The 121,896-nt window shown below is 42.9% G+C and overlaps 2 protein-coding genes across 8 annotated transcripts; one reads left to right on the forward strand and one right to left on the reverse strand.

Moving 5' to 3' along the window:
* Positions 1 to 8,692: 8,692 nt before the first annotated feature.
* On the forward strand, positions 8,693 to 42,210 carry SLC22A3 (solute carrier family 22 member 3). 2 transcript variants are annotated; one of them, XM_049801645.1, is made up of 11 exons: positions 8,693 to 9,387; positions 21,171 to 21,274; positions 23,240 to 23,394; positions 26,327 to 26,492; positions 27,490 to 27,607; positions 35,546 to 35,643; positions 35,780 to 35,994; positions 39,247 to 39,355; positions 39,598 to 39,710; positions 41,109 to 41,208; positions 41,967 to 42,210. In XM_049801645.1, exons 1-11 carry the CDS (start codon positions 8,974 to 8,976, stop codon positions 42,022 to 42,024), a joined length of 1,650 nt encoding a protein of 549 aa, XP_049657602.1. In that variant the 5' UTR covers positions 8,693 to 8,973; the 3' UTR covers positions 42,025 to 42,210. The 2 variants fall into 2 exon arrangements, with proteins under 2 accessions (XP_049657602.1, XP_049657603.1); XM_049801646.1 differs by having other exon boundaries at positions 39,598 to 39,669.
* Positions 42,211 to 46,084: 3,874 nt separating this feature from the next.
* PLG (plasminogen) lies at positions 46,085 to 109,193 on the reverse strand. 6 transcript variants are annotated; one of them, XR_007506172.1, is made up of 22 exons: positions 109,067 to 109,193; positions 105,498 to 105,633; positions 104,746 to 104,852; positions 99,510 to 99,624; positions 98,292 to 98,455; positions 97,636 to 97,771; positions 97,394 to 97,512; positions 95,750 to 95,912; positions 94,725 to 94,855; positions 93,709 to 93,868; positions 92,008 to 92,198; positions 90,866 to 91,014; positions 90,061 to 90,154; positions 88,028 to 88,145; positions 86,890 to 86,964; positions 86,197 to 86,337; positions 83,943 to 84,049; positions 81,944 to 82,089; positions 80,724 to 80,941; positions 79,857 to 79,993; positions 77,509 to 77,633; positions 76,798 to 77,390 (listed from the first exon to the last, which is right to left on the reverse strand). XR_007506172.1 is itself a non-coding variant. In XM_049801641.1 (19 exons), exons 1-19 carry the CDS (start codon positions 109,113 to 109,115, stop codon positions 46,534 to 46,536), a joined length of 2,409 nt encoding a protein of 802 aa, XP_049657598.1. In that variant the 5' UTR covers positions 109,116 to 109,180; the 3' UTR covers positions 46,085 to 46,533. The 6 variants fall into 6 exon arrangements, 3 of the variants coding, with proteins under 3 accessions (XP_049657598.1, XP_049657597.1, XP_049657596.1); XR_007506173.1 differs by lacking the exon at positions 79,857 to 79,993 and having other exon boundaries at positions 76,799 to 77,390; XR_007506174.1 differs by lacking the exons at positions 90,061 to 90,154; positions 90,866 to 91,014.
* Positions 109,194 to 121,896: the final 12,703 nt, after the last annotated feature.

Raw genomic sequence — 121,896 nt, forward strand, 5'->3', positions numbered from 1 at the left:
ACTGTGGTTGCCAGGTCCTAGGCCTCCTTCTGTAGGTCACAAGGCCAGTGTTTCCCTCTGGTCTGATGGCTTTATGGAACAGGGGTGTAACAGGAGGAAGGATTTCTTATATTGTACACAGTGTTTTTCAAGTTTGATTTGTCAAGGAGACTGGAATTGCCTGAAAGGTTCATCCCCAGAGGAGGCAAAATTGAGGTAGAGCAGAATAAAATGAGAATAAAGCATGATGTAATGGGAAAACCAAGCGAGAAACTTCCCTGATTATAGAAAAATCAGTGAAGGATTAGCTGGGAAGACCATGGACTTCCAGAAGATAAATAAGCAGCTTCCTTGCTGAAAGCTGGCATATTGCTTAGCTAGTGCCACCCTCTGAGCAAAAGCTGTTACCAGGAAAAAAGTGAAAGAGGTATTCCTGGTGTTTTAGAATAAATTGCCATTTTAATCATATTGCTGAAAGAAAGGATGAGAGAGATAGAGAGTTTTTCCCATATTAGTTGTGCCAAGTTGTACCCTATGTGTTACAAAATTGTCAGCCTTCCCTTTGGAAAATGATTGTGAAGAGGTGGGAGGGTGATGAAGATGCCATTAACTCCCTACCAAGCTGGGATGAGAGCTGGGAGGGTGAAAGCCAGGACCTACAAAGCATGAAGTGTGCGACAGATAGCCTTCCTCGGGTGCACGAACCGCCCTGATACGTGCATCACCTTGCACCCCTGCTCTGCCAGCCTATGCCAGATGGGCAGCGGGGCTGGGATGGGATCTGCTCCCCCTCACCCCCATAGGAAGGTGGTGAAGCCTGCAGCCCTGCTGGAGATGAGGAGAGAGAGAAGTCCATCCTCATGCCTGCTCGCTGTGCAGGAACATAAACATCTCCTTGGCTCCGCTGGCCCAGGCGTGGTTTGTTGTTGTACACAGCGCTGGAGGGGGGTAGTTATGTGAGGGGTCAGGACAGTGCCAGCAGCTGTGCTGATGCATATATGGAAATGATATGGTAACGCTGCTGTTTTCATTTATTAATGAAACCCAAAGTAAATCCCTTTTGCTTTTCTTCAGCTATCATTTTGCTAAAAATACCATATGAACGAATCCTCTAAATAACCTTTCCATAAAGCTCATCTTTGGATTAGTCTCCTAAATCTAAGTTTCAAGGAGCTGGCAGTTAGTCCAGTAACTGCTTGTTCACTGGAACTGGTCCATTCCCCATGTCCTCATCTCAGTGTGGAGGAGCAGGTAGGTGGGACTGGAAGTACTGGCTGCCCCAGAGGACTGATGGTGGGCTTGCCCTCAGGGAAGGCCATCCACCATGGCAGTAGATGGCACTGCCCCAGACTTTCCAAGACCTCCCCAATTCCCTGTTCCACTGCGGCTGGCCAGCATGGAGCTGGGGAGGGAGCTGTGGTCCCATCCCTTGTCTGTGGTTGATGATGTCCCTTCATCATTCAGTAGCCCCAGCTCTTGGCTACTGCATGGCTACAAGGGCTGAGTCAAGGGTTGCATATCTTCTGCTGAGACTGGCTGCGAAGGGGAGCAACCTCACGGTAGGAAGAACAGTCTTTTGCAGATGATGCCTTCCAGTTCCTGGTGCCCAGGGCTTTCCACCTGCTGCCATATTTTGCATCATGGTGACACTGCCAGGGTTTCCCTTTCAGAGTTTCCTGATCACTGCATTCCCCTTACATAAGGTCCTCTGTTAAGGTATGGGTTTGGTATGTAGACCCTGACGACTGAAAGTTCAGCCTAGAAATACAGCAACCACCTCAGGAACTCCATCTGCCATCTGCATTATTTTGTCTGGTCCACCTTCCCAAGATGCAGGTGTTAGACTTTCCATGCAGTCTCTGCAGGACTGTTTCATGGGGAAATGGATACAAATGATGCAACCTTTTCAGAAACACTCAGCTTGAACTGGCCTTTGTTTCAGCTCATCTTATTGCTCAGGATTTCAGGATCTCAGACCAATGTAAACAATTCCTTGATTTTTGAATGTTTGTTGAATCATTCTTGCTTTGCATCTCGACATCAGATATTTACATCTTTGTATTTTTTTTCTTAAATACACTCAGGAACATTTACTAGGGAAGGGAAAATACAACAAATCCTGTGTAATAAACACGCTGACATTTAAAAGCAAATAAAGGTTAAAACAACTGAAAGTACTGAGCGATTGAAGTACCTTGTGGTAGGTCAACATATCCAAAAATGCCCATTTTAAGTACTGTGCTAGGCACTGGATCGTGAGCAGCAAGTGTGTACGCCCAGCTAAGCGGCCTGATGAAAGTGTCCTGGTCCCTCTTCCTATTAATAAATCATGTTAATCAAGCAAGAGGTGAGAACCCAACTGTAAAGAATTCCTTTGAGCTGGTATTGTGCAGTTAGGACAAAGGACACAATGTTATAGCAGAGATAAACTACAAAAACAGAGTCAACTATAAATAGATTGTCACCACTAAGGGCTTCCAAAAACAACTACAGGAGATTAGAGAAAGGCACTGAGGAATTACTCGTTCCCATCGATCCTTCCAGGATGACTCAAACTTTTGCTGGTGGATTTTGGTCTCTGCTGCTGTTCTGAATTTACCCTGTTCCTGCAGCCTTTTGTGTTTTCTGCAGAGCTGTATCTCGTTTCTTTTTCAGTGGTGGTAAAAAAATAAATAAATTGTTATTATCTTGGAAAGCCAGAAACAGGAATTTGCTGAGACTAAATAATTTTTCACATAAATACGAAATGTATATTAATTCCCCCACGTGGAGTTTGATCAGCTAGGTATTCAGTTTCGTGGGGTAATTTGAACCTGAATTATCTTCTATACCAAGTCATACTGCTTCTACCCAAAGCTGGCCATAAGATGGACAGTAATGGCCTGGGAGAATTGCTCTATTACCTTCTTCTCATATGTATGAATGCTAGCATTTTTGTTACACTGACCAGCTTAGTGGTCTTCAAAGTTCCTGAGAGTTCTCAGCAATAAAAATTATGCAATAGGAAGGCCACAAAAAAGGCTTGTTGGGAATATTTGATATAACAGTAAACTGAGAAATGGTATGAAAGCAGATAAAAAAGATTCACGTAAGAAAGTCTGCAAGGGGTTTTGTGGTCTTTTTTTTAAACTTTTTTTTTAATGAAAGTCCCACTTCAGAAACATCTAGGGAAGCAGACAACTAGTGAGTAGCACCCCCAGAAGTCTTCACTGCACTGACACCCTTCTTGATATGGTTTAAAAGTTTCACCTTTATTCTCACAAAACAGGGCTGGAGACTTTCATGCAAAGCCCTTTTCTTAGTATTTAGAGATGTTTGCTTCCAAACTTGATGGAAACTAAGTCACAGGGGAGGGATGTGCAATCCTGAGAAATCACAAACAAAACTGATGTGATTTCTCCCCTGTCTTTCCAGGCCAGACTTGAGGCAGGTGTGGCTGAGAGAGAAAGCAAGCTTGTGATTTACAGCTGTCTGGTAACATGGGGGTGGGCACAAACATTTTTGTTTTATCAGGAGTTTACACCCATCTCTGGAAGTATTCATTGTTCATTCCATTGTATGAAATAGCCTTTGGTGAACTTGTCTTGTCTTATCTCATGGCCGAAATTCTTGGTTATTCGAAGTCATTAGCAAGGGTCCTGACGAACACACTGTGGGATTATGGTATATTTATCTGATCAGGAAGGCAAAGCCTGGTGCAGCCCCTCCACTGGCCTCCAGAGTGACCGGGTGAAGAGGAAGAGGATGAGGGAAGCCACATACGGACTATAAAAATGTGTGTAGGAACCCCTTTTCCTCTGGCTGCCCTTCCTTCAGCTGGCCTTGGAAAAGCTGGTGAGCCCTTCTGATTCCTCCATCTCTCTCAGATACTGAGCTGAAATCCTGACAAGCACGTGTTCCCAGACGTGCTTGGAGAGCCACAGGTTTCTGCTGCGTTCCCTGAGTAGGGTTCAAGTCAGTGGGGAGCAGACACAGGCTATCCACAGGCACCCAAATGTGTGGCACCTGAACTTCTCCAACAGGCAAAGAGGAATAGTGTGCAAGCTCCATGGTGGTGAAACAGCACTGTGTTTGGGTAAGAAAACACAGACACCCCCCCAGGATCCTATTTGCCTTGCGGAAGAGGATGCTTTGCCCCCAGAAAGAGGGAGCAAAGAGAGGTTTGGGGCAGCGGGGAAGGAGCCCTCGCTGCTGTCTGTGGTGGGGTTGAGCCTGTGGGAGCCCCAGGGGCTGTGAGAACCTAAACCCCATGTGCCTCCCACTGCCTGCACCGGGACAGCAGGAGGAAAAGCCGAGGGTGTGAGAATAAGCATGGGCTGTGGGTGGAGGATGGCTTCCTCCTCTACCGTAAGTTTTTTCACCTACATGTGCTCAAAATGACATAGATATGGGCTGTCTCTGGTGCGGTCATTACTGGTCTGGTTTGGGTCTTTTTTCCCTCTCCTGTGAGGAGAGAAACAGGAGCCTTTTTGCTCCTGTTTTGCTTTTCCTTTCACTCTCCACTTTTTAACTCGCTTGGATTTCCCCTTCTCTCCCTGTGTCCCCATTTTCCTCTGCTGTTTCAGCTGTTGTCCTAGTGATAAGTACAGATCCCCCTGGTTGTTGTACTCTACAGTTCCTAGAACTACATTTATTTATATTTGTTCTTGGAACCAAGATGGTAAAAATAGCCTAAAGGCCATGGAAATAGTGAGGGAGGGGAGTATAATGCATTGTGCATTGCTTTCATGGATTGCCAAAAGGTGGAAACCCTGTTGATTGGAATTGACTTTTCCCACGTCTCAAAGTCAGCCTGCAGCTCACCAAGTTGATCTGGAGGCCTGGGAAAGGACATACTCCATTGAGTAGAGTTGCCACCTTTTGGGAAGAAAAAGAGGAAATCTGGAAGAAGAAGAAGGGCAAGATAAAAGAAGATGAAAGTGGGTGGTGGGAGGAAGATGAAAGATTAATAAAGTGAAGGGAAAAAACCCAACAGCAACAAAAACCAAAACACAAGAACTGTCAGGAAAAAAAGCTGTTTGTAATTTAGTGTGCTGACTTGGAATGTGATTGTATCATGTATGGGAGAGGGAAGTGTAAATATCTCTAATTGCCCCATCAAGAGGTCTTGCTCTGATCTCAAAAAATCCACTATTTATTTAATCGCCAAAACTGAGCTCCTATATCTTTTTCAGCATGGCTTCTTTACGAGATATGTTGTAACAATATGAGCCCTATGAACATGCAGTATTTCTGGGGCTGGCATCAGGCTTCTGCCCTCCAGCATGGAAGAGCAATGGTTTTTGCACAGGAGAGCCAAACCCACAGGATGCAGCTGGAAGATGCATGAAAGGTGAAGTGAGCAGTGAAGAATGATGAAGGGCCTTGCCATCTTCTGCTGAGAACCAAGCTTTGCCATTAAGATCTGTGCAACATACTTTGAGTTACTACTGCCCGGTTCCTCACGGCAGTCTCTGCAGTGGGGTCACCAGTTAGCAGAGGAACAGATAATCCCCAAATGCAGGGCTGTAGAGATCTCTGCCCCTTCTCCTGGCACGGTGGGCGGGAGAAAAGCCTGGTGTAGGCAGTCTCCTGGCTCTAGGATGATGTGATGCTGACTGGTTTGCACCCCTGCTGCTTAGGGCTATCAAGTCTGTAGCAGATTTGTCTGGGGGAGGAATATTTGGTGCAATATGAAGCTGCATCAAGCAGTGAGATAACAGGCAGGGTGGGTGATTGCTGCACAAGCTCGTTCCTAAGCCCTCTTTTATTTAGCAAGAGGCACGTGTCTGTAGGAGATCAAAACCTAGGTCATGCTTTTCTGCATAAATTCATCATGAAAAAAGTGCTGTTATGTCAGATGGTGCCCTCAGGTGTCTGCAAACTGGCTGATGTCACTGCCCCACTGCTTATAGTGTTCTAAAGAAGGACTTCGAGGTTTTTAAGGGGTTGTCTGAAGCACTGGCAAAGGTTATCCGAGGTGTTGCAGTAAAGTTGTAACTTTCCAGGGTTCAGAGTAGCTATTGATCCAAATGTCTCATGCTGTTACCCAGGCAGGTATAAACGGTAGTCCAGTGCCATGAGTGTACAGGGAGTGTATGTGCTTTCCCCTCTAGACTAAATAGTTTTCATTCTGTTTCCGAAATAGCTGTGACATTTGGGCTTCTAAACAGAGCTCCGACTGAAGATGCTCATGATTGTAATGTAGTTGTACTTCTATATCTCTTTCTCCTCTGCTCCCCTTTCATCAGCACTTCTGCCTCTGCTCTTTCCCTGGCTTGCTGCCTTCCCACTCTTCCCCCTCCCTCTTTCTGTTTTCTTCTCTGCATCTATTTTTACTGCTTCTGCCTTCTTCATCAGTCAACATCTCCCCTGGCTCTTTCTTCCCTTCCTTCTTTCCCAGTATCAAAGAGCATCAGATTTTACTGTGTGTATAGGATAAAGTGTTTAAAATGCTGGTTTGACCCTGAGATCTTCCTCAAAGATTTAAAGGCATTCTTTCAAGATGTTACAGTTGCAGGCTTTGTATACAAACCCATTATCTTCCCATCCTTAGCTGTGTTCAGCTCTCGCAGCATGCAGAACTGAAGTTCCAGGAAAACCTCAGGGAAGCTGGGAACTGCTAACTGCTTGCTGTAGAATACATACACTAATGCACACTCTCATGCATCTGTCACTGGGATGTTTTAGATTTCTTTGACAAACTGGAGTCTTGCAGCACACCGATAGGGTGGCAAATATTGACAAGCCATGTTTGGACAAAGAAATGAAAACATGGTTGAACGCTGAGGAACGAAGGTCACTTTGACATCACCTATGCCAGACAGTTGAACTGATTTTACTGAAGGAATCTTCATGTGTATGACCAGCAGTGTAACCAAGGGGAATGTTAGGAAGACTCCCAGATGTCTGCTGCTGTGACATTAGCACTCATCTCTCCCAGCTGCTAAGTTTTCTGGCTTCAGGTCTGGCAGACTGCTATGCACATGCTGTGCATGACAAGAGCATAATGGATGAAATATGTGAAATTTTGACAACCAGCTACTAGACCATGCTTTCTTTTGGGAAAGAAAGTAGCTCCAGAAGCAGTGTTGCAATAGTGGACTGATGTCTCGCTCAACCGAATCTGGTCTAGCTCCACTGATTAGCTAAAAGGTGGCAGTGGTAGTTGCACCAATGGGTTTCTGAAGCAGGTAAAATGCTGAGCACAGCTACATTGGTGCATGGCTTACAGGGGACTAACCCTTATGATTCACAATTGAACTAATACCCAACAGGGATAAAAGCAACATTTTTTATTGGGCTAAGGCTTGAGGAGCAATGGAGGTTTAAAATACCCTCGAGCAGAGCTGTGAGAGCAGTGCATAGGCTGATTATCAGGCTCTGTCCCCATTTATTTGTCTTTGTGGTGGTCCTTACAGAGACAATCTCCTCCCCAGTTGCTGGAAGCTGTCAGGATAACCCATCTCACCTTTGACACCTCAGCATGATTGACCCCCCAGTTAGCCCTGTTGGGATAAAAGAGCTTCTCTTGTTTGAAACCAGCCATCAGACAGTGCTCCATCTCCTCAGACACAGAGCTGGACCCAAAGGTGATGTGTTCATGGCCTCTAAGCTTGATTATTGCAAAACAGGGTAACCAGGAGTCAAAAAAAATTCCCTCAAAAGCATCTCCTGGTGCAAGCACAGCAGCGTGTATACCTAGCAACGCGCATCTTTGCCAAGCTCACACCACAGCATCAGTCTTCACGTCTGCTACAAAGTCCATGTCAGATAGTCTGTATAGTAATCACAGCTTTCCTTCGTCTGGATCTGTTTTAGAAATTGTACTTCACTTCAAAACCATAGGCTTCCATGGTCAAAGCTGTAGGTAACCAGAGACAAGGGATTGCAGGAGACATCTTTGATAGGTGCTGTCCCTGTGCTCCTTCTCACAAGAGAACAGAGTGCCCATGGACCTCACGATCCTGAACAGACTGCAAAACACCTGCCATTGCATGTCTGATTTGATTCAGGGAATTCTGCACATGATGTGCTTATGTGCACACAAAATGCACCCCAGTCCTGGCTCCCCCTTCCCTTCTCCCCCCACTCAGAGAAACAGCTTTATTCACAGAAAAGTGAAATAACTTGTTTTCTATTCATTTTTGAGGAACAAAACCTGGTAATTTCTCTTTTAAATATTGGGAAGACTTTGTGAAATTAGAATTAACAAGGTTATATGAAAGCCTTCTTGAACAGGTAGATCCAACTTTTAAAAAAAATCCGGGGTCTTGGACTGGTGCAGTTTGTGAGCCTCACTTTATTTACGCTACAGAAAGGAAAGACTCTTGCAAATTAAATCTGTACAGATGGAGAAGTAGCGCTTTGGGGAAGTAATTAAATGTTGCCGCAGTATTCGTTTCTATTTGCTGAAGGAAAGACTTTATAGCTCTCTTTGCAACAACTTTCCTCCTGCTCCTGCCATCCAGCAGAGAGGCTGCATCACTCACTGTTGCTTTTTGCAACAGCTTCTGCACTCTCTCCCATTTAACTCTCTGCTTTATCCTTGCACCTATTAATTCGTCACAGCCGCGGCGGGAGCTGGCATTTGCAGCTCGCCTGCCCTGAAGGAGTTAACTGGGTTTATTACATAATCTGTTTAACATTCGGGATGAATAGGAAATCACGCCCCTCCTCTCCTACAATATGTTTGTGCACTTTAAATCGCACTCCTCCCCGGCTGTGTGTAAGCCCCACGCCACTTGACATGCCCTGAGCCTCCGCGCGTGTGCTCGGGTGCACATTTGGGTGCCTGCCTGCAGCTTTGCCCGGTTCTGGCTCCGCTCATGCTGCTGGCGGTGCTGCACACCCGCGTGTCTCCGTGCGTGCGCGCGTGTGCGCGCACATGAGAGGAGCAGAGCGAGGGGAGGCGAGGCGGTCTCATTTCTAGGAAGCGCCAGCGGTTGTTGCAAAGTGTGAAAGCAAACCCTGCCATCTCTTGGACTGCCGCAAGTGGACAGACCGCCTCACATAATGCCATCTTTCGATGAGGTTTTGAAGGAAGCCGGGGAGTTTGGAAGATTTCAAAAGAGGGTCTTCTTCCTCCTTTGCCAGACGGGCGTAACTTTTTCTTTCCTGTTCGCCAGCGTGGTTTTCCTTGGGCAGGCACCTGGCAACTACTGGTGCAGGATCCCCGGGGCAGCTGAATTAAGCGAACGATGCGGCTGGACGCTGGAAGAGGAACGAAACTTCACGGTACTGCCCCTGCGCCTGGGGAACGGGTCCTCCGGCGGGGAGTGCGAGAGGCTGGACATCGTGTGGGACGCCTCCGTCAGCTGTGCCAGCCTGCTCGTCCCCTACGGCAATCACAGCGCGGGCAACCTGCCGCTCGCCCCGTGCCATGATAACTGGGTGTATGAACAGCCCCACTCCTCCATCGTCAGTGAGGTAAGGAAAACCCCCGTCCTCTAATCAGCAGCTTCCATCCCGGTGTGGGATTGCAGCAGCAAAATGGGACTGCTGCTGCAAGGGTCGTTGCTTTGGTGGCTGGGTTTCCTTTCTGCATTTGTTTGGTTCCGAGTCACAAGCAAATTGGGATAATGAGTACGATCAAGTGTCAGCGTCAAGCTTTTAGGGAAAGGTGAGCTGATCTGAGGGGTGGCTTTCCAAAGCCAAGCACCCCACACAAAGACTGCTCTGTCACTAGAGGAATGTCAGATTAAAATAAAGAGTTAAGTCCTTGCAGCTGAGGCTTCTGGTGCTCAATTTGGGGCCAGCGACTTTGGTGGTGTAAACTCCAAGTGTAGCTGACTGATACCACTTGCTGATCTGGATCACTGTGTGTTATCTGTTCTCTGTAGTTCCAGTAGTGAGCATTTAAGTCTGCAGGTAATAAAAAAATTGGTGGCAGACTGCCCTTCTGAGATCTGACAGGAGTCAGCAGAAATTATTGTGCTTACTAAAGAAAAAACAAACAAGCATTTTTTCCCAAAGCTATCATTCAGCTTTTCCTGAAATGTCAGCATCAGAGAACCGCAAACTATTACTACTAGTGGTAAGCGCTGGCAAATGTAGTGGCTTTTTAATGAGGCTGCGAAAGGCCATTTAAGATGCTTTCCTGGGAGATTCTCTGTGTAATCTGTAATTGTGCCATGGATGTGCTGTGGTCTGGCTCCAGCATACACTCTGCACGCTAGAAGTGTGTACATTTTAAGGTCAGCCTGACAGTAACTTTCACAGATGCAGTGATGAACAATATGTAGTGTGCTTAGACGGGTTGTCTAGGAAATCATCAAGGTGCACTGCAAAATGCGCTAGCACAGCCATGGGCTCTGGCTTCTGCCTGTCTCATGAGCCTCCCGCTGTGGTTTTTAACTGGGTGCTTGCACTGGAGCAGTGCCCTCCGAAACACAGAGCAGGGCACAGCAGGCAAAGCCCTGAGCAAACACTGAACTGAAAAGCGGTGCCTATCCCAACCTTTCAATTCACCATCCTTCCCCCATCTGGCTGGGACCACTGGATCTGCTTGTAGGCTTCAGGCTCTTCAGAGCAGCAGCTTTGTGCCCTGAGCAGCACTTCTGACCTCATCAGATTTACCCAGGATCTATGCTCAGGAGAAGATAAATGAGAGCGCCTGCCTGGCCCTAGAGCAAAGGTTCAGAACTGGCTTTTGTGTGCAGCCGCCGATATCAAGGCTGCTTGGAGGGCTGCAAGTGACATGCAGGGAGCTGGTGGCAAACTTTGGTCCCTGGGAATGACGTATCTCTGACTGTGCTGGCAGTGGCAGCCAGGGCTGGGTGGGCAGGAGGACGATTGCTGCCTGGGAGCTGCAGCCTGGCTCCAGAGTGAACAGCAGTAGGTGGCCATAGAGGGAAGGTTAAGCCGCTGCCTCCGAGGTATATCTGCTGGGGGATGGCGAGGGGTTGGGTCATGGTGTCTTCTACCTGAGCAGTCTGTGCTAGCCGTTCTCCTCAGAGCTTAAAAATAAAAATATAGAGATTCCTTTTCTTCTCTTTTTCCTTTTTTTTTTTTTTCCATCAGCCTTGCTGTTGGTGAAAGCATGTAAGTTGTGTCCATAAGATTGTGCTCAGAGTCTGTTTATGGCAGCAGTTTGTGTATCTAGCAAAGCCACTGTGATTTTCCAGCAGTGTTGAGCCACTGCGTACTAGGAGAAAAGGAAACCAGTGTTTGTGTTGCAGCAATAAATGGGAGTGAAAGGTTCAATGTTCTCTGGCAGACACCTCGTCCATATGCACCTTCTTCCTCTCTTCTCCTGGGGAGACCCTCCAGGGCCAAGGGAGGGAGGAGGGATGAAGGGATGCTTGGGGAAGCGCTCCCCGCCTGTGCTCCCAAAGGTGCGTGTTAGGAAAACCAGGCAGTAACAGTCTGCAAGGAGCGACAGGCTGAGTCTCTCCGTCCCCTGTGCCAGGGCAGCAGGTCCCATCGTCACCGTCATTGCAGCTCCCAGAGGGACTCTTGCTGTCTGGGTGCACCTCGGCTGTAGGGTGCTGGGCTGTGACCTGGGGCATTTGCATCCTGTTCCAAGTTTTGCAACATTTGCTGGATAAATCACATCCCATGAGGCTCGGTTTCTTCATCTAAAAAGGAAGCTTGTGGCATCACATCCTGGCTCAGTTGTGTTGAGTTCAGCTATTAAAAGGAGCTTGGTATCTTATTAATGTGTTATACATCCAGCAAAGACAATTTAAATCCCTGATTTAATTTAGTCTCCTTTCGCTCAGCTGAGGCTCTAATGAATCATGACTCAATTTAAGCAGATTTGTGCTCTGTTTAATCACCAGAGATGTCTTTTCTCATATGTCTACTTGTAAATGTTTCATTTTATCCATGTGTGCAGAAACGTTTCTGTTTCTTTGAACTAAAGATTTCTGGCACTTTATGTCTGGCTGGATCAACAGTGGAAGTGACCAGGGAGACAAAGTTAAAAGGATTAGTTATATGACAATCTGAAGGATATACGTTCAGGGAGAAAGAGAGAGAAGGGGGGGGGGGGGGGGGGGGGGAAGTCAGGATACTGAAGGACTTCTTCCAGGCCTATGGCAAGCACAGATCTGGTGTGGATTTGCAGCATGGCAGAGGAGGCAGAGGGCAAACGCAGGCATGTAAAGCCTTCACTGGAAAAAGGTGTCGTATCACAGAGCAGGTCTGCCAGCCAATCACACAGGCTATTGCAATCATTTCTGAGCACCCTAAAGAAGCTAAATCATATGGCTGGAGGAACTGATTTATGAGGAGTTGTGAAATGAAAGCTATTGCAGTACCTGACTTTGTTGCTCTGATTTGTGCATGACTGGAGCACATTGCTCACTGGCCACTCTCATCCTAGCTATCTTCTGTAAAGGTGTTCACAGTAGCATCAGCAGAAGGAAGCAGAGGAAAAAGGGAGAATGTGGACCGATAAAAAGCACCCACTGCTTTGTAAGCAGTAGCTGGGATGCCTGCTGCATCACCTGCTGCTGCAGGACTCCTGAGTCTCAGTGCTGGGATACAGTGGGGTGCTGGGAGAATGTACCAGGGCTTTCCTCTTTCAGCATTTGAGAACAGTAAAATTTGTTAAGAAATCATCACAGGAGCAACAGGTGGCAAAGCCAGTTAGCTTGGTCTAGTGACAGGCAACAAAGCGCTGCTAAAGATTGCCTTTTAAAATCTTCTTTTGATGTCTAACAGGCTCTGAAAGGAGGTCCCTACTTCTACAGTGACATGCCTAAGGGTCTCTGTGCTCCATTGCTTCAGGTCAGGCTTTTCTGTGAGGGCAATCCAGATCAGAGGAGGAGTTGTCCACTGGTGCTGCACACACAGCCCAGCACTGTGGTGCCTGAGTTAGAGTTGAGCAAACTGGAGCTGGGATGACGTAAAGGTTTTGAGATATCAGCAAAGTCCTCCGCTATGTGTAAAACTTGGCAGCGACCCCGCCGACGCAATGGTGTCGCAGGTGGTGGATCTGCGTGGAGGACCTTGGCCCAGTGCAGTCTGCTCCCGTTTAATTGAGCAGGTCTCGCACAGCACCCTGTGACACTGGAAGACGCAGCTGCGTGCGTCAGCAGCGGGACGGGAACCCAGTGGCTTCTCAGATATTGCTTGGACAGGGAGGCTGCGGGGGTAATTATCGAGCTAAATTCATTCCTGGCTCATGCCAGCTGGTGCCATCTGAAATGATGCTGGTCGTAGCAGGTGGCTGGCGCTGCTCGGGAGGGAAGGCTGGTGACAGCAGCACCTTTCACAGGGGAGGAGGGTGGGAAAGGACAGCCCTTCTGCGCAGCAGATGGAGAAGAAGGAAAAGCAGGGGTGCCGGGGGACTGTGGTGGACTGGTGGGGCTGCAGCCTCATGCTCTGGCCTGGGGGTCTGGAAGAGAGCCCAGGTCACCCCCTGCCCTCCATAACACTTGAAGTAGGATGCGTGCTGCCTGCCAACCACTGCCGGGTGAGCCTTATAAGGGACGGACATACCCAGGACATACGGAAGTCAATAAACCTAATTTCCCCAGGAAACTGTCCTGAAGGCTGAGTCACTTGACCTTTAATACTGCTGGGGCTTGGCACTTTGTACTTTCATCTCAGCGGAGAAAGTCTAGCACTCTGCAAAAGGGTGGCTGGTGATATCTTGCAAAGCGATAGCCATTTTATTCCAACATTTTTGGCGGTGATGACTCCTAGAGGCATGTGCGTGAATTACAATTGCGTCTGCAGGTTGAATGGCCTGTGGTGGTGGGCGAAAGCAAGAGGGAAGTCTACATGGTCATCAGAAGCTACAGCACAGCTGGCATATTTCAGGCTTATTTGTTGGCAGGAGTTCAGCAGAAGGGACCGATTCCAATATGCCCTGTCTGCAGCAAGTCTTCACGCCGTAGATGATGTCACTTTGAGACCCAGCAACAATTTGTTGCCAAAGTGTGAGGTCTGAGGTGGACAAATGATCATTTGAACATATCCTATTGCACCTGCTGGGAATAAATCTTCTTACTCCTCTGCTTGCCAGCTGTCTCAGAAAATAACAGTCAGCCAGCATTTGCAGAGAAACCTGTAAGCAAAGCAATAATGTTTGTCTCAGTTTTTACAGCCCCTCAGAGCAGGAGATAACATGGCAGTCAAGCTCAGGATGGAGAAAGCACAGCTGGTCCTTGTGCTGTCCTCCTGCAAGGTGATAAACAACACAATTCACCCTCAAAGTGTTGATCTAGTGTGATTATTGTCATTGGCATGGCAGTATCCTGTCTTATTTCCACCATCATGGTGGGATTAATAATAAGTAGTGGAGGGAAAGGCAAAAAGGGCAGACAGAAGAGCAGAGGGAGCAGCAATTGCTGAATTTTTTATGAAGCTCTAACTAAGCTTTCCCCATATGAGAGGGGCTGGGGCAGTTCCTTGCATGGGTTACGCCAGTGGGGCTACATTTCTGTCACTGCCATCGAGCCAGCTGATACTGGCTGAGGGTTCTTGCCTTGGTTTTCTTATTGTTTTTAGGACAGCTTCTGTTTTCCCCCCTTTAGGAGATGGTAAGCTTCTCTGCCTCCCTCTTACTTTGGCCATGGATAGACATAAGAAAAAAAGGACAGGACAGGTCTTCTGTCCTAGGAGGCTCAATGAGCCCAGGTGATTCTGAGTGGCAGGGACGCAAAGGTACCAGCTGGGCCTTGGGCCATGCACAGGAGAGAAACCTCCAAAGCTTTCAAACCTAAGCTGTTCCACTGGCCTTGAGCCACAGTGTGCTGGGAGCGGGCTAAAGGCTGACTCCATTTGTCCTGTTAAGTGGTCAGCTTGAAACAAGACATGAAGAACAGTGTCCTTGCTTAGTCCCTTTGCACTCTGACAGGAGAAAAAAAGGTGATTTCTCCCTGTCCACTGCATGCGCTTGCAGGGTGTTTTGTTGCAGCAAGGATGCGTGAAAGACAGCGGTTTAACAGCCCAGAGGATAAGAGAGATGGAGAAGAGCTGCCCAGCAACAAATGAGGAACATGCAGCAACAGTCTGCATCTCCCCAGTTTTCCCTAAACAATGAATATTGCCCTAAACCCTTTGTCACTTGGAGTGAAAGGGTAAACCAGCCTCTGTTTGACCACTTTTATGAATGTCGCTTAAAACACGTGTGTGGGCTCTCAATATGCTGTTGTAATTGGGCTGAGGAATAACTGTAGATCTCTTTATTGACCAAAAAGTCTCATCCACCATTTTGAAATTTAATTGTAATAGGCAGTAAAATGCTTCCAAACTCCTACTCAAAGCTGCTGCATTTTGAGGAGCTTTTAATGACATGTTGTCATTTAAAGAAATGCCTTTCTGCAGGGGTAGGTGTACTGAAGTGTTTTGGGACTTCCTTGGTGCCCAAAGGCTCCTCAAGTACCGGGAATTACAAGTTTGTGATTAGTCTGCTTGTTAAACTAAAATGGAAAATGTTTGCCTTTTGCCAAGGCTATGAAGAAATGAGCAGTTGCCACAGCCCCCGTGTTTCCCAGTTATTAGTCATGTACAAGCATCTCTTCTGTTCCCATCTCAGCCAGCTCCCACTTCTTTCTATAGAGATTAATCCACTAATGAACTAGAGTGGAGGCCCAGTGCAAAACCTCTTCCTTCTCCCAGGGAGATCTCGCTCAGGCAGTTTGCTGCTGCTTTAGAGGTTAGCAAAATGCACCGGCATAGTTCCTTCCAGCCACACCACTGCTACTGTAAATCCGCACTGGGATTTCACGTTGATGTTCAAGCCTCTAGTGGGTGGGAAAACAGTCATCACAGGGATATATTTCCAAGTAGGAATGTATGCCTGCCCATACTGCAAGACCCTCAGGGTGGAAGGGACTGATTTTCCCCACTCTGTTAAGAACACTATAGAAGGGGATGTCCTGAAGGAGCTGGCTCCTGCTGCCTCTCCCTGTTGGCAACACCTCACTTCTGCTCAGGATGGCAGCTCATGGGCAAGGCTAAGAGGAAGGGAGCGCAGATGTGGATTGTTTCTCACTTTGGGCAGTACAACTTTTTTTAGCCAACTCTCTAAATGGAAGGAGGCTGTGTCCAGGCACACATTGCTTTTTGTCATACAGTGGACAGAAATTGTGCAGGCGAGTGCAGCACTGGATGCAGAGACGAGGTGCGGGGTTGCGCTGGGTGCATGCACTTGTGCAGTGAGGGGCTTAGCAGGGAGCATGGCAAGGCTGAGGAAGAGGGCATGCCCTTAGCTGGATCTGGCCAGCTGAGCTAGCTCACCCGCTTGATCGAAATGAGGAGCTGGCTAGCTAGGCTTTAACAGGGTTGAGGTGTAGCCAGAGCTATACAGGTCAACAAATAGGCTTAAGATCAGGGGTAAAAAAACCTAAGGCTTTCCTTTCCTTTTCCACATCCTTCCTGCCCCGCCCCCCACTGCAGTAAATGTTTTAGCAATTAAATTTCAAGTCTGTGGAGGAAAAGGCACTGAAAACAGGACGTGGTGACATTCCCTTTCTGCTCTGTTATCCTGGGTGAGCTTACTCAAGTGAAAGCAGAGATGTTTGCTTCACGGCATAAACACGCACAATGAGGATGCTGTGGACAGAGACACCTACAAATGCATAGGGAGGACTGGGCAGCAAGCCCTGCTCACCCCAGCATTTGTTTGTCCAGAATGTGTCCCAAATTTTGCAAAAGGAGCAGGGGTGTGCTGTTGCAGCTGTAGAGGTGATGCTTCTGGTGGGAAACCTCAGCTGGGTGCCAGCTTGCTGAGGGCTGTGTGATGCTCAGCAATGAGCCACTGGTCTCACATCTCTTCTGCAGCTTATTTGCAATTGGTGTGAGCTATAGCTCTTCTTCCCTGGAGGTGCCAAATTGGAACATTCAGGAAGAAAACAAAGAAAACCAAAGTCAGGCAGCTGTGGTCTAGACAGATAGAGAGCCCTAGAGGTTTTGATTCTCAATGTTGCCAATTTTGGAAACCAGGTTTGATCACAGGAGGGTAGTCTGTGACATTTAAAGACCATATGCTGGGGGTTTTTTGGTATGTCATGAGAAGAATGTGCACTTTCAGGGAATGGGCTCTCCTGTTACTCATAGTGGGAGATGGTTACTAACAGGACAACTCTTCTGCTCCTTGATGCCACTGGATATTAGCATGGAAGTGCTCCTGGTCAGTGAGCCTCTTGCAACATGGGCTGCATCTTCCTGGGCATAGGAGCGGCCTGTGTGGTAGGAGTGTATACATCAGCCCATGCATGGACAGGCATATGACCATTCAGAAAGAGAGAGGAGGCACCACTCTGCTCCCTTTTTTGAAAGCTGCTAGTAAGGGACACGGGAGATATTTTGGAGGAGTGTCATATAGCAGGACTACTGGCTAACTGCAGACAGGCTGAAATCCAGATGCAGATGCTCTTCCTCCAAGTGATGCAAATGGGGATAACTATTAGGCACAATCAGACCAGGTCACAGCTGAAGTGGTGATGTGGGTCTGACAGGCAGCTTGGATCAAAAAAAGATCTCTGCAGGGTGTGGAATTCTCTTTTAAAGGTTACATTCCCCTGTAAAGGTTATGTTTGCAAATGAAAAGCAAGACATTAGCAGGGTGATGGATTAAATGCTAGGTGCTACTCAAGCAAACAGAAAAGGTCTAAGAATGCTTATCTGTACCAGAAGTTATTTATATACTTAGAAAATAATAAAGTGCAAGACTAATTTAGGAGAGTACAGTTAGTGTATTGTCACTAATCTCTTCAGAAAGAGCTCATAGTTTCTTAGAATTTTTCTGTGTTTTCCTATTTCCCAGAATATTTCTCCCCTCAGGGAGAGCTGTAATCCCGATGCAATTTATAGGTGTTAGAAATCTGGGCCTTGGTCTCTGAAATTGACAACTGAAATCAGGGGCGAGTGGATTTTAAGTGATCTACAATGTTTTTACTTATGGATTTTATGTCCGTGTAAGCATCGTCTCATTTTGACATTGCTTTAAAGGTTTTGTTATTACATGCACTTTTTAGTTTTGCTCTCACACTAATTTATTGATGATTCTGGAGAGGCGATAATGTGCTTACTCCCCCATTCTCTCCTCGGCTGTTTTGGCTTATGAGGGGGAGTCCTCTCTCATGGCCATCTTCTTCAGGAGCAATTGCAAGTGTCGGAGGACATTTTGCTCTCTGACGGGCAATTCTGTGCAGGGCTCTTAAACCCGGTCCTGTATGAAGGCCTCCCTGCTGATCTATCAATCAGCCTGATATTTCTCTCCAAGGTTTTGATCTGTCAAGGGGCAAGCTGCTTGTGAGGTCCTGAGTGACCTTAACCTTCAACAGGGAGCTGACTCACTCTGTAGACCGTGGGGTCAGACCTCTCTGTTATTCCTAGGGACCGCTAGGAGGGAGGTGTGAGGGTTCCTCTTGGGGAATGTGCTCCCAGGGTCACTCCACAAGCGTCCGCTGGAGGCAGAAAATAATGGTGCGAAGGTTCGTGTTAAACAGCGTTCAGAGCTGGAGCACAGACGCAGGTTGAGGCTGGCCTCTGTCACACTCCATCGCTGTAAATGGCTGGGAAAAGCCAGCGCACCACAGCCAGCACCACCGGTAGGAAACGGCATGAAATAACGGACCATTTTGTAAAACAGCCTGCGGCATGGGGCTCTGAGTTCTTACTAGGGCTGTCACCCCCCCAGCAGAGCGTGGGGTCTCTCCTGCTGCCACTGCTCTGACCAAAAACCCACAGGGAAGAGTGCAGCTGTGTGGTGAGACGGGCAAGGAGAGGCCAAGACCTGTGCTGTGCCCTGAGGTCGCGGGAGAGCTACGACATTCGCCTCCTGGATGTAACACCTGGGCCTGAAATGCAGGCCAAGCCGGCCAGAGGAGCCGTGCCGGTGACCCGCCGACCAGGCAACGTATATACCTCTTCGCAAATATAACAAGTCCATCAGCTGCCCAGACGGTCCCCTTGGTGCATACGTGGCAGTGCCAGGGTGCCCAGCACAGGCCCTGGCGGGGGGACCCGCACCAGACGAGTGTCCTGTGAGGCGTCCAGCTGAGCACGGCTCTGGCTGAGTCCGAGCGGATTCCCTGAGCCCCTGTGAAGCTGCTTTTCCTGCTTGCCCTCTCTGCCTGCCTCTTCATGTGATTATGTCTTTTTGTTATGCTTCAGCAGTATGCTTTTGAAGACAGTATTTTCTCATAGCTAGTCTTTAGCTCTCTGGTAAGCTGTACTGCCCTGTACAGGTGGCTTCAGATGCTCCTCTGAGAGCCCCAGCCGGTGCCATCAGTGCAGTCAATTGCATTGCCTTCTAAAATCTTCTTTTAATAGTCATTCTCATGGAAAAACTCTGCTTTCTAAAGCTGCATCTTTTTACACTATTTGTCAGGGTTGTCATAGTTTCAAGAAGCGAGAGATTAAGCAGTGTTTGAAGTTTGAAAGCGCTGCTCTATGTTCAGGCTAGTTTAGGAAAGCATTGCGATAGCCCTTGAATATGACGGCAGAGAGCAGGTTTTATTCCTCTCAGAGGAAGCTGAGGTTTCTGCAGCTCCTGCTCAAGTTTTACAGAAGTGGAAGCCAGGTGCTGATGGCCTGGCTTGGCTCCGCAGAGACAGTGTTGACATCAAAACCATGAGTTTGTTTAAAGTCAGTGGGGATAGGATATCTATCTGGTTGGGGACCTACGAAGTTGCTAGCCAAGTTTTTCTTCACAGCTGTGAGGGCTGGAAACTGCAGTTCTCAGTCACAAAATTTCCAGCCCTGTTGCTTCAAGAAAAAAAAAAAGCCACAAACAAACCCAAACCCTGGACTTCCGGTAAAATCATCATAACTAACAGCGATGATTCTGCTGTAGTTACTGTCAGTGACAGTGCTAATAGTACATTTGGAACCAAAACTGAGGAGTTTAATTTTAAAAAGTGAAGAATAGCCTGTAGAAATGAGTGTGAATGGCACCCGTGTGGAGTTCAGAACATTAAAAGAAACTGTTTCTTATGTAGGTACATAAATAAAAATTTAAGGGTCCAGATTCAAGCTCAGTGACATCTTAAGTCTGGGTGCCTGCTGTGTCTCCGGTGTAAGCACACCTGAGATCCCAGCCTCGGGTAATACTTGCTGGGAGTTACAGCAGGCAAATGGGTTAAGACGGAGCTCGGGCTCACAGCACTAAATTTCAGAGTCTGGAGAATTGTGAGTGGCAGAAGAGGCTTTTAATCTTCTCTCTACCCCTGTGGCCACTTTGTCCAAGCACAGTGTTTGAACACTGGTATTGTGGTACATATGCTGGTGAGCACAAATGAGACAAGCTGTGTGTGCTTCAACGGCTAGCACCTTGTTAGCAATGAAAACGTTTCTTACAGCTCATGCCTGAAAGCAAAAGGGTCTCTCTCAGGTAAATGGTGGCAGCTGCTGTTGTCTGTGGCTTCCCCTCGTCCTGCAGTCGCGTTGTTCCTAAGGTTACCCCAGCTATGGATCGAAACCTCCTGACTTCCATAAGGTCTTGCAGAACTTGGCAGGCAGCAGTTGGTATTTCTTTATGCTCAAAGAACCTCTAAAGTAATTTCCAATGACATGCTGTCTGGATAACTATTTTTAGTTTCATTTTAGTTTTAATTCCTAGTCTCTTTGTCTTCCTTTCTCTCCCCCACTTCCCTCTTCCCTTCACCCCTGCCCATTCCCATCCCCATCCCTGTTAATGAATTCTTCAGATATGCACCAATGTAACATTGTGTTAGGGAGTTATGGCTACTGCAGTATAAGGAGTAGAAAAGTCTGGGAAAGCTACACCAAAAAAATACATATTCAGTGTGTCAGAAATTGATCTGAGATCTGTTTTCAGTTTCCTCAGAGACTACTGGTTTTGCTTTTATCTAGAAGGCACTAAGAAAAATAATGAAATCATTTCTATAAATTGATGTTTTCATTGGCTGTAGCTGTGCACCCTTACTCTACACTAAACAAAGTCATGGCTTTGCCTTGGCAACATATTTAACAGCATTGCATTTGGTTTGCAAAAGACCGATTTGCTTTCCATATCCGGACAAGTGATGTATGAAACACAGCATCCTTTTGGTGAGGAGGAGCTCTCCCCCTATCTTCACGATAGCTTGAAGAGTGCTTGCTATGGTTGCACTTCCCTGGCCCACTGGTGCTTGGTGTTGAAGAAGCACATTTGAATTTCCCCTTTCCTTCCTCTTCTCTTTTCCCTTCCCCTTCCCACCCAGCTCTATGCACTTTCTATAACGTTTTGCCCTGAGGATGATGAGTGATCCACCTGGGGTGTTTATTGCTCTCCCTTATTCCCGCAGTATAACCTTGTGTGCGGCAATGCCTGGATGCTGGATCTCTCACAGGCTATCCTCAATCTGGGGTTTCTGGCTGGCGCGTTCACCCTGGGCTACGCTGCAGACAGGTACTGTATCAATGCTGCTGTCCTTTGTTTTGTTCAGAGGTGAAATATGCATGCAGTATGCATGCATGAACACTTGGAGGTTTAATTCACTTCGGATAAACATCCCCTGCCCGGGTTGACAAAACCCAGCCAATGTAATCTTCATTTCCTTTTGGGCTGGAAACTTCACACGATCATACTTACTGATACTATTTTGGACTTTACAATGTCATGAAAAGAGCTTTTGTTGTGGTTTCCTATGTTTTCTGTACACATCTGGACCCAGGAAGGGCAGAAGTACACAGAAATGAAAAGGAAGCATTCAGAGGAGTTTTCTGGACTGGTGTTTACTGGGGGATGTTTAATAGGCACCACTGATGATGAAAGCAGCTACTTGAGGAAAGAAGGAAGGGACTCAGTATGGTAACTCTCTCCATTCACAGGCTGGACTCATACACTTACCACCGAGGTCAGAGCTCCCTCCAGCTGGTCCTCAACTCTGTTAGAGCTGGATGAATACCAAGGAAAAGATGCGGGTGATACTCAGGCTTGAGCAGCCCCAGAGCCGGGAGCTCCTGTAAGGTCTACCTCGCTCTTAAAGGAGGGAGCCTGGTTTGTGCTTTGTGCTGATAATTAACAGTAGTCAACCTATGCATTGGCTGAGAACACCCCTGATGATTTCAATGACAGAGCATATTTCTTCAGTTCATAAAATTCTTTCTTTCCGCCTGTTTCATTTTTCTTTGATATCTGTAATAATAGTAATAATAACTTGAAGTACGATTTCTTTGTAGGCAGAAATACAGAATTATCTGGAATGTCATCTCAGATAACAAATTTTGAACTAGCAAACAAAAGTACTTTCAAGGAAAAACTCATCTTTCCAAGGGATATAGTAATAAGGGAAAAAATAAGGCAGAAAAGATTCCATGGCACTGGCTAACTTAAGATATCTCTGCTCAGTGTTTGGCTGGGCAGCCTACTAGCACCTGAAGACTGTGTAAGAGTAGAGATATTACAGCTAATTATTAAAATAAAATAATATGTCTAGGACTACTTATGTTTTAAGCATAATGTAACTACTGTACAACTATGAATATTGTACATTGGTTGCACTGGGGGGGATGAGCTGCAGCCAGACCATTAGACTTTTGTCTCCTTGACAGCACTCAAAAGAATGGACCAGGTTGAAAATATCCTGATTTTTGTGCTGTATAAATTCTTCTCATGAAACCTTTTGAACAAAATGAAAGAAACAAATATTCTTTCAAATACTTTTTTGGTAAGATAAACAGCTACATCACTACTCACAGTTTCTTCTTCTTAAAACAGCAACAATAACAATGGAGAAGAGATCAAAATGGAAATTCTAGTTGTGTTCCAAGGACACAGTTGCCATGAAACCACAGGGAAGTTTTGTTGGCAGTTTTTTTGGAATTATGGCTTACCTCAGGGACACCTATTAATAATGATGTTTTTTGGTGGAAAATGAGACTCATGAATACGTTAGGCAGACTTTGAAAACAAACAGTCTAAACCTAAACAAAACACTGGAAAAGCACATAAAGTAATTGAAGAAGAAATTACTTACTTTCACAGAGCTGGCTGTAATTACTATTAGGAAACTAATTTGTGAAAACAGAAATCCAGAACCAAAGTTGCCCTTATTTCAACTGGATCAAAAATCTGAACTTTAACATATGGGCCACAGTTTAGATACAAATTGTTTTCTAAAATAAAAGGGGGCCTGGTGCAGAAATCACCAGTTTTAAAATTAGTGACATAAAGGCAGTGATAACTGCCACAGGGAAAAGAGTCCCATCTCCCAAGGGCCAACACTAAAAAGTTTCAGGCAGCCTCTCTTCAGAACAAGGCCAGTCTCAAAAAGACACTTTCAGATCTAGCATTAAAATGAGATGCCAGAAAAAAAAATAATATATCTTTGTGTCTTTTCATGATTTTCACTTTCTTTTCCTTTTTCAACAGATATGGCAGAATCCTCATCTACTTGCTCTCCTGTCTCGGGGTTGGGATATGTGGTATCATAGTGGCATTCGCACCAAACTTTACTGTATTTTTGATCTTCCGTTTTCTCCAAGGCGTGTTTGGCAAGGGAACCTGGATGACTTGCTACGTGATTGGTGAGAGCTGTTATCTTCTCTTTTTTCTGGTTAGGAAAAGTGAGGGATTTTTGGAGGACAAGGAGTCTGGCTACATCTGCTCTTGATAATATTTTTTCTTGGGAATAAAGCACCGGCCCTGAGGTCAGCAGACAATGAATAACCCAAGTCCATCCTAGTTAATGCATTTGTCCTCGAAGACAAGGTGCCTGCATGCAAATTTCAACTTGGCATCCATGGTCTGGGCTCATGCCTGAACTGAATGTTTGGGGAAGCAGTCACTGGCCTTTGTCCAGACCATGCGATGGACCTTTCTAGCAGCTAAACAGTACAGTGTTTCCTTACCTGGCAATGTCTGTTAATTTACTGGTACAGAGGTGGCCTCTGAGAATGGCAGCAAGTGCAAACTCTTTCTGTTATTCAGTACTGATACAGGATGGAAATGAGCAGCAGTGTACGTGCCTGCCTGACCTCATAGGATCCCACGGAGAAGAGTGAGGAAGACGTAATGCACGAGGGCAGACTAACAGTTCCTTCAGAACTGTCCAAGCTCTCCTTCTGTACCCAGCACTGTGGTACTTGAATATGCCTGTGAGCAGCTGGCCATATGCAATATCAGTAGCAAGCCAACACTTTCTGTTGATGTTATTTGAGAACTTTTATAGCTGTCTAATGTATGGACTCTGATGGGGAGGGATTAACATAAATAATTAAGAAGTGGATGATTAGAATGTGTATATATAAAGGTTTTCTTATTACATGGAAGATCACCAAGGTTATCAAAATCTACAGAGCAAGCCCTGAATAAACCGGATACACAAAGAGGGACATGGTTAATTTTGGCAGAGTCTGAACATCTTCCACAGATGTTCAGAGGAGTTAACTGCTTTTCCTCACTGGGAGAACAGACACTTGGATGGCTGCTCTTCATTCTTTAGCTGTGAGACGTTGCTTAGTGCCAGGCTGGACACCAGGGTCCATATTAGGATTATTATTTCCTGAAAAGGGAAAACGAAGGGAAGCTTTTTTATAAATAGCATCAAAACAGCAGGGATCCAGACTCTTTGACATGCTATAGTCATGGCCCAACGATGAAGCTTCTCGCATAGCAAGCTGACTTTTCATGAGAAAAGGGTATTGTTGTGGCATCTTGAATGACTGCCAGGTTCAGAAAGGGAAACTCCTCTCTAGAGCATGAAATAGCAAGACATTGAGGAAAGCATCCTATTAGAGATGAGACATCAGATTTGCTTAAAAAGAAAATCAACTATTCAGTAATCTACTGTGATAATCCAAAACACAGTGATAGCATCAATATATAGTGCAAAAACTCATGCCATCACTGGAGTCTGTGAGGCCTGTGACAATTTTTTAAAATTCCTAGTGGAATTTAGATGAGTGAGAGCAGAATTGCAAACAGATGTAAACAGTTACAGTGAGACCTGGGAACGCTGTGGTGATGTATGCACAAACATACCTGTCTAGCCCTCTCAGCATCTAAAGCCCAGAAGCACCTCAGTTTTCTGGGCAAAGTTACACTGCTGAGCAGCTCAGGTCCAAGATCCAGTGAAAGGGTCAGAAGCTGCTTTTCCCCTCACTTCCAAGCACATGGCCTAATTTGAAACCGAGATCTTATCCTAAAAGTTTGGCAAGTACTCTAACCAGCAAAATGTTTTATGACAGACCCATGGCTTCCTTAAAATGGCCAAGTTTTAACAGAAGGGAATGCTTTGCAATGCTCAGATCAGACTGCCTGACTTTAGGGAAAGGTTCAGAGATACAGCATCCTGAGGGACCATGTATTACCACAGCCCTAAGCAAGGTGCTTAATTCTTGGAGAGAGTGATTCCATCTAGATTCCTTCAGGGATCTACTCTTATGTCCCAGGATCACCCAGAGTATTTACCAACCCAGCATTTTTTAAGAGGCCTGTACAGATCATTGGTTTGGTTGCACCAGGATGATGATTGCCCGTCTCCCAAGCTACTGATCTGTGCTTCAGAACCACAACAGGCTGCCCCAAAAACCTCTCTTTGCTCTTACGTACAACACAGCTCCTCCCAGGCGGGTGCTGAACAGCTAACTTTAGGCAGTAGAGTTGCCCCTGAGCCATGCAGATGTGATGAATAGTCAATAAATATAGCAATGGTGTCATATTTTTCTGCATTGCCAGCTGAAACGAATCACTGTTACTTGTAAAATTTTTTCTCCTTTAGTAAAAGAATAATTAAAAAAACGTGTTTTCCATGTATTATAAACCAAGGTAAAACCCTCTGCTTTTACTCTGAAGGCTAGGTAGTGGTGACAGTTTTGAAGCAAACAAGAGGCACTTCTTCATTCACTGCTCATATCAACCATGGAGCTCATGGCCATGGGATATTGTCTGAGATTTGGGGTTACATGGGTTTCAGAAGTGATTAGACACATTCACAAAATTAAAAAATCCACCAAAGGATTAAAAAATAAACTATCAAAGGCTATGTTTGTTCTAGTAAATAAAACAAACTGTGGACCATACCTCAGCCGTGAGAGCAACTAGCATGGTACGGCTCAACTCTTTAGCCCACAGATGCCTTCTCCATATTACCTGCCTGGAGCATCTTCCAGTCTGGGGCATGGGCCAAAACTGTGCCAGGGAGAGTGCTAACAATTTGCTACTAAGCATGATCATGATGCAGTCTCAAACCCCTGTTCTGGTCCTATTTAATTCATTAGCAAACATACTGTCAGAAACCCCTCTAGCTGAAGAACAGTGGGTGAATTGATGCAGAGATGTCACCCGTGCTTGCCCTGGGCAGTCTCGATGACATGCTTACACTGCTGAAGGCAAGACGCTGGGCTAGACAGACTTGTGACCTGATATAGTGCTCTCCTTCCTTATGTTCCACCACTAATATTTTTGTTTGGAGTTACGTTTGTTTCTCTGTTGTTTATTTTGGCTTTCTCTGCTCAGTGACGGAGATTGTTGGTTCTGACCAGCGGATTGTTGGGATCGTGATTCAGATATTCTTCACCCTGGGAATTATGATTCTCCCTGGAATTGCATACTTGGTTCCCACCTGGCAGGGCATCCAGCTGGCCATTTCACTGCCAAACTTCCTCTTCCTGCTCTACTACTGGTAACGTTGCAGTCGTTGCTCTTGTCATTATTGCTATTGCTATTCGAGTACCTTGAGACTCCTGCTGTGGTCCCAGGTCTCCAATGTGCAAGATGTTGTAGGTGAAGAAGAAGATATTTGCATGTTGTTGATTTTGGCATTTAAAATTCTTTTTTGTGAATTGCAGACATGCATTACTTTCTTTCTTCTGCCCAAGGTTTGCCTCCTTCCTCAGCCATAGCTGGCCCTCCACAGAACCCTGCTCTGCAGCTGCTTAGCCCAGGGCTGCTTATCTGGTTAGCTTGACCAAAGTCTGCTTTTCCCATTAGCCATGGCACCCCACCTTTACCTCTAATTATGTACTCAGTTCAAGCCTGAACTTGCCTTACAGGTCCCATGAGTTGGGCAGTACAGCTAATGAGAAAGCAGAGCACTATGCCATGGTGAACATCTGTCCCAATGGAGTGCAGCCATCCTGTGGGCTGGATCCAAAGAAACTCATCCACATACCCTCTTCCTGCACGTTTCCTTAAACATTGCCTTAACCCTAGGCTAGCAGAAACTGAAACACCGATCGGTAGTATTGCTTTGTGTTCAGTTTATAAAATATGTATACATTTGAGTGTGTGTGTGTCTATCTTACAATGATACAGGTAGAAGTTTCCTGATCTGCCTGTACTTCGTACTATGTGTGGTTAGTATTGACTTTCATTGTTCCTTGCTGTTCTACGGGCACCTTGTTTGCTTGTTGCTTATCATACTTCGGACATCAATTGTACAAATATAATAGATTTCTTTCAGCTTTATAGAGTATTGATACAGTCTATTTTCTTCTTTCTTGCTCACGAGGATCAGATATTTTACAGGAGACTGCCTGGAAAAGCAGTCCACAAAAGAGTTTCTGTATCCCAAAGACTGAAAAACTGGCGTATTAACACAGGCAAAAGGCGAAGCACTTTGCTTTACTTATGATGTTGAAGGGCAACCTCCCCATTTATCATTTCTGTGTTCTTAACAGGGTGGTTCCTGAATCTCCACGTTGGCTCCTGACACGAAAAAAGGGAGAGAAGGCCTTAAAAATCATGCACAGCATTGCAAAACACAATGGGAAATATCTCTCACCACATTACTCAGAGGTACTGTCATCTCTTTGAACTAAATCTTTTTTTCTAAACTTTCTTAATCTTCTGCAGGTTCAGTTGTGTTAAAATGCATTCTCTTTATGTGGTGGGCAACACTCTCGAAGTGTCACACCCAAACAAAATTGTTAGTCCCATACCTACTTCGTTAATTGCAAGAGGGTAAAAGTGAACTGGCTGGAAAGACATGGCCTGAAAAAAGTTTGCAAAACAATGAGTCTGGACTTTCATTTGCAACACTCCTACTTTAACAACTTGTGGGAAACATCAGAAACTAGCCTGAGGGCCAATGGTATATCACAGCAGCTGCCGCTTTAGCTGACAGAGTGAGTGAAGACAGCAGGATCCACTTTCCTGGCTTCTTTGCTAGAACTTCCTTTTATAACTCAAAGAGAAGATGATGTAGAAAATCAGAATTTAAGTAAAACTTTGCTTCCATCCCAATAGGGGCAAAATATCCCCCAAAATTCAAAATAGGAGAAGCACTGTCTAAGATCACTATTTACAAAATAGGACAACGTATGTTAGAATTACAGTCCTTTGACAAGTGGTCTTGACAGAACTGAAAGGACTGACGCATTTCAAATTACACTGTCGTGTCATTGCAGTGTTTACCTTGTTCAGCGTTGGGTAGCAATGCCTGGCTCTCAGACCATATTTACTGTTGCATTGGCCTTATGGTTCAGTGACGACAACAGATGTGAACAAGGTTCCTGTCCTGTAACAAGCTAGGTCTGGAACTTAAATGCATGTTAGAAATCATGATTTGAACTAAGGAAAACAGCTGCAAATTGTTAGTATACAGCAGCCCGGAGGTGACACACTGAATACACTACAAGTATTTAATAAAGAAATTGTGATTTTTCTTATTGAAATGACCTGCATAAAATGTCCATCTATCAGTACACAGTAGTATCCTTTATGCCTGCATACATGCATATGCATATATATCCATTTTTATACATATACAAAATTATGACGTGTGACTTTTAACTAAATTTTCACTGAGACTAAAGGCAAAGACTTTGGGATGGCAGTGTTTGGAGGAGACTGATGTGTCCCATTCTGTCAGAAATGAACATCATGATGTGTGTGCTTTGTAACAGGTAGTTGGCAACCTGGGTTCTCACAGCTTGATATCTTGCCTAGGTCTTTCTCATTGCTCTTCTTGAGCAAGGGAGAACCTCAGAATTTAGCCCAGCTTAGCCAAAAAAAGTGGGGTTGCTTCACCAGAATCCTAGAGTATAATTCTGGATGAAACCTAAGCAGTAATTATTGGCACTCTTCTGAAACATCAGATAGCTGTTCCCAAATCCATAGGATTTTATTTACCTGGTGAGAAACAGGCTCCATAAATCACCTAGCCAGCCTAAGAAGCTCTGCTTATTCAGGAGCATTCCTGCTATAAATACAGACCTTGCATGAAGTGCACACAAGGAAGAGGTATGTGGCAACAGAAGAAGTATAGAAATGGCCAGTTCATTTATACCAGTATTCCATTATCTTTCCACTTCATTACGTATATGTTAATGCCAGTTCTGGCCAGGTAAAGTTCACACAACAGGTTCCACAGAGAAGCTGGGTCCTAACTTATGCTATGCCTCTTAAGATATATGACTCTGGACTAATGATTTTGTAAAGTCAAAACTAGACCTATCAGCAGAGATGAGTTTGCTGAAACATACATTTCCACAGCCAGCTGCTTTATTCATAAGCAACTTGTTCAAGTGCCATAACGTTGCTATAATGGCATTTCTATGAATGTTATGTTGCTCAGGGGAGCACACAAAGGTTAACGATGGGGAGGGAGGGTTGTCAGGGGAAAAGAGTTGTATATAACTTCCTTGGCCAAGAAATGGGATGTACCGGATGAGACTGTTGTACATTAGTGAAGCAACATGACAGAAGGAGTTTTGATGAGCAATAACAAGCTAGGCCAGCAATTAGTGAACCATTTTTCTGATGGAAGCCAAGGCATCTCTGTGATACCAGCCAAGGTCAGGAAATTGCCCTCAGCTGTCCCACAACACAGAATGAGCTTTGCTAGTCATGTTGGAGTAGCATCTTATGCAGCTGGAGGACTGCAGACTGAAACTGGTGGGAGGAAAACAAACTGAAAAGACTAAGAAGAGAGAAAAGGGTAAATCCATTGATGTCAGTGACCAGCTGGAGTACATGGAGCTCCGCCTGGGGATGGATGAGGAGATGACTGAGAGCTTATGGGTAAGGATTAAAGGGAGGGCAGGGACAGGTGACATTATAGTGGGGGTCACCCAGCCAGGAAGACCAAGCAGATGAGACCCTCTATAGACAGATAGAAACAGCCTCACATTCACAAGCCCTGGTCCTCATGGGGGACTTCAACCATCCCGATGTCTGTTGGGGGGGACAACACAGCAGGGCATAAGCAATCTAGGAGGTTCCTGGAATGCGTTGATGATAACTTCCTTCTCCAAGTGATAGAGGACCCAATGAGGAGAGGTGCTATGCTGGACCTTGTTCTCACCACCAAGGAGGGGCTGGTGGGGAATGTGAAGCTCAAGGGCAGCCTTGGCTGCAGTGACCATGAAATGGTGGAGTTCAAGATCCTTGCGGCAGTGAGGAGGGTACACAGCAAGCTCACTACCCTGGACTTCAGGAGAGCAGACTTTGGCCTCTTCAGGGATCTCCTTGGTATAGTACCATAGGATAAAGCCCCAGAGGGAAGAGGGGCTCAAGAAAGCTGGTTAATATTCAAGGATCACCTCCTGCAAGCTCAGGAGTGATGTATGCCAACAAAGAGGAAGTCAGGCAAAAATGCCAGGAAGCCTGCATGGATGAACAAGCTGCTCCTGGACAAACTCAAACACAAAAAGGAAGCCTACAGAGGGTGGAAACAAGGACAGGTAGCCTGGGAAGAATGCAGAGAAATTGTCCAAGCAGCCAAGGATCAGGTTAGGAAATCTATAGCCCAGATAGAATTAAATCTGACCAGGGACATCAAAGGCAACAAGAAAATCTTCTATAGGTACGTTGGTGATGAAAAGGAAGACTAGGGAAAATGTGGACCCTTTCTGGAAGGAAACAGGAGACCTGGTTACCCGAGACATGGAGAGGACTGACTTACTCAACAACTTTTTTGCCTCAGTCTTCACCAGCAAGTGCTCCAGCCACACTGCCCAAGTCACAGGAGGCAAAGGAAGGCACTGGGAGAATGAAAAACCACCCACTGCAGGAGAAGATCAGGTTCAAGACCATCTAAGGAACCTGAGGGTGCACAAGTCCATGGGATCTGATGAGATGCATCCACGGGTCTTGAGGGAACTGGCAAATGAAGTGGCGAAGCCACTATCCATCATATTTGAGAAGTCTTGGCAGCCCAGGGAAGTTCCCACTGACTGGAAAAGGGGAAACATAACCCCATTTTTAAAAAGGGAAAAAAGGAAGACCCAGGGAACTACAGACCAGTCAGTCTCACCTCTGTGCCCAGCAAGACCATGGAGCAGATCGTCCTGGAAACTACGCTAAGGCACATGGAAAATAAGGTGGTGACTGGTGACAGCCAGCATGGCTTCACTAAGGGCAAATCATGCCTGACAAATTTGGTGGCCTTCTATGACAGGGTTACACCATTGGTAGGTAAGGGAAGAGCAACGGATGTCATCTACCTGGATTTGTGCAAAGCATTTGACACTGTCCCGCACAACATCCTTGACTCTAAATTGAAGAGACGTGGGTTTGAGGGATGGACCACTTGGTGGATAAGGAATTGGCTGGATGGCCGCACTCAAAGAGTTGAAGTCAACAGCATGAAGTCCGAGTGGATACCAGTGACGAGTGGTGCTCCTCAGGGGTCAGTATCAGGACTGGTGCTGTTTAATGTCTTTGTCAGTGGTATGGACAGTGGGATTGAGGGCACCCTCAGCAAGCTTGCTGATGACACCAAGCTGTGTGGTGTGGTCAACATGCTGGAGGGAAGGGATGCCATCCAGAGGGACCTTGACAGGCTAGAGGGATGGGTCCGTGCGAACTTCATGAAGTTCAACAAGGCCAAGTGCAAGGTCCTGCGCATGGGTCAGGGAAATCCTAAGCACAAATACAGGCTGGGCGATGAGTGGATTGAAGGCAGCCCTGAGGAGAAGGACTTGGGGATGTTGGTTGATGAGAAGCTCAGCATGACCCAGCAATGTGTGTTTATAGCCCAGAAAGTCAACGGTATCCTGGGCTACATCAAAAGAAGCATGACCAGCATATTGAGAGAGGTGATTCTTCCCCTCTGCTCTTGTGAGACCCCACCTGGAGTACTGCGTTCAGCTGTGGGGCCCCCAGCATAAGAAAGACATGGATCTGCTCGAGCGGATCCAGAGGAGAGCCATGAAGATGATCAGAGGGCTGGAGCACCTCTCCTATGGAGACAGGCTGAGAGAGTTGGTGTTGTTCAGCCTGGAGAAGAGAGGAGAAGACCTTATAGCAGCCTTCCGGTACCTAAAGGGGCCTACAAGAAAGCTGGTGAGGGACATTTTACGAGGGCATGTAGTGATAGGACAAGGGGTAATGGCTTTAAACTGAAAGAGGGTAGATTTAGATGAGATGTAAGGAAGGTCTTCACTGTGAAGGTTGTGATGCACTGGAACAGGTTGCCCAGAGAGGTTGTGGATGCCCCATCGCTGGCAGTGTTCAAGGCCAGGTTGGATGGGGCTTTGAGCAACCTGGTCTACTGGAAGGTGTCCCTGTCAATGGCAGGGGAGTTGGAACTAGATGATTTTTAAGGTCCCTTCTAACCCAAACCATTCCATGATTTATTGTCCTTGGCTGGGGCACATACACCCGTGAGATTCCCTCGTCCTGCTCAGCATTACCCAGCGCCAAGTTCTGCCTGAGCAGGAAGGTTGTGCTGCTGCAGCTCCCCCTCCACATTCAGCCCTGTGTTCCTACACCCACTTCCCCTCTCTAAACATCAGCATTTTCAAAGCATCACGTCAGAATAGAGATGCATTTCTTTCTCTGCTTTTTGTTTTAAGTTACATTTAATTTTTTTCAGAAGTGTCCCTGCTCATGACCCTAAGCCACCCACAGCTGCAGCAGATTGACCTCCACATATCCAGATTCATGCTGGATCTGTTCTTGTGACCTTTTTAATATATAATGTCTGTCATCCTTGGTGCTGTGCCCAGAGGAAAGACAGCATCTCCAGGAAGCACGTTAGTCACGGATCAAGTGTATTTCTCACGTCAGACTTGTCTTTCACGAAGCAACTTCAGAATTTCAGTTAAAGTGCTGCAGGTGTGGAGGGACAGGGAGAAGTGAGAGGCATTATCCATCAGTGCATTTTGGCTAAGATTTTCCAATATATCTGTAACAATTTCATTGGTCAAGTCCCTTACGTGGCTCTGGATGTAGCAACCTTGCATTTTTACTGGCATGCAGAAGCCACAAATGACCTTTGAGTGAAAACAGATAAACATTTGCTTCTTTTGTTTTTCTCTGGGAGTTACGACACTGATACAGTTCAGGTCCATCTAGAACTCATGAAATTAATTGTAAGTTATAAACTATTTTTTTTCCCAGTTGCTCATAATTATCCTAGAATGTTTTTTTTCAAGATATTTTTTTCATTCTTGGTCTCTGTCCAAAAGCAGAATGGACTGCAACCAGCTGAGTAAGAGCTGTTTCTTGAGACACTTGTGGGTCAAAACCCCCTCTCCCTTTATATATAGATTTTTTTTCCTACTATATAGACATACCTAGACATATATATTTCTAGTATATATTAACTTACATACATATATATTATAAACATGCATGGATGTAGTGTCCTGTGCAGAATTAAGCACGTGCAGAACTATATGTCTGTGCTATGAGGAATCTTTAAAAAATATTGCAGAAAAAATGATAACGTAATTTTGCTGGGACATAAGAATATCAGGGAAGTTGGTTACAAAACTTCCTCCAGAGTTTTCAGATAGTGTATCTCTGGAAACACAGGCCCTGTCATTGAATTCCTGACTGCACTGATGTGAATAGCAAAGTTCTCCTTGACTTGGAAGAACAAAAAGAGGATTTTTTTCCCTACAAAGACTTGGCTTCCTACAGTGATTTTTTTCTTCATTCATGAAAAAATGCTCAGTCATGCTTGGGGTTATTATTACTTTATTAAGACATAAAAATATATGGTAGCAGCCATGCTGAATTCATCTTTAGTCCTTTGGAAAACTAAAACCATATTTGCACAAAGTCACAACTGATGGCCGGCAGCCTGCTTTTATAAACACAGTCGTGGCAAATTTATACCATAATATGAGAGAGACCAGAGCTGTGCAGAAACCCAGCAACCTCCGCCTGCCCCACAAAGGGCTCTGGCATGCGGCAGAAGTGGCAGTGCTTTGAAGAAATCTTCTGGCTCTGGTTACAGAAGAAAAGCAAGAGGGAGTATGAAGGGGCTTCACCGAAATGTGGGGTTTCTCTGTCCACTTACAAAGTTTTGTGTCACTCAGGTATGAAAAAGCCAAGTGTAAATACATCCAGCCAAACCTCACTGAAAAACATCAGTGCTGCCTTCTGATACGAAAAACCAAACACAGGCTAAGAGCTTTGGGCATAGCCCTGGCTGAGCCAACAAGACCCTCAGACAATGCCTTTGGCTTTACCCGTGTTCTCATCACGGATCTGCATGTTCCCAAGTGCTTCTCCATCCTTTCACCCATGACTTCCCATCAGCCGGGATCATTTCCTTGGGCTCCTGCACGGGCAGCGGGTGCTGTGGTGGTAGAGAGGGATTGACTCCTCTCTTTGCTCTCTCAGGCCTCCTCTCAGGAGGGGGGCAATAGCTGAGAGTTAAAGCAGCCAGGCTGCCTGAAATCATCCTAAAAAGGTTGCCGCAGGTTTAACCCCATGTTTCCCACCGCTGCTTGGAGAGCTGACAGCAATCCTAGAGGTGGCTGCCAGTTCTTGGGCGGTCTCACGTTTTGCCCCTGCCTAAAACCACCTCTGCCTTCTCTTACCTTGTCTTCCTCACCTGCCAAATGAACACACAAAAAAAAGGGCTGCTACCTGGCTTGGACATCACTGTTAAAAACTGCTGGCCACAGTTAAAAGAAGCCTCCATCAGTGGGACTAAACCCTTTTTGGCCCTGCTAATATTCTGGCTCCACAATATCCTATGGCAATGAACTTGAATGTGCAAACACAGACTCTGTGAAATCCTGCCCTTTTCTGTTATTGCTAAACCTTTTAACTAATGATTTCATCAAGTGTCTCGCTGTGACTGTATTGGAGGAAGCTGTGAACAGATTTACTATACTTTGCAGGCAGTCGCAGGATTTTTTTGTTCCAGGGTAAAAGCCATGTTCAGCACAGTGCTTGCGTATTTTAAGACCCTCTGAATTTCACCGATTGAGTGTTTTGTAGCACCCAAGTGCCTTCACAGATCTGCTCTTTCTCTTGCTCCTCTTTTCTTCCTGCTGCATAGCTGTGCCACCAGCCGTGTTCCCAAGCCCATTGCTTGCTGCTCACCCCCTCTCTCCCTGCTTCCCTCAGCCCATCGCTTTGCCCTTCCTGCCACGGTCTCCTCCTCTCTGTCACATCTGGCAGAAGGCAGCTCTGCTCCCAGTGACCCTGATGTGACAACGACCTCTTACTGCCTTCCAAGAAATTCCAAGTCAACATCTCTCAGTTTACAAGAAGGAAATCATTTTTCCACTCTCAAGTCAAGATTGGGGATTTTTTTTTTCCAATTTTCGCATGATCATCATTAAGGAGAGCCCACAGCTGTGTTCAGTGATAAGCTGTTTCCCATATCTGCGCACTGCTCCAGAGTGCTAAAAGCAGCAAGCTGGCTCGTCAGCACCTTTGCTCACTGGACTGGAATATTGCTGAGCACCGTGTTTACATAGAAACTCTGCCCCAGCACCTGCCTGACCTTCGACAGCTGACTCTACTGCTCGCTTTTCTCCTCAGATCACTATTAGCAATGAGGAGGTCAGCAACCCCTCCTTTCTCGACCTGGTGAGGACTCCCCGGATGAGGAGGAACACGCTCATCCTGATGTATGCCTGGTGAGTGCCCACATCAGTCCAGCTTGTTACCAGGATGGTGGGTTTTGAAGAAAAAGTCCCTTGTGACTTCAAGGGTCTTTCCAGCTGCTTGCAGTCATTTGTTTGTCTCTCAACATTTTTCCCCTTTGCTGTTTAGGTTCACAAGTGCCCTTATCTACCAAGGGCTTGTGATGCGCCTAGGAATTGTCGGAGGAAACCTCTACCTAGACTTCTTCATCTCAGGAGCTGTGGAGCTGCCTGCTGCTCTCCTAATTTTAGTGACAATTGATCGCATTGGCCGGCGCCTTCCCTTTGCAATAAGCAACATCGTGGCAGGAATTGCATGCCTCATTACTGCCTTCTTGCCAGAAGGTAATTCCCTTCCCAGAGTCAGGCTCTTTAGGTCAATGACTTCTCTCTGACACCCCTTAAGCAAGGACAGCAGGCCACACAAAACTCTAGATAAAAGTAAAAAGTGTCTGGTGATGCAAGGAGCACCGCAGTCATGGAACAACATACCTTATTTGCTTATAGATTGCCCTGGGACATGTAATGGCCATACCTTTGATGGGTGGTGAGGAGTGTCTGGGTGTAGTCTTAGAAAAAATGTGTATAAAGGCCCTGTACTCTTTTTGAAGGCAAATGCAAGGCAAGAGTACACAAACATAAAGGGAAAATACATTCCCTGACTTGGAAGACACTTAATGATGTCAGAAATCGGTGATTTAGCTGAGGCAGCTTGATGGTCTTCTCATTGACAAATAAAACAGTGCAAACCACAACATGCTATAGGGGCTGTGGCAGACAACATGGAGGTTGTTGCCCTGCCCTCACTCTCCCAGGGGTTTGGACAATGTTAAAGGGTTGGAAAAGAGATATGGCTTTTGATTAAGTCATTTTTATCTGGTTTCAAGGACAACTGAAAGGTCTGATATCGCACACAGGCTTCCTGGCACTTCTATCTTTTCTTTAAACTGTTTTCCCTCCTGTGTATTTTTTTTTTTAATCCTTGGGGAAGAATTTGGAGATGCTCTGAAGTGAATATTACTGTATCAGCATGCTTTGCCTTAGCGTAGCTGGGGACTGGCAGCTGAATGGACATTAGAGAGGCTTATTCCTCCTCAGGGATGTTCCTGTCAAAGTAAGGTACAGTCCTGGCCAGACTTACAGGTTTTAGATCCCAAAGTTATATCGTGGGGCAATCGCTTTCCTAGAGAAGAGCCATTAGAAGCCACTTCAAGAGCATGATGTGCCCAAGAAAGCAAGCAGGTCTGTGGTGAGTGCAAAAAAAATCTTTCAAAGAGGTGTGTTGGTTCACCTGTGTCTCAGTTAAGCTCCCTTTAAAGGGATTCCTCCAAAAGTACTTAAAATTAATACTGTATGCTTGAGGAGCTTCATTGCTTTAGTAGAAGCAGAAATGATGGGGAAGGGAGAGGCAAGATCAGCAGTCTGTTCCTGATGCCAGCACTGGTGGCTGTGCAATCGTGCCTTGGGATATCACGTTGTCATCACTTGTTTGCATTCATCAGTTTGACCACTGAAGCCCATCAAGACTGACTATGCTGTCCCGGCAGATTTTCCCAAGGTCCCCATTTCCGTGTGCCCCTCAGAAGAGCCACCACACGGCGACTAGATGCCAGCTGCCCTGTGCCCCTGTGGCAGCTCCCCCAATACAGGGCCTGGTAATTCAGGCACAGAGGGCCTGGTCACCATCTCATCCGCCGGCTTTGCCAGCATCATTTTCCACCTGTTAAAAAAGTACAAAGGTCCCACTGGGACAGCGGGGACTGGGGACTGTTGATCACCTGGACCTAGGGCTGTTGCAGGAGGGGAAAACAAAGAGCAGCACTGGGGAATTATTCCTGCAGGACACCTGCCTCCAGCACCCTCATGTATTTTGGGCCACCTCATATGCTGAGCACGGTGCAGTGAGTCTGGGGTTAGAGCAGGAGTATCGTGTGAGGCTGGTATGGCCTGAGCGAGGGGAGAAAGCGGTGACCTGGGGTTAGAGCAGGATGCTGCCACCAGCCTGCTCTCAGTGGCGGTGAAGTGCTGAGGGGACCCTACCCAGGTGAGGAGAGGACAGCCTGGGGATTAAGATACTCCCAGATGGAACACCTGAGGTCCAAGTCCTGCTTTCAAGAAAAGTCTGTTTATACAGATGGGAAAAGCTGCACCGGCAGCTTGTGAGAGCTCCGTCACAGTGGGCTGCTCACACAGTTCATGTCCCTTGGCAGAGGGAGGAGGCACATGGACGTCACTCTCACCTCGGGGGTCTGATGGACCGAAGGGGTGCCAGGGAGACAAAATGGGTTTGTTTTGTTCTTTCCAGCCTTTGCTTTTCTTACAAGTGTTTGAAAACAGAACTTTTCGGGGCAAAGGCAGTGTGTCACAACATGGATGAAATTTGATGGGGGTTTGTTTGGTTGTTTTGGAAGGGAAATAACCCCAAGTGTCTTATTTTTTTTGGTTCAGAGCAAATAGAAATGTTTTCTTGTTCTTCCTATTGAAGTTTTGAGAAAACACAACCACTGCCAAAGCCTCCTCCAGTGGCAGAGCTCCCCTTCGTGCTAGGCTCAAGCTTGTTCTTTCACTGGCCTCCCTATCTGCCTGGTCATGGTATCGTGGTTAGACCATACAGGAGACTGTCCTCTCCCAAGGGCATTGCAGAAGTGCTTATTGCATTCCTTGTGATGCTCCTCCAGAGGCCACCGGCTCTCCAGAGAGGGCACTCGGACTGCTGAGAGGTTGCACACAGCGAGACGGGATGGCTCTGCTCTGCGGTGTGGATGTGACCCCCGCATCCCCTGCTGATGTATAAAGGCTTCCCGATGATGGTACAGGGCAGTGGCTGTGCACCAGGGCTTGAGCAGTGCCAGGAGAGCTGGGCAGAGCCACCGGGGCAGCGCAAGGCCCCTGGACCTGTTGTGTCAGGTACAAAAAAAAGCACCAGGGAAGGGAAGGGGGACCATGGCCAGGAATAGCCTTATTCAAAGTGTGTCTAATGTGCAACGGCTAGACAAATTATGAAGCGTAGTTGGCTTGCTCTAGAGAGAATTATTTTACTGTAGCATCCCTGGAGGTATTTAAAAGACGTGTAGATGTGGTGCTTAGGGACATGGTTTAGTGGTGGACTTGGCAGTGCTGGGTTTGCTGCCGGACTCGGTGATCTTAAAGGTCTTTTCCAACCTCAATGACTCTATGATTTTATGATTCTATGCACCTTTAGAGGTAGCTTGTTTGTGGTCAGAGGGCTTTGGCAGGTGACTCAACAATGTTTCCTACAGCATAACATCCCTATATAAATAAATGCTCCTCTGGACAATTTGGACATGGTCACAGAAGCTTATAATGTCATTCTCCCACCCATGCTGTTATGCCCCACCAACATCTTGAATCAATCGACTAGAAGTGATTTCTGATTCTCCAAAGCAGCCTTGCATGATGCTGGAAAGCAATAAATGCCAGTATAGATTGATATCTACAGCAGTGGCCTTTCAGTCTGATTTGCACTGATCTGGGGTTTCTGTGATGTAGCTTCTCCTGACAGTGCTTGGTGCTCTCAGAAATGCTCTGCTGGTGCAGCAAAGCACACTTCACCCAAGTTTCTTTTTGAATGAACAGATATCCCATGGCTCAAAACGACAGTTGCCACACTGGGAAGACTGGGCATCACAATGGCTTTTGAAATCGTCTATCTTGTGAACACTGAATTGTACCCTACGACACTGAGGTACGTCGGAAGCTCCCAGGTATCTTTCAACTTTTCCTTCTGCTTTTCCCCATTCCCTATTTCACTGCTGTTCAGTTAAATTTGTTTTTTTCCAGTTTCCTACCTGAATAGCCACTGCTCAATGCGGATGGCATATACTGATAAGATAATTTTGAAGCTAAGTCTACATTCTGCTCCTTAAACTGCTGGTTCATCTGTTTGGTAGCACCTCGCAAATATCTGGCACTATTTTTCTTTTGCAGAAACTTTGGTGTTTCCCTGTGCTCGAGTTTGTGTGACCTAGGTGGAATCATAGCCCCATTCCTGCTTTTCCGGTTAGCAGCCATTTGGTTGGAGCTACCTCTAATTATTTTCAGTAAGATTTGATTTTAAATGTACTTTTGGTTTAAATATCCTCCTCCTAACAGAGCTTTTCGTTCGGGGCAAAGTGGAGTGTGTGGCCTCATCTCCCTGTCAGACCAGCCCCTCTCAACCTTCATGCCTAGAGCAAGAGGCTGAACAGCAAATGGGTGAAATTTCACAGCACTCCATGGAAGAGGCCGGGTCTGCTTGGGTAACTTGGCTGAAGGACCATAAAAGAAAATATGTGAGGTGCATTAAGACTGAGAAACCTTATAGCTGAGTTCTGTAATAGCAGAGAAGTAAGCTTAGTCTCCCAAAAAGTAGAGGTTAATGTCCTTTAAAAAATACTTTGTTTGGTTTTTTTGGTAGATACGGTTATGACTATGGATGTTGTATTAACCATAACTTTGTATTCCTGCCAAACTCTTTTCCTTGGCTGTATTTTGGAAAAAATGAGCTCTGTGGAGTAATTCTGTGGAAAAAAAAATTAGTTTTTTCCAACAAGGAAATGGGAGTCTGTGACTAAACCAGGCTTCTAGGAGATACACATGACTGGGAAAAAAGCAAAAGGGATAGGATAGAATAAGAAGGAAAATTTATGCTAATGACAACTTTAGCTGAAAACAAAAATGAAAAGACAAAAGGCATTTTAAAAGATTAGCATTATTCCAAGAATAGACATATAGAAGTGCGGTGTTCACATTATCTAATTCTGAAATTCTGCTACTGTTGAAGGATGGATGAATTCCCTCTGTCTTGAGTAAACAGCTACAAATTCAGAGAGGATCGGAGAGGACTGTGCAACAGTCAGGGAACATTTTACTTTTTGCTCCAGCCCTTCTATTTTTGACTTATTACGTTATTTAAATTATATCTATGCAAGAAATTATTCCAAAAGAACCATTCCTGATGAACTATTTCAGATTGGCTCTGTATCTGAATGCTCTTTCCCAAGGATGAATTTTTATTCTGAATCACATAATCTACTTTGGCCATTGATACATGAACAGAGTATTTCAGGAAAATCTCAATGATCTTAAGAAACACAGATGCATCTGCGTGATAGAGCCCCTTGAACAAAGGCAGATTCGTCTTATGTGAGAAATACCATCCTGGTTCCAGTGCAATTTCTATGGACTTATCTCAGGTTTTTGACTTCTAAGATTTCCCTTTAGGGGCAGTTCAGGCAGCAAATGCAGCCCTAGCCCTCAGGTGTTTTTTTGTAATAGGTTAAATTAATGTAGCATAAAGGTGTTTTTGATAAGAGTAGGGTGATCAGAAATAGCAATTGCACTTTAAAAATCTCACTTCGCCCTTAATTTGAATAACCTTCTCTCAGTGTATAAACCCTGAAAATAAGAAAAGTAACAATTTTCTTATTGCTTTTGCATTTCTTCAATGTCCATTGTAGGTATTCTCGCAGTTATCTGTGGGCTCCTAGTATTGCTTTTACCAGAGACAAAGGGAATCTCCTTACCAGAGACAGTGGAGGATGTGGAGCAGCTTTCAAGGTATGATCTGTATTTTCTTACTTTTACTTGGGTGAGGTTTCCTGAGGGTATTCTCCTCCAACTTTATCAGCTTTCATAAATTATTGATGTTTTCCAAGTACCAGAGTAAATTCCCTAGTCAGGTTGATGTTGTGAGCAGGTGGTATTTTACTCAATAGAAACACGAGTTTTCAGTACCACTAAGGCAGGTGGTTAAAAAAGTATGGGGATAGAATCTGTGTTTTTCTCATAGAGACAAAAAGTTGTCCTATGCACCTCTAGAAGCAGAAAGTAATAGCATGCAAGAGAGAGACTGCAAAGTATAACCTGCAGCTCTCTGCTCAAGAAAGCCAGCCATTTACCTCAATCAAAGCACCCTGTGAAGAAGGGCCCTTGATCATGGGAGCATTTCCACAATGTGTGAAGTCATTGAAAAGTCACGTGCAAGATGAATTTATTATAGCTGAAGAGTTGTAGGCACAGCTTTCCCACTCCTGGCACACAGCAAGCCAGACTCTTCACTGCACTGCAGGTGTGCAGGGAACATTTACACCTTGACTAAATTTCTTGAGGAGCTAGCACTATACATTAATGTTTCAAGCAGTAACTTTGAATATTACATCAACAACTTTTGCCTGCTTCAATGTACAAACTAAAGAAAGAGGAAATTTTCTATGCAGAAAGTAAAAGTTTCAGTACTGCAGTTTGGACTACAACTTGGACTACATATTTTCCTGTTTCTTTCATGCTTATACCCCTCTCCTCTTCTGTTTCTTCAGTCATTTTGGTAAATGTGGCAAGAAACGGAAACACCAAGCCACCAACTCTTATATTTGACCTTTGAAGGACAGCACCGAGCAAAGAGCCGTGTTCCCATACTGGGAATTTGTTCTCCACCTGCCACCACTTCAAAATTTGCTGCAGGATATGGATTAAACTCCATGTTCTTTTTCTAAGCATAAGGACGTTTAAAACAAGCAGTGTATTTTTCTATAAATATGGAATAAATTCTTTTTTTTCTGAGTATGCTGTTTGCAGGAAGGGAGCACTCTATGGTTCTTGGTAGAGGACAGAACAGCTTTTAAAAGATGCACTATCCAGCTCAGTGAGCTCTTATTTATTTCTTTATATATTTGAGCCATTTGTTTACTTCTATTGTTAGCATATACCTTTGGGTGGGGAGGATTTCCTTCTCCAAGGGAAGAGTTTCTGCCTGCTCTCCCCTGTCAGGTGCTTTTCCAACCCTCTCTTTCAAGAGCATGCCGATTTTTTCCTTCTAAAACACGCTCTCTGCCCATCCTTACAAACAAAATTCCCTTGCCCTGACCACTGCCAACGGGACTTGCAATTTCTGTCTTCTCTCCATTATTATTATTGTCATCTTCCTGTCTTGGGGATAAATTATTTGGTTTGTTGACAGGGATGTTAAGCTGTCTTGGGAAGATGGGCAGGGATGGGGCAAGACCTGTGGTTATGAAGTGTTAGCTGGTCCTGGTTGTTTGAAGCCGACGTGTAGCACACTAGCTTGAATCTGTGGCTCTGCAAGCAGATGGCAGGGACAGCCTGCCTTCCCTTTCACCTGTATGACCTTCTTCTTCAAGCAGTGGGCCCTGGCCACTGACAGGTAAAGACTACACTCATTACAGTGAAGGACTTGAAAAGATGTGGTGTTGAAAAGGTATCCTGTCACCAATAGAGAATTAAATAAACATTAGAAAGCCTTGTAAAAGGCCTTATAACCTCAGAAAATAATGTATTTGGCATAAGCAAATATAGGACTGGGGTTTGAAGGTTCATAGCACAAATGAGTAGTGCTAATGTCACAGTCAGTAAAGCTGAATGACTACTGCTCCAGTCTCACCATCTTGAGAGCATATATAGGCAGGTGCCTGCACAGGGGGGTTCCTGTGGTGGGGAGTACACTGTGCATTTCAACAGTCCCCAGCTCTCCCTGCCTTTTCCCAGCAATTGCCCATACCACCCACCCTGCCTGCCGGAGGAAAACAGGACCTTTGCTGGTAATCTCAGTCTAATGTTTGCATACTTTGAGCAGCGAGCGATAAAGGGCTGTCTTTCAAGGCTGTTTCTAACTTCCTCTGAGGCATAGTTAAAGGTCAATGGGATGCTTAGTAAAAGTCAGTAGCGACTGAAAGAGATGAAACTAAACGAGCCTCTCATAATATATCTGGCTAATTGGCAATATCTAGAAGGCAACCCAAAACTGGAGCTACTGCTGCAGGGAGAAAACCCCTCCTACACCAACAGGGTCTTCTGCTGTAAATTCCGCTGGGGCTGGCTGGCAGAGGCCAGCCCTGAACTGGAAGCTGTGGGCTTGCTCTGGCTGGGTGCTGCGTCTCAGCACAGGTTGGGAGCCTGGCCACAGAGCTCAGCCCTGCCTTCCTCGTGTCCCGCCAGCCTGCACCGCAGGCACGGCCTCGGAGAGCTGTGGTGAGGCAATCAGGTGCGATGTTGTGTGAGCTGAGCCTCCCTCTTCCTTTTAACGCTTCGTTGTCAATTTTGAATTTTTTTCAGTCGGTTTCTTAAACGCTGCAGCAGTCTGAGAAGGACTGTGGAGATCATTTAAAGGTACAGCTTGCCAAAGAAATCTCAATATTATTTGCCAGCTGCTGCTGTTTGTGGGCAACTAAAATGCATTGAGAAGTGAGAGACTCAAAGACTTGTTTCTGGCCTTTCAGACTGTTCTTTGTTTTGCATAGCATCATATGTTGCTTAGAAGAGAATATAAGTGAAATATTTCAGTATGTAAAATGGCTAGGAGCAGTGTCAGAAGTTTGGATGTATTTATTTTCTAAAAATTCATATGTAAAGGACAGCAGGAAAAAAGCCTGACTTCTAATATGATAGTACTTAACAACTTCAAGTAGAGTTTGTATTTGGTAATGGCTCCTGTGCTCTTACCCCTAACGGGGATTTTGTAAGACGGAAAATCCTCCCATCTCTGTGAGACTTTGGGTTGCCTCATGAAGGCTGTGGAGTGGGTTGTAACCTGTTGTACAGCCAGCGGTTTGGTGGCTGTGGGGTTACGCTGTTCTGGCTGAGAGGACAAATGAGGTGGTGGAAGCGGAGAGAGACCTTCAGTGAGGGAGGACCCTGGGGGAAACCAGCCAGGGTCGTGCAGACCACTGGGCAGGCTGCTTGTTTAAAAAGAGTTATTATAAATTCATATGTGCCTCAAACCACTTAATACATTGAGCCTTACAGGAAAGTCCTACAAACATCACAGGTGGCAAAGTGGTGTTGTCCTAAAGTGCATGGGTTGACAATAAAAAGGCTGTTGTGACCCACCTCAGCGAGAGGTACCGCTTCAGGAGGGGCCAAACGCTGCCAGCTTTAGTTGTGTTGCATGTGTTACAGTTCAGAGGCTCTGTGAGAGATGTGATATACATAGCAGACAAAGGATGGCCTTATCACCGCCAAAGACGCATGTTCAACATGACCTCAGAAACCCAGGAGCTGTGTTCTTCCTGCCTGCTAAGAGATTCCCCGGACCAACAAACAAGTGAATGTGCTATTTGGTCCAAATGTGCCACCGCCGCCAAATTTGCCTTGTTACTTCATCTAGTCTGTGCAAGTGGTTACTGATAAGTGGCAATTTTTATTGCCATTGACACTGTCGCAGAAGGAAAAGATCACAATTTACAAGCTTTAAGAGGTTATGAGGTGGGGCTTCTGTAGTAGCTCAGGCATGTCCAGGCATTTCTGGTGGGTTTGGCAAGGACAGCAGGAGTAGGCTTGTCTGCCTACAAGCCAGGTATTAACTATGCCTGCAACAGTTCATATCTGAAGACCTTTACAAATCCAAGATCAAGCTGCAACACAGAATTTCTGTTGTCAGGGAATTACTGTGCTTATTTCTTGGCTGACTTAATGATCCAAATTAATAGATGCAGATGATATGCAGGAGAGTATTTGTGCCCAGTGAATCCCCCCTGACCAGAGATGTGGATGGGGAATGCTTTATCAGAGCTGTTGCTTCTCAGGAAGACAATGCCCCGAGATTGTTACTTCTCCCAGAATCACACTCCAGATGTAGAAGCTGCAAAAACCATCCTGTCATCTAAATCTGTTTTATAGCTCTTATCTCCCTTTCTCGCCTATGGGAGAAACAAAAAAGTAGGTTGCATCCTAGGATGCAACCCATCCCTTTTATACATACATGCATGATAAAAAAAAAAAAGACAAATTAAATGACGTGCAGCTTGGCATGCCTGGGAGTGGACCTCTGCGCTGCAGAAAGTGGGCAAGACAAATCCCAGCCCAGGGAGTAACTGTGTTAGTTGGGGCACAATCAGCACACCCGGGGGACGCTGGAAGGAGACCATGCAGAGCTGGGGGTTGCCTGGCACCTGTGGGGTGCTCCCTGGCTGATGTGCAAGTGGTGCAGGATGAGAGCGGAGGTTCACAGTTAGCAAGTGTTTCATTTTGGCAAGTGTGAGCCAAGCTTTCCCTGGAAAGCATCTCTAAAGGTCTAAGCTTTCCATTCCTATAACTACAGGAATGTGTACATTTGTTTTCTTTTAGAGAAGAAAAATGTACATGTAACGGTTGTATAGTGAGATAAAGTTATATAGTGAAACAGGATGGGTACTATGGACAACAAAATTTTATAATACGTTAAACACATTGTCATTACTTGCTGTAATGATTGACAGTTATTTCTCTGTCTTCACTATGGACTAACTTTAGGGTGAGGCTATTTTTTATTCACTGTTTTATATCTCTGATGCAATATTTGCACTTTTGCTGACACACAGATTTCCATGTCAATAAAAAGTATGAAAATACAAACAAATGTGTTTGCTTTTTTTTTTTTTTTTCCATCCCATGTATTTAATGCCATCGGACATATTTAATAAAACTTCACATGCATATAAGATATGTACAGTGAGATTCTTCTTTGGTTTATATCATTGAATCAGTAAGAAGCTGAGACAACTCATAGAAAGTGAGAAGTTTTCTCCTTTCTTAATCTGTTGGAAGCATAACATCTTGGGAAAGTCAACCTTAGCAAAAAAAGTCATTGTAGAGCCTTATATAAATTGAAATACAGATGTCCAGTTACAGTCGAGGTTGGGATTTTTGACACGTATTTCAGGGGTGCGTAAGTCTATTGTCAAACATAGCAAACAGTAGAACATACAGAAAGAGGGTAACACACTGTCAATTGGGTTTCTTGGCAATAACTATTAATTTATAGCAATTTAAAATGGATGATTATATTTATTTTACTTTTTAATGAATGATCGTAGCTTTAATATTGCACTTGGAATCTTGTATTTCTAACGTGCATACTGCTTTCCAGGAGAGGGCAGTCCATACTCAGGCTCAGTTGTTTTCCATTATGCTCTTAATCCAAGGAATATAATTGGAAACTCGAACATAAACACCAGGTTTCATGGGTTGAGCACAGCCGAGACCCCAAGAGGTGACTCCATGCTGGACAAATTTATCTTGGTCTAGACAGACTAGAGGTCCTCCACTGTCCCCCTAAACAGAGAAAGAACAGGATGATTCCTTCACAGCCCCATGTGCAAGAGTGGCCTTCTCACACGAGGCACAGAAAAAGAAGTACCTCTTGCATGTGAAAAGCACACAAGTTACAGGACAACACTGGAGCTCTAGCCAGAGAAGCGTTCTCTATTCATGTTGTTGAACACTGTTGTAAAGTCATCTCTTCCCGTCATCCAAGTGGTATGTTTATTTTTGAAGTAAGGGGATTTGGTGAGAAGGAACCTGATTGCCCTTAGTAACTCAAACTGCGCTTCCTCCCTCAGTCTCTTCTCTGAGGTCTTTATGGGTTCCTGTTGTTACTAGATGATCCAAGACCAAGTGAGTGCATGCATTCAAGCCATGTGTCTTAAGCCACGAGTGCACACCCCTCAATGGCCTGCTTGCCCATCACAGTGGTTGTGCGGAGGGTATCTGGGCTGTGTTGGCAATGGTGCTGACCTGCCGGCTGGGGCAGGCGGTCTGCTGTTTTCACAGTTCTTTACAGAGTCATCTCTAGCTTTTCAGGGAGGGAAGTTTCCATCTTGATTCAGTATGTTAAGCTTTTCTGAGCCTTTTCAACTATTTAAAGAAACTGAAGAACTCAATTTCAAAACCTAGACTTCTGGAGAAAGCCTTCATACCACACTTGTGAGATGAGCTATTGCCAACCATATCCTTCCTTTTCAGCAAAAGGGAAGTCCAGCATGCATTTTGCCTCCCCCAGTGTGATTTTCACAGGCACTGGCACTGATCCTTGGAAGTTAGTAGTTCCTTTGGCCCTTGGTATGCCTGCATGGCAGACTCTACTGCGTTGTTCCTTGACTGCTAAAGGAGATGTCTCAGGCTGTTAACTGAGCTAGCTTGGACATTGGAGCTAGTCTAGCTGAGGCAAGCAAAGTGGTCTGGGAAAAAAAAAATCAGACTGTTGTCTTCCATACACCTGGCTTGGGCAGCCATGTGCTTTGTTGTTCAGGTTTATCTGAAAAATTACCTGCCCCACTTCCTAGCAGCAGACAAGGGAGCAAGGGAAGAGCAGAATCCATGTGCATTTTTCAGCTCACATGCCACATGGTGTGGCAACATCCTAAGGCTAATTCTGAGCCTCTAAAGGCCGGAAAGCAAAGCACTATTTGATTTGAATGTGCTTACCACTAACTCTGATGCTCACAGACTTCCTTACCTGGCAGCTATCTGTGCCACCATGAATATTCCCAGCACAGAGCTCGTGTTTTTTGACTCTACCATTCAAAAATTCAGGGCGGTTGCATACTTTATTCTCGATTACAGGGAAACCAGTTTCCTTTAAGTAGCCGTCACCACCAGTTCCTTTGCAAATAAAACCAAAACACAATAAATGACAAAGGTAAATGAACATCTTCACAAAACAAACATCAAGATATCAATAAGCAGTAAAATAAGCCTAGTATTTGTGCACTGTGCATATACTTTCCATGCATAATATGAAGTGATACCCACAGTACACCCATACAGATCCAGTACCCACTGATATTTGTGGGAGTCTCTGTGGAAGAAAGGAGGTAGGAAGTAAACAGTTGAAAATGGCATGATGGGCAGAAACAAGGAGGCAGAGAAGGTACCGGTGCTCTCAACCAAGACAGAGTGGGAGGTTTTGAAAATGAGAGTTATGTTTGTATTTGTGTGAGATCTTCTGAACCAGGCTGGTTGGGAGAAAAAATCATTTAGGACAATGAGCAAACTCACCTTCATGTGCTTAAGAAATAGCTTAAGTCTAGAAAAACTTTGCTTCTGTCTGTGTAAAAGTCCACTTTGGGGAAAAGCAGAATGGACTGAGAGATGAGAGTTAGCAGCTCCTTAGGTTTGATTCTCCTCTTTTAGTATTGGTTTAGGGGGTTTCAGTTTACATGGCTCTGAGTGATTTAGGAGAATCTGAATCAGAGGGAAAGAGTGGAAAGAATGGCAGTACCTGATGAATTTTGATGAAATAGGTATGCATGCAAGCTTGTGAGGGATGTTTTTGGCACAAAGAGAATATACACTTTGAATATAAGTACATACCAATCTCCAGACACAGAGCTTTCAGTTGTGTTAACTCTGTCTCACCTTTTGTATCTCCCCAGCCCGTGACATAGCACTCCTCTCTTCCTCCTAACACAGAATTTTCTTTTGGCAAACAAACTGGGATAACATGATTATTGATGAACGCTGGGCTGAAAGAAACAAGCAACAGACTCATACAGGAACAATCATGAGCACATTTCTCCCCAATACCACCTTCAGGTTTCTAAAAAGGTTTTATATACAGTCAGCCTTTTTTCTTTGAAATCATGAACTTCAGGTAAAGGGCTTTTCTGATGTGCAAAATTGCTTTTGTTTTAGGCTCTAATCCCTCAGAATGTGATACACAAAAGGAAAAAATCTGAAATGGAGAACAATTAGAGGTTTTGATACTAAAATTACTAACATAAATCCAGGAAAATGCTTTGACTTAGGCTAATGCATAGCCAACAAAACCTAATTACAAAACTACTTAGGGGTATAAATTAGTGGCATTTAACACATAGGTGTTAGCTTGCTCTGTCTGCATCCAGTCTGACTATAAATCACTTTCAAACTGTACATGTAGTACACAGCAGAACCCAAGTCAGTCTGACTTGCCTTTGGGTGCAGCTAAGGCTAGGCTCAATTAAGAAGCCACATTAATTGTGCTGACCCTGCATCTGTTTTGGACCTGCATTGCAGCCACGGAAATCAAAGCACAGGCACCATATGTTCACATCTGCTTGCAGCTTATGGACGTATTCCTTTTGATTGCACAGTGCCCCACTGAGAGTTCAGATGAATGGAAACAGATGCAAGAAGGGCCACACTAGGTATTGCATCAAATGTGCATACTGTTTGCCTGCATGCCGGACAGACCTGCTGGAAAAAGAAATCTCCCCACCACAGCATGGGAAGAGTATGGGGTGACATCACGCTAATATCGCAGCTTTCAATCCTCATTACCTTACCAAGGTAGAAGCATGTAGAAACACAGACTGAAAGCTCTAGGCATTACCTCCTCCTACTCTGCTGCCACTGCCTCACCTCCCAGCAGCTGGCACCCAGCGAATTGCCAGCCTGGGTCACTGTCCCTCGCCCTCCTCCCCTCCCAAGGCAGCCCTTTCCCTTTCTGAAGCCCTGCAGCTGAATCATCTTGGTTTCCACTGGAGCTTCTGCAGAAAGGGAAGAAAGAGAGGGCCTTAAATCACTGATTGAACACAGTGTGTACAGAAACACACATTTCCATGACCCCAGCAACCACTATTCAGTCAACTTGTCCCAGCAGAATGAAGGAACGCTTCAGGTGAAAGGGTACCTTTTTAGTTTTAGCAGAGCAATGTCCGCCCTTTGTGGCTCCTTGAACAATTTCTCAACATCTCGTATTTGCACTGATGCCTCTGATGCTCTTTCTCTGTGTAATCCAAGGTATACTTTATACGCAGCTGGCCGTGAGGACCTATTGGAAATGATTGCACACGGTGAGCTGATGAACACACATCCAGGATGTAGACCACTTACGATGCTATTGGAAACCTTGCTCTGTCAAAGCTAGAAAAATAAAGCCAGCTTTGGCACAAACTAGATTTCTTAATCCCTTCTTATGGTACATGAAATCAAGTTGGCAAAAGGTATCACTGTCACTCTTTGTTTCCTCAGTCAAAACTCTGCTTTAATGAATGATGAATAGACTTGGCTCAATTCTCAACTGTTTGCAAGCTGAGCTGAGAGACTGCTCAGGTTGGTTACTGGGTCCATTTTGTTTCTCTGATTTTCTATCTAGTGTAAGAAAATGCTGCTGCAGGCTGTAACGGGTACTTACTTTTCTAAACAGTGAGCGGCAGTAAGAACCCACTGAGGGTCTATCAGAGTTCCCCCACAGAAATGCAAGCCAAAGCTGTAATAGAGCAGAAAGGCATGAAAAGGGCATTAGTTTAAGGTGGCAAAGTTAATTTTACTGCAGTTCATCAGGCAATCTTTCTAATATGTACGCCTTTACCAACTAAAGACATTATTCCACATTTTCATTAAGAATCAACATTTTACTTTCCTTGAACAATAGTTCTTACAATGACGGTAGTGTTGTGCGGACATTTTTATAAGGCCTTGTATGAAAACACCTAGATCTTTGTTCTTAACCAGTATTTCCATTACTGGAAAACCTTATGTGCAGTGATGTATGCCATTTTAGAGATTCTGGGTTTTATCTAGCTCTGATTACAGTCAGAAAGCTCTGCAACTGGCCTTGATTCCTAGTTTTGCTAATAACTTTGCCAGTAGGACCAAACGCTTACATGGAAGGACTGATCAAGATCTGTACCAGCTGTACTTCAAACTGTTGGTTCTACTGATATGATACTGATTCTAACATAGGATATAGTGACAGATTTAAAGTAATTCTGCCTTTTTGTGAAAATGTTTTTGAAATTAGTGGTTTTATTAATTCTATAATTATTCATCACAAAACAGAATTCTTGGATGTCTAAATGACATTCTTTAAGATTAACACACATACTGTATAGCCTTGAGCTATTTTTAAATTAAAATCAAGTTTAGAATGCTGCAACCACATACTATAACATCCTATGAGAGGCAAAGTTTCCTTGCATGCAAAGTCTAACATAATGGGGAATGACCATACCTTGTCCGGAGACTGATTTGCCAGGGCCAGGAGTGTGGATGCGAAATACACCCAGCAACAATCCTTTGAGCACACAGCTTTGGTCTGAACTTGGATTTTCCACACTCATACTGAGTAGGAGCTACAGAATAAGAAAAAAAAAATCACTATAAGGAACTTCATTGTGTTTGCTATACATTCATTATGTGCTCAGAAAACTAGAAGGTGAACCGGCTACATTTGTCACTTCAGCTTTTGATTCTCTGCAGGCAATTATATACCATGCACCACCTATATTTTATTAGGTTACCTTCATCTGGAACACTTAAAAAATGCCTGGCAAATTTTTTTCACATACACTTCTTAGTAGTCAGCAAATTACACATGAATAGATCCACAGTCAGGTAGAAAAAAAACCAGAAGGGGAAAGAGAAGGAAACAGAGAGAAAGAAAAAAGGAATTCTCCCAACATCTTTAAATGTACTCTTACAGATGCCAACAATGCAAAAGCTACACTGGCAGCTGTTTTCCAACTAATCTTGGTGGTACAGCACGTGAAATTCAATCACTGTCTCTATGGAGCAAAACTTTGTCCACTCTTATTTAGGATCTTTTGGTACTTCACATGTCTCCGAGTTACTAAAAAAGCATAGTTCCTATTTAGCCATGGGAAACTGACTTTTATCAACACAGAATTTAGAATTTGTTGTCAGCAAAAGGATCTAACTTATGAAATTAAAGGCAAAAGGCACATTTTCTTTGTTCTTTAGCTGAACAACTGAACAAAAAAAATATGAATTTTAAAAAGAAATTGGGTCTTCAAAATGAATACAATAACCCTGTGAAAATGCCATTTTTTCCCCTAAGAGTCCCAGCCCAACACTTCAATGCAGCAGTATTTTTCGTTACAGTATATGCATGTTACAGAACATCTTCCTTTTTCTTGTTTGCCCCATTTTGGGGTTTTGATCAGAGCATATTTTCTGCTACTCACAGCTGAGAGGATAGAGCAACAAGAAAGTCACCCTTCTTTCAAGTGGGAACTACCTCTCTTCCTGGCATAGCTTTTATTGTTGATGGACATGAAAGGACTTGAAACCAAAATATTGTAAAACTTCATCATTGTACACTTGCACCACCTCATTCAGAGTCCTGAATGGCTTGATTACTTGTAACAAAGCCAAGGGCATTTGGTTAATATTTAGAGCCTGATGCACTTCCCAGACATGTGATACGGTACAGTATCAGAGGAGGGAAAATCTGTTTACACCCAGGACAGAGCCACATGAGCAGGGAGTGCAAAACTTTTGCTGGGCTAAGAGCATCCCTTGTTCAGCCTGGCCACACACACGCAGTTATGCCAGGTGACCAGGCAGGAGCAGGGGAAATTTCTGCAGGAACAGCCCTGTTTTGAAACACATGGCAAAACCCCCATGAGCTTCAGGTACATCTTGTGCTGTGTTTGGGGCTTCCAAGGAATAAGCACCATTCTTAAGACTTGGGGCACAGATTTTGAGCATCACTTCCCCGCAGCCTTAATTTCCAATCTAAAGCACTGTCTTAGATCAGTCTTTCAGATTAATCACTGAATGTCCTCCAGTTGTCTTAAAAGGTTACAGGAAAGGGAGACACTAGTCTTTAAAGGAATAATTACAGCACTTGGGAATGTCACAGTACTCCCAGGCTTTTCTTGGGTCTGTTGTATAGCACCAAGGTCCATTCACATCTCCATCAGGATTCCTGCAATACTGTAACAAACAATAAAGACACCAGCTGTTAACCAGGGGACAAAAAAGCCTACCAATGCATGATTCAAAATAAAATAAAACTAAATTGGGGAAATGTTTTTTTTTTACTTCCTTTTTGATAGTGATTTCCAATTCCTTTTGTCAAAATTTGTTTCATTTTTCTATTTGCTCTTTGAGTTTAGAAAAAGATAATAAAAATGAAACCTTTTCAACTGTCTTCAGCCTAAGCTTCAACTAAGCTTCACTAGTGCAGGCTTGGACTCTGAGCTCTCAAAAAAATAGGAGATATAGACCTAGGATGGGATTTTCTAAAGCACTAAACTGTCTGCCCCTGCTTCCACTGCAGTTAGTAGCAGTAGGGTCAGCCCTGAGGTCTTTTCACACCCACTCCGGTTGCACGACCCCGGGACAAGTGGGTATTGTGTAAGCTGCTCTTGCACAACTTGGTGATGCTTATGAGTCCCAGGGGCAGGGGTGCAGTGTTCACCCTGCTGTGGGGTGCCTGGTTAGCTGAATCACTCTCTACGTCTCACTGGCCATACTGACTGATCTCTGCTCAGCACAGGCACCTCATACAACCGCATGCTACCAGATATCTTTCTAGTTGCCTTCCCTACTCTGAAATATACCCCATGTCTTTGGAAAAAGGAGAAAATGTCTGCTTTCCTTCCCCAGGAGTCCCTGCCAAATGCAAGAACCGAAAGTTTATGTCAGGCAGCTTTTCGGAAAGAGTTTCCCCAATCTGAGCTGGAATTCAATACAGGGTATGTGATGCCATCAGAGGGTTGACTAAAGCAAGCTCTACAATCATGTACCTGGAATAAAAATAGTTCAAGCTGGCAACATCAAACAAGCTTTTTATATCACATACAGAGCTTGTTTACAGACCAGGCAAGTATTGTATATGGGATGTTACAAGTCTGGAGAACTAGTGATGAGGATGTGTGTTAGGACTAGGGGGATGAAGGTTAGAGACAGAGAATGACTTACAGGAGGGGTCAGATGCATGTATAACCTTGTATGATGGGCTGCGGCAGAAGCTGGAGGGCTAGAGGGGGAATTAGTAGAGGATGGGGGCGGCAATCCATCGGTTACATATCGCAAGGAACTTGCACTGAACGTTGGATCGATCGCCATCTCACCCATCACTGTCACTGCTGAAGCCCTTGACCCCAGGTGCACTTTCTGGCAGAGGAGGCAGAGATGCTGCCCACAGACCAGCTAATCCTCAGTAGTGAGGAGAAGCGAGTGCCCATCTGAAGCCCCTTGGCCATGCTGCAGAAGCATTCAACAGAGCTTCTGGGGATCTGTGTGTCCCACAGAAGTACAAACTGCTCATGTCAACAATTGTTAGCACGATCAGGTTCTCGGATTGAACTGAGGAAAATAATTTACAAAGTCGTGGCATGACATGCTTGCTGAGGCACCATGAAGAAGAAGGGTGACGCTCAATGACAACAAGTATTAAATGAACAGCTGCTTACATTTTTATCCAGGCCTGCTTCTGGATGAGTCTTAGGAGTGAAATAGTCATGGCTATGAGGTCTCTGAGAACTCCACTCTTGACAAGTCCTGCCCCTTGCGGTTTTTGCTACTGTGCCACGATAGTCTTTACCATTATCGTTAATGCAGTCTGTGAAGAAACAGGAAAAGGAAATTATTGTTAGCTGTGAGCTATTGGGCCACGTCCATACTTGGTGGTGTTGAGACAGAATTAAATTTGAGGAAATACTAGTAGGGCTCACACGTCCTACATAATGTGTGTACAAGGAAAGAAGGACAACCTAGTGTCAGTGATGGCTAACAATCACACTTTCATTTCCTTGCATTTTGAACGTTTTCTTCATGATCATGAAAGTCATAAATCAAAGAGGCGTAGATTCAGTTGGCCCCTTGTGACTCCAGAAGCCAGGAACACAAACACCGTGCATTCATAAAGTCTTTTCCTTACAGACACTGATATCTGTCCAATTCCACATTTTACAGTAGGTAAAAAGCAGTAATACAAGTTCAGCCAAAATTAATAGCCTTCTAAAGAGAAGAACATGTCATAGCAAAACAATTAAAGCTGCAGTGCTCTAACCATCTACTGCATAACAAAATTGCATCTGAACTGAATTAAAAAAGCCAGCCATCCTTTGCGGCAAATGGAACCCTGGAAATGTGAATGCATGGCACAGGAAAAGACTTTTTCAGAACAGTTGCCAGCAAAATGCTATCACCTCTATATCTGCTGTCATTGCTAGTAGCCCTCCCACAGTAGCCTGGAGACTACTAGCCATCTGTTTCCTTGTGTTTCCAATATTGCCAGATGTAGTAGATAAAAGATGCGATATTAATCTAAAATCAATTACAGAAACCCTGCTATAAAATTCTACAAGAAAGTTCAGAAAATTAAGAGAGTGGATACAGTATTATATTAAATTCTGTAATTATCTGGAGTTTCCTGTATTTCATCCTCATTAAATTCTTGATGAGGTTTCCCTAAAAAACAGCTTGCTGGTTATAAGCATTTCTGGGGAAAGTGCAAAGTATTCTCACCAGGGTTTGGTTCCAGTGTTGTCTGGGGAGGTTTTGGTAAAGTCACTTGTACAGGGTCATCACACTTCTTCAGGTTGCAATACTCCCATCTCACACTGGGGTCAGTGGTGTAGCACCAGGGGCGGCTATCGGCATCTGGGTTTCTGCAATAATTCTGCTTCAGGCCCCTACAAATGTAAGCAAAATATATTCCCATCCGTGCCACTGTGCTGAGAAGAACTCAAAAGAACATTTTAGCAGATCTGCTACAGAGTTAGCACAGATCATTTGTTATGTACAGAGTGTAACATAAATCCTTTTTCCAGCATAAAGAAATCAAGAAACGTGTGTAGAATATTTAAATATGTCAAATACTTATTCACTGATTAATGGTTATAGTAGAATACCATTTACAAATCCAGATGTAAATGCACATATGTATATTAAAGATACAATTCTTTTTACTTTTTGAAATACATTAATAGCTTTTAAGAAGAAATAATTTTTTTCATTTTGGAATAAATAGATAGTAAATATTAGGAATATTATCCTTTCCTCAAAGCTCTAATGAACTGCAGACTAGGAAGCAAAGACTTAAACTCATGAATAACCTCATGTATAGAAACAGTTCATTTCAGTATAAGGGAAAATTTGTGATAACTCTTAATTCCTTTAGAAGCAATGTAGAAACGCACAGTTAATTAGTCTAAAGCATAATTTTGACAACTGTGCTTTGTTTCAAGATGAGGTTAATAGACAATGTTTCCACATTAAAAAAAAAGGAAAGAATTATTTTTATCAAGTACACTCCCTTCCCAGCTTTAAAATCATTGTTATGTAAAGATGATCCAAATCAAAACAAGTTCATCAATGGTCATTGTCCGATGAAACACGTAAATGGGAAATACACATACGCATTTGGGAACTGGTCTGCCGTTTTATTGTGTCGGTGCGGTGACATTGAGCTCCAGGCTTGACATTTCTTTCCCGTGACAGTGAAAGAAGCTGTGCCACGATAAGTCACACCATTGCCTTGATAGCACTCCTCAGTAATTTGAGCCTGCTCAGGCACATCAACAGCTGTAGTGAATAACAGAAACCAGTCCCTTGCATCTTCATACTTTGATATTTATACATGAGCATAGAAAGCCAACAGAAAACAACAAGCCATAGTATTTCACTGACTGCCACAGCATGCTCTCTGTAACAGAATCCTTCCCAGACTGTAGATCAAAAGAAGATTTCGAAAAACATTTGTAAAAATTTCATGATATGCTAGATTAAAAGCACTCGTACATCAATTTAACTGTCATGCATGGTGATTTATTTCAGCTAACGATCCAAACAGTTCACATATGGATCAAAACTTCTCCAGGGTGGGGGAATGTCTGTGGCTTTGCCACAGATGCATGTGTGGAACAAGCCTGCCTTGTGTAAGGAGAATTTTCTTTCGATGGAGTCTTGGTTCAGTGCTCTTAAATTATCTTTGGTTTTGCTTTGGATTCAGTTTTTCAGGAGCTGGCATGTAAAGCTAATTAACTTTTCCATGGAGGTGGAGGGAACCACCACTCGGCAAAAGGAAAAGACCTCTGTTACTGCAATTTTTCCTGAGCTGGGTCAGTGGGTGACTTAAAACTTCTGCACTTATCCACCAGACTGAACATACCATCCTGGGCTCCACACCAGGCTCAGGCGTTCAGCTGATACATAGCAATACTGAGAGTGACAGCAATAATACAACTAAGCAGAGCCACCCAAGAGTTTTCAAAATAAACCATGACGACCCTTCACTTCCAGATGTCCCCTGTTGTTCTTACCAGGGGCCTCTGGCTCTGCCCCATCACAGGAGGGGATGGTACAATATTCCCACCGGGCGGTTCTGTTGGTGGTGTAACACCATGGCATCTTCTCACCATCGGGATTTCTACAGTAGTTTTCCTCTAGGCTCCTGAAACAGAAAACTTGGCTAAGAAAAGCCTCTCATGGAAACCTGGTAAACGTTATGAACAACAGGAGAATATACCTCGCTGCCCAGTTTACTGTTGTATTTACAGGTGGGTAACTGCTGCTGTAATTTACTGATGCCATTTACTAGATGAATAATTGCAATGCACTGGTGTTTTGGATGTGCTAAACCAGACACCTCGTAGGTTGATGGATGAACTAAGAGATTGTATTTCATGTAGTACTTTGAGGCCAAGAGCAGCACAGCAGAAACACAGGGTGAAAGAATCTAGCCCCAAGGAAATATCATAATTGTAACTTTCTTACTCCACATTGCTTCACCTGACCAAAAATACAGTAAAAGGATGAATTGAAGAGGGAAAAAGTCAGTCAAGCAGAGCTTGAAAGTCAGAAGAGGAGACACTAGTATCCAAGAACAAATAAGTGAATAAAAAGAAATGTGCAAAAAAATTGAAAAGATGGAACCCAGCAAGTGATGACTGCTGGTGTAACTGAAGAACTTTGCAGCACAGTTGAAGAAAAATGAAGTACTTTTCAGGGACACTGAATAATGGAGAAGTTTCACTTACTTGCAGGGATAGTTTTCAGGAGTGCGAGCGTGTCTGTGAGGAGATTGAGAACTCCAGTGCTGACAGGTATTTCCCGATTCAGTAACAGATATTGTGCCTCGATAGTCTTCTCCTCTTCCTGATAGACATTGACGCCCTGGTGCAGGAACTGGTGGGGGTGTTGCTATTACAGAAAAAGGAACTGAAATGAAGCAGTGCCTTCCAGACATAGTAAAAACCAAACCCAAACACTGTGAGCTTTTTAATTAAGCGGGCTTTTTAGCTTTCTTTGCAGGTAAGGTTTAAAGACCAACACATTCAGAAAGTCCAAAAGGTAGAGAAAAAAATCTAAAAATATAGGGGTTTTTTCTTCCGTTTTGACTTCTTCACAAGCAGTCAGACTGCCAGAACGGCATTTGCATTTACAGCAGCCGGGATACAACACAACCAAGCACTAGCAGCCCCATCAGAACAAAGCTGGAAAGTGAGCAAGTTAATACTGTGAATAAAACTGGGGTGAAAGTGGCAGGCCCATCAGTGATAGGTACAGGTATAGGTGCAGATATAAAAGAGATGTACTCTAACTGGTGAGAGAGGCAGCAACGATGAGGTCTGGTGAGAAGACCCAAGGGAAAGTGTCGTGGCAAGGACAGGCCTTTGGGGAACAGGAAATTGAAAAGGTGACGAATTGAATTGGAAGAGCAAAACAAAAGCCAGAAGATTTTCAGGAAGAGTGAAACTGTTTGACATCAAAAAAGGAACATCAGAAGAAACATCAGAACCACTGAAATGCCTGGTCATGGAAAAACATATCAAGGGACGGAGATGTGCTCCATGCAAAGCATTAGAAAAGCCTATGACAGAAAAATCTAGTCTCAAAAGAGCTATCAGAGGTTCATTTCAAGGTTATTTATTCTTTTCTTTGAGATAAAAGTCAGCAGTTTTTTATTCTTTCCGTTATCTTTGGGCCCTCTTCTATTTGCCCTAGCTCCTTGCACCACCTTGAATGGAAACTGCCTAGATGTCTTTGTGCCTAGACATCTTTGTGTCTAGAAGTCTAGAAGTGAGACTCACTGCAACGAGGAATGTCACAATATTCCCAGCGTTTAGTCGGGCTGGTTGTGAAACACCAGGGCCGAGGTTCACCATCAGGATTACGGCAATAATTCATTTTCAGATCCTTCTCTGGAAAACTGAACAGGAAAAATATTTTTTAAAAAATGTCACTAATGGCTGTAACGATTATCCTGTCTGGGGCAGGGTGGTCTTCAGGCCAGCACTGATCATAAACAACCCATCACAGAGTCTGACTCACTTTTCTGGGAGGTATCCATGAGAGTGAGGTTGCTGGGAGTCCCAACGCTGGCACTCAAGTCCAGACACCGTTGTTGCAACTACTCCCTGGTAGTTTTCTCCACTGCAGTGCATGCACTCCACTGTAGGAACAAGGCAGAATGAGGACAAGAGAGACAGAAAGTCCCTGAGGAACTGGTCCATAAGCACTCAGACTCATCTGACATGAAGCTCAAGAGCCTGATCAGAGCGCAAGGCAGAAGGATAGTCTTTTTTCTTGGCAAAGGAAAAGCTTATTTTTCTGGGTAAGATGACTTCAACTAGTTGATTGCATTTATAATATTCAATTTCAAAAAACCCCTAACATTATAGACTATAGTTTTTGAAAGACTTAAATTAAAACTGCTAAGCTATAATTGAAAATCTGTGCCTTGCTGCCGTCACTTTTTATTGACTTTGGCACTAGCAATTGTAATTTGGTTCAATTCTAGTATTATGATATTTAAATACATTCATACCATTTTTTTTTATCTAGAGGAAAAAACCCCAACTTTGTATAGCTTTTGGGGGTTTTTTTTTATATCTTTCTTGTTGGTGTTGAAAATGTCTCTGGAAATTTCAGGTTGAACTAAACTCAAGTTTGGAACAAATACTTGATTAGAAATAAAAATACCTGAAAAACTTCACATTCTTAACACATCTTCCAAAAAAAAGGTAAGAAATCAGTGAATGTATTCTGACCTTCACACTCTGGGATGTTACAGTAATCAAATCTGGTAGCAGGATCTGTTGTGTAACACCAGGGTCCCTTTCCATCGCTATCAGGATTTCTGCAGTAGTTTTCCTCCAGTCCTGCAGTAGGATATTTTTCAGGTGTGTAACTGGAACAGAAATTAAATGGGATTAGAGAATAAGGAAGGTGTCCCAATTGTTCAGCTGAGGACTCTAAAGATGAAATCTTTATCTGAGGACCATTTTGTAGATGTTGTTCACTAGAAGTTTCCTAATTGCTACAGTGTGCCATTGCTGAATCATTAGAAGTGCCATAGCTATAGACTTCAGGAACTATGGTGTCTCTAAGGCCAGTCATAACTCTAATAATTGCATTTCCTCCAGCTCTTCAGTTTCCAGTGATTTTTGCTCAGCTGAGGTACCATGTAGCATGTAGAGAAAAGTCTGCTCTGGGACATGTTCCCCAGGAGATGCAATGAGAAGATACTTGCTGAAATGTGAGAGTTCTCTGTAACCTGAATGCTATGCCTTCTTAACAGGAGGTTACTAAATAAACCCAGTTGGGTGTTTTTCATTAAAAACAATGAATACTGCACTGTTAATTGTCTGTGGATTCACTGATAAAACGATGTACCTCTATCTCATCTGCTGCATGTGGTACCTTTAGCCAGGAGAAGAAGTTCTTGCCCTGGTGAGATTAATGGAAAATTCTAATTTCAACAGAACCAGGTGCTTCCCTGTCTAGTATTTTGCTCTTGTAAGGACCACAAAATTTAAATGCAACTGCCAAGACTGACAATGTCCCTGTTGATCATGTAGCCCAAATTGCAGCGTTCTGAGTTACAACTCAGATTAGAGAATTATCTTATTCTGGGTAAGTGTAGAAAAATATTTTATAAGAAGACTTTGAACACCAAACAAATTGCTTATAAGACTACTTAGCACATATAAATGGCTTATCAAAAATTCAGAAAAACATATAAACATATATGAAAAGGCCTTACTTTGGTTTATGGGGGACATTATCAACCCACTTCTGGCATGGCACACCTTTCTGAGTTTTGGCTTCTGTTCCTCTGTAATCCACCCCTTTTCCCTTCTTGCATTCTAGAAGATAAACTGAAATGATATGTGCTTAATTAATCAGTATCATGACATGTCCATTGGATTTTAACATATACAAAATCCATTTTCATGCTAATACATTTAAATACATTTGGTCATGTTTTGACTTTCTTACGCCATCAAAAGTAGACAGCTCACATTGTAAAAAACTACTAGTTATTTGATGTCTAAGTTGAATTAATTAACATTGAAAAACTTATGTGAAAGCCCAAAAGTTCCAAACCAGAATTCCAGAGAAATAAGTGTAATACTATCCAGCCCTTTTGAGAACATGCTATAGTACATTTAAATAATAAAATATGCTTTTAACATTTAAATATGCACTATAACAAAATAGAAACACATTCTCTTTTCATTGCCTCCTATGATGTTATAGTTATGCACAGTAACTGAAATCAAACCTTAAAAGACAGCCACCTGAATTCAGCTGTAGAAGACAGCAGGACAGAATCACAGATGCATTTACATAGCATTTTACCAGTTTAATAAGCAAATATTTTAAGTTCATATAAATACGGATGACATTGTTTCATTAAAGTTCACCACGTGATGAATGAGGTTTAATTAATTCATGATACGCTAAAACAAGGACTCTCTGCTGTACAAGTTAAAATGGATAGCTGGTTGAAGGTGCATATTATATATGCTTTTGTACTCTGAGATTTTGGAATTTAATAGTACCTTCATGAAAACAAGAAAAAGAAGGAGTGAAAGAATCAGCAATGAAGTCCTGTCTTCATACAAGCCAAGGGGAATTTTAATGCTGAATAAGCCTGGGGTTTGTATCGGTAACCTTAAAAACATTAAATAATTTTAAATTATTAATACTTAAATTAAATGAGAACTGAAAGGCCAGTGTTGTAATTTTTTTCCCAGGAGGAGTGAGCAGCCATAACCCCATTGCACCCTTCAAGATTTTCCTGGGAGGACTGAACAATCCCCTTTCCCAGCAAAGAGCTGGTGACTGCGAGGGGAGAGCAGGCTTGCAAGGGGTGGCTCTGCCAAGGCACAGCTGAAGGAACTCCGATCCTGACACGTTCCCTCAGAGCTTCTATGCCTGCAGTTTAGGGACAGTCACTGTCAGGCAGCACGTCCTCTGGCTTGGAAAACTAAGCAGGAAACTCTTTTAGCACTTCCCTATGCACAGGGCATATCTCATCAGCCAGTTCCTCCTTTCTAGCTGCAATAAAGCAATCTGACTTTTAGGCTGTGACCTGGCTTGTGTCAATGTCTGTAAGTAGTGTCCAGGTTAGGTATTTGTGGAGACCCAGTTATGCATCAGCTTTTCGCAGCATCAGAGTTATACCAAAACCGACATACAAGCAGAAGTTTAACATAAATCTGGAGACATAATGCCATTTTACACAGATCTGTCTTGTCAAAAGTGAAAAGAACTAATATTTGAATCTGAAATAAGGTCCAGTTCTTCTGTGGGCCGATAGATAGTTTAGATGTGGATTTATAGATGTACCTTTAGGCACCTCTTTATTTCAATGTACATATATATATGTGCAAGTTTACTCTAGGAACTTTAGCTGGAAGCCATTTGGTTCCCTCAAACAATTTTGCAATAAATTAACATTAAAAACCTCAATAACTGAACACTGAATCAGTCAAGTCCTGACTCTTTTTGTTTGCGTAAACTTTTGACCGTTTATATAACCTTTAGGGTTTTTTTTCTGTCTGACGATAAATAACTAACTTTGATCCCCAAACTCAACCCGTGCCCCTTGGGTTAACTATTTACAAACGGATATGTGGATAACAACTCCGAAATGCTAACTTTAATTCTTATTACTTTTTCTATTAAGCCAGGGAAGGTTAACTTTCTCTTTTATAGCACATACCATAGAAAAAAAATTTTTAAAACTGGGAATTTTATACCAATTGTCATCCTTTTCTTTGAGTGCAGTGATAAAGAGCAATTAGGTCTTGTCAAGTAATTGCTTCAACTGAAAAAAAAAAAGTTGGTTTCAGCAATAGTATTGCAAAAACATCTGGGCATCTGAAAGGAATTTCCTTGAAGTATCAGGACAGCAGCAGCTGCTGGGGACAGTGACATAATCTGCCTAGGTAAAAGCTACATTTTCCATTCTGTTCTGTAACAATAGATTAAATGGATGTTAACATTAGAATGGACACATAGTTATTTGAGACTCTTTGCTAATGAAGAGATGAGCAACAGAGAAACCATCTGACACATACACAATAGGCTTTGTTTTTGATGTTCATGATGCCTAGGCACATCTTTTGTTTTCAGTAGGTAGATGTGCAGTTTGGGGACATCTCTGTTACGTAAAACTACAGATATTCACACCTTTACTGATGGAGTTCTGTTTTTCAAGAAACTAAATTCCATGCCTATGACTTCAAAAGGCTTAAAAGGGTGCATTAACAAATCCTCACTGAATATTGCAGGACTCTCATCCAGGTTCTAACCTCAGCAAGTCTAAGGGACGTCTCAAAAATAAACCAGAATCACAGTCTAGCTCCTGATCACAGTACTGAAGCAAAATCAGTAAGGATTATTTACATGTAAGTTATTTGTTCAGTCTTTAAGCTTTGTTACTTGCCAATTGATCCATTCAGTTTTCCTTCTACGATAGGAACTGCAGAAGATTTCTTAGCATTACTTAATCATGATTCAGGGAAATTCCCACCAGCTTCTGGATATAACAAAAATATCTTATGTTCAAAACATTAAATTACCTATTAGTTATATATACAAAAAAAGGCAGCTGGCTGTAGGCTTCAGAAAATATCAGGCTGAAAAGGACCCTCAGTGGTCTTTGGTCAAACCCCCATAAAAAGCACAGCCAGCTTCTGAGCTGGCTGAGGCTGCTCAGAGCTTTGTCCCATCAATATCTGCAAGGGTGGAGGCTCCACAGCCTCTCTGGGCAATGTGGTCCAGTGCTTACCCCCCCCCTTCCTGTGAAAAATTATTTTCCTTATACCCACAATGTCTGAACAAAATCTCATTTGGATGCTCGGCTGCAATCCAGAAGAAGCTATTGAACTACTACATACAGTCTTCTTGCAGGTGCTATACGCATAGCACTATCTTATCCTACAAGTCTTTGCAGGTCAACAGAAAAGTAAGGATGCAGTTTGCTGGACCTCATTGGTATTTACACTCTAGTTATTGTGATTCTTGACTTTTGGTTAGAAACCGGCCTATTGAAACCACTGCATGACTTGCAGCAGCTGAGAACCTGGTTCATTTTTCCTTTTCATGCACCTTTCTTTGTTGAAGGAGACGAAGTTGGTAGATACTATAGTTTCCGATTTCTGAATATTCTCAAATGAATCAATATTTTTTTAAAAGTTACAAATCAGAAAATGGTGAAAGACAATGTTCACAAAGTCATTTAACACAGAACAGTAGTAATTCTATTCAAAGTTTACCACATTATCTTACATCTGAATGATCAGTAAGGAGATCTTCTCTCCCTTGTTTATTACAAAAGTCAGAGAACAACACAATGAAACGTAGGTTATATTAAAAATAAAACATATTCCTTCTTCCTTGTATATAGCAAGAGCTCCGTGCTTGATTACGTAATTCGAAATTAGTCTTAAAACCCAATCATTTGTCTGTATCTAGCATAATGTGATAGATTTTTAAAAGAGATGATTAAAAAAATGGGGAATTGCCATTTCTTACAGACAGATTTCCTATTTTCAGAAAAAACAGGAGATCAAATACACTTCAGTCAAATAATACTCATCTATGACAGAAATGTTCAGAAATAAAACATGTACAAAAGGAGAATACAAAAATTCACCAGATCCATTAATTATACTGTAAAAATACAGATTAGGATAAAAGTTTCACCAGATTCATTAACTGAAGGGTACAAACCTCATATAATGATATAAAAGTACTATAAAAATAGATCGTTTTTATCTGAAGCATAGTTAACACTCTAATACTTCTGACAATGTGTGCAACCAAAAGAAAGTTGATTTGAGTCCCACCCAAGTAAACTGTGAATTTTCTTTAGTGATACAAATGAAATTATTTGGTAGTTTCCACCAGTTTTCCTGTGAGCAAAGGTCTGTCTCAGAAACCATTGCCAGTACAAGTAGCTCCTCCTAGTACCCTCAGCAGCGATAGGGAAGATGCAGCTGTAGGTTGTTGGCTGGTTTAAAAGGAGAGGAGAGAAGGGACCCTTAAGCATCTCCGTTACTCCCAGCACCTTCTGCGTTCCCTGAGCAACAGTGGGCTTTTCTGCCTACGGACCCGAGGATTTAGGGAGCAGGAAAGATGTTGGAGCACTAATCTGGGAAAAGAAATGGTACCACTGCTATACCAGCAATGTGGCAAACCCCAGGTGGTAGGTAAGGGCTGACCTACCCACCCCACCTGACCCAGTGAAGGCTTAGCCCCCATTTAAAATAGGGTTATGTGAGTCCCACCGGAAAGCATAGCTCAGTGAAATAATATAAAAAAGACATAGACATACTTCTTTTTTCATAAAGAACTGCATTTGTTCTTCTGAATATCACTGCTGTTTTGGTGTTCTCAGCCAATGTTAAACACTGTTGGTCTTTACTGGTGAATAAGAAGGCCCTGTTGAGATTAAGAGGAGAGAGCAATGTAAGAAACAATAGCTGAATGTGTGCATTATTTTCCCGAACACCTTTTCTAGTATTCAGGTTTAATTTTAGCAAGCACTGCACTTCAGTGATATTTAGGATTGCATGATGTTTCACAAATCGCTGAGTATTGCAGCTCCCATTTTCAGTGGTGACTTTGACTCCTAAGTCTTCATACTAAGCTTAGTTTGAAAGGGAGCTACATGAACAAATTATGACAAGGGATAAAAAAGGTTTATAATGTGCCAGAGACTCCCGAGAACATGCTCAAGGGGATACATGAACAAGGGACCTTGACCTTATTTCAAAAAAATTAGTGGTCATTCAAGAAGCAAGATATTCTACAGTATTCAGCAGTTACCACAGAACAAGTAAAACACAACGAGCCAGGACCTTAAATTGCCTTGTGATAACTGTTCTGAGTCATCGTACATGAAGCAATGTAAGCACTTTGGAAAACACTGCCATTTATCTTTTCAGCAAGCACCTAGGCTATGTCTGCAAAACCGGAGCAGATGGTGTAACCTTTACAATAGCACCTAAGGAAAACACCTGACAGGCTAAGTAATTTCTACAGCTGGCTTTTCTGAACAAAAAAAAAAAAAAAGCAATAGCAGCATGGCATTCAGGGGGTAGGTATATACCAGGAAAGCAGATACTGACAAAGCCCGTTCTGTAGCCCTGCAATCAGCTGGCATGGTCCCAGTGTGCCTGTACTTGTAAATTCACACAGCCTTTCCCCAAAGGAGAGGGGTCACATCCAGACTCACGGCTGGCAACCAGGTCCATGAGCTGTCTGGGGTGTGCTGGTCGTCCTGGGTCAAAACTACACGGGGAACTGTTGCCCAAGCTCTCAGTAATGTTAAATCTGTAAGTGGGGATGTAGCTAATGAGCATGGTCCAACACACTGCTAAAGTGGGATAACAAGTCTGAAGTATTGATGTGAACTCCTTGGTCTGAAGCACTAATGTGAGGGTGCTGCAGTGCTGGCCTGGTCCTAAAACTCTACCTAACATTTACCTTTCTTTACCCAGATCCTTCCCTGCCAGATAGCATCTGTTCTTTATTGACTGTAATAGATCTCACATCATTAATTAGGGAGGCAAGGACAAAACACCCTGATGTTCCAGTGTCAGGTGATGGTAGGCTCAGACCTGAGGCAGAGGCTAAGGACTGATACTATGTCTGAATATGCCTCAAAAGGGAACAATAATCCTCTGCAACCTGTAAATATATAATCTGAATATAGAGACCTGCCCTCTTTGCCTTCCTCCCTACCCTCCTGAGCCAAGTACTACTGAAGCTCTACCCTTTATTTGCAGAGAAGGGAGTTTTCAGAGAAGGGAGTCAAATCAAAGGGAACAGGTGGTACTTCACGCACACAGTCAGCAAACCCCTGTCATCCTTCAGGGTTACAACTCTTTAAAATAAGCCTCATTTTCCCTTTTGATTTAAAACACAAAGTTATAAATACATTTAAAAAGTCAGCACCAGGGTATCCCTGCCTTGAATAAAAGCCTGATGGAGAACAAAGTACTGGGAACAGCCCTGCAGACAGTCAGTCTGCCAAGTACAAAAACTTTGAAGTTACGTAAGTCCAAATTCTAGTAAAATTCAGAATAATGGAGGTATCTGCAAGGTAATAGGTAATGCAACAAACATAAGCAATGCCATTATTGCTGTCCTAAATTTCCAAGCAATTAATTATGACTCTTTATTGCAAAAGGAGTGCAAAAGTCTTGATCAAACGGTGTCAAGTTGGTTTTCAGTGTGCCAAGCATCAAGATATCACAATGTTTTCCAATAAAAATTCAACATAATTTTCTTAATTTCTCTATTTCTGCTCTCTTCATCCATATGTCCCAGGCATTCTGTTTCTATACGTCTTTTGTTTTTCCAGCAAACCTCAGACAAACATACTCCTAAGAAATCCCTCAAAAGTTCAGACTGCTGACAAATAAGACAGACTGCTCCATCATCTGTAATGAAAGATATATATGGGAACCAGTGGAAATTACCTGCAAGTAAATTTATTTTCAGTTTCACATCGCTCTGCACAATCTTCTTTACTGTTTGTCCTGTAAATTTGCTTCTTTGGGTTGAGCAGCCAAGCTCCCTCTGTTCTCACATAGCTGTCTAGTATGTTTCCTTGCACTAAAAGAAAAAAGAGAGAAAGAGGTAAAAATGTAAACGCTGCTATGATTTATTTCAAATGTTCATGTTAAATTCTTTGTCACCTAGTAGAGTAATATCATCATTTAATTGCTGGAATAATTAGGTAAACGGTGACCAAATATGGCTGAATCTTCCCTTCCTATTATGGTAAAGGGTAGCATCACTGAATACCCAGTGTAGGGCAGGACAGAGAAGTGGCCTGAACAGTGCTTTCTAACATTCTGAAAGTCATAACAAGTAACAAACCTAGAGTATAAAGTGATGGGAACAAAGAAGATGACCCAAGGAACGAAAAAAAGTGAGGTATTTCAGAAAGAAAATATTGGGCACCCATACTTTGGAGAAAGTGGAGAAATGGAACTCAAGAAGGATATGAAACGATGATTGCCTTTTGCTGATTTCTACCCAGATGGAACCACTTCAGTTTTATCAGCCACCCCATAGCTGCCTCTGTTCAAATGCTCTTGCAAGAAACAAGCCATCCTCAGTCACTGGGGTTATCACTGTGCTCATGTTCAGTTTAACATTTTTGTAATAACTCTGTATTGAACTTACTTAATAATCAAGGTAGCAGATGTTGCCCTCCATTGCCGTGAATTAACACAAGACATTAATCTGGTAAATAAACTCACCTAACGACCTCTGCGGTACAGCTGCATGTGAAAGATATAGGATACTAAAAAGTATAGCTATGTTTAGCAGTAAATGCCAGAAACGTTCAGGTACAATTCTTCTTGTAAAGGACTTTAGCATTTAGTATTTTCTTTTTCTGTTACAGCTGCGCAGTCTCTGAAGGCTTAGTTATAGTTCACAGCACTGTGACTTTCATGACTTCGAGCTGCAGGGTCATGTTGTTCCACGAGTCCTGTGATTTTTACAGTTTCTCTGTCAGATGAGCATATGACTCTACTGCCAACCGTTTGGCTCTGGGAGTTATCTGTTCTGCATGGTTTCAACCCCAGACGGACAGCTGGCCCACGGTCTTTGCAACACATCTTAGTCCTGCTCTGTGCCCTGGTTTCGTGCCTGGCTTTAAGCAATTGCTAAATAAAAGGCACACAGGGAATGAACCACACCCTGGCTTCCCCCTCATGCGTGACGGCCATGCTGAAGAGAGGCGCCTCTTTCTTCATCTTTTTCTGACCCTTCTCTTCTCCAGTTGTAGCCCAACGCCAGCAGGAGGGACGGAAAGCAGCCTCGTCCCACCCAGCCCCACAGCCTGCGAGCGGGGGGCGCACGGGGGTGTTCAGGGAAAGGTCTCCCAGGCTGAGGACGGCAACTCCTCCTTTCCCTGAGCAACACGCTTTCGTAGCGTGAAGCAGGCGTATGTGCCTCCTGGTACGGTTAAATTCCTTCACCTGAGTGCTAGCTCAGCCTGCAGTTGAGTATTTTTTTCAAGCTCATTTTGCACCTACAAGACGGAATTGATAAAATAGGCACAAAAGCTAAATTATGCTTCCTCTCATACCATTGCAAACCCAGAGAAGTTACTGGAGGTTTTATTGCTGCATGTAGACTAGGGAAAAGTTTGGCCCCAAGGGTTAAACAGTTTAACAGTGTGCATGAAAGAAAAGGATAGCTGCTAAAAAAAAAAGATAAGTGAAAAAAGGATACAGTAAAATTTCATGTGACAGGCGCAGAAATCACTGATTCCACTAGTTATTTCAAAACAAAAATGACCTTAAGAAGAAATGAGTTTTGAGAGAAAACATTAAACTAGGTCAAAACAATATCATAGGGATGCCGCAATGCTCTCCACAGGGACAAGAAATACAAGTAAAGAATTCCTATCATAGTACAGCTTCCATGAAACCTAAATTGTGTTCTGTTTTGACACTTTGCAATAGAATTGTCATTATAATTACAGCATTTCATTTTTAAAATATTGACAGGGTCATAACTGGTTTGGGTCATAAAAATATTTTTCCCCTTTTCTGTTATAATTACATGCAGGGCATAATGCTTTAAGAAAAAAAAAAATGAAGGTATATACGCAAGCTGAAAAAAAATGCAGTAAATTTTCTTGCTACCATTTTTCCTATGTCTATGGAATTTTTCAGTGTTAGAAAGATATTACTGCCTTATTCAGAAATGCAAATATTTACTGCCATTTGATAAAGCATTTGCAAACAAAAGCAGAGTATTGCAGACAAAACCCCAAATCCTATATTTTCCTCCTCTGTATAAAATTCTTACTTATTTGAGAAGTGAGTTTGATTTGAATAAGGTTGTTCTGCAAAACAACGCTTAGAAACTAGAATTTAAATTTAGATGATAATTATTAACATTAAATAATATCTAGAATTTTTTATGCTGGGGCATGTCTATAATGTATCTAGCTAAAACCTACCCATACATTTTTCTGTTACCTTTTTTATATTTTAAACCTACATTGTAAAATGCTTGTGTATTTTATTGTTTTTTGGTCTTTTTTATATGTGTTGGCACACTCGCAACTATATTTTTAAATGCAATCACAACAGTCTGTGTAGTTATACAGAAGGCCTGAAAGAAGATGTGCCATCTAAATCCCATGGTTCATTGAAGTTTAGAGTTTTCAGGACAGAGAATATTTATTCAAAATTTCTGTATGAGTTACAATCTACTAACCCCAAAAAGATGTATTTAAAGAGCCTTACTCAGTTCTTGTGAGTTACAAATTATTTTATACTATCTTCTACAAAAATAGTCTTGCAGCACCAAAAGTACTGCAGAAACTAATGCTGACCAGATTTTGGCCTCCCTATCACATGGAATGAAAAATTTCCCGTTAAGACTGTGGCTATGAAAAAGACTGAAACGCTAGTGTGTAGAACAATTTTTCCTTTTCTTTGTGATTTTGTTTTTCACGATGCATTTACCAATGTTAAAACAATCAAAATAAGGATCATGGTACTTGGCAATAGCAGAGAAAAGAAACAACCCTAGGAAAAAAGGCTGCTGAAACCAGAGACAGCCATGTCTTTGCAGCAGGACTTTGATTAAGGCTGCTTTCCAAGGGTGCCCCCATTTCTGGCCATGGCTGCAGGGAGCCATTTGTTCCCCACGCAGACACCAAGGCTGTTGCTTTTCTGGCGTCTCTAACGAACACAACACTGGAACAACCACAGCTCTTGCTTTGTTCAACAGCAACTCTCGCTGGCCAGCAAGCCCCAAATCCGTCATCATCCAGGTGAGTGGCGACACAGGGATTTGGGGACCTCCCTTCACCAAACGGAGCTTGCAAGCATTTGGCCCCCATCTCACCTGGGCAAGTGGAAGGCAAAGGACTCTTACCTGAGCTGAGCAAGAAAAGAAAGAGAAAGGCGCCTTTGCTAATCCCCATTTTGGCCCAGCTGGCGGGTGCTGGAAGTTGTGTGTGTCGGTGCACAAAGTTTTATTGACTCGCACTGGAGTGAGGCGGCATCAAACAAACAAGGCAGGTGGGTTGAGTTAATCATTCTCCCATGCTGTGACCCCCTTTGCCGTGGTGTGGCCATTCGAACAACCTTGAATTGGATGGATTACCAAATCAGACTCAATCATTTGCACTGGATGCTGGGAAATGTGAAGGCACTCTCTTGTTTTGTGGGGCATGTTTTGTTCTCAAATGGTTAGGTCTTTCTTTGCTAGAGAATAGATAGGAATAATGTTGCTGGAAAACATGGGAAATTGTGTGTCCAGGCAGAATTTGAATTTCTCCTGAGAGTAGAGTCTCAACGGTAATTTCAGCCATGCTTATCTGTATTGATTTATAAGGACCAACTTCCCTTTAATGTCAGAGTAAGCACAATTATCGGGTCCAGATAATATTAACTCTGTAAAATAGTTTAGTTTTACTTTTTTATTAAAGAATTCCTTCTCTCCTATGTTTCATTGACCTAGGCTTTTCTTTTTTTCTTCTGTATGGGAGTAAGACTTAGAGTTAATTTTAGCTCAGTAGCATAACTTTAGGTTTAAGTCCCACCGATAGCTATTTAGTGTTTTTCCTTAGAAGACATTTAACCTCACACAGCATGCATAAACTCATCCTGTGAGGGTGTCAGACTTTGCTCATCCATGTGTTATCCTGATTTCAACATCGTCTCACTCTACATTTCCCAAGTGGCCTTTGCCTTGGAAAAGTTGCACTGCAGCACCATTTCATGGCTTCTCTTGCATGTTAGGTCACTGGTGTTGCTTCAAAACAACTTGTTGAATCAAATGTGCTAGTGACTCACCAGAGGCAGGAAGGGACTGAATACTGGATGAGGAAAAACAGGCTTGAATGGGCGCGCTGGGTCATGCAGTTCAGTCTTCTGCAATTGAAGGCAAAAAGTGCATAGAATCTTAAATTCCTTCTAAAAACTAGTGAGCCTATCCACTTCTTTGTTGTCCCGCTTACTTTAAGTAGAAATCATGTTGTACTGGGGGCTTGGGATAAAGCTGGGGGTGCAGGAATAAATATGCAAAAGAAGCATTCTAGTATGGGAAACCAGATTAGCTGTTATTTTACAGATTATGTGAAAAACTGGACCTGACCCTGCTTGTAGTCCTGTGCTATGTTTCTCCTGTAGGGTACTGTAATACCATGTTATCTGGTTGTCTTCGGTGCTTGAAGCCGTTTTAATGCAGCTTGTGAACAACAGCAAAGTGTGGGATATCTGTAGAGGCTTGGGAGACCATTAACACTAGGCCAGGAAAACAAAGCAGATGGGCCCAAGAAGGGAGCTGGTGGGAGGTGGGCTCAGCTCAGGGAAACACTTGGAGGTTGACAGAGAGAAGGGGTTGGATTCTGCACAATTATATGTGGGATTGGGTTTATCAGGTTTGAGGAACAATTACTCATTGGGAAGGAAGGATAAAATGAAGGAGCAGAATACAAAGTAGGCTTCACTAGCAAGCAGGCTTTTGAGAGCTACTTAAGTCTGGTTAAGCCCTACATATTTTTAACAATCTTAACCCCATTTTCAGTTCTCACTCCAGATCCTGGGTTCCTTCTCTCCTGTTCCACACCCCCTGACTCCCTGGCCACTGTCATGTCCCCAGCCACAGCCAGCATCTGCTCACCAATCCCCATGCCTCCTTCCCATCAGATATTATCAGATAGTGGGTTTTTCCTTCCTTCAATGCAAAATTTGTTTTCTGCACAGCCCTGCCCTCCCCAGCACCTTTGGCACCTTCTCCATCATTCTGTATCCCCTATTTCCACTGAGGTATTTGCTGGGTTACTGCATTATGGTACATTTCTGGTGGTTAAAGTGTAAGAAAAAAGCTGCATATGTGGGTTATATGTGACTGTTTCTCCTAAACAGAAGAGGTTTGAAAAGCTTTGAGTTTTAATTGAGTTTGTAAAACTCTAATAAGCACAACATTTTAGAGATTTTAATCAGATCAGCTTTTCCTACAGGTTTTCAAAACCAAAGGAGCTAATTGTGGTAGCCAAAGATGTGTTAATATGTTGTCAAGGATAGTTTGGGAACATCTGCATGCATCATGTAAGCAAGCGCTCTCTTGCAAGCTTTCCTCAATGTTAAAGGTCCACATACACTCCTTCAGGTCTATAGCAGTTGTCACTTTTAGGCTTGGGTCTGGTTCTTCTCTGAGTCTCATTGCCTTGAACCTGGTTAAAATGCACCTACATCAGTGTGAATGCTCCTGATTTACACCTGAGGAAAGGAAACTTGTATTGCCATTTCTTTCAAAGATGACAATGCAGATTTGGAGAAATATTGTTAATCTCTGTCTTAATGGATGTGATCCCGGAAAACTGGACTTGGGGATATTGTCAGCAATTGATCCTGGTACAAAAATGCTCATTCTATAAGTTCTCCACAAGAAAATGTCAAAACCGAAGTGTCTTTCATCTACCAGACTGGCACTCTTCACTGCTGTCTTGGGACAAGGATGTGACCTCTCAAGGCATTGTGTTTGCAAGGGTGTCTTGTAAACTGTCAATTTACATGTCTCCTTTTGCGCCTTTCCTTCTTTCCTCTTTTCCCTCATAGTTCCACACAGTATCTAAATCTTTCCCCAGTTCTGGTCTTGTGGTGTTTGTTCTCATTTATTTGACCACTGTGAGGCCTACCATAGGTGGAAGTTTATCAGACCTTATTTCAGAGTCAGGGTACATTAGTTAGCACAGTGGTTAAAATATAAACAACAGTAGGAGGCTTTTTAAATAGAAGTTGACCCTTGAAATTGCGTTTACTGTAAGCTTAGAAAAATCCCCTGCAAAAGAAATTGCAAACAATGTCAGAACACAGGTCACATCTTATTGAATAAATTCACATAAACATAATTTCCCTATATTTCAGAATCAGAAAAAGTCAGAAAACAGCCACTTAGATATCAGTTATTTGCTAAGAGGAGAAAGTACCAAAGGCAAGATTCAGTTGTTTGAAAGGGGAAATCTCAAAGGAGCAGCTCTAAGGAAGGGCACAGCTGCAAGACTGGGATGAGTGTGAACCAAAGGAGATCATGTAGAAGCTCCAAAGGGTAATGCTATGGCATAGATCCATGGGTAGCTGGGAAATAAGGAAGGTATTTTTACTTTCTTTTCAAAGACAAGCAGAACGAGTGACAAAAGTGAGACTTGCATAGCCCTGATTCACAGAGCCAGAGAGCGCTTTGGGCAGCAACCCCAGAGGGTTAATGTGGACGGCTTCTAATGGCAGAGGCTGCTGCGGGTAAGGTGGAAAGGCGGTCAGGAAGGAAAAAGGTAGCCAAGTTAAAAATAAATTCTGTCCTTGCTCTACACATGAAGGACCACAGAGGGCAGAAGACCTGGTGGATAAGCTCATCTCTGCAATTTCTGGCCATAGATGCTAATGTATCCGAGGAAAGGAAGGTGACGGTGACAGTAAGGAAACACAGAGAGGATGTTTTTCCAGCTGTAAAAGTTCTAGTCTTTGAGATGTTCGTTTGTTCTGGCTGCTGCCAAATATAAGAAACCAGCAGAATAAGTCAGACAGACATATGAGAAGCAGAGAGGTTAGGAAGTGAGCAATCTGAGTGTCATCTTTAGAGTAGAAAGATCTAAAGAATTAATTACTGGGGTTTCTGTGTTGCTGAAAAAATATCTGGAAAAACAGAGACCCTGCAATTGCCTTTAACAGAGCTGTGAAGAGCATTATGCCATAGAGAATCTGACAGCAGCCTTTACTGGAGGTGATTAAGAGAAAATGCAGTCCTTTCCCCACCTTAAAAGTAAGCAGCTGAAGAGTGAATTCAGTTGTAAATACTTAGAAATAGAGCCCAGCTGAGCAGCGGTGGCATTTAGCATGCAGAGCTCTAGAACTCTTTGTGCACAAGGGACAACTTCATCACAACGCTGCTAGGTAGGAGGGCAAAAGCACTCTCCATTTTCTAGACAGGGAGCTTTGGGGAAACCATAGCTAAGCTAAAGGATCACATACAGTAGAGCTGGTCCAGTGGGCAGCTTTGAGTCCTGCTTGAGTGTCCCAGCATGTAATGCCCAGCACTAGCACTGCTTTGGGAAATGATTCCGCAAAACCACTGTGGTGATACGCTGTAGCCTACTCCACGTTACTGTTAGTGGGAGCCCGTGTCCTGCACACAACCTTCTCCTTTCTTGATTTTGTTATTCTCCTACTGTACTGCAATTGCCACCCTGCCTGCGAGTGCCACGTGTGGGGCTGCACAACAGAAATGGAGAAGAGCATATAATAGGGCCTGAAATTCAACCTGTGTGTCTATTTTTCTTTTTAATTCTGTTTTCTTCTTGGAAGAATCTGTAAGAAAGTCAGTATCTTTTGCACTCAGGTTCCTCAAAGACTAATGCCCGGCAGGTCATGGCTACACTTTTTTGGGTTTAGCAGGCAAGTAGTTCCTGTTTCCCCTGCCCCAAATCAGAAGACTCAGCTGTGACTGCTGTTCTTGAGCCCATGTAGATGGAGGGTTGCTGAACTCATATCAGTCCTTCCTCTCACACATAATGGTGCAGCTTAACCCTTTGACCACTCAGTTCAAAATGTTTGGAGTTACTGGGGAGTCCTTGGATGAGGGTGAGGGCTATTTGGCAGCAGAATGCAGAAGAGAAAATGAAGAAAAGAAGCATAACCACTATTCCACTTCTGGTTAGAAAAGCAGAGGAGAGAACCCATGGAGAAATTTTGATTTTTACCCAACAATTGCCCAAGTGCTTCCAAAGACCCCAGCAAATGCCTGCAATTTGTAAGGTGCTGTTCTGGTATTTTTCTACAAACTTACGCAGTTATATAGAATGATCCCTGCAGCAGTGTGTTGTTTACTGATGGCTCCAGCTAGTGATAAAATCGGCTGTCTGGAAATGTTGCTGAAATAGGGTGAGTGTTATTGCTTCTATGACAGTTTCAGAAAAGATTGATGAGCAACCTCCACTTTCCACACAATGTATATATTGAAAATGCCAGTGCAGTTTCTACTTGTCACTTTTATGTAGGTTTATTTCCATGGTTGTTCTTGACTCATTAACTTGCATAAAGGAAGGATGTTCTAACCGGTTTAGTCTTACTGAAATGAAATGCTAAAAGGGCAAGGCAGCAAACGATGTTGTTCTATTCCATTCAAGGCTGTGTCAAACGGGATCAGTTGAAGCCACATCAGTCAATGAGATTTTCAACATGTCAGCGAGATGAGAATATCACCTTCAGATTTAGTTTAATATTTTGGCACATTGTGTGTGTGCGCACGCGCGCACATGCCTGAGTGTGTATGTTTATGTGTGGTTTATGTGTGTGTGTAACATACAATAACAGCTTCTTTGTTTACAAGCAGTTTATAAGTGTTTATGATGGTTCCAGTTTAATAGATGTATAAAAATCCTTTATTTTTTAATCATTTTTATGCCCCTATGCAAAAAAAGACATTGCCATTAGATTCCACATCTTGCATTTGCTGGAGGCAGCATTGGAAAAGTTGTTCTGGGGTTTTTTTTTTTTCCCTTGACTCTCATGTAAACTCCTGAGCTAAGATCCGGAAATTGTGCATTAGAAATCATGGAAAATTTGCTGATCAGCTTTATCATTTGCTCCTATTATATTTTAACTCAAAGTAAATTTCTGAAAGATATGCCATTTACATATGCCATGTGTCCAAAAGACTGTAGCATATCATGTTCTATTTTTGCCAAAGTGCAGATACATAAGATTCATCACAAACAATGAGGTGGAAGGTGGATGAAAGTGGTGTGAAAACTTAAACAGATGATGCTGTGAGCAACTGGCGTTACCTTCATAACTGTTTTCCAAACTGGTTTTCAAAGTCTGCAACACCTTCCCTCATTACAAACTGCCCATTAGTCTTGTAACATATCATATAAGATAGCTTCTTGAAGAAAATGTACTCCTAGCACTCAGAAAGGTTTGAAGTGCTGCAGTTGTCTAGGCCTTAAGGTACAGGAAAAGAAAAAAACTCCAGTGGTACATTTGCAAGTGTGACAGAGTAAGAACATACAGTGCTCCAAAGCAGACCCAAGAAGCACGGATGAAATGAAGGGGATGGTACCTGTGTGCCAAGGATGCCGGGTGCCATCCGATGACAAAAGTGCTGGTGTTATTACCAGAAGCAGGGTCCAAGTTCCTAACTTCTATGACAATGTATTGGCACAGTCCTAGTAATAATGAGTTGCACTGTAAATATAAAAATAGATATATTATTTAGACACACCAAAAGACTGGAAAATGCAAGAAACCTTGCCAGAAGTAGTTTATCACTATGAGGCAAACCCAGGACAGATGACCGACAGTAAATCAAGAATTCCCATGCTGCAAGAGAACAGCTAAAACCGCAGTCATTTTGTCAGCTGGTGAAAATAATGCAGGATTTCCAGACTATTTCATAGCAGCTAAAAAAAACCCCAACCCAAGTCATAAAATGACACCCAGAAAAGACTCAAATAACTGTGGAACCAAGTCTAAGAAGATTCAGAGAATATTGTAAAGTGAAGGCCAAAAAGAGTCTTCAGACCCTGAAAACATCCTGTAGCAGGAGGATGGACTGCTAATGAATCACATGGATTTCTGGAAAAGAAACCCGATTTCCAACTGTGATGCAGTGTGACACACAAACTGTCGTATTTATAAGAGCGTCCAGGGAGAGCTACGCTGATGGTCACCCCAAATCTAACCAAATACTATTGACATGTACTCTGGCAGAAGCATCCAGGGAGAATGGCCTTTTCAAAACCTTGAAATCAAGAAGAATAGCCTTTCGTTTACATAAAACAGCAGCAGCATTTCAGTGACAAATGTGTGGGGTTGTTGGGTTCCATGAGGAGTATGCAGCTGCACACGTCTGCTACTGCAATCTGTGAATTATAGGCAGACTGTACAAAATCTCTGCAGGCAAGGGTATTGCCTAGGCTGGCAGAGCCCCAGCAGGCACAGTTCAGTGTCAACTAGCAAAAGATGGTATCAAATATCTGAAATTTCCATTCGGCAACGCCTATAAGAACCGAGGAATGGCTTACAGGCACCAAGAGAAACAGGAAAAATTTCTGGATCTGGCCAGTTATTACTGAGAATTTGTGCCAATGTTTTTTGAAGGAACAACAGTACTGGCAGAACTTACAAAAACAGTACATGGGGAATATAAAGCAAGTGCCAGATGGCAGCAAGACTTTCATGTGCTCCAGAAAATACTGCTCTTAACAGGTTCTGAAAGTATCCAAGTTTACTGAGCGTACAGCTCAAGAAAAGCCTTTGGGGCTGTATTACCACAGGAGAACTATGGAGAGACGCACTGAGTACTATACTTGAACAGAAAACTTGTGCAACTAGAGAGTGTATTATATTGGTGACAGCAAAAGGAGCTGTTTCTGGGTTCACACTTCAGGTTTTTCTCCAACCTTGTCTCACATGTTGATTAAGTGAAGAGAAAGGTAACAACAGGCTGCAGAAGTGGTTGATGGCTGAAACATGCCTGCCTGTAACAGCCTGTTACATGTTCAGCTGTTTGCACAGGAAAAAGTGGAAGAGACCCACCACCATCTCCAGATCCTCTGGGTCAGAGCACAGAGGTCTGTGATAATGTGAGAAACTCCACACTAAGGGCCACGTCCTTTAAAAAGGTGGCCTGTTCTTATGGCTGCAATGGGGGCACACAACCAAGGACAGACTGGATGGAAGGAGAGCAGAAGCTTGGAGTGGGGAACAACATTCAGGATCAGGAAGGAATCCAAGAAAAAGATGCTGTTAAGAAAGACTGGGTTAAAGAACAGCTATTCAACCAGTATCCTGATGAGCAAAGGAAATTGATGAGTGGGTCATAATGGAAACCATAAAGAATTGATGGAGAAGATCAAGGAGCAAGTATAAAGTCTACAAATGTATGTATTTTTTTTTAACTCTAGCTTTTTTAAAAATCCAAAAATGAGTTTATAGATCCTGATCTCTGTAGAGTTCGTTGTAGCAATAATAAAGTACCTCAATACCAGATTTAGATTTACAATATATTTTAAATCAGGCTTACAAATGGAAGACTAAAAAAATACAGAAATCCTTGTTCAGTTTCCAGGTCCATAGGAGGCATACATTTCTTCTGCTATTAGTTCAAGACACATACTGTTTGGAAGTGATATGTTTTTAAGTGATATGCAGAAGATTGGAACAACAGCTGAAAATTCTGGAATTAGCTTTGGTAACTGACGGGGAGTCAATGGGACAGGTGGGTTTCTGTTGATTTCTGCTGCTGCTGGAACATGTCCCACTCAACAATTTCCTTTGGTCACTTCCGTACTGCTTGAAGAGCCTTTCTCTAACCCAGCCTTTCCTGACAGCTTCAGTGGCAGTCCTTTTCCGTTGCTCTGGGTGGCAACCAGGCCAGGTTCTGTGGCTCTGAGAGGCTTGACTAACCTGGGGGTGCCCTTTCTTTCTCCACCTCCCTGCCACAGAGCACACAGAAGCACCAGCTACCAAGCCTGATAAGGCAAGCACTGGCACCCCGGCACCCAGCTTCACTTGTCCAGACCTCTGAGACATCCTTGCCTCTTCTGGAAATAAACAGAAAGAACAGTTTATTTTAATTCCTGAACTCTACATCAGGGCTGAACTGTTGGTATCACAAGTGAAAGCAGATTTCTGTGCAAGTGCCTCACAAACATGTTAACTGTGTCATATGCCATCTAACACACCGCTCTGCCCGCTGGAGCGGATAGTTGTTTTTTCCATGCAAACATCTAACCTAGGAAAGTTAGATGATTGCATAGCGCAGCACAAAGCGCTGCTTGAGTGGTGACTGGGGGGAATTAGCCCCAACAAGAAGCAACCCCACCAGGCCTTCATCCAGCTCCTGGCAGCACAGGCACAGTCTAGCTTGGCCTTTTCTTACACAAGGCAGTGGCTAGGTTTGGTTGCTACTTTCTTATTCCTGGAGCAGATGCCAGTGATGGGTACAGGGACAGGCCTGATTTGGGATAAAGTTTCTTGCACAGGGAAGACCTTGTACACAGAGATAGGCCAGCAAGCAGAAAAGCAGGTGTCTTCATGAAGAGGAAGCCAATTTCTTGAGTTGGAGCATGTCTCAAAAGAAAGTGGTGAAGTAGGAACCTTACAGCTGGTGCCACATGCAACATGGTTGACTTAACCAGGCACAACACAGACACACTGACAGACAGTAATAGTTGGTCAGCTTGGCTATTTCTTTGCAGTTACTACTTCTGCTCAGCCAGTAATGATATTTATTTAATATTCTTATGAATTATTACAATTTTAAAACCATACTTGGAATGCTGTTTCTGACAGTGGGACTGCTTTCCAGACAAAGTAGCCTGCATCCAGATTCAATGGGCAACTATTGCATTCTTGATCCAAGAAACAAAACTAGGAATTCGAACAAAAACAGGCTTTGATGGCTGGGTACAGTCCAGTCCCCAAGAGGTGACTCCATATTGGACAAATCTGTCCTTATCTTTGCAGACCAGAGGTCCTCCAACTTCAGCCTAGGGAGAAGAAGCGAGAATAAGTGATGGAGACACCAGACATGCAAACATCAAAATACTGGCAGGAATAATATTGTGGTAGCTCTGAAGGCCTCAAAATAGGACTAAGGCAAGGGCTGCAGAGAGAGGCAGAGTGTTTTATTAGACCTGCTGGAGTAAAAAAATGGAAAGAAAAAAAAGTTGTTTCTAAGCATCCAGGCCATTCCCCTGGTCTGAAGATCTACCAGTCATGGATGTAGGAACATCCCCAGATCACTGAGCCCAGTTACACACACACATAAAAATTCTTAATTTTCTACATCCTCTGACCTACTTGATCCTGGAAAAAATGAATTTTATTGTTCTAATGCTGTTCCTTAAAATCTAGGCATGAATACCTATGTCCAATGATTTGTGAGCCTCTCAATGAATGCACTGTCTGCACTATCAGAGATATCATTTGCACCAGCAGTCTTGAACACCTGCTCAAACAGACCAGTATTTGCTATCTGAGTCTGTCACGAAGTGGCTACCAGCTTTTTATTGAAAAGCTCCCAACACGATAGCCTCCATTAAGAAAACTACATTTTAAAGGTCTTTTCTTATCTTGTGAAAATTAAAAAACTGGAAGCACTTCCAGCTTTATTTAGTCAAGGGATTAAATAAAGATGTGGTACAACTCCAGGATGCACCAGAAACAGTCACTAGTTTCCCCTCTGTCTCTAAGATCAAAGGGAAGTCTAGGTAGTGTATTACAGGCTTTATTTCAGGTGAGGTGGGGTATTCACAACCCTAGGCTACTATGAGTAGGATATGTCAGCACGCAGTTCTGAAAAGAAGGCGAAATTACCCTACACAATTTCCCTGCTATTCTGGTTGACTGTGTGAGTGAAGAAAAAATGGTACGTATGCCTCAGTTCTTATGCTTCATGCAGAAGCCTTGAGTCGCTGAACCTATTTATGAGCCTTGAAAGTACAAATTATCATTTGACCTGCTTACGCTCAAAGCGAAATTATTCTTACCTCGCAGTTATCTATGCTTCCAAAAGTAAATCCACCACAAAATTCATGATTTTTGACACTTCCATTCAGAAATTCCGGGCGATTACATATTCTATTTTCAAGCACGGGGAATTCAACATCTTTTAATCTGTTGTCTGTATCAGTACCTTCATGAACAACCAAGAAAATATAACAGTTATAAATGGTAGCCTGGGCATGGTGATCCAGTGAAGCCTCAGTAATGAAAGGACTGGGATCCATCTGCAGCTCTACTATAGTCCCTGAGCTCCTGGAAGGACCTTATTAAATCTTTCAACTTTTTTGTGCTTGGAACATATCTACCCTCAACAAGCAGAGGTTATTCTTCTTGCAAAGTGTTACTAAATAAATAAAAACAGATGCTTAGTATTCTGAGATGTTGTGTCGGTTTGTAGGCTTTTATCACAGCGCCGCAGCAATGGCTTGTTTCAGGAGGGAAAATGTTAGCCTGGATTTACTTTACATTAATTCGAACTCTTTCAAGGAGGATTTTTCTGAAGCCAAGGCTGAATTTTCCCAAAACACATTTTATTTAGATGTGGGGCTCTGGCTTTGCTCTCCCTCCCCTGCTGATTTCATGAACTAGTTGCATGACATGGCAGGACCCTCTTTCCCACTGCCTAAATGCAACAACGGTCTGAGTTTTCCATCCTAATGCACTGCCAGAAGAAATCTAGCCTGTACCATTTTTTGTGGCTGTTATCACTAGCACATAGGAAGCAGCTGCCACCGTGTGGCAAGCTGAACTATAAAGAAAAAAAATGCAAGGTAAGAAAGGGAAAAAAGGTGCGAGGAACCCAGTAAATACTGTCTATGCTGGAGAAAAGTGTTTCTTGATAATGCTGATGAGTTACACTAATAGTAGAGTGGTTATTCTTAAGCATTATTTTCATAGCATCAGGTTTGTATCTAAATGACACAAGAAGGGGGAAAAGATACTGCAGTCTATGTGGAGGATTTTTATGGTGAAACTCAGAGACAAGGACATGTTCTAGTCTTTTTTTTTTTCTTTTCCCCCTGAATTCTGTGGATGCGCACACAAAGAAGAATCCATTGGCTTCATTTTACAGGTAGAGTATTAAGAAGGTGCTGTCTGGCAAATGGGGTGGGAAGGGCATCCCTTGCATGTAGCTCAGCAAGGCCAAAAATGCGTACGTGGGAGCTGGGACTGAATGAGGGCAGATACCAGCATCACTGTGGGAAGCCGCAGGGACAAGGAATCACCTCCCGCTGCAGCAAAAGTGGGTCAAAGAGGGCTGGGTATTCTCAACCCTCAGCATAGGTGGAGTGAGACCTGGGCAGCAGGAGGCCACAAGGTCAGTTTTTAATGCTAGACTGTGAACAAAGTTCAGGTAAGGGGTTTACTGGCATTAAAAACTTTCAGCTTGAACTCATTTTGCCCATGCCCCAAAGGTGGCTGGGTCTGAGCAAGCTCTGACTCAAAGGCTTCACAGTTCCCGGGATGCCATCTTATCTCAGATACGAGGGCTTAAGGCTGGTGCTTGCCGATATATCCTAGCAGTCTAGAGTGAATCTAGGTCCCCACAGAAGTCTATGCAGAGAGTAATGTTTAGACTATAGAAAGGCAAGTGCAAGCTTCAATCAGATGTTAAAAAAATGTATATCTGAAGATCAAAATTAAAGGCAAGGGCATTATTTTAGTATTGTCTTTATTTGTGCAAATACAGTGTATGCCTATGCTGAAGAAAGACCAAAATAAACAGAGATAAAAGGTGGTAAAGTCTTAAGTCTAATTCTCCTCTCTCTTTTCTCTTATTTAATGAATTCAGTTTATGTGACCAATGAGGGGGAAAAAATCAAGCTCTGAGAGAAAGAAATAAAAATAATAATGTTGCTTGGTGGACCTCTGATCTAGTTAAATCTGAAGTAAAATGTGTTTTTCAGGTCCCATGAGTGCACATATTTTGGGATAAGATTTGAAAGCCTTCCTAAGTTTTCAACTGCACAGAATACGCTTTACCTCTTGTTTTTCCCCAGGCAGTTAGAAAACATACTGCGTTTCTTTCCACCATCAGACTGGTTTCAGGCAAACAAACTGGTTTTACACGGTCAGTAATTGTTACAGGACTGGAAAACAAACAGAATAATTAAAAGATCCTTAGAAAAATTACCATTAGCTTGTTCAGTCTTCACACTCAGAAGGCTCTGCCTGGAAATGGTGTGGGGAAGGGTGGAGTAGCTGATGGTGCCTTAAAACTGTGTAAATGGTTGTAAGATGGTGCCTAGTCACTTAGTGAAAAAAGAGGTTCCTTACAGCAACTGAGAGTCTCTGGGATGTGTTTGTGGGCACAGTAACAGTGTGACTGTATTTGCAGCATAGTGCTAGAGTGCTGATCTCTGGTGTGCAGTGTGCATAGGAATATGTACAAGCCCAAGCCCAGCCCCGAGCAACCCTGGCAGGTGGTGTGAGCCTGACTTATCTCAGATCGTCCCTGCCTCAGAGGTCATGGACATTTTCAGGGACTTCACAGAAGGAGGGAAGGATGGATGAATGAGTAAATAAGGAGACACAGCTGAAGTTGCAGAAAATTCCTTTCTCCTCTGGTTGCATGGGTGATATAACTGTGGGTGACATCATGCAGTATCTTGCACATTACTAAGTCTAGCACCTCAATAAAGTAAATACCAAAATAAAACTCTTCCTCATTACAACATTGTGCCTGGAGGCTTCAGCACTGGAATAAAGCTCGATATGGAGCAGATAGGGCCCTGGAGATGAAAACATTGCATAGGGAGGTCTTTGCTTTGGACTGCCTGATCCTTTATTGACTTTCGGATGTAGATGTGAAAAGATGAGGTGGCTTCTGGAAGGTGTATCGCCCTAGGGGTCAGTCAAGTGCAAACAGTTTTGGTACAGGGAAAGTATGTCTGAACAAGCTGTTAAATGAGATCTGCCACTATCAGGAACCTACCCTGTGAAGGTTAGTTCCGACTGTGAAAGAGAGTAAAAGGACCTGAATGAACTCCAGATGTTCAGTCAGGCTAAAATGAACCTTCATAATCTCTTTTCAGGCCCAGAATGATTTTCAAAGTATGTGATGTGAAGTTTTGGAAATAATAAGGGCCACAAAGCAAGCTGAAGAGAAATGTAAAGAAGGAATTTAATGAACCTGAAAACAAACAAAGTTGATCTAAGCCAGAAACTGAGGGTTATGATGTCCATACCTGCTATTTATGGCATCTCACATGCAGACTGTGTTCAGATGGTGAGTGCTGTTGATGCAAAACTGCCTGCAGTGCTATAGCATGTATGTATCTACAGTGCAAATGTGCATAGGGCACCCAGTGAAAGAGGAACCGAATGACAGTTCCAAGCACTAGGGAGAGTAAAACTGGTGGAGCAAGAGTTCCTTCTACTTACCTGAAGTCAGTGGGATTTTGATTAATCAAGCACCAGAGAACCTGATTTGACATTTAAGTGAAATCATTCTAAGTTCATTAAAGCTGTATGGTGAATTTTTAAAAATAAATTTCCTCTCAGGTCAAACATGAGCTTTTCATGATCTTTAATCCATGTGTGGTGAACATAAGAACAAGAGGGAAGCCAACGAGTAAGTAGAAAAGTTTCAGGAGCATTCCAAAAGGGAACAAATAACATTGAAATAGCTGCACACATTTCAGAGCAGACTGCTCAGACATCTAAGCAAGACACTAAAGAGAGCTTCAGGCAATTACAGTTATGCATGCGATTTTTCACTATATCACAAGCAGGATCTGGTTTTACTGAGCTGCTGGCCTGAAGCCATGCCAGACCATGAAACATGATGTGGCCTGTCCTGAAGCACTGCCAGGGAAACTGGACCCTTCTGCTGCTCCTTGCTCACAGGCCTCAGAGCTGAGCAGGAAAAGCCTCCAAGCAGAAGATCCTCCAGACACAACTCCCCTTTAGTTTGCCTCCACTCTCCCTCCTTCAGTGGAGCTGCTTCTTAGCAGGTGGCGAATGGGAATTCCCCATGACCATCCCTCCCATCCTAACTGGTCCTTGCCTTCCCTAAACTGTGTAAGAAGCTCACAAGCGTTCTGCCAATGGGGTCATTCAGCAGAAGAGATGCTCAGAGTTCACCCTTGAACAGATACCTATGCTAATACCCAAAGGGACTCTCACTCTCTCTCATATCACTCACAACCACCCCTGAGAGCCAACTCCAGGCTAAGCCAACTTCTGCCTTCAGAATAAAGGTGTTATGGGTGGGAAACTTGGACTGAGATGGTACCTGTTCAACTTCAGCAAAGCAATGTCTGCTCCACTTGGTTCCTTTAATACTTTCTGAACACCTTGGATTTGCAGGGATGACTCTGCTGCATTGAGATTCTGTATCCCAAGAAACACCCTGTAGGAAGAAGGCTCTGTTGACCTGGAATAAATGACAGTGGCAAAGTTATACATCCATACATGTAATCAGGAATATCACTCTTACAAAATTCAGTGATTTCCCTGGAGAACAGCAGTTAACAAGATGGTCAGGCTGTTGCTCCTAACCATAGATGCCTTCATTTATTCTCAGGGAGAAGGAAAACGTGGCTTTTTTAAAGTTTGATTTTTATGATGGTGAAAAATCCCATGGGCTGTAAATAATGTGGCATCTTCTTGCAGTGTTCACAACTTCTAAAGCCCTAAGGGTCAGCTGCTAGCCACAGTTTTTCCAAGTGCAATTAGCGCCAGCACATCATTAGCACCTATTTTTGTCATGCTTTGGGGTAGGAGACAAGGCAGATGACAGAAGTAACCTCTGTTGTGCTCTGCTGCTGTTTGACTGAGACAGGAGCAGAAGATAAAAATCAGCTTGCTGGCAAGAAAGACAGGAAATAAGGGGTAAAGAAAGTCCCTTATTAGGTACATTTTGCTCCTCTGTTGATTTTCTCACAGATTTAGGAAATGCCTGTCACTTGTTCTAGCGGATACTCACTCTTGCAAGCACTGAGCAGCAGTAAGGACCCACTGTGGATGTATCAGAGTGCCAGCACAATGGTGCATGTTGGTACTAGAATAGAGAAGACAATCACATTCACTTAAGACTGCATAGTCAATTCTCCACCATCTATGCTGTGCACAATGGGAAATATTAGCAAATGAGCAATATGTCCCTTATTCAAACCTTTTGCCAGTCATAGTTTGTCTTTTGCCAATAGCAAGAGAAATCAAATGCAGATTTTCAAAGGACAAGCTTTATTTGCTCCAGAACATGAGAGACATGAAAAGAAATTTAACACCGAGGTGAAATTTTTGCAACAGGGCACTCTTGTTTTCAGGAATTTAATAAAAATAATTAAATTTCCTAACAATTTCACTTGTAATGTAATGGGTTTGTCCTGATTAGCAATTAATGAAAGGATACATCCTTCTGATTTGTGGGGTTGCTTTGGACTGGTTCTTTAAATAAACCTTACTATGGACTTTTAACTTTTCTTAGGATAATATTTATTATGGTGACTGTCAACAGCTCTATAGAAAGTTTCATTAGCCTTTCTGTAAGCACCTCTTCATCTTCTGTTCAGCCACTCTCACTGTGACTGTGGAAATGCTATGCATAATCTTTTTTTTATAGTGAGAGATGATGGTCTTCCTATGGCTTCTAACACAGCTAGGGTGGTCACAGCATCAATTTACATTTGAACCAGATTGGATGCTGGGTGAAAAGGGATGACCACAATCCATTTGTACACATTGCAGCTTGGTGGGTATATTCCTAGGCTTAAATCCCCCACTGCAGAATGCAATTAACTGTCACTATCCTCAGTGGGAATTATTCCTTCCCCATTTCAGTAAATAAAGGTGTACTTAATGTCTGCAGTTCAAGTTTGCCCTTTAGAGATGCAGGAGAAAGTGGGGAGTTTGGGATTAATGACCCAATAAGTAGCTATCTGTGGACATTATGATTAAAGAAAAAAAAAAGAAGTTTATTTTACATGTGAAAAGATTTTATATAGAAACCAACGCCAGTCTCTGGAAGCATATGCATTGTTTCCTGTCAGTCTCTTTCTAACGCCTGTTCCCTGTGAAACCCTGGTGCTCACGGATGGTGATACAGTCTGGAATACCAGTACCTCATCCTGAGACTGACATGCCAAGGCCAAGACCCTGGAGATGCGCTGCACATGCTATATTGCTCACAGGCTCGCTCACTCCTCATTAGGACTTTTCCACAGTCATGCTCAGAAGAAGCTACAGAATAAAAAAAGCTACAATGGAGAATTTTAAGCAGTTCTGTAATGCCATCCACACTACAATCAGATGAAAAAGAGAAAGGCATAAGACTTTTTTTAATCTTCATTAGGCTTTCACTCTTTACATTGGTTAATAGAAACTAAGGGTAAAGAAAAAACCAGAACCTTTAGACTCCATTATATTATCATTACCTTGAGCATTTAAACCTGGGGCTAATATATCACATTTGATGTGACTAAATATTAATTTACCTGGAAAAAAATTGTTAACTATTGCAAGTATTCGGATCTAGTCAGATAACATAAGTAAAACCATGAGCCCCACCCCCAAGAGAAAATCTGTAGGGAAGTTGAAGGGAAAAGAGAGCTAAAGAAAGTGGAAAAGTTTATTGCCCAGACAATAATAACAATTTCTAAATTCTTTAAAACATTACAGTCTACACCTTGGTTGAGTTCAAACCAATCCCTAGATTATAAATAAAATTGAGTCAGTGTCTCCTTGTCATAAAATATTCCAATTTTGCTCTCACACTGCTCACTCTACTTTCTTCTTAATCTGAATCTCTCTACAGTTTTTCAAATGGATTGAGCTTGAGTACTCAGTAAGGACCAAAGTAACTCTTTTCAGAGCTGCATATGATGCTATGGATGTTAAATTTGTTAGTTGCAGTATGAGAAAATTAATAAAGTAATCAAAGGCAGGAGACTGTAAGGTTTCTCTACACCTTAATTTAAAAATCTAGTATTCAAAGTCTGTTTTGAAAAGAGATCAAATCTCAAAGTAAAGCTCCACCACAGCAGTTCCAGGGAGCAGGTTTTTACAGCTGTGGTATTTGTTGTTTTTATGCCATTCCTTATTCTTTTTGCCTGTGCAACTCTTAGGTCTGGTTGACAAAATTAATGTGTGCAATCATAACATATTGCTGCTTAGAGGAACACATTAGATGGCCAACATGAAGAATATCACATACTCCTGAGGGAGTGACCACTCTTCACTATTTTGTATTTATACACTGTCCAACAGAGCAGGGACCTGGCCTCTGGATGTTACTGTAGTAAAAATAATACATGAGATGAAGAAGAAAGAGACTTTCCATATCCCTGCCAGATACATTTAAAAAAGAAAAAAAATCTGTCAAAATGCAGGCAAGGAAGGGAAAAGCAAAGCAAAGGAGATGACTGCCGGGTGTGCCAAGCAGTGCTCCCAGTACATTACAGCTGTTATTGATGTCCCCTGCCAGGGCACCACAAAAGGTAAAATCTCTTGCTGCTGAATTTTTCAGCAAGCACTACACCTTCTCAGTGTACCTACTACCCCAAAATAGAAAAAAAGAATTAAGGAAAACTGTGTCAAATATCCAGGACCCCTACCCCAAAAGAAAGGCAAAATATCTAGGGACAGATTATTTTAACATCTGTAACAGAATACAAATTAAGTCAGCAGAGAATGAGAAGGGTTTCAAAGGATGTAATCTCTGATGCTCCCAACTAACAGGAAAAGTGGATGAGCAGGTTCTCAAAGCATTAGTCCTTCCACAAAGTGCATGGAAAGACTAGGAAGAACATCAAGGAAATCCTCTCCTGTGTTTGAGGAGCCCAGGGAAGGAATACCTCTCTTCACAGCTTCACTGTATATGTCAAATTCAGCTAGCAACTCTGAGTGCTTATCTTCACTGACAATAAAGAGCACACAGATTGTTACCTATGAAATCTTACTGATGATTCTTAGCACCAGGTTATCTAAACTTTGGCTAACTGTTACAGGTGCCTGATTGTATCAAACTTCCATACAGACCTAAATTCAAATCTAAGCTACTGCCTGCTGTGGTTTTTATGGTTGGATTGAAAACATTTTGTAACTATCATAACAAGTTGTAGAAAGGGAGGACAGAAGAGTCTTGAAGGATAATTACAGCAGCGTGGAATTTCACAGTACTCCCATTTTTTTTCTGGGTCTGTTGTGAAGCACCAAACACCATTTACATCTCCATCAGGATTCCTGCAATACTGTAATAATTACAAAAACAGAGAATGAAGACTCCAAATGTTAGCCACAGAATGACAAAGTTTGTAAGTAAAAAAGTGTTAACTAAAACTTTGAATAATTTCCCCCAACTACTTTTCCACTGGACATTACATGCTTTCTATTTCCTCTGATCACAAAAGTCTTTCTTTCTTGCATCTCAAAACCATTAGGTGAAATTAGAAAAATATGATAAAATTGCTGTCATTTTCTTCATCCACCAAGAGTCTCCCTAGCTCTAGTGCTTTTTAAGGCTTCATGAGAATTTTGACATAGGATGATTAAGTGCTTAGAACTAAAACATTTGCTGTTGGCTTAATCCTCTTCCCCTAAAGTCAATGACAGCAAGTTAGGTCAGCTCCGAGAATTTGCCAGAAGCCTGCTTAGTTTGTGACAAACAGCAACAGGCATCGCTTTGGGGTTTGCAGAACTCAGGGAAGCGCTGATTTCTTTTGTGCTGCTTGCCTGCCAGGGTCAACCCCATGGTGTACCTCTGTGTGTGAAGTACCAACATCCTAGGTAATACAAAATGCATTCTTCCCTCTTCAACGCTATTATAGGTCTGGGCTATCAACGTGATTACTTCCAGATATGCTTAACCTGGTCTATAAAGACTAAACATGAAATGTTTACTGAGGGGTTGTGGAGGAAGAAGACAATGTTCAATGACACCAATGGCATTAGCAGCTGTTTACATTTTTATCTAGGCCTGCTCTTGGATGAGTCACAGGAGTGAAATATTTGTGGCTATGAGGTTTCTGAGAACTCCACTCTTGACAAGTCCTGCCCCTTCCAGTTTTTGCTATGGTGCCACGATAGTCTTTACCATTACCGTTAATGCAGTCTGTGAAAAAAGAGGAAAAGGAAATTATTGTTAGCTGCTGAATCTGTATGTGGTGGTGGTAAGCAGAAACAAACCAGATTAAGTACCTTTAGGACCTGCACACTCTCTAGTGTCTACAGCAGAAAGACAAACAAAAATGTACCCTCTGCTGTGATCACTTAGTTTATCAAGATGGATGTCTTCCTGGATGTACAGAGTAAATAAATTGGAAGAAATTTCAAGGAACTTCAGGCTAAACATTTTCTGTAACATATTGCAAATATCTGAAACAACTCCAGGATTCTTGCTGAGATGGTGTTAGTAAGCACCTTCCATGAGAGAAGCATATTTCAGAGTTAGTAGCCCCTTAGACTGAAAGAGCAATTCTTACTGCCAAGGACATTGTTTCAGGTACTTTCTTCTGCTGCATGTGAGTAAGAGTACACGGCTCCATTTAGGAACCTTTTATCCAACCCTGCCACCTTCCTTTGCAAAGTAAATAATCTGTGGAAAGCTCTACTATACATTCAGAAAAGTCACACCATTTTGATCAACATGGACTATTAATTAAGGAAGCAATGAAGAAGGATAGAGCAAAAACTTGTTTCTCTTGATGCATACATTTTGCAAAACATGGTTGCCTATGAACAATACAACAAGCTAAGGTCAACCTCCTGAAAATATAAAGCATATCACAAGCAAAATTCCTGTAAGAACAACATGCACTGTGATCATATTTCAATAGCACACAGCTACAGAAACACTAGAAATTTTGTCTATTTCCCTCTTGTTCCCCTAAATTAAAAAGTTATCCTGCAGAATGCACTGTAAAATTTTACAGGCTACAGGATATGAACTGACTAAAGAGTACTTGCTGCAAAATTGAACAGTATGCAAGTGAAAGCTGGAGGAGGGATGTGACTGTTGCAGTTCTACTCAAGAATAATTGTGATACATTACACTTTCCTTTACCCACAGACTCTATAGGAGGTGATGCTTATAGCCAGCTGTTACCAGATGTGGTGGGTGTAGTCATGCCAACATTTTGTGCCGTCGTTGCAGGGGGGTCATTTGGTGCAGGCTCTTGTGTATGATCATCACACCTCTTGAGATTGCAGTACTCCCATGTCACGCTGGGGTCAGTGGTGAAACACCATGGGCTGTTATCACCGTCTGGGTTTCTACAATAGTTGTCCCTCAAATCCCTGCCAAAATAAGTACCATAGTCATGGTACATAAGACTGAAAGTAATCATAGGAATATCTTGCCAAAAAGATGTGGATCTCTACTATGTAGATATAAATACATTTATTACTTTTTTACTTATTGCCAGATATCTTATTGCCAGATATCCTATTACCAGAAAAACATGCTGTGATATGAGTGGAGAGTTATATTTCACATGTACATCAGATTCATGAATATATTCATGCACAAGGAAACGTAATTCAACTACTGGCTTAAATTCTGGCTGTAATATGTCAGTGTGCTGAGTAGCTTAATAAATGCCCAATCTGCCAATAATTTAATTTCTAAGTATATGTGTATAAGCATACACAATTGTGTGAATGTGTGAATTAGTAATAAATATGCAGGAAGATCCATACTGTTGGTGGGCAATTATGCTTTTCCAAAATTTTTATTTTTAAATGCCAAAGGGTTCTTTCTCATGTTCAGAAGAATGGCAAATAAATACTTATGTAAATGACCGCCCCTCCAAAAAAAACCAGAAAAACCCCACTTCTACTGAATACAGTGGGAGCACTCCCATGTCTGTGCTTGCTGGGGCAGGGGGAAGTAGAATTTCTCTCTTCAATAATTTGCAGAGTTGCAGTATTTCCCCATTGTGAATCACAGCACAGTCACAGAATAAAAAAAATGAAATGCTTTTTTTCTGAATATGCCAGAACACATTAATTCCACATTTTCACAGCTTGATTTCAACTTTTCAAATGTTTGTGAAAAACAGTATCCCCTCTGAGGATGTTCCAGTTTCAATACATCAGTATTTTTGATGCCAACATATAACTGAAAATTTTAAAAAAATAAAATTATTTAGCATGACATCATAAAAAAGGCAAAAAAATAGAAAAGTATCAACCTTCCTGCTTATACTTGCAATTCACTAAGCAATGATGGATTTCCTAGCAATTATCATCTTGTTGCTTTCCTACCCTTACTAGAAACTGGCACATTAATAATTATGATTAGCTCTCTAAGTCACCGCTGGTCCAGTTTTTTAGTCTGAAGAAGACAAATCAAGGGGGAAAATTACAGTGTATGCAATTCTGGGTGCCCAATTCCAACTACAAAGAACATTTAAATGGTAGTTCTAATCATAATATATCTGACTGTGTGTTTTGCAGCATAAATGCTGTGTTCTCCCCAGATGAAATAAGTAGAAAGGCCACCACAAAGGTCTCAAATTCTTAAACAAAATGCATATTTCAGCAGATGCCCAGACTCTGGATACAAGTCTCCCAGTGTTGGTTACAGAAGCTCAGATTTAAGAGTAGAGGGACACAGCTGTATTTTACTCAGAATTTAAATAACAAGAAAACACAGTTTTTAAAAACGAGACTAACAGAAAATGTTTCTGCACTTTAGAAATATTCTCCTTTATAGATACATTCCCTGGCAGTGTTTTAAAGCATAGATAAGACAATCAACAACAGTCATTGTCAGATAAAGCAAGAAAAGGTGATATAAACATACGCATTTGGGAATCTGTCTGGGTTTTTTTCATGCCTGTGTGGGAACATGGAGTTCCAGGCCTGACATTTTTTCCCCGATGCAGTGATGGAAGTTGTGCCACGATAACTCTGGCCTTTGCCTCGGTAGCACTCCTCTGGCGGGGCAACTTCGATAGGCACATCTGCAGCAAAACCCAGAAGCTGGTCTTTTGCATCACGATTTTATGTTCTTACTGAGTAGGCACAAGAAAGCATCAAATTCACAGGATGACAAAAATGAATGACTCATTTATACAAACTGCATCCAGTAAGAGCATCATGGCCAGCATGAAAAGTGGAAAGGTATTTCCAAAGATATTTAGAAAACTTTCATAGATTACCCTCATGTATCAGATGTCATTCAGTGGAAGCTTCACTACTCGGTTTCATTTTGGTATATGTGAACATGTTTGAATTGAAGATCAGAAAGGTCCCAAGAAAAAAATCCCCAAAGATTAGATGTTAGTGATTTTGCTCCTATATATTTCTAAAATGGACATTATGTTAAACTTTAATCTTTCTATTATCCTTTCAATTGCACTAAGATTTTGTTGTTATTGTTTGTGCTTAAATGAATGGATGTTTCAGATGAGATTTTTATTACTTTGGAAGCTCCTGTCCTCTCTTTTGTGGCTCCTTTCCAAAAATGGGACTTCCTTTTGTTTAGCACTGTTTCATCTCTTTAAACCTGTTTTTCATTTTTCAACTAACTTGCTAAAAATGCCCTACCTTTGGAAATAAAAAGGACTATAAAAAAAATAAATCTCTTTCATCCTGTAATTCTTCTGTTGGGTCAGCTGGTGATTTACATCCTTCACTGAACTTCCTTAACCATTGAAAGTCCAATATTTGGCAGGTTTTGTAACATGCCAAGCAGAAAAACAGCATTAACAACAGTGACAGAGTGACCTAAAAAAGATTTAACACATTTACAATGAGAAAAAGTAAGTCTGTCACTGTTTTAAAGTCTTTGTCTCAAGTATGCTCAACTACTCATACCAGCAATTCCTTGTTCTGTCCCATCACAGTGGGGAATTGCACAATATTCCCACCGAATGCTGCTGTTGATGGTGTAGCACCAGGGCCTTTTCTCTCCATCAGGGTTTCTACAATAGTTTTTCTCTAAGCCCCTGAAACAGAAACACTGGCTTTAAACTACTCATAGTAATCCAGAGGAGTTGTGTGCAAGACTATTAATAAATACTGCATGCAGAACTCAGCTCAGCGGTTACATTTATTCTTTTTGGAGATTACTTCATGCACCACTATTTTGGGATTAATCAACAGCCTTTAAATTTACCGGCTAAATGCTGATGATATATGAGGAACTTTTCCAATGCTTACACTTTCTACTCTTGTTTTGGGGGCCAAGATAAGGCAAGAAAAGCTGACTTCCAAACACAAGCCATTGGTGTACCTGACCGTTATGGTAAGAACCAGGCGAGGCTGGATGTCACAGACTGATCCTTGAAGTGTGTGCATATGAGCACCAGTGCATACTGCTCTCTGCCCTGTGATAATGGACAGGGTTTCACATGCCCAGGAAAACTTGCAAGCTCCATTTCACAACCCACAAGATCAAAATACAGAGCTAAAAGCCTGGTCAGTCCCAGTTACCCTTACTCTTTGATAACGTTCTCCAAACCCAGCTCCTCTGACCTCGGAGCACAAGGATCTTGGACCTTGGAGCATTGCTCTTCAGAAGAGTAATGCATTGAAAGTCTGCCAAAACACAGCTAGGGGATTTTTAACATAAAAGTAGTAAATACTTATAATGGCAGTGGGATGTGAAGGAGACAGGTGAAAAAAAGCACATGAGGATAAAGTAGCTGATAAAAAAAAAAGGAATGCAGAAAAAAATGAAGAGGAAGACCTGAGCAGAAGTAATGAGAGCTAACAAAAGGTGAGAAAACAGCTTATCAACGTAACTGTGGAAAACCTGTGCTCCGTTTGCCTCTGCATCTGGATTGATAAGGAATAACTATGTTCTGTGGTATTTGTTAAAATGATGAGGCTCAGCGTACTTGCAGGGATATCTGTCAGGAATCCAGCCATGTCTGTGAGGAAACTGCGTATTCCAGTGTTGACAGGCATTTCCCGATTTGGTGATGGCTATCCCGCCTCGATAGTCTTCTCCTTTTCCTGAAAGACACTGGGAGCCCAGGCCAGAGACTGGTGGGTGCATAACTGTAACAGGATTACAAAAAAAAAAAAAAAAAAAAAGAAGGAAAAGAAAAGGAAACACTGCTAACTAGTGCTTTCAAATATATTTTAAACCTCTTTGTTTTCTGTAAAGTCAAACATGCATTTTTTTTCTTTCAGCAGAGATGACATTGGTTGAAAGCCATGGCAAAACCAAACATTTTCACAAGCAGTCAGGCGTGCCAGATAGATGTCCTGTGTCTGTCCTTTTACAGCAGTTATTTACTAACTTTGCTGGGTCGAGTCAGACTTTGTGCCTGCAGTCCCCTGAGAGCAGAGCTGGAAAGGCAGTAAGTAGTCCTGTACAGACTTGTAAAAACAAGCAGGATGAAGGGAGCACATTAATATAATACACATCAGTAGGGTGGAAGGGCAGAAAGGATAAGGATAAAGGCCAAGACAATTGCAAGAGAAAGCGAAACAGCCTTCAGAGCTGAGCCTCTGGAGTCAGCTTATTGGGAAAGTGGGGCAGAAGGAGGAGAGAAAGAAAGTGAATTGATCTGGCACATGGGGAACAGCAAAGAAAGCAAGAGTAACAATCAGAGGCACAGAACCTGCGGAGGGCAGAAAGAAAATCAATCTGCAGTGCATACCTACTATATATACCTTTGTATATGAAGTTTCCTGAGGAGACAAGTATGACTCTAAAAGATTGGTCTGTTCCTTGAATTTTCTTTTAGTTTTAAGCACAAAAATGGAGATGCTATGGTAACTTTCACAACTTACTTTATCATACCAAAGTCTATAAATAGTCATTCTTCCATCTGTAATTAAGCATGCTGAGGTGAACTACATCTAGCAAACACATGCTAGAGCTGCTGCTTAGAGCACTGGCAAGTGCAGGTGCATCAGAAAGCAAGCTCTAGAGATAAAAACACAGAAATTTTTCTCAACGTGCAGTCCAGTTCTACAAACAGCAGTGCTAATCTCATTATTCAGTGCTTTGGAAATGTCCATATTTAGTGTGCTCAGCTTAATAGGTTAAGCTAGCTCACTGCTAAGTCAGGTTTTTCTCCTGAGGTCTGAACTTGTTTCTCAGGATTCATCCCTTGCTGTGCTGGCAGTGCTGGCTGTGCTGGGTGGACCCAGGTAAAATATCACAGTATGGCCACATGGTTATTGACGTGTTTTCCATGAGTTAGCAGGTCAGCTGAAAACTACAACCCGATTTAACCTGAATGCCTGCCTCTCAGGTAAATTGAAAAGTAAGGTGGCTCAAGATAAATCAGGGTTTCCGTAACATCTTTGTCATTATTGCACTTTGCGACACCTGCACCCTCACTGACATTACATGATTTTATATAACAGAAATGTAGTGAGTGATTCTGCTTATTAATGTGCACTTTCCCTGGTTCAGAGAGATTTCCTCAGGTTACTCAGAACTGTGATTTCTTGTCTTTCCACTCCCTGCATCATTTTAATGAGAAGAGCTACCCTCTGGAGTGGTCTCAGGAAATCAGACTCACTGCAACGAGGAATGTTGCAATATTCCCAGCGTTTAGTAGGGCTGGTAGTGAAACACCAGGGCCGAAGTTCGCCATCAGGATTACGGCAATAATTCATCTTCAGATCTTTCTCTGGAAAACTGCACATTGAAAATGAAAGAGAAGCTTGTGAGTCAGCTATAGCCGGCTGTAGCAACTAGGCTGTCTGCAGGCAGGGTCTCCCAGGTACTGTGGGAATGAATTCAGCTCTGAGCGTGACTCACTGTTTTGGGGTAAATCCATGCATATGAGGCTCTTGGGTATCCCAGCGCTGGCACTCAAGCCCAGACTCTGTTCTGGAAACTTCTCCATGGTAGTCTTCACCATTACACTGCATGCACTCCACTGTAGGGCCTTGGCCTAGGCAGAATGAAGATAAAGCAAGGTTCACACCAGCCTGTGAATTCTGATCCTGATCTACTCATGGAGGACTACACTGAAAGGAAAAGAGGGTTTTGCTCCAGCTGTTGATGAAAAGAATCCAGAAGACCATGCATTAAAGCCTAGCCAAATTAATAAAGCTTTAGGGAGGTCATTTGGAGGGAGGACTTTGTTACATATCTGTATGTACTGATAGCAATGGGAGTTCTGTACATAACACAGCACTTGGGTCAATCTTTACTCCTGTTAAAATTAAATAAATTGGTAGGGGTAAGACCAGGACAATATTAGCAAATGTTTAAAAAAATTCAGTTCCTCCATATTTACAAAATTATTTTGATAACTACAGCCAATAAGGAAAACAACCTTTGTGTTGAGAACTTCTTAAGTTCCAGCTTGATCTAAATTCATGTTTGAAACCAATCTGCAATATTAAAACACGAACAAATAGCAGGAATAATATTACCTACTTGAACACTCCTCTGAAAAATAAATATACCTTCTCCAGTGTGCATGACCTGGCCCTCACACTCTGGGATGTTACAGTAATCAAATCTGGTAGCAGGATCTGTTGTGTAACACCAGGGTCCACTTTCATCCCCATCAGGATTTCTGCAGTAGTTTTCATCCAACCCTGCATTGGGGTGTTTTTCAGGTGTATAACTGTAATAATATTAAAATTCTATTTTAATTCCAGTAATTTAGTGGAGCAGAAGGGAAATGTCCAACTTGCTGAGCTAGCTGTGGGCTCTATTCATTCACAGTAAAAATGGGAGAAACAGATTCCCCATTGTAACCTGTAAATGAAATCTGAAAAAAACATTCCATAACTGCCATTGTTAGTACCTTTCTCCCTAGGTCCCAGCTGCCGATGATGAGTGAGCTACAGCCTGCAAGGACTATGATAGTCTGTAAGGACAATTATTTTCTTTAATACTTACATCCAGCTGATTTAGTCAGCTCACTGACCTGTGGTTCTGTCATGTATTTTTCTTAATGGAGCTACTTTAAAAGAGGAGCATGTCTAGAGACTATTCACCAAACACAACTGGATCCTAATTTGCATAGGCCTCTTCCTATAGTAATCCTCTCAGAGAAGACTAAATAGCTTTTAAACAAAAAATCTAACCAAGTGCATCCAAATTTCATTAGAATAACAACAAAAAATATTTTTTTAAACAGATAAAACTCCAACATAGATCAGAGAAAATAGGACCTCTGCTTCCACACTGGCTTCAGTGAGCCCAGTGGCAGCCAGCCCTGAGAAATCCCTGCCCGGGCACGTCCCTTTGGCACTTGGATACTTTGCTGGATGTTTCTTCTTGACTGGATGGCAGGCAAGGGGTCGTAGAGCTGGACAGATATTACTGTGCTTTTTTTTCACACCTCATAAAGAAGAGAGAAATTGTGGCCCTACTGTCACCAATAGCAAAATTTTCATCAGGTGTTGATAAAAGGAGCATTTCATCTTCTTAAGAGGCCCAGCATTTAGACACAACTTCTCTAGCTGACAATGCACCCTTTCCTATCCAGATCATTGCAGTTCTCTGACAGTAGAATCAGAAGTATCAAGGCATATGAAGATAAAGTTGTCTTAAGAAGTCACCTGACAACTGGCTTTGATAACATGCACTATAAAATTGTTTATACACAGGAAGTTGGGGAAGCTTGGAAAAGATTGAGAACAACATGAAGACAAATATGAATAAGGACGTACTTTGGGTTGTGGGGTGTTTTTTCTGCCCACTTCTGGCATGGAATACCCCTCCAAGTTTTGGCTTCCATTCCTCTGTAGTCCTTCCCAATCCCTCTTCTACATTGTAGAAGGTAAACTGAAATGGAATTGGCTTTATTAATTCAATGGTGTTACAATATTGCATCTCTTGAACTGAGAATCTGCAGGTACAACTCTAAAGTTCATCAGTTCATAATGAACCATGTTTTACCCATGTTTTGAACCTCTTGTCCATGCAAACACATATGTGATTCCATAAGGTATTTTAAAACAAATTAGTTACCAACTACTAGGCAACTACAGAGGAAAATTCCTGAAACATTTTTATAAAGCTAATAAAACCTAGTTAAGAAAACAGATATAACAAGTTACAATTGTTTTTTCATGTATAAAATACATGCTTATACTATCATACTACTGGGATAAAAAGGAAGGTCTTTCACCAGCAGCTGGAGATTCTTTGAAATGCATTGTTCATAAGCACATTCACAGTGTGGGTGTCGTGCAACTATCCCTTCAAGCCAGAAAATTTTTAGTTATCAACATATGTTTGTCACATAAGTGGTCCCCAAAATCTTTAATTCCTCTTAGCCTCTGACTCCCAGGTACCTTCTAGTGGGATTTCAAGGCAGACAGAATGCAAAGCATGTTGATAATGCTTTTATTGGCAACAGACACTGAAAAATCTCCAGTTATGGGAGGGAGTGACCCTGATTTCCCCTTCCAGCAATTTGCTTGCACAAGAAGGATCCCCCTAAACCCCAAAATACAAAATGGAAATATTAGAGCAAGAACAGGAGACCAACATGATAGGAAAAGCTGAGCCTTGTTTGGACACCTTGCAATATTTACTGCCATCACAGTGTGTGGCTGGGACTACAAATGTTTGTGCTGTGTGTCTTACTAAAAGGGAGCTGCTGCCTGGTTGTCAGGGTACTACTGGAGCACCCAAAAGTCTTGTCACTGCTGCTGCAACACTGATACCCCAGTAGCAGGTCTCATCATGACCATCTCTGGTCAATAGCCTTGCCCGTGGACTTTCTGATGTTGCCAGGCTCTTCCTAAATGATTTTAGTTTGTCTAAACAAAAAAGCCAGACACATCTGACACCTGGGGAGAGGGGGTGGAGGCTCTGTATAGCTGGGTCAGGAATGAAGACAAGCAAGTAACTTCCCAGTTCAAATGGCACATGAAGACCACCATGGATTTAGGCCTTGGTATTTGATCCCTCTTAAACAGCATTTTTAGTAACATGGCTTCTTTCTGTTTGACCCCCAAAGTCTCTTTTACTTTTCTGTCCTGTACAAGAGTTTGCTGTGCTGGCCTATAATACCTGGTAGTCTGTGTTCCTCTGAAGAGGGATGGAATCAAAATCCAAACTATATGTCAAGACAAAATTAAGTTTTGACTGAGGACACCGCTCTGTAAAGAAGGAAAAGTCTCTAACCAAGTTCTTAAGAAATGTTTCAGTGACTAAGTTCCAAAACTTTATTACCCCTACAAGAACGTAAGCATCCCAGATGGCCACTGAGCTAGTAAAAATGCCATGGTTCTTAAACTCTGAGAGGTGAATTGGAACGAAATGAAAAGGCACTCTTGGAGGTGTGGGTGGGAAGAAATCTGACTCAGCATAAAGTAGTGAGCGTAGACCACAAAAGCTAGGTATCTGCGCCTTTTGGATTATTTGTACTATTAACAAGGAAGACGTAATCAGAAGAGGATTCCTCATACAAGGTTTTGTCATTAACATAAGGAAAGTAAAACTATAACTGCCCGACAGATGTTCATGGAGTTGCCTTTGTAACTATGGACAATCCAGAGTATGGTCTACATGCAGATCCTAAAGCATTTGTGCTGGAGTAAAATGTGGGTGCATAACATTGGGTGGTCCAGTGCAGCCAGACAAACTCTTATACTCACAGAAGGATGAACCTTTTGGTTTTAAAGTAGATGTTTTGTACAGTTATTTTGAATCCATTCCCAAGGAAAATAAGCTCTGGCAAAGACTGATGCCAGTGTAGCTGTTACGAACTCCAAGGTCTAAGTCAGGCCCAGGCGTGATTGTACAGTTGCCATGAACCTAAGGGGGTTGCAGAGTCACAAAAAGTGCTGGAGATTGCTTTCTCCGAGCAGAACAGATTCCATCATATCTCAGCAGAAAGGAGTTTTACAGCAGCTATTTCCCGGTGCTGAGGAGTCACGGTGGGAACAGAAAACTTTTCTGAGGCTTAAGGAAACTAAATACCTTTATTTGCAAATTCAAACTCAGGCTGGAACACACTGGTTGTCTAGCTGCCTTAAGGCTCGGGTATATGGGTTGGGTAGTTTTGAAGAGCCATGAACATTAGCACAAGGATAAAATAGGGAAAGAGAAAATAGATTCCACATGAAGGGATTTGGCATCCATCACCCACTGTCCAAGCTGTGACAGTGCCTGAGTGCAGCTTTCAGTGACATTGATAGATGCTAAATATGAAAGAGACTTGATTTCTGCTCAGTCTGCAGTGGGGGTTGAGAAGAGACAGCCTCTACTTTAAATTGTCACAAAAGGTCTCCCAGTCACATCAAAGGACTGGCAACTCTGCAGAAGGGCTGTGGATGACTGCATCTGCTCTGACAGCCCACACGGTGATGGCAGTGAAGGCCAGAGAGGTGGCTGCCTACCGTGCCTAGGTGGGACACTGAGTTTCACCCTGCAGAAGGACAGCAGGTAACCATGTCTCTGTCCTGGGCCTGACACCTGGACAAGTGCCTCTATTCATGGGAGACCCACTGCCATGACAGGCACCTACAGGGCTGATGAGCTGGTCCCTGGGTGTGAGGAACCAGACACAGTGTCTCCTCCTGCAGCGGACTCACGTGGTGACAATTTCCTTCAGTCCTGGTCATGGCCAGGAAGGAAAAGCTCCACTTACAAGAGGATGAGGAGAGAGGGGAGCAGACCCATATCTCACCTTACAGTTTCTATTAAGGCTAAAAAGTAAACAAGAAAAATCCATCCTGAAGCATGAGAGGATGCCAAGCCAGGCCTTTTTTTCTGCAGGAAAAGGTGGCTTCAGTGGGGGCACAAGCAACAGAGCTGAAGACTCTGACTAAATTTCTAGATTACATGTGGTCAGGAAGGTGAACATGGGAGGCTGGAGGCACCAGGCCCGTCTTCCAGGGAATAGCTTTGGAGGAGGTGGGCAAGCAAGAAGAGAAGCCAAGCAGTGCTCTCTCTTTTTTCTGAGAGGCCAAGGCTCCTGGGTATAAAATCAAGTCTTTTGCTACTGACATGAGGATCAGATGTGTCTCTTCAGATGTTTCAGAAGTTTGGAAGAACTTGGACAATAGCAAGCAATGTACAAGGGCCCTGATGAAGTTAGGGATATTGTCTTGATTTGTACCAATTTAAGCCTGAGTTATTGTCTGGTTTTCTACGACAGCATATAATTAGGGTCAATGAGAATTATTTATTCACTTGGGTTAATTTAAACTTAATGACTTGTGCATATGTCTATTTGCTTTCAACATATGCAGAGGAATTTACAGGGCATTTAGTCCTCCTTTATCCTGTTCTAACCTCAAAGGAAAATTCCAATCACTTTTGACTTCAGTAAAAAAAAATCACATTTAAAATGTTGAGGCATTGGCTACACCCATATTTCTACAGATATTTTACTTGTGCCAGAAGTGATCTGGCAGAACCTGCTCCAATATTTTTCTGTAGTGGTGACTCACACATCGGTGGTCTATGAGGAACATGTGAAAAATAAAAGTGGAGAAGAAGTCTCCATAGGCTTTAGTCTTGTGAGGTCTGTTACTGGAACAAGGGGGGACATGACTGTAGAGCTAAAGTCTTTTGACAAAAACAACTGCAAGGGTGGTTTTGCCTTTTAAAACAAGAAGGAATCTGACCATAATAACACTCAAGAATCAAGCAGTACACTTCAAATTCTAGCTTTTAAGGCTTTAGTAATACGTCCGAGCTAAACATAAACTGCAAGGTCAGGAAAACTGGTGAGAAAATCCACTTGTGATTAGCATAGAAAGAAGACACCAGGGAACACATATTGCACCATAAGAACAAAATGTAACTGGCTGATAATCAGCTAGAGGTTAAGCTAGTACTTACTGAAGATATCTGTTACAAACCCAGTTGCACTTGGTGCCATGAACCTGGCAACCCATTATCCAGTCTAGTAGCAGAATAATTAGGATACAGCTGTTTAAATGTTAACATTCTAGCTTTTCGTTATGTTTGGGTCAGATCTCCAGCAGACATAATGAATTTATCAGAATTGTATCAGTTTATATTAACTGGGAATTTGGATGTGAACTGCTTTCTCTTTAAAACTTTGATATGGCAAAGGGGACCTGCCCCATGATTATTCATGCAGTTTCAGTTTTCTGTGTATCTTTCAAATGCTTCAGAATTGTAAAGACACTGAAAAGAATTGTCTTTTCAAACAAACTGAAATGTTCTTACAAGACATATTCACTATTGATCTTACACATGAGTTAGTAATAGGAGCTTTCTTTTTCATGGAAAAGTTAGTGTTTGTGACTGCCTTATGTATGTTCCCACAAAACTTATGAAGATAGTCTAGTTAAAAAAAATCTATTTATTTTTCCAGCAATATAGCATCTGTTCAAAACTTAGAAAAGCATTAATTGATTAATTCCACAAATAATCTTAAAGCCAAGCCACTTATCTAAGCCTGGCATAAAACAAGAATTAAGCATAAACAAAACAGCTTACAAAACATGAACATTTGGTTATTTTTTTTTAAAGTTATAAGTCAATACAATATTTCAGTCAAATAATTCCTGACCGAATTATTATACAGAAAATTAGAGAAGTGGTTACACAGAAGTAGATAATCCTGTAGTCTTGAAAATTTGTATGACCAAGGACTCCACTAGGTTCACAGAACAAAGGACTGCAATTACTTAAAGGGCAAAGAAATGTATGATTTTTGCTTTGGAGTATGCTTATTCTGCCTGGTCCCAGTAATACATGACTAAAGGACTGAAATATAAGTTCAGATATAAGGAGCCTTGATGCTATATGTGAAATTCTCAGGCAGCTTCAGCCCAGTTCATAATGGGTGCAGACCCACCTCACTGAAACTGTCACCACTTGCAACGGTTTGCTCCAGCACTGCAGCAGAGAATGCAAGGATGCAGTTAAAATAGGCTTAACATGTAAATGTGTAGCATCTTACTATATACATACTTTTCTTCTCATAAAGAACTGCATCCGTGCTGTTGAACGTCACCGTCATTTTGGCATTTTCAGCCAGTGTTAAACACTGTAGCTTTTTCCTGGTGAATAGGAAGGCCCTGTTGAAATTGAAAGGAAGCAATATTGACATAGGAAGCAATGTTTTTAATTCAATTCAAATTATTCAACTTGTAATTATTTGTCTGTAAATTATTACTTTACTAGCACTTTCTTGTATCCACTTTTATCTTTTAGATACTGCACTCAGTATCTGAGACACTGAGTAAGATACTGACGTTTTCTACTGCTCTGAAGTAGCTGACTTTTTCAGGATGTATAACTACATGAATAAGTTACTGTGTGGGAAGCTTGTTACTGCATTGGCAAAATGTTATCAACAGCATCCTACCTTCTCAGGTTACCGCCTTTCCCTACAATGATTTAGAAATAGCTCACTCTTCTTTTGTGAAACAGGGCAGCATCCAGCTAAAGAGACATAAGCAGCTCTCCATGTAACATTGGGTAAGAGCAAACTTGAGCATTTACTGCAGAATGAGTAATACATTGTAAATCCACCCTTTGGATTGACCTTGTGGTAATTTATGGGTGGAGATAAGCCACAAGCTAAAGGCACAGTCATGGAAGATGTTGCTGTAGGCAGAGCTGCAGCAGCATGGGGATGTTGGTTCTGAGCAACAAGAGGAAAATATCATTGATATGCAGACACCCACAATGACATGGTTTTAAGATTCAACAGAAATTACCTGCAATTAAAATGTCTTTCTGCTTCACATTTCTCTGCACATTCTTTTTCATTATTTGTCTTGTAAAACTGTTTATTTCGAGTAAGTATCCAAACACCATCTGTTCTTAAATAGTCATCCAGAATATCTCCTTTCACTACAAGGGAAAGAAAGGAATCAGGCATTAAAAATGAGAATGATGCAGTTAAGAAGATCTGTGACTTTGAGTCTCATTTTCCATGTAGCATTGACAGGTGAGGCACCATTTATTTTGTGTAATTCTGGGTAAAAAGATTATAAACTCTGAGGAAATTTCTGTCTCCTGACACAGTCACAGCTGTATGACTGGAACATGTCATAGGAAAAAAACAGCAGAAGAGAGATGTAGGGAAGGAGCTCTGAATGGAGTTATGTGTGGGTTTGAAACTGAACAAGAAATGTGAAACAAGAGTGAGAGGGACCAGAGAGGGGGACTAAATAGTGTCAAACAAACACCGGTCAGAGAAAGATAAAGGGAAGTGTTATCAATATTGAAGTTTTGGAGAAGCCTGAATTGGGAGGATGTGAGTTTATGACCTCCCATGTGGATGGTGCAATCACTGCAGTTTTACTGGTCACTGAATAGTTGTGTGTCCTAAGATGTCTTGCCCTGGAGCAAGACCCCTCAGTCATAAAATGACTATATAGTCTTTTACAATGGCCACCAGTATTTTTGTTGTAATGGGTTTAGCAGACTTACTAATAAATCTGTTGGGCTGCATCTCTGTTGTGACAAATTAACCCAAGATTCTAAATGAGCAAATCAATTAGTGATATTATATCTGAAAGCCACATGTGCATAAGATGGTGTCATGGTTTAACCCAGCAGGCAGCTAAACACCACACAGCCGTGCACTCACTGACCCCTCAGGAGGATGGGGGAGGGAATCGGGAAAAAAAAGTAAAATTTGTGGGTTGAGGTAAAGACAGTTTGGTAGGACAGAAAAGGAAGGAATAATAATAATATTAATAATAATAATAATAATAGAATTAGAACATACAAAACAAGTGATGCACAATGCAATTGCTCACCACGTGCTGACTGATGCCCAGACAGTTCCTGAGCAGCAGCCCCTGGCCAGCTTTCCCCCTAGTTTATATTCTGAGCATGTCATATGATACGGAATATCCCTTTGGCCAGTTTGGGTCAGCTGTCCTGGCTGTGTCCCCTCCCAGCTTCTTGTGCCTCCCAGCCTACTTGCTGGCAGGGCAGTATGATAGGCTGAGAAGTCCTTGATTTAGTGTAAACACTGCTTAGCAACAACTAAAACATCAGTGTGTTATCAACATTATTCTCATCCTAAATGCAAAACACAGCACTGTACCACCTACTAGGAAGAAAATTAACTCTATCCCAGTCATAACTAGGACAGATGTATATGATATACCTGCTAATACATTTAACACTTAGCTCCAAAATGTTGTTGCTCACAATGGAGTTTGCCATCTAACTGATTTTTTTTCCTTTTATGGCTATAAAGATTCTATGTTTCTGTTCCTAATTTCTACAAAAGTTTATCTCCACATCCTGCGTCAGGTTACAAAGTTACAGGAGTGATATGGTTTAATTATTTCACTTTTCAAGCTAGATTATTATTGACAGACACACAAAATTCTTAAACGTTACGAACCTTTCTTTTATGCAAACACCCATATTAGGCTCCATTCACTGCAACATCACTCCAGTGTAATTAACTCCCATGACATATAGGTAATTCATCACCTACCTCCACCTGACACATATTCATATAAAATAAAAGGTATTTGGGCCACTAATGAAAGTGAGATGATGAATTGCCTGAGTACAGTCTTCTGTGACTGTTTGCAGAGTGGGCTCAATGCTATAAAATCGCATGTCTTAAGAAATCCCTGACACTGAGGCCTCCCATATCTAATCTTACTGTTACAGTATGACTATATGGAGCACCAACAGCATACCAATTTCTCCTGATGGACTCAGCAAACAAGTATTTCTTCTCCTGACCTTTTTCCTAAGCCAACTGAGGCCACTGTTCCAGAATTGCAGGGGACAAGAACAGGAAAATTTTACTTTCCAAACTTTATTGGCTCATCTTAAAACTATATGTTTGTCCAAAGAGCTCTACTTTGGATACCATTCCTTTTCAGTGATCAAAAAAAAAAAGATTTATTTTGGTCAGTTTGAGAATAAACACATGAGATTTTGGATGGCATGCATAAGCTAAAAGGCAGCACAGATTGGTAGAGGCTTAGATAACAGAAAAGAAAATGTGATGGTAGTTGCCTGAAAAACACTGCAAAGTGTAAACTTAAGAAAGAATATAATAGATTTTAAAGTCATTGAATCATACAATCATTTAGGTTGGAAAAGACCTTCCAGATCATCGAGTTCAACCATCAATGCAGCACAGAATGTATTATTCTGGATAAAGTCCAAGTCTTTGTAAACCCAGACATGACATGTGATAATTGAACAAAATATTCAAATATATGTCAGCAAACCAATTTTTTTCTTTTACATATGTATCTTTCCAGACTTGACCAGTGCTAATCCAGAAGACATAAAAATTGGTATTAAGGCAGTTTTGTGGACCATCACTTTGGAGCAAGTTAGAGCTGATAACAATGAGCAAATAAAAATAACTTTATCACCGTTCTTTTATAACCCAGCACAATCAAACAATCATATGTCCCTGTTACTCTGTCATATTAAAGGTCTGAGCTATTAGAAAATCATAAAAAAATGTACTGATATGTTTTTATTGGTACTTTTTAAAAGTCATTTAAGGGCCATGCAATGTTAAAGTACTAGAGAATATGGTATCTGATTGAAATCTGATTGAAATGTATACTACATGTGGAATATTTATTTACAGCATTTGTAGACGAGATTGAAGTCCATATATTACCTTCAGTGGAACACCTATCTTCTTTTGGAGCTGTAAAAAAAAAATTTCTAGACATATTCCTGGAAATGTTGATCCAGGTTACTGAAGATTAAATTTCTACCTGCTGCCCCCAGGAAAACAAGGGAGAATATTTTCTTGTAAGTGTTTGTCAACAGAAAATGTGAAATTGCTGGAATATAAAGGAGGTTTTTCATTTTTAATGTTAAATATTTCATTAAAAACTTTAAAACTCCTATCATAAAGGATGAAAATCATGATCACTCTGCATAGCAATGCTTTGCAGTAAAAACAGCTTTAGCATTTGATTGAAAGCCTGCTGAAACCAGAGACAGCCTTCTCACTGACAGCTATGGGTTTTGCAGCAGGCTTTGGGGCTGCTTTCCAAGGGTGCCCCCATTTCTGGCCATGGCTGCAGGGAGCCATTTGTTCCCCACGCAGACACCAAGGCTGTTGCTTTTCTGGCGTCTCTAACGAACACAACACTGGAACAACCACAGCTCTTGCTTTGTTCAACAGCAACTCTCGCTGGCCAGCAAGCCCCAAATCCGTCATCATCCAGGTGAGTGGCGACACAGGGATTTGGGGACCTCCCTTCACCAAACGGAGCTTGCAAGCATTTGGCCCCCATCTCACCTGGGCAAGTGGAAGGCAAAGGACTCTTACCTGAGCTGAGCAAGAAAAGAAAGAGAAAGGCGCCTTTGCTAATCCCCATTTTGGCCCAGCTGGCGGGTGCTGGAAGTTGTGTGTGTCGGTGCACAAAGTTTTATTGACTCGCACTGGAGTGAGGCGGCATCAAACAAACAAGGCAGGTGGGTTGAGTTAATCATTCTCCCATGCTGTGACCCCCTTTGCCGTGGTGTGGCCATTCGAACAACCTTGAATTGGATGGATTACCAAATCAGACTCAATCATTTGCACTGGATGCTGGGAAATGTGAAGGCACTCTCTTGTTTTGTGGGGCATGTTTTGTTCTCAGATTGCTTGGCCTCACTTTGCTAAGGTAAAGATGGGGATCACAGTGGTGGAACGTATGGGAACCCAGGCACAATCTAATTCTACACAGTCTGGTATATTCAGCTTTGGGTCCCAACTGTGTTTTTAGTCACAGAGTTGCACTGCTTATGTTGGAACTGATTCTGATTTACGCTTTTGTGTAAGCCAGTCCCCAAAACCAGACCCTGTTAATGCTAACTCTGTATCAGAATTTCTTTCAACAGTCTCCAGTGTCCTTTCTGGGAGAAAGAACCTTCCTTCCCTCAGCTGTTTCCCATTTCTGGGTTGTTTTTTTCTTGTTCATGACTTGGGAGGCAGTGTTCACCTCGGTTCAGTGTATAATGTGTCTTTGCCCCTCCAGGCAAAGTTCCTGATATCTCAGGTCTGCCCAGACCTCAGGGTGCATGTGGGGTTCCCCAAGCATTACAGCAACACCACCTCCATCACCCCCATGGGGCTCAGCTAAGGCAAGCTAGGCATTCCTAGCCAGAGTGCCCTCAGGAATTTCAGCTGGTTTGCCTGGCAAGTTCGTAGAGCCTTCAGCTAGGGTTGGCGGGGCAGAGAACAACAGTTAGGAGCAAGGTGGGAATCCCAAATATTCTCCTCTGTGCTGGGAGAATGATGGTTCTGGAAAGTCCACGCATAGCAGCCACATCCTTGTGAGCACTGATGACTAGACGAGTCACCTGGGGTAAAAGCAGTGGTCAAAATGTAGATGGCTCCAGTGCACAGGTGGGAAATGCACCCTAGGCTGGTGGGGAACTGGCCTTTCTGCTTCAGCTCTGAGGCACTGCAGAGGGTTCTCAGTAGGGAGCCAGTGTGTAGCCTGCAGTCAGGATGGGCAGAAGTCACACCAGTAGGAAGACAGATGGTTGGTCTTGGTAACTGTTTTGTGGTCATCTGTGTCCATGTACCATCACATCCACAGTTCATCCACATCCCTACCTCCACATTCACTTTTTGAGCATATTATCCAACCTCCACCAGACCTGGCAGAGGGATTGAACTCCAATGTTCCTACAAGGCTTCAGAAAATCAGTGATCAGACAGAGAAAAGAAACCAAAATTTATTCTCCATAAGGACACTCATGGTGGAAGCAAACACCATTCATTTCTGCTTTGCCAGTCAGCAGGTCTGTACCCTTCACCCAGCATGTCAGCACATGCATAGGTCAATCCAGAGAACATCTGCCTCATACACATGGACATGGAAGAGACAGGCTGTTCTACTGGAAGCCAGGAGTACCTCACAGAGAGATCATGGGGACACGAATGGGAAGAAGCAGGGTTAGGGGACCATGTGGGAGTGAGAAGTGCATGGAGGACCTGAAGATTTTCCAGTCTGATACAAGAGAAAAGTGGGGTCACCAAGAGATGCAGGAGGACACGATAAACAGGGATGTGAACTATGTGGAGTCAAGCCTCTACTGTTCTGCCACTGACAGCATTACTTGCTCTGCCCTCAGATACCGAATGTCACAGACTATAGGTGCAGAAGTCTGAAACCACTCTAGATCTGCTAGTAAATAGCATGGAAAAGTCTTTTCTCTTGGTTCTCATTTAAGCCTTTGTCCAGTCAATAGCAGAGAGATTTTTATGCCCGTTTTCTATTAGAAACAATGGAAGCCACATCTTTGCTCCTGAAAACTATGCTGTAATCCTACCTGATTTTGCGTGGGATTTTCTGGAGAATGTGCTGTCCTTGTAATGTCCAGAAGGGTGCAGCAGATGATACTTTTTCGACAAAGTAGGTGACAGTAAATGCCCCGCATAAGCAAAGCAGTCTGGAAGCACTCATTGTACATTGGCAGGAGATGTTTGTCCATAAGCTTGAAAAAATTCTGAGGGATGTATTATTTTGTTGTTCATATCACAGCACTAGCTTATAAGGAAATTTATCTTATGCAAATATGCTTTTCTTTCTCAGTTCTCCCTTTTCCTTCCCACCACAATACAAGAGGCTTAGAGTTGATTAGTTTGAATTTATGTAATATTAATAGGTTTGTTTCCATTTCTTCTATTTCTAGGTTAATTTCTAAAGCTTTATTTTCTCAAAGTGATATTCCGTGTAGGAAAGACAGCATGCCAGCGTGAAATACAGAGAAAAAATAGAACGAGAAAGAGCAAGGGAAAAAAGCCAAGTGTAACATTATCACTGTAAGATACTGAAAAACATAATAAAGGTTATGACACAGGGGAAAATAGAGGCACCTATTTGGAACAACAACAACAACAAAACCCAAACCAAATTTTGTGACAGCATAGTGTAGATTTCATCTCAATTAGAAAAATGAGATGGAGAAGAAACAACTCCCTTGAAAAGGAAAATGAATATGGATAAAATGAATAAAGGAGTTGTGAGCTCAAACTGATATTCTGAAATTAATTTGGAAAAACATAGGTATACAGCTGCACAGTAATGAAGACAAAAAAATGGAATGTCAACTGTCAAATTATAAAATACTTTCATTAGGCTTTCAGCTTGGAGAAAGAGAGATTCGTACATGCTTGCTCATTCTACACCTTCACTAGGGAACACCATACAGCTCTGCTGCACTGGCTTGGAGTATGTATTTTCTTTAAGTGATGAACAGGAGACTTGTCAGTTAATCAAGGACATACTTCCAGCCACTGATTCAGTAAATTCTGTCCATGGAATATAAATCTTTCTGCTGACTTCAGAGGGCTTTTAGACAGGCCTTGTATAATTTTTAATGATTAAAATCAAGTTAAAGACTCTTGGGAGGAAAACAAATCTAGGAATATAAAAGAAAATGAACACGTCTCCAAACAAGTGAGTAAGAAATCAAACACCCCTCATCAAGGACAGTTCCTTCTGTGAGTAAATAATAATAGAAAAATTCCTCTGAAATCCATCTCTCTGCACTTTCCTGAACCAAATAATGTAAATCACAAGAAATATAAATTAATTGTTTCCTCATCAGATGCAAATATGTTCCAAAGAACCAGTTTTTAAAGTACTTCGTACTTTCTCTAATCCCTAATTTTCCTTTCCTAGTAAAGACACATTGACACGAGTAGCAAGTGAGAGATCAGCCATCAGAAGTAATAGAGTAGATAGTGAGCAGAGGGCACAGATTTTGTATTGGTTGGCCAATTTGTTTATTTTTCAGTTTCCTACTTTTCCATGCTTAGTCACAGAATTCCCAACCCCAAGCTGGTTTCCAAGAGGAATGAACACAGTGTCCTCTAACTCTCTAAAGGTTTCCTGCTTCGTGGTAGATTTTGTCCATTGACACAAACCTGAATCAGGTAGACTATTAAGGGCACTGTTCAGATACACTGAGCACAGAGCAGGACCTAGTTCCATTCATCAGCAACACATGAAAGCCATTTTTATAAATTTTGGTACCTCATTTTGGGGGGCTCCATTACTGATAATTTGCTTGTTCTCATGAATACTTACTTTTTTTCCAGAGGATGCCACTGATGATGATGATTATTTTAATATCAGAGCCTTCACCTGAAGTCAGAGTCCAAGCACTAGGTGCTCAAGAGAGATATAAGACTTTCTCAACCCTGAAGAGATTACTCTGGTAGCAGGCAAGGGGTGAAAAAAATAAAATGGCATGGCCAAGGCAGTGGCATGATCAGTAATCCACATTGGCCCTGCCCACTTCAGAAATAGGTGCACGTGAGCTCCTGGCTTCACATGCAACAGCTTATTGCTTGTGTTTCTAACTAGCAGAGGGAGTGTCTGTGAGAAAGGAGATGAGAAGGCAGCAAGAAGCTTGTGCCTTCCCCACCTGGAGCTGCTTAACTTGTACCAGAAGCTCAGGACTGTTTCTGAGGCACCTGCATGTTAACACCTGCCACATTGGCAGTGTCGACTGGACAAAACACTGCAGCAAGTTTCCTATTTATAAAACAGAGGCAGCAAATACATCACTGCCTCTCTACTGTGAGGTTAGTAAATTCAGGCTTATTTTGGAGTCAAAAGGAAAAGACAGCAAAAGTGATAAGCATAATCCTTTTACCAGGCTGTGAGGCAGGTATGGTTCAAAATCTATAGCTAAGTATTGAAATCTTATAAATAATACTGACTTGAGGTCTCATCCATCCACATGAAAAATCAAATGAGGCTGACTGACAGAGAAACATCTTACTCCTCCCAAGTTAAAGAACTGCAAATCAGACAGAACTTGCTGGGAAGCTGTGTGGGGTGGGTCAGAGGAAAGGAGACAGAATGAGAGTGGGTTGTTTTGGCTAGAGATTATATTACTAGAGGAATACACAAGAAAAATCTTCAAATATAGATACATAAATATGTCTATTATAACAAATGTATGTATGTATGTGTGTACATATATATATGATTACTGCAAAGAAAAGTAGATAGTCTGTTCACCATAAACATGGAGGATAAGGCAAGCAGTATAGATTTAAATATACAAAAGAGATTTAAAATCAAGATTAGAAAAAAATCTCTTTCACGTGAAGGTGGGCAAAGCACTGGAATTTTGCCTATGGCGGTTGTGGGATCTTCATGACTGGAAGTTTCAAGAAGAGGTTTGATAAATGTCTGACACATCTTGGGTCTATATATGTTCCTACGCCATGATGGTTGAATTAGACAATCCTTTTTGTCGTCTTTTTCTTCTAATTCTGTGAATTAGATTTGTGACACCTAAACAATTTGTCAAAACAGCTGTACTGCAACTCTCCACAAGCTATTGGCAGTAATCCTTCTCTTTCCTCTGCAGTATGGCTTTTGTATATTCTGCCTTCCTTCTCTACTGATCTCCTTTCACAGCTCATAGACATGAAAAGAGGAAATGTTGCATTTCCAGGACTCCACAGCTTTATGTACTCAAATTCCCACAGCCACTGTCCCCATTAACCACCTTGGTTATATCTACACGCTCTGCTTGGTTGGTAGGCTGCAGTTGAGTGCTGTAGGTCATCTCTTAGAGCATTTTGGTTTCCTTTGGGAAGAGTACAGCACACTGAATCCTTGCCCCAGAAAGACTTATTGAGCAGAATAACTCTTCAGAGAAAGAAGAAAAATGTCTTCTTCTCCAAACCACCCTGGGAACACTCAGAAATCTCCTTTCTCAAAATGTCTCCAGTATGAACCTACAAGCAACATCATTTCATTCAAGCGACAGCTCCCCCTGGGGCAGGCACACTGAGCACAGTTGGTTTGCCCCTGCTTTTCAAAACATAACTGCAACTTCTGGAGTTGCCTCACCTTGACAGTTCAGTTGTTTTCAGCTGGAGTGCCCCCCGGCTGTGTCGAGACTGCAAGTCAGACTTGTTTAGGCCTGATATCCTGGCCTCTGCCAGTTCTCCCACAGCTGGTGAGGGAGAGTTTGTGTCCTTCTGGCACCCACCAAACTGGGGTTCTGGCTCCCACCCAGTGGCTGCTCTCTCACCTGAGGCTCTCATCCAACCAGCTTCTCTAGTGCCAGCACCATGGGTGTTACCAGCATGCTCCCAGCACCGCTGAAAGCTCTTTATTTGGAATAGCCAGATAATGAATTATCAGAGAATAAAATGCTTCAGAAAAACATCTTGACCTAAATGACCTTGCTAAATAAGAGACTGATACTCATTTTAGTCTGTATGACCTGCACATGTTGGTATATGACCGAGACTCACCTGAAGGACAGAGCATTCTGATGGAGCATGCTCAGAGGAATGATGTCCTTGTTAATAGTCAGAAACAGCTGGTTGCCTAGACCTAACTCCTTCCAAAACTGAACTTCTCTATAGCTTTCTGCCTTTGAAGAAGGTTTGAGGCACAGGCCTAGAGCTCATTTCCTCCTGCAATTGTTTGGTCCCATATTTTCTCCTCCTGCATGTGAATACAAACAATTGAAACTTTCTTTTGAAATGTACTGCATATACTCAAAGTGTGAATTTGTGCCCTTAACTATAGCGATTGAAGGGCTGGAAATGGGTCCCCAGAAGCCACCTAGACCATCTCCCTTCCCTCAAACAGAATCAACTCTACCACATCCTTCCTGACTTCTGCTTGAACAATCACAGATTAAAAACTTCCCAGGATGGCAACTCCACACCCTCCTCAGGAAAGCAGCTAACAATTATCCTTACAGTTAAGGCTTTCCTGATGTCTAACTTAAAGCTTTTTGCTGTAGTATAGTTCTTTCACATCTTACAGTATGTGAGAAATTAGCAAGGCATCAAGTAGAATAGCAGAGTTGTAAAAAATAACCCAGGATAGTTAGCCTAATAGTTCCTAGTAGTTTCTCTGTGTGGATGGATTATGTTTACATAACAAATATAACAGCAGGCTTTTTTGAAATGCATTCAGACAGCTGGATGCAATATTAAGTTTAAACTACATGCAGAACACCTCAAGTAAAACACATATAACTAATACATATTAATTCATATTCATATAACTACTGGCTCAAAAAGCTGTTTGAGAACAAATATCTGAGCTGGCATTATTGAGACAACTGCTGAGTCTCATAGCCCTTTACCAAGCCGCAGCCTTACAGCTACCCCTGTGCCATGCAGCCCCAGACTCTACTCCTCCAGTTGTGCTCCAATTGTACCAGCCAGGCTCCTCCTTATCCCAGCAAAGCTTGCACCCAGCCAGTGCAAGAAGGGCTACATCCCTGCTGTTTCCCACATTGTTCATATTTATCCTTTTCCTACAAGTGGTCCTAGATTACCTTTGTCGTAGCTGCAGACAAAGCTAGACCTGCCGGTTCTCTGACATGTTAGATGATAAATACCCTCTTGGCAGATGGTAAACCTTGGGCTAAGGGCTCTCTTCCAGAAATTTAGTTCAGTAAAAAGCCTGTCTCAGGATGACTTCACATGAGGGGGTCTATCCTACTCCTGCTGTGAAACATGCTCAGGCAGGGCTGGAGACAGCATAAGAACTACTGGGTTGAACGTAGCATGCGACAGGTCCTGAAGCCTGTGAAACGTCTCTGCTCAGCTGGCTGGAAGGATGCTTTGCCGGAGAGCTGAGCTGGTCACCCCCCTGCCCAACCTGAACGAGACAGGGGACAACCAAGGCATGAGCAAGGGCTCAAACAGGAAGGCATAGACCCTTTCCTGATGGCAAGGACCACGGAGAAAATTGTTTGGCTCCCTAAGAAACTCCCCATGGGTCTGGTGGGGCAGGCCCTGGCAGCCAGGGCCCATCCCACCCCCAGCCGGGAGCAGGACAGCCAGGGGCACCGGGGCAGCCCCAGCCCCGGGCATCGGGCACCTCCCTGGGGATGGCGACAGGCTGAGGCCGGGCCTGAACGTGGGCCCAGCTCGGCGGGGCCCATGGCCGGGCAGGGCTGTGGGGAGCCGGAGACCGGCCCTCCTGTGTCATCGCTGGGGCAGGGGCTGACGGCCCCGGGGCTGACGTGGGGTCCTGGGCCGTGGGGGAGCCCCGGGGGGCCGGCCAGGGACAGTCAGGGCTGGCCGTGCCATCAGGGCCCTGACAGCTACAGGCCAGGGAACTGAGGTACCAGGAGATTATTTCCCTGTCTTGCACCTAGGCCATAACTAAGAAGTCCCTTTCCTCTGCACACGTAGTTTCTTTTGTTATCAACGCCATGTGTACAGAATAAGCCTGTTTAGTTTCATGTCTTTTAAACCCCTTCCTGCTCTCTCCAGACCAAGCTGGCATCCAGCGCTGTGAGGAAGAGTCCAAGGACAGAAGCATTTCTGTAGAGAAAAATCTGCAAAAGCAGTTTCTTTCAGCAGAGAAACTGAAACTTTAGGACACTTGACTGTCTCTTATCTTTGTGCCCACAGATGAACAAATGTAGCACCAATAAGGACATTTTTCCTGATTTTTTTTCCATACTTCTGTCCACTGTGAGTTTTCCTGCACGGTGCAGGGCTGGGAGCTGGACTGGCACGAGGAGCAGTGGCACAATCGCCTCTTGCAGCCCTCAGGAAAAACTTACTCATTTCATGGAGGCATTTCACTGAGCAAAGAGATAATAATCTGCTATGACATCTATTAGTACATGTTTTACTGGGTTTAAAGTAAATGTCAAAACTGTACATAAGAACACTGCAAGTTATAATGCTGGACAATATCTTACATGCACAATGTATGGACTATTTAGCCCTACATTCACCTTGTTTCTTCCATATTTCTCAGGTATTATGTTGAAAGCTACTTTTCTCTCCTAAACTGGGCCTCTCTTTGAGGGGAATCTTGTTCCTTCTCATCTGAGGGGAACATTTCCCACCCAAACCTCTCCTTTCCCCCAATAGACGTGGCAGTGATCAGCTGCATATCCTGTCACAGGTCACTTGTTGGTGACCGAAATTCACTAGCATAAAATAAATGAGAAACAATTCTGATGACTGCAAACATTTAATTTAAATGAACTGTCAGCAGTCAGCTCAGAACACAGGTAGGAGCTAGTTTTGTCCAGTAAAATGAAAACCATATATCATTTGACCAGTTGTAACATTAAGCCTAAAACAATCTCAGACATCCTCAGCTCCTTCTTTTCAGCAAATCTTAGTTCACATTGTTGGCAACTGGGCTTTCTAGCAAAAACAACACAACCAAAAACCAACAACAAAAAAACCCAAACAAACGAAAAACCAATCTATTACTGTCTTTCCTGTAAAGGACGTGTTTTTAGGAAATCACAAGAGCTGAAACTGTTCCACCTCTAAAAGCACTTTATAATACGTGCTTTTGGATAAAGTCCCTTTTAATAAAAGTTTTATTTTCCTTGGAAACAACTTGGCATTAAATTGCTACAAGCAGAAGCTACTGGCCTTTATATTAGGACATACTGGCCAACTTATGCTGTAATGAACTATTTTTATTCTCCTCCCTTTTCTGATGTGAAGTCATGCTACGTTCTTCCCTGGTGAGTTAGCAAATAGCTTCTCAGCACCACGATCCTCTGTCCTCTGTTCAGCTGCCACCAAGGTTCTCCTCTGGCCTTTCCCCTGCTTCTGGAGTTTCAGACTGTCAGGTCATGCAGATTTCCTTCTTGAGACGTTATGCTTTTTTCCTGGAGGAGACTGAAACAATACAATCTTTAGCTCTGCTGCTTCTTGGCTAGAGACACTAGGAGGAGGTATTTGTATAAAAAAGCATCTAAATTGGTTGCCTGGGGTGAGAGGGAGGAGACACCTGTCTACCTAAAGGTAGGACAGTTGCAGAAAACATCCCTTTGGCCAGTTACAGAAAATGTCCCTTTCCTTCCTCCCCACAATCATGACTCCATAGAATCATAGAATCATTTAGGTTGGAAAAGACCTTCAAGATCATTGAGTCCAACCATCAACCATGCCCACTAAACCATGTCCTGAAGTGCCTTGTCTACACGCTTTTTGAACACCTCCAGGGGTGGTGACTCAACCACTTCCCTCAGCAGCATGTTCCAATGCCTGACAACCCTTTCAGTAAAGAAATTTTTCCTAATATCCAATATAAACCTCCCCTGCTGCAACTTGAGGCCATTTCCTCTCATCCTATCACCAGCCACCTGACAGAAGAGACCAGTACCCACCTCACTACAACCTCCTTTCACGTAGTTGTAGAGAGCAATAAGGTCTCCCCTCAACCTCCTCTTTACCAGGCTATACAACCTCATAAGGCTTGTGCTCCAGGCCCCTCACCAACTTGGTTGCCCTTCGTTGGACACGCTCCAGCACCTCAATGTCTTTCCTGCAGTGAGGGGCCCAAAACTGAACACAGGACTCGAGGTGCAGCCTCACCAATGTTGAGTACAGGGGAACAACCACCTCCCTGCTCCCGCTGGCCACACTATTTCTGATGCAGGCCAGGATGCTACTGGCCTTCTTGGCCACCTGGGGACACTGCTGGCTCATACTCAGCCGGCTGTCAACCAGCACCCCCAGGTCTTTTTCTGCCGGGCAGCTTTCCAGCCACTCTTCCCCAAGCCTGTAGTGCTTCATGGGGCTGCTGTGACCAAAGTGCAGGACCCAGCACTTGGCCTTATTGAACTTCATACGATTGGCCTCAGCCCATCGATCCAGCCTTTCCAGATCCCTCTGTAGAGCCTTCCTACCCTCAAGCAGACCAACCCTCCCTCCCAACTTGGTGTCATCTGCAAACTTGCTAAGGGTGCACTCAATCCCCTCAACCAGATCATTGATAAAGATATTAAATGGAACTGGCGCCAACACCAAGCCCTGGGGAACACCACTTGTGACCTGCCGCCAGCTGGGTTTAACTCCATTCACCACAACCCTCTGGGCTCATCCATCTAGGCAGTTTTTAACACAGCAAAGAGTACACTTGTGTAAGCCACGAGACGCCTGCTTCTCAAGGAGTATGCCATGAGAGACAGTGTCAAAGGCCTTACTGAAGTCCAGGTAGACAACATCCACAGCCTTTCCCTCATCCACTAGGTGGTCGTCTGGTCATAGAAGGAGATCAGGTTGGTCAAGCAGGACCTGCCTTTCATGAACCCGTGCTGATTGGGCCTGATCCCCTGGTTGTCCTGCACATGCCATGTAAGCACACTCAAGATGAAACTGTTCCATAATCTTCCCCAGTACCGAGGTCAAGCTGACAGGCCTGTAATTCTCCAGATCCTCCCTCTGACCCTTCTTGTAAATAGGCATCACATTGGCAAGGCTCCAGTCATCTGGGACCTCCCCCGTTGACCAGGATTGCTGATAAATGATGGAGAGTGGCTTGGCAAGCACCTCTGCCAGCTCCCTCAGTACCCTCAGATGCATCCCATCTGATCCCATAGATTTGTGAGTGTCCAGATGACATAGTAGGTCACTAACCATTTCCTCCTGGATTATAGGGGGTATATACTGCTCTCCATCCTTGCCTTCCAGCTCAGGGGGCAGAGTACCCTGAGGATAACTGGTCTCACTATTAAAGACTGAGGCAAAGAAGGCATTAAGTACCTCAGCCTTTTCCTCATCTCTGGTGGCAATGTTCCCTTCTGTATCCATTAAGGATAGATATTCTCCTTGGCTCTCTTTTTATTGTTAACATATTTGTAAAAACATTTTTTGTTGTCCCTTGCAATAGCGGCCAGATTGACTTCTAGCTGAGCTTTTGCCTTTCTAATTTCCTCTCTGCATGACCTAACAAGATCCCTGTACTGCTCCTGATTTGCCTGCCCTTTCTTCCAGAAATGATAAACTCTCCTTTTTTTCTTGAGTCCTAGCAAAAGATCCCTGTTCAGCCAGGCCGGTCGTCTTCCTCAGCAGTTCTTCTTGTGGTGCATGGGAATAGCCTGGTCCTGAGCCATTAAGGTTTCCTTCTTAAAGAATGTCCAGCCTTCATGGACCCCTTTGCCCTTCAGGACTGTCTCCCAAGGGACTCTCTCAACCAGTGTCCTGAAAAGGCGAGAGTTTGCCCTCCGGAAGTCCATACTGGTGGTTTTGCTGACCACCTTCCTTGCCTTACAAAAAATTGAGAATTCTCTCATTTCATGGTCACTAAGCCCAAGACAGTCTCCAACCATCACACCTCCCACCAGTCCTTCCCTGTTTGTAAACAGTAGGTCTAGCAAGGCTCCTCCCCTGGTAGGCTCACCTACCAGCTGTGTCAGAAAGTTATCATCCACACACTCCAGGAACCTCCTAGACTGCTTGCTCTCTGCCGTGTTGTATTTCCAGGAGACATCTGGAAAGTTGAAGTCCCCCACAAGAGCAAAGGCACACAATTGTGAGACTACTGCCAGCCTCTTGTAGAACGATTCATCTGTCTCTTCAACCTGGTTGGGTGGTCTATAAGACTCCCAGCACGATATCTGCCTTGTTGGCCTTCCCTCTCATCCTTACCCATAAGCACTCAACCTTGTCATCACAACTGTGTAGCCCTGTACAATCAAAACACTCCCTAACATAGAGACCCACCCCACCACCTCTCCTTCTTTGCCTATCCCTTCTGAAGAGCTTATAGCTCCATGCGTGGGAGCAAAACCAGGGACAGAGCACTCAGGCAACGATAAAGAAAGCAGGAGCTCTACAGTGTGGCCCCTTAATCATCTCCAAAACCTACAGATTTGGGGGCTTGCAAATGCCTTTTTAAGGTTTAGCCCTACATTTGTGAATTAAATGCATTCTATGTACCCTGGGAAAGAGACCTTGACGTTCAGAGGCATTGTACAAGTGCAATTCCTATTGTGCAACTGAACTTCACATTAACAAAGCAAAACAAGCCCACTTGATCTAGAGAGCTAGAAATGGATTTACCTGTCCATCGTGGGAATCCTTCCAGAAAGCATATTAGCTTTAATTACCCTTTATACAGGGAGATAAAATATTATTTATGTTTGAAAACCATCTTTTCATTCAATGACCTTACCTACTGCTAAAAAGAAAGGAGGAAAGAGGGTTACTACTAAAGCAGTATCCAGGCTTTTGATTATAGTCAAGGATATTTGTTATTGCTATGATAATATGCTTGGCAAATAGAGCATGCAGCTGGACTGGAAAACTATTTAAAATTCAACAAATCAGCTGTGTGGCTTGTTCAACAAATTGTTCCTCCCACTGAGCAAAGATTGGGCTTTTTTATCCACTTTTAGGGG

Source organism: Accipiter gentilis, chromosome 5 (genome assembly GCF_929443795.1).
Source record: "Accipiter gentilis chromosome 5, bAccGen1.1, whole genome shotgun sequence".
NCBI lineage: Eukaryota > Metazoa > Chordata > Aves > Accipitriformes > Accipitridae > Astur > Astur gentilis.

Excerpts from the sequence above, each read along its gene's own strand:
- SLC22A3 (XM_049801645.1), top strand. The coding sequence starts at position 8,974 with ATGCCATCTTTCGATGAGGTTTTGAAGGAAGCCGGGGAGTTTGGAAGA. Across the intron at positions 26,493-27,489 it reads CTCTTCCTGCTCTACTACTG|GGTGGTTCCTGAATCTCCAC; the intron begins GTAACGTTGCAG and ends TGTTCTTAACAG. Across the intron at positions 39,711-41,108 it reads GCTACCTCTAATTATTTTCA|GTATTCTCGCAGTTATCTGT; the intron begins GTAAGATTTGAT and ends TGTCCATTGTAG.
- PLG (XM_049801639.1), bottom strand. The coding sequence starts at position 109,115 with ATGGGGATTAGCAAAGGCGCCTTTCTCTTTCTTTTCTTGCTCAGCTCA. Across the intron at positions 98,456-99,509 it reads AAAACACCCCACAACCCAAA|TTATACACCTGAAAAACACC; the intron begins GTACGTCCTTAT and ends ATATTATTACAG. Across the intron at positions 97,772-98,291 it reads GGTCATGCACACTGGAGAAG|GCCAAGGCCCTACAGTGGAG; the intron begins GTATATTTATTT and ends CATTCTGCCTAG.